This window comes from Scyliorhinus torazame, chromosome 11 (genome assembly GCF_047496885.1).
Source record: "Scyliorhinus torazame isolate Kashiwa2021f chromosome 11, sScyTor2.1, whole genome shotgun sequence".
Classification (NCBI taxonomy): domain Eukaryota; kingdom Metazoa; phylum Chordata; class Chondrichthyes; order Carcharhiniformes; family Scyliorhinidae; genus Scyliorhinus; species Scyliorhinus torazame.
The window spans coordinates 168,907,722-169,029,617 of NC_092717.1; the positions used below are offsets into that span (position 1 = coordinate 168,907,722).

The 121,896-nt window shown below is 46.0% G+C and overlaps 1 protein-coding gene across 2 annotated transcripts; it reads right to left on the reverse strand.

The window, feature by feature from the left end:
• Positions 1 to 46,150: 46,150 nt before the first annotated feature.
• On the reverse strand, positions 46,151 to 115,711 carry tmem64 (transmembrane protein 64). Of its 2 annotated transcripts, none has more exons than XM_072467987.1 (3): positions 114,626 to 115,711; positions 62,540 to 62,695; positions 46,151 to 49,602 (listed from the first exon to the last, which is right to left on the reverse strand). In XM_072467987.1, exons 1-3 carry the CDS (start codon positions 115,313 to 115,315, stop codon positions 49,411 to 49,413), a joined length of 1,038 nt encoding a protein of 345 aa, XP_072324088.1. In that variant the 5' UTR covers positions 115,316 to 115,711; the 3' UTR covers positions 46,151 to 49,410. The 2 variants fall into 2 exon arrangements, with proteins under 2 accessions (XP_072324088.1, XP_072324089.1); XM_072467988.1 differs by lacking the exon at positions 46,151 to 49,602 and adding an exon at positions 50,986 to 51,090.
• Positions 115,712 to 121,896: the final 6,185 nt, after the last annotated feature.

A 121,896-nucleotide genomic window follows, 5' to 3' on the forward strand; every position in this document is an offset into this window, starting at 1 on the left:
GGAATTACCGAGGGTGAGTTTCACTTGTGGTTTTAAAAATTGGAAACAGGCTGCTGAGGGAGAGAGAGGGAGTATGAAAAGTGTACAACATCGCTGTAGTGTTCTGACAGTTGTGCCGCTGGTAGGGGGTCTTCTGCCATGGCCGGGGGAGTAACAGAGGTGGCCAGGAGGTGGGTCGTGGGGTCGAGGTGGATGGGCAGGAAACATAGAATCCATAGAATCGCTACAGTGCAGAAGGAGGCCATTCGGACCATCGAGTTGTGCTCCGGCCCTAGGAAAGAGTACCCTATCTAGGCCCACACCTCCACGCTACACCTGTAACCCAGTAACTCTACCTACCCTTTATGGACACAAAGGGACAATTTAGCATGGCCAATCCACCTAACCTGCACATCTTTGGACTGTAGGAGGAAACTGGAGCAAACGGAGGAAACCCACTCAGATATGGAGAGGAAGTGCAAACTCCACACAGTCACCCAAAGCCGGAATTGAACCTGGGTCCCTGGTGCTGTGAGGCAGCAGTGCTAACCACAGTGCCACTTGCTGCCCTTGGAACACCATTATTTGTGGCCTGCAAGGCAGCCATGTGGCGGCGCGCACCGCTGACTGTGAACTTAGTGCCACGCGTCATATGGGTGTCCCCCTGGCCACCCACCCCTTGGTACCCTCTCACCCTAGCCAACCCATCAATGGGATGGGCGCAACCTTCTCCCAAACAACATTTTAGAGCAACTCATATAGATTCTTAGATAAAAGCAAATTACTGCAGATCCTAGAATCTGAAACAAAACCAGAAAATGCTGGAAAATCTCAGCAGGTCTGGCAACATCTGTGGAGAGAAAGTTTTGAGTCTGGGTGACACTTTGTCAGAGCTCGAGAGACCATGCAAATATGATGATACTTAACTGTTGTGGAGGGGGGTGGGGGGGGGGGGGTGGAGCAGCATGGGCAGGATAGAGAGCCAGCGATAGGTAGAGGCTGGGGAGAGATTGGCAAAGATATTATGGACAAAAAAGACAAAAGAAATGTAAATAGTGCTGATCGTGGCTAAGAAGGTGCTGATAGTGACACATTAAGAAATAGGAATGTGTAAATGGCAGGGCAAAGGTCAGCAGTACATCAAAGGACAACCTGGAGCAGAGAACAGGTGGGGAGAGGGGACAAGGGAAAACCAAGATGGAAAGTGGGGTGAAAAGGGGGGATGGTAAAAAGAATCAAATGGAAGAAATGAAATAAATTGATAGAAATAAAAATGGGGTGAAGATGGAGGAGCCAGTTGACGGTCTGAAGTTGTTGAACTCAGTGGTAGATTGGAAGGCTGTAACGTGTCTAATCGGAAGGTGAGGTGCTGTTCCTCCAGTTTGCATTCGGCCAGCGGGTCAACTCGACCAGGGAAAGATGCTGGGCTGAGAGTGAGGGAGCTTAGCGGCCACGCACGTTCGTAGAGGCTCAAGGCCCAGTTACCCAAGCTTGAGGTAACCTGTGGGGAGAAGCAAGGGCCATGCCAGCGCTGGCACCATGGTTTTCAGGGAGCAGCAGCTAGTGGGGCGACTCGACCAGAGCCAGAAGACAGGGCTGAGAGTGAGAGTGCTGGTTAGCAACTGGACTGGCAAGGGCGAGAGCGTAGGCCAGACCAGATAGTCAACGGCAGCAGCCAGTTTGCCAGGCAGGAGCACATGCAGTCATCGAGGCTCAAGTCCCGACCACCCGAGCGAGAGGTGTGAGCAGTCGGCAGGTGCGAGTGCCAGGTAGATTCTGCCATTGTATTTTTGGGGATCAGCGGGCAGTGTGACCAAAGGTCAGGGCTGGGAGTGAGATGTGACCAGCGATGGTGAAGCTGTAAAGCATTTCTTTTTTTTGACCAGCTACAATCCCGTGCTTCTGAGTGCCTAGAGACATCTGTTTTTTGGAAATCATTGCAAATTTAGATTTGGACTTGAAAATTTTTTGTGGGCAGGTAGAACCGTAGAAATGTTACAGCACACAAGGAGGCCATTCAGCCCATCTTGTCCATGCCAGCCCGAGGAGACCTAGGTGCCCTCTCTAATCCCACTTTCCTGCTCCCGGTCCATAGTCCCGTAGCCTATAGCACTTAAGGTGCAGATCCAAGTACTTTTAAAAAGAGTTTAGGGTCTATGCCTCCAACACCAACTTAGGCAGCGGATTCCAGACACCCACTACTCTCTGCATAAAAACAACCTTCCTCTTGTCCCCTCCACCTGCCACTTATCTTAAATCTATGTTCCCTGGTTCTAGAATTCTCCGCCAAAGAAAACAATTTTATCCTGTCCACTCTATCTTTTCCCCTCATACTTTATTACACCTCAATCAAGTCACCCCCTCAGTTTTCTTCCTTCCAAGGAAAATAACCCTAAATTCCCTAATATCTCCTCATAGCTAGATCTTCGACAATGCTGCAAATATGGTGGGGAAATATTTAGCTCTACAAGCAAGGCTGGATAATGTAAGCCCCTGTGCATTATTCATCCCATGTTCCAGTCACTCCTTGAATTCAATCTGCATCACAGCAGCTGAATCCTGTGAGGCAGCCGTGCATCTTTTTGACTTTATTCAAAACTTGGAAACCGAATGGAATAGGCTACAATCACACTTGGAGCAGGCACACGAAAAACATTTAACAGTCCAAATAATTTGTGACACCAGGTTGGCCGCTCGTGCTGATCCTGTTCTGACTTGGGGACTGAACTTTGATATAAAGGAATGGTTATACGACATAGCCACACCAAAATCAGAGAAACCACAAGAAAAAGTTGAAGCAAAGTCCTGAGCACAGGTGTTTGAAAAGTACGAAATTGCAGTTTTTACTATTTTGTGGAACCATTTACTTCAAATAATTAATGCCATCAGCTAATCGCTGCAAAAGTTTGAAATAACTTCATTGAATGTTCACAATTGTTAGCTTCAGTCAGATGTTTTGTCATGGAATTTCAAAGTGACTATATTTCAGTGGAATCAGAGTCACTAACATTAACAAAGAATACAGGTCCCTCTGATGATGAGAAGCAATGACGCAGGAATCACAGGAAGTTATATTTCTGATGAAACTAGATTCAATGAAATCACATAAAAAGGGAAAGAGAAGATCACCATTGAGGCTGTCAGTGTTATTTGTGACAGAATAATGGTGCAATTTCAAAGCAGAAGTGAATCTCTGAAGAAAACTGTTGAATTATTTTGTGTGTTTTTTGCTAAAACGTGGATGAGAATGCTAAGAGCTGCTGCAGTAAGAGGTTAATTGAATTCTATCAGGAGGACATAGACACAAATGATGAAGTAAAACAGTTCATTCATTTCATCGATAATGATGAGCTCTGTTTGAGAAATCAGACTTGTGCATGATGGGTTGCAGACAATATTTCCCAATGTGGATACCATTCTGAAAATATTTTGAAACAATACCTGTCAGAAATGCTGCTGCTGAACATTCTTTCTGTGTATTGAAAAGAGTGGAAAATTATCTGTCAAGTATGATGAGTCAGGAACATTTGATAAGTTCTGAAGACTGACGATTGATGTGTCCTTATAAGATTTTACCTATGATGATTTGATTGATTATTTTGTGAAGAAAAAGTGCAGGAAACAAGGGGCGGGATTCTCCCCTACCCGGCAGGGCGGGGGGTCCCGGCTGGATGGAGTGGCGTGAACCACTCCGGCGTTGGGCCGCCCCAAAGGTACGGATTTCTCCGCACCTTTAGGGACCAAGCCCTCACCTTTAGGGGCTAGGCCTGCGCCGGAGTGGTTGCCGTCCCGCCGGTTGGCATGGAAGGCCTTTGGCGCCACACAAGCCGGGGCCGAAGGGACTCTGCCGGCCGGCAGACGTCCGCGCATGCGCGGGAGCGTCGGAGGCTGCTGCGTCATCCCCGCACATGCGCGGGGGGGGTCACCTCCGCGTCGTCCATCACGGAGACCTACACGGCCGACGTGTAGTAAAAGAGTGCCCCCACGGCACAGGCCCGCCCGTGGATCGGTGGGCCCCGATCGCGGGCCAGGCCACCGTGGGGACACCCCCCGGGGCCAGATCGCCCCGCGCCCGCCCCCAGGACCCCAGAGTACGCTCGCGCCGCCTGGTCCCACCGGTAAGGGAGGTGGTTTAATTCATGCCGGCGGGACTGGCATTTCAGCAGCGGGACGTCGGCCCATCGCGGGCGGGAGAATCGGCGGGAGGTGCCCGCCGACCGGCGCCGGAGAATTCGGCGGCAGGCGGGGGCAGGATCACAGTTCACAATACTGACCATCTCTACCGTCATGCTCACAACAGGTAGGTTTAGATTTTAATTTATCAGTACCAGGCATGTTCCCATAAGTTAAAGATCACTAAAGCACTTTGGCAATGATTTTGGCTTTTTGTGGCTTGCATTGTGGATTCCAATTCATTAGTCACAGGCTTGTGCGCATATGTTTAAACGCACTAAAGCAGTTAAGCACTGATACACTATCAATTACGACGAGACGAGATTTGAATGTAATCGAGGCTTTATTACACAGAGATGTGTGGCCTCCTCCAGCAGCTTACGAAATGGCTGTTGTTCGGAGAACACACACATTTATACTCCACCTCCTGGGTGGAGCCAGGAGTACAGGGGCCTTACCGTAATACCCATATATACAATATAATACAATACTCACATTCACCCCCTGTTAAAAATGAGACCAGCGGAGCGGAGGGGGGGAACTATATACATACAGATTGGTTTTAAAATTACAGAGAAGGTTACAAATTTAGACGATCGGGCGCCTTGATCTGTCATTGAGCGTTGAGAGCGCCGCAGTGCTGGTGGCAACTCAGGCGGCTTGTCAAAAGTGACTCCGGGAGCGTGTCAAAATCCTCTTCATCCCTGGGAATGAGCAAGGGGAGGACGGATTGTCCTGGAGCGGAGGCTGCGGTGGGGTGCGCCGGGGGAATGGAGGGTGGCGCCGGGGGAGGGGGGGATGTGTGGGGACCCAGCTGGTGCCAGATCCCTGAGGGAGACTGTGTCTTGGCGGCCGTCGGGGTACGCTATGTAGGCGTACTGCGGGTTCGCATGGAGTAGCTGTGGGTAGCCATCGGATGCTTCGGGTGGCTAGCGTGTGCAGTTCCGATGTCGGGATGTCCGGAGACCCTGTGGGGGACAATGCGGCGCCCATTGCGGGGTCGGGACAAGTTGGTGGCGGCCATGGTGCGCACATTGCGGGTTCAGGACAAGATGGGGCGCAGGTGGCCGAAGGGGGACAAGATGGCGGCGCCCATTGGTCGCACATGGACCCGGGAGGAGAATATGGTGGCTCCCATTGTGCGTCTGGCGTGGGGGAGGGGGCGATAGCGGGCGCGATCGCAGCGACTGCGCGGACCTGGCACACAGCCGCGAAGTGGCCCTTTTTACGGCAGGCTTTACAAACTGCAGTGCGGGCCGGGCAGTGTTGGTGGGGGTGCTTCTGCTGACCGCAGAAGTAGCAGCGGGGACCCCCGGGGTGCACGTATAGGCGTGCGGCGCAGGCGCATTGGGAAGGTAGGGCCCCAGCTGAGGAGGTCATCGGCGGGGTCCCGGAGGGGTAGGAAGGAGTAGAAGGGTGGGCAGCGCGGCGGGAGGGGTACGATTGTACGTTACGGGATGCGACCATCATGGAGAGCGCCAAGGTTTTTGTCTCCGCCAGTTCGAGCGTGGCCCCTTCCAGTAATCGTTCTCGGATGCGGTCCGACGTAATCCTCATCACGAAGGCATCGGGCATGAGGAGATTTGCGTGTTCAGCGGCCGTAACGGCCTGACAGTCAGAGTCCCGGACAAGAGGAATTAGGGCCCGCCAGAAGTCTTCGATGGACTCACCAGGTAGTTGCGAGTGCGTGGCAAGTACATGCCTGGTGAAGAGTGTGTTCGCCTTCTACGCATAGTGTTCCTTAAGGAGTTCCATTGCTTTTGTGTCATTCGTGGCATCTTGGATCAATGGGAACACGCTGGAGCTCAGTGTGGAGTACAGGACGTTTAGCTTCTGAGCCTCCTGTGGCTGGGCGTAGTATGAAAAGAACCCCAGGCAGCGTTTCAGGGCTATTGGGCAGTGCGGGAGGGGGAATTCCATGAGGGCGCGCATACGTTCGGGGTCGGGGCCTATTATCCCATTGCGCACTACGTAGCCCAGAATGGCTAGCCGGTTGGTGCTAAAAACGCACTTGTCCTCGTTGTACGTGATGTTCAAGGCTTTGGCGGTCTGGAGGAATTTTTGGAGGTTGGCGTCGTGGTCCTGCTGGTCGTGGCCGCAGATGGTTACATTGTCGAGATACAGGAACGTGGCCCGCAACCCATGTTGATCAACTATTCGGTCCATCTCCCGTTGGAAGACCGAGACCCCGTTTGTGACGCCAAATGGGACCCTTAGGAAATGGTATAATCGCCCGTCTGCCTCGAAGGCTGTGTACTCGCGGTCACTTGGGTGGATGGGGAGCTGATGGTAGGCGGACTTGAGGTCCACGGTGGAGAAGACTTTATATTGGGCAATCCGATTGACCATGTCGGATATGCGGGGGAGAGGGTACGCGTCTAGTTGTGTGTACCTATTGATGGTCTGGCTATAGTCTATGACCATCCTTTGTTTCTCCCCTGTCTTCACTACTACCACCTGCGCTCTCCAGGGACTATTGCTGGCCTGAATTATGCCCTCCTTTAGTAGTCGCTGGACTTCGGACCGAATGAAGGTCCGGGCAATAAATTGATGCACGATCAGTTGCACAAAGACTAAAGTTGGGTACAACTGTGGCTTTATTACAGTCAGATGCATGGCCTCTTGCTGCAGCTGGCGAAATGGCAGGGCACTGGAGGTCATGCATATTTATACAGTTCTCCGTGGGCGGAGCCAGCCGGCAGTAGCTACCGGCGAACCTGTAGTGCAGATCCTACCTTACATCTCCTATTACAATGGTTCATCACACAGAGACTGTGCTCTTAAGCACGTTTGCTGCCACCTCTTGTGCTGCCACCTCCATAAAGACGGGGAACCGATCCTCCTGGGAAGGGGGCGGTCGCGGGGTGCGGCAGTGGCAGGAAGGGGGGGGTTGGGTGAATGGCATCAGGGGGGGGGGTGTGTTGCCGGCGGGCGCCAGATCCCGCAGGGAGACCGTTTCCTGTCGGCCGTCGGGGTACTCCACGTAAGCGTACTGCGGGTTCGCGTGGAGGAGGTGAACCCTTTCGAGCAAGATGGGTCCTGGGGCCGCCAGCCAGGTCGGCAGCGAAGTTCCAGAGGAGGACCTCCTAGGGAAGACAAGGAGACGCTCATGAGGCGTTTGATTAGTGCTCGTACATAATAGCGACCGGATGGAGTGGAGAGCGTCCGGGAGGACCTCCTGCCACCGTGAAACTGGGAGGTCCCTGGACCGTAGGGCCAGTAGGACGGTCTTCCAGACCGTGCCGTTCTCCCTCTCTACTTGCCCGTTCCCCCGGGGGTTGTAGCTGGTCATCCTGCTTGAGACCATTCTACTATCGAGCTGCGGGGGAACAGACACGCTTAATAAAGCCTCATCGACTTCACTCTATTCGTCTCATGGAGTCTTTGTGCGCTACACCTCCGTTGGCTCATGGTCCGCCGCCTTGATGTAGGCCTCAAAACATGCTAGCCAGTGAGTAAAGTCTTTTCTGGCGTCGGGCGAGTGCGGATCCAGCTGCAGGCGATCAGGCTTAATTCGGATATCCATTCTGTGGAAAATCTGACTGCAATAAATTGATGCACGATCAGTTGCACAAAGACTAAAGTTGGGTACAACTGTGGCTTTATTACAGTCAGATGCGTGGCCTCTTGCTGCAGCTGGCGAAATGGCAGGGCACTGGAGGTCATGCATATTTATACAGTTCTCCGTGGGCGGAGCCAGCCGGCAGGAGTACCGGCGAACCTGTAGTGCAGATCCTACCTTACATCTCCTATTACAGTGGTTCATCACACAGAGACTGTGCTCTTAAGCACGTTTGCTGCCACCTCTTGTGCTGCCACCTCCATAAAGACTTCGCAACTCCTGAAATTAGGCTTTGATGTCCTGCACCTCAGAGCCAAGACTATCTGACGGACCACCTTCATCGCTAGCAGCCCCCATCTGTTGGTATGCACCATATAATCAGGATGGGAAACCTCTCAAAGGCAGCTGTGCCACCAAACGCTAGGCCCACACTAACTCCCTCCAGCCCCCTCGAATCAACGAGGAATAAAGCATATTGTCTCAACTCAAAAATGCTGCTACATTGACCAACAAATCTCGGTACATAGTAAAAGCCGTGATAACGAAAAAAGACATAAAAGAAATGTGCACAAAGATAAATACAAAGTTGAAAGATGAGCAGGGCCGGGGCTTGTGAAAACACAGCCACTCAGGGCTCACATCACGTGAATCCCGGTCATAACCTAATTTATTTCTTATACCTTTCAATGGTTGCATCTGGAAAACATCTACCACGAATAAGATGCAGTATTCATTATTTCAATTAAAAATATAATTGCATTAAAAATAATACATTGAGTGCACCAACAAGCTGATTCAAACAATAACAAAATGTGTCTGTAAAATGTGTTTGATCTGGACTAATGCTGAAAGTACACTATTAGATGCAATCTATCAACATCCATCTTATGTTTGGCCATCTATATTTGTCAAAAGTATAATAGTGTTCTTTGAAAACACTGCACTTTCAATTTTATTACTGACCATTTTTTCCTCAATTACTATTAATACCCAGCAAGGTATTGTGTCATTCAAATTGAAGCAATTGTGAGGGACAAACTGGTCAACAGCTGCCCTCTACTGGATGTTTAGTGGAAGTGCTTAGATAGTGTGTATCAAGACTTTTAACAGACCTCCTGAAACTGAATTATGAAATAAATGCAACTTGTTTTTGTAGTTCAGAAGTTTTTTAAAAAGATAAACCGAGGGGCTAGTTTCCTTGATTCATTGCTTGTTACAAAGTTTTAAATGTGAATATTAGGTTAGATTTAATTTTGCAACCTGATTCCAATGTGTATACATTAAATCATGAGCACTTTTATGATTTTTCTTCAAACAGTGAGCAAAGAGACTAACTCTCCTGAGATATAAAGTGTGACGCTATCATCGAAAATTTCCATGGGGTTCCCTAATTGCCTGTCATAACCCTGGAGGAAGAATTTGCTGAAATAAGGCATCACTAACAACTGCTGAGTAGATACTTGATCATGCATACATATATTTTTAATTCCCAAAGAGTTGCTCAAAGAGTGAGCTGAAAATAGTACACAAATTGAAGGCAAAGGGCATCTAAGACCTTGGTGACCTGACACTGATGTAACTATGATTCAATATCACATGATTAAGCAACTGTGATCTCGTAGGAAGCAGAGGTACAACCTCATGTAGAGTACTGAGATGGACATAGAACTGTCAATGAGCAAGAATGGTTTCAATGAATAACATGGCAGCTGTCGAGGTATTCACCCTGGGATAACATGGACTGCAACTGGGTGCAGTTGTACTGTAAAGTAGACACCAAACTTAGATGTTAGTTCAATACGTTTTATTGAACTTCTGGAGCAGTGCACACAGCTTGCTGTGGGTTGACACTCTACTAATCTAAGTGTGCTAACTATAACTAACTAGACCAGACTAGCTCTGAGCCATGTGTATAAGGTGCTAACTGATATATACACCCTGACTGTCACTACAGTTGTCACCAGTGGAAAGAGGCAGAGTGCTGATGCCTCGTGTGTTTTATAGTGGGAACCCCCCCCCCCCCCCCCTCACCCCCCCCCCCCCCCCCCCCTCTAGTGTTCTGCCTGGTGATTGGTTGAGTTTTGTCTTGTGTGTTGATTGGCTGTACTGGGTGTCTGCCACTGCCTGTCTTTATCTCATTATGTGCATGAGTGCATATCATGACAGTAGCTTCTTGGGTAACAGGAAAACCCAAAAGAAACCCCATCTACACCCTGAACCCAAGACAAAACAGTGGTGAATGGGGTAAACAGTATGTCTTCTCAGCCCAAAAACATTAAGCATTGAGAAATGATCTTGGGGGGTGAAATAGAATGGGTAAATTCAATGTCAAATCAGGTACAGAAAGAGAAATAAAGGGAGAGAAATAGAAATTGGATTGAGGGAGAAAGAAAGAGAAAAGAGTTAAAAGGAAAAATAGAGAAAAATGCAAGGTTTAAAATTTGAGCTTTTTATAATGCCCTAAAACAATTCACAATTTGTAGAAATGAGATTCCGTACTCATCTTTATTCATGTTCTGGGCAAGAGTCCAGTCCAATGAGAAAGGAGGAACTGCGAGGCCTGGGTCTTGGGAATGATGTGTTCCAGGTGGATCAAGTGTCAGGAGAAGAATATTTTGGGACGTAATCACTCTACAATAAGGTTTAGATCGACTCTGGCAAAGGACAAAATACAATCCAGAGTAGGAATATTTAACTGGGGGAAAGCCAACTTTAATGGGATCAGAACAGATCTGGATCAGATAGATTGGAATCAAAAAGGTAGGCAGGGACAATGTGTTACCTTTAAAGATGAGCACGCTTGGGCACAGTCAACTATGTTTCCACAAATGGGAAATCTAGCGCAAACAACGCCACGGGTCCCCGGATGATGGAAGAAATAGAGATTAAGATGACAGATGTCAGGTGGATAATGCAACTGAGAACCAGGTTGAATATAGAAGGTTCTGGGGCAATGCAAAAAAGAAAATAAGAGAAGCCGAGAGAGCGGACAAAGAGATTGGCAGCTAACACAAAGAGAATCCCAAAGCCTTCTACAGGCATATAAATAGTAAAAGGGTGGTAAAGGTTGCAGTAGGACTGATTAGGGACCAAAAAGGGCAGTCACACTTGGAGGCAGAGGGTATAGCTGTGGTATTAAGTTAATCATTTGCATCTCTCTTTACCAACTGAGAAGATACTGTTTAGGTCATGGTAAAAGAGGAGGTAGTTCAGACACTCCTGGGTTTTAAAATTGAAAAGGAGGGAATATTGGATAGGCTGCCTGGGCCTAAAGTTGGTAAGGCACCAGGTCCGATGGGATGCATCCAAGGATACTGAGGGAAGTGAAAGTGGAAATTGCGGAGGCACTGGCCATAATTTTCCAATCTTCCATGGACTCAGGAGTGATGCAAGAGGACTGGAGAATTGCAAATGCTACACCCTTGTTCAAAAATCATAGAATCATAGAATTTACAGTGCAGAAGGAGGGCATTCAACGCATCGAGCCTGCACTGGCCCTTGGAAAGAGCACCCTACCTAAGCCCACACCTCCACCCTATGGGAGGAAACCGGAGCACCCGAAGGAAACCTATGCAGACACGGGGAGAATGTGCAGACTCCGCACAGACAGTGACCCAAGCCGGGAATCGAAACTGGGACCCTGGAGCTGTGAAGCAACTGTGCTAACCACTGTTCTACCGTGCCCCCTGAGCGAGAGATACTAAGAGAGAGATACCGAGCGATACAGAGAGATATACAGAGAGTGAGAGATACAGAGAGAGAGAGATACAGAGAGAGAAACTGAAAGATATACAGAGAGATACAGAGAGAATGAGATACAGACAGAGAAAGAGATACAGAATGAGATACAGAGAGAGAGACACTGAGGGAGATACAGAGAGAGTGATACAGAGAGAAAGAGAGAGACAGATGGGGAGAGAGATACAGGGAGAGGGAGAGAGAGAGAGGAGAAGCGAGAGAGAGATACTGACAGAGAGACAGAGCGATACAGAGAGAGGGGTACAGTGAGAGAGAGAGAGAGAGAGATGCAGAGAGAGATGCAGAGAGAGAGATGCAGAGAGAGAGATACAGAGACAGATACAGAGTGAGAGAGAGAGAGAGAGAGTGGTGGAGAGAGAGAGAGATATACAGTGAGAGAGATGCAGAGAGAGAGAGAGAGATATACACAGGCAGTAAAGATAAGCCCAGAAACTTCAGGCCAGTCAATTTAACTTCATTGGTGGAGAAGCTTCTTGAGACAATAATTTTGGACAAAATTATAACTTTCACAATATGAGTTAATTAGGGAAAGACAGCCCCAATTTGTTACGGGAATATTGTGTTTAACTAACTTGGGAGTTTTTTGATGAGGTAACAGAGAGGGTTGAAGAGGGTAATGCTATAGATATGATGTGCATGAACTTCCAAAAGACATTTGATACAGTGTCACATAGCAGACCTGTGAGCAAAGTTATAACTCATGGAATAAAGGTACAGTACCAAGAAGAATACATAATTGGTTGAGTTACAGGAAACCAAGTGTAGTGGTTGCTGTGTGTTTTTCTGACTGGAAGAAGGTTTGTGGTGGAGTTGCCAAAGGGTTGTTGTTTGGACCTTTGGTTTTCCTGATATAGATTAATGACTTAGACCTTGGTGTACAAAGCATAATTTCCAAATTTGTGGATAATACAGAACTTTGCAGCATTGTGAACTGGAATGCGGATAGTGTAGAAATTCAAAAGGACATAGACAGCTGGTAGAATGGGTGAATAGTTGGAAGATGAAATTCAATGCAGAGAAGTTTGGAGTAATTCATTTTGTTAGGTTATGGAGAGACAATATAAAATAAAGGGTACAATTCAAAAGGGGATGCAGGAACAGAGTCATTGAAGGTGACGAGTGGTTGAGAGTATAGTTAATAAAGCATACAGTATTCTAGGCTTTATTGACAGGGGCATAGATTAGAAGAGCAAAGAGGTTATATTAAACTTACAAAAAACACTGGTTCGACGTCAACTGGAGCATATCATCCAGTTCTGGGCACTTTAGGAAAGACTTGAAGGTATTAGAGACAGTGCAGAAAGAAATGAAGAGAATGGAGCCAGGGATGAGGAACTTCAGTTAAAAAGATAGATTGGGGAATCTGGGACTGTTTTCCTTGGAGATGAGAAGGTTGAAAGGAGATTTGATCGATGTGTTCAAAATCAACGAGGGTCTGGACAGAGCATATAGGGAAAAACTGTTCCCACTGGTTGACAGATCGAGAATGAGAGGGCACAGCTTTAAGGTAATTGGCAAAGTATCAATGGAGACACGAGAAGAAACATTTTCATGCGGCAAATGGTTAAGATTGAGATTGGGTTACCTGAGAGTGTGGTGGATGCAGGTTCAATTGAGGTATGAAAGGGAGAATTGAATTATTATCTGAAAATGAAGAATGTTACAGGGAGAAGGTGGAGGAAAGACACCAGGTACATTGCAAAGTTGGAGAGGCTGGCGCAGACACAACAGGGTGAATATGGCCTTCTGTGCTGTAAGAATTCTGTGATTCTGCGAAGAGAGATTAATTGGTAGATTTGAGCTTTTAACAACTCCTAAAACCATTCACAATCTGTAGAATGAGACATTGTTCACTTTCTGGGCAAGTGAGGTTGATTGGTAATCATTAATAATTATCACACTATCAAAAGGGTTAATTACTAGACTTAACTTCCTGTGGTGAATTTATTGAGCAACAATTTCATGAAAGTCGAATAGAGTTTAAGCGATTTCCATAAAGTTAATGGCAGATTAACACAAATCAATCAGCAACTTGTGGGACTTTGCAATTCACCAGGTTCATCAAATTTAGATCCAAAGGTCTCATGGAAAATTCAGGTCTTGCTGATGACAGAAAGAATAACTAGAACACACTGCCATCTGCTGTGGTGTTTGATTTATTCAGCGTCAACCATGGGATTAAGATTAAAATGATTCCAGAACACACATTCGTGAGTATTAATTGCCCACATTATTTTCATTATTCATGCTTTAAGATTCTTTAACCACAATAAGTTCCTTTCTAATAAGGAAAGTTGTGTCATCCATCTGAAGAGGGTCCCACAAACAATTTTCCTGCAATAAATTAATGTAATTATTTCTGGTGTAGCTCGAATGCAGGGGTTCCCAGACTGGGTTCTGTGAAAGCCCAGCATTCTGCAGGGGTTCCGCAGCCATCCGGCCCAGGGAGGGGGAGGGGGAGGGGTGCAGAAGAGCCGAGATCTGGGGAGCCCGAGACGAGCTAGGGCCGCATGGGCCTGAGAGGAGGGTGAGTGGGTGTGGGTGTGGGTGAGGGTGAGAGAGTATGAATGAATGGGCTTTCCAAGGAAAAATTACAAAAATCAGGTAAGACTTGAAAGTATTTGTTGAACAGAACTTTTTTATCACAGTAAACATATACAGATAAAGTCATAGTTTGGGCAGCATATTAGCACAGTGGGTAGCACAGTTGATTCACAGCTCCAGGGTCCCAGGTTCGATTCCCGGCTTGGGTCACTGTCTGCGGGGAGTCTGCATGTTCTGTGTCTGTATGGGTTTCTTTCGGGTGCTCCGGTTTCCACCCACAGTCCAAAGATGTGCGGGGATACTGTCGGCTTGGGTAGGATGCTTTTCTCAAGGGCCGGTGCAGACCCGATGGGCCGAATGGCCTCCTTCTGCACTGTAAATTCTATGATAGTAACATCTTTAAGTGTGCTTTCGCATGTTTGCATCTACTGCACATTATTAATCATTTTTTGTGCATCGCTGGCTGAGCCAAAATTTGCTGCCCATCCCTAATTACCCTTGAACTGAGTGGCTTGTGAGGCCATTTCAGTGGGAGGCAGTTAAGAATCAACTGCATTGCTGTGTGGGTCCGGAGTTACATGTAGGCCAGATTGGGTCAGGGTGGCAGATTTCCTTTTCAGAAGGACATTCATAAACCAATTGGGGTGTTATGACAACCGGCAATGATTTCATGTTCGTCATTAGACTTTTAATTCCAGATTTTTATTGAATTCAAATTTCACTATCTGTCATGGATGGGATTGAATCTGGGACCCCAGAGCATTACCCTGGGTGTCTGGATCACTAGTTCAGTGACAATACAACTATGCCACCGTCTCCCCCTGCTTTGTGACAATGCACCATTAAGCTAAACAGGTCTGTTATGGTGTCATCTGGTAGGGTAGCGAGATGAAGACAAAGCTGAGATGCTGCCATTGAGATCAATAAACAGACTGCCTAGGAAGAGGGATTGAAAAGAGAACATTTTTAATTTTGTGTTGGCTTCTTCACGATTACCTTTGATTTGGGAAACTGATGAACTCAACAGTGTACTAGGGTGACACAGTGGCACAGTGGTTAGCACTACTGTCTCTCAGCACCACGGACCTGGGTTAAATTCCAACCTTGGTTGACTGTGTGGGGTTTGCACATTCTTCCCGTGTCTGCGTAGGTTTCCTCCGGGTGCTCCGGTTTCCTCCCACAGTCCAAAGATGTGCAAATTAGGTGGATTGGCCATGCTAAATTGCCCCTTAGTGTCTAGTAGGGTTACAGAGTTAGGGGGAGGGGAGGGGTAAGGACATGGGCCTAGATAGGGTACTCTTTCAGAGGGTCGGTGCTGACTTGATGGGCTGAATGGCCTCAATTTATCGTAATCTTCGGGGCTATGGCTGACTTCTGCCTCCTTATATGCTTTTTCTTTCAACTTAATACTCTCCTTAACTTCATTGGTTATTCATGTTGGTTTATCCGTCTCTTAGAACATTTCCTCCTTACTGAGATATAATTTTGCTGAGAATTATGAATTACCTTCTTAAATGTCTGCTTATTCTTGTTTGCTGTCTTTCGTGCTAATCTATCCACCCAGTCCACTTTAACTAGCTCTATCTCCATTTCATTGTAATTCCCTTTATTTAAGTTAAACACAGTTCTTACCGACTCAAGTTTCTCACTTTTTCAAACTGAATATTAAATTCTATCATGTTATGTTCACTACTTCCTAGGGGATCTTCTATTCTGTGGTCATTATTTAAATCAGAAAAAAGTCATGCACATGGAAAAAAGCATAAACACAAAAGAATTCACAATACACAACAAACAGATAGATGATTCAAGAATTCAGGAACAAAGCACCTCGACCACAAGGTCCTATCTTTAAGGGAATTCTTATCTCTGGTTTAACCCCTTATTTACATTCATTGACTTCTAATTCTCATCTGAGACCTCCTGGTTTGTTCAAAGTAATGTCTGTTACTTCATTATATGAGAAAATGACTAGGTTCCCACAGTCAAGAACTTTTAATATTTTGCTTCTTAGCAATATGCATTCAACTAGCTCCTATATGAATAAAACTAGACTCTATCATCACCAATTCCCTTTCTGCTTGTGGTCTCTTAACCTGCAGTGTGACCACCTCTCTATGCGTGCTATCTGCGATACTCTCCATCTCGCGGATGCCCCACAGTGTTCCACCACCTGCTCCAACTCTGAAACCCGGGCATCGAAGAGCTGCAGCTGGAGACATATCCTGCACACATGTTGGTCCTGGGCATTGGAAATGTGCCCGGCCTCCCACACAGACCAGGAGGAGCAAACCGTGGTGTTGAACTCTCCTGCCATGATTTATCCCTTTGGCTTAATGCTTTAAATGCTCTTAAAATTAAATAATATCAAATACTTTAGAGCTCTTCTTCCCTTGACCTCATTAATACTGTATACAGCCCTTACAAACTATAAACCACAACATAAAAACTTTATAAACTATAAGGAAATGGCATGTTGGCCTTCATAGCGTGAGGATTTGAGTATAGGGATTCTCCTATACTGCAATTGTATAGGGCATTGGTGAGGCCACACCTGGAGTATTGTGTGCTGTTTTGGTGTCCTTATCTGAGGAAGGAAGTTCTTGTTATGGAGGGAGTGTATTGAATGTTCACCAAGCTGATTCATGGGATTGCGGGACTGTCACATGGAGGAAGGCTAAATTTGTTAGGATTATATTCATTGGAGTTTAGAAAAGTGCAAGGGGATCTCATAGAAATGTATAAAATTCTAATAGGATTAGACAGGATAGATTCAGTTCCCGATGGTGGGCGAGTCCTGAACTAGGGGTCATAGTTTGAGGATAAGGGGTAAACCTTTTAGGACTGAGATGAGGAGAATTTCTTCACACAGAGAATGGTGAATCCATGGAATTCATTTCTCAGAATGTAGTTGAGGCCAAAACGTTGTGATTTCAAGAATGAATTAGATGTAGCTATTGGGGCTCAAGGGACCAAGCGATATGGGGGGAAGGCGGGATCAAGGTATTGAATTTGATGATCAGCCATGATCATCATGAATGGCGGAGCAGGCTTGGAGGGCCGAATGACCCACTCCTTCTATTTTCTATGTATGTATGTATGTTTCTCTATATAAGTGATAATAGCATAAGTACTCACTCTCTGTACTCACCCAATCAACAGCTTCTATTTGCTGCATCACTTTCAAATCCTGACATCACCTCTGGAGCTCTGCCTCTGAATTGAGTGAAGGTATGCTTTGTTGCTCCATTGAAAAATTTCACGGTGCACTGCTCAGCTGCTCCTCACCAGATTTGTTCTCTCTCTCTCTCTGACCCCCCAGTGCTTTGTACTGTAAGGGTTACATACCATCCCTCTTTCTTCTTATGCTCCAAATTCCCTAAGACATTGCTTTTATTTTAAAGAGAAGTATTCACCAATCCTAGTTGCCAATCAGCGAAAAGAAGGAACTGATTACCTCCTCCCTCTTTCACCTAACTCTCTGTTTCACCAAACTCCAGCTGCATTCTGGTGCAACCTGATGCAATCTGATGTTGTGGATTGCCTAACAAGACTGTCTCTTTATGTACACCTCATGCAGCAGAACCTCCAACTGTAGATTTGCCGAAACATTAACTAACTCTCAGTTAGTCAAAATTATCAAAATTTTATGTTGGATTTGCTATGCGTAGATCCCAAAGATCTTCCTCGCATTCCATCTGTGCCTTTTATCTTAATTATGATTATTTTCAAGCACAGCGCAACCCTTCCCAAGGCCATTACTGCAATTTGTCTGGTACAGAAACAAGTGATACAGCTTGCTACCAAAAGCCTGTCTTGACATTTCTTCACACAAAGCTTTATCTAACATTTTGGTTTTCCCATAAAGTTCCAATCCATCTTGAGCCAAACTCTCATTGATCCATCATCAGCCAAACTCTCATTCCCCCCTTTTATCATTTCATGATAACTTCTAATCCATAGTCAATCGTCTCAGTCTTTCCCATTCTATTTGCATTTCTATCATTTCCTCATATTCCTCTGCACTTTCTTTCACATCCATTAACTCTTCAAGGCGCACTTCATGTTGCTGCATTAACTGTTGAGAAATTACTGCTGCACTGACACTTTTACACAAGCATTTCATTAGGAAGCTAAGCATAATTAGTACAAGTATTACAACTACCAGGATTATCAATCCATGCACGAGGTAAGACCCCCATGATCCGGCAAACAACCAATCTAACCACCCATCTCTTGATATTTCATGCAGTTTCTTAACCTCTTTGCGGATATGATCCACGAGGTGGGTGATGTTCTCCGAACTATCGGGGATGTAGGTGCAACATTCCGAACCTATCACGGCACAAGTCCCACCTTTGTTTGCAAGGAGGTAATCGAGGGCCATTCGGTTTTGCAGGGCTACGGTTCTTATTGCCACCATTTCATTATTTATCTCAGTCAATGCTTCAGTAGTGTCGTTTGCTACCTCTTCCAGGATTTTCGCTATCTTCCTTATTTCCTTCATTGCAAGAGCTACCCCGATAGGGGGAAGCAGGATCCCAAAGTATCGTTGCTTTTCAGTTATTGCTCTCTTTTGTCGCTTCATCATTTGGTAATGGTTGCCTAAATTGGCGAGGTGGTGTATGAAGGGGCCTGCATACCCCAGATAACAGGATCCCGTCCAATTCTCTGGCAGCTAGGTATATGCCTTGTGGCCACAAATAAAGTACGTCCCATTGTATGAAGTGAGTTTGTCCACATCAAACCCTTGGGCCATCAGGGAGTACTTGAAGGTACCTGTCCCATTAGCGTATGGGATGTCCAGTGTACACCCATAAAACTGAGGAGACGTATATGCGGGATAGACCTCGGATATGTTGGCCACCACAAATCTGTGCTCGCATTGACTAGCACCTACAAATATCCCTTTAACCTCATTCCTTACCAAACATATTATTCCCAGTGGTCTTCCCATGTTGGTGGTATTAGTGAGGGTAAGAAACGGAGGCTGGTGGGATTTGTTATAACTTGGTTGGTACCACATCTCAAAGGTGTTCATTGGATAGCCCCCCTCTTTCCAAGGTCTTGGGGATATGGGGAGAATCGATAAACTAGAAGCTGCCCCTCCGTCTGGGTGTCTTACCATAGATACAATTCTTATAGTCCTGGGGGATTGACGAGTACCATTCTGGTAAATATACCATTCTACTGTTTCCGACAGGTTAAGCGGAACAGGTCTGAGGGGGATCCCTCCCTTAGCATGGGTCGGGATATGTGTACATACCCAGCAACCAGAAACATTAATGTCCTTTGCGTAGACATATGACATATACAGATACGTGTTTACATGTAATTCCCTTTTTTCCCGCAGCCTTACCCTCCCTTGGTCAACGCATCCTAAGGGTAAAGTCTTTTTTTTTTGTTTCTGCAGCTATAGTCCCAATTACAGTTGACCCGATGACAGGGTAGGTTGCCCTTAGTTACTCCACTGATGAGTATGGTCCGATTGCATCGTTGTACGTAAGCCGAACATCCGTCCGCAGGGGTCGCGTTCCAAGGTCCTTCTCCTGGGTCTTGACTGGTGCATTGTAAGGTGTCTCCTCGACAGAGGTGATGAGTCCGTCTTCCCTTGGGGCCACAGGTTCTTCGCTTGGCCTCTTCTCCCGTATCCAAAAGTCCCAGCAGGGTTACGATAATAAGGCTGTCCTTCATCCCATGAATGATGCTGAAGTGATTACCTAGGGCTCGAAACAGAGGGTTATTCTCGATTGCATTTTCACAACCTTACAATGGTGGATGTGGACCCAGGCATTTCTGCCTTCCACTTTTACAGCAGTGGGAGTAGTGAGTAGGACCTGGTGTGGTCCTTCCCATCGGGGTTCTAATCCTTTCCTAACCCAATTACAAATCAGAACATACTCCCCCGGATTAATAGTGACAGAACTGGACAAGGGAGGTATCTCCTCATAAGCGGCTCGTACCCGTGAATGGAGGCCTTTTAGTACTTTAGTCAAGGCTATCACATAGTTGGGCATTTCAGTGGTCATATGGTGAAACTGTACTTCCTTATGTTTCCCTTGATCCCAAGGAGTACGCAAGGGTCTTCCGTATAAGATTTCGGCGGGACTCAGTCGTGTCTTTCCAGCTGGGGTTGCACGTATTTGGAAGAGGGCAATAGGCAATAATTTGAGCCAAGTGGCTCCAGTCTCTGGCTGTAGTTTTGCCAGTTTTGTTTTTAATGTCTGATTAGCCCTTTCTATCATTCCTGCTGCTTGGGGTCGGTATGCGCAATGTAATTGTTGTTTTATTCCCAGCTGAGTACAACATTTCTCATTGATCTGTCCCACAAAATGAGGTCCATTATCAGAGCTTAATCGATATGGAATCCCAAATCTAGGAACAATTTCTCGCATCAAAACTTTTACTACCGTGGAAGCTTTGTTATCTACAGTGGGGTAAGCTTCTATCCATTTGCTAAATATATCAACAATAACCAATACATGTTTATAACATTGGCATCTTTCCAACTCAATGTAATCCATCTGGAGTGTCTCAAAGGGACCTTCCGGTAATGGGGTTCTTCCCATTTCACAGGGTATTGCTTTACCAGGATTATACTGCTGACATACTAGGCAGTCTCGGATGCCACCAAGTCTTGAGCAATACATCACCCATAGCTCGCGCACCACAATGAGTTGCAAAGTGAACACATTCGGTGACCCAGGCTGCCAATGCATCGGGCATACAAGTTTGCCCTGCCGGGGTGACCCACAATTTATTTACAGGATCATAACAACATCCCAATTCTTCCCACAATCGTATTACACAGCCAGGAGCGTCCTCCTGTAATTGAATGACGTCAGTGATGGTCGGCATTGGCTTTTCAGAGGGAGACTGACCCTTAGAGCTTTTAGTCTGGCTCATCATTTTTGGTACCATCATGTCTTTTAAGCGAGAAGCCTCTTTGGCTTGGTGGTCCGCTTGCCGATTACCCGCGTCCACCAGGGTTTTGCCTGTCGTATGGGTAGAGCACTTTATTACGGCTATTTGTTTAGGGAGCATTAAAGCCTGTAGTAATTGTGTAACTAACTGTTTGTGGGATATCTGAGTGCCTGCAGATGTAAGAAATCCCCTGTTCTTCCATAATTGGCCAAAATCGTGTGTGACCCCAAAGGCATATCGGGAATCAGTGTAGATATTTACAATTTTATCTTTCCCCAATACACAGGCTCGAATAAGTGCAAAAAGTTCAGCCTGTTGGGCGGAAAAGGGAGATTCGAATGCTGCTGCTTCAAGTGTTTCTCCTTGTTGGTTAACAATTGCATACCCTGATAATCTATCCCCCCTTTCACCGATGGATGAACTACCATCGGTGAATAGGTTCAGATCAGCATTTGGTATTGGAGAATCAGTGAGATCATCGCGTAGTGACGCATCGTCTTGTAAGAGAGAAAGACAGTCATGAGTCGGGGACTCAGTGTGGTTAGGCGGGTCGGAAAGGAAACTAGCGGGGTTAATAGTAGTGCAGTGCCGGAACTGAAGTTTCGGGTTATTGAAAAGATAAATCTCATATTTATTTTGACGCGCCATAGTTAGGTGCTGAGTCTGAAGTTGACCGAGCAGGGCCGTGACTGAATGTGAACTATAAATAACAATATCCTGCTGAAGAGTGAGATTAGCCGCTGACTGGAGACCGTTGTAAATAGAGGCTAAAATCTGAGTACATCCAGGATAGCCGAGTGCAACTGGATCAAGTTTAGACGAGTAATAAGCTATAGGACGGAGGCGATCCCCATGTTTCTGGGTAAGTACCGCGGTGGCACAACCGGCTAAAACAGTACAATAAAGTTGGAAAGGTCGATCATAAAGGGGGCGTCCTAGTGCTGGCGCCCTCATTAAGGCATCTTTTAGCCGATGGAAGGCCTCTTGGGCTTCCGTACTTAACTGTAACTCTCCAGCGTTATTGGTGTATGGGGTCAATAGCCGGGTATCTAGGGCGATATTCGGAATCCATTGCCGACAATAATTAACCATTCCGAGCCATTTACGGACATCCTTAGCCGTTGTGGGTGCAGGGTACTGACAAATGGGCTGAACTCAGCTTGGTGATAGCGCCCGTGCATCGGAGGATAAAAGGATACCCAGAAACCGGACTGTTGGTTGGGCTACTACTACTTTGGCGGGTGACACAACGTATCCTAAAATTGAAAGGTAATTTAATAATTGAGCCGTATCTTCTTGACAACTTTGTTCTGACGTGCTTGCGATCAGTAAATCGTCAACATACTGTACGAGGGTGGATCCCCCTTTTAATTCCAGGGGCTGTAATTGTTGTTGGAGACAGCGGGAGAAAAGAGTAGGCGAATGTATAAATCCTTGAGGCAACCTAGTCCATGTGTATTGTTGATTTTGATATGTAAAGGCAAAGAGATACTGTGAATCCGGGTGCAAGGGGAGGGCGACAAAGGCATGCTGGAGATCCACCAGGGAAAATGTTGTAGCGTCCGCTGGGACTTCGGCTAAAATGTGGGCTGGATTTGGGACCAATGCGTGAAGGGGTTGCACAATGGCATTAATTGAGCGCAGATCTTGGACGAGGCGATATTGATCTGGCTTGCCGGGCTTCAGGACTGCTGGTATTGGAGTATTACAAGGAGAGTGACACGGAACCAAAACTTGTTGCCGAATAAGATTCTGTATAAGTGCCTCTAGTGAATTCTACAGGGATAGTCAAGAACTGTCAACTTAAGAGAACTGCCATTATTCTGAATATTGCTTTATTAATTTTAAGAAACCAACATATCTTGCTAGTAGTGCCTTCTTTAATAGAATCAACGAATTCATCTACAGAAAACCTATATGTTTAATAAGTTATTGTGTTTGATATTTTAAAATAAATGTTTAGAATTAGCCTGGAAATTAAAACTTCAAACAACGTGGAAGCTGGTTTTAAAAAACAAAACAACTCTAATTAAAAAGAACAGATTGTTCAAGGACCTTTGATAACGGGAATTTGGCAGCAATCCAACTTTTACTCCCAGTCCATTTGAGTGACAAATATATATATTTTTTAAAGTTTGGAGATGCGAATGGCATCATTCCAAGCTATACGCCTCTTTTTGACTGCAAGAAAATTAACCCTTTCAACAAGCTTTTAGGTATAATCCAGAAGATGTCAAAGTGCAGAATGTTGTACTTTCATTCCCAATAACTCTAAAGAAGTTAAAGAATTGGCATTACATATCCAAAAAGAAATCAAAAAACTTGATCCACCCCAATTTATCTTCCAACTGTACCCCCAATCGATGAATTTGAGCTGAAATACTATTATTGAAATGTTACTGATCAATCAACTGTTTGACTGTATTATATTGTATAATTTATTAATACTGAATCAGTGGTATCAAATTTGATTAATTTATTAATTATAATAACTATTTTGAAATGCCTGGTTGTTAGGCCCCTGTGGTTGGCAGGGTTGTATGCTATATTGGAAAACTTGCCAGACGGGAAACTGACACTGCAGTTGATAATCGTCTGGGTAATCAGGGAAATCCATCTCTCGTGCCCCCTCTTTTCCCGGGACTAACTCTTGATTCATCTGTGGGAATTGATTCGCATGGGTTTTAGAACGAGTGCGAGTCGCCGGACCTCCTTGCGACGGTGGAGGTGGTGATAGTGGCGTTGGAACGGTGCATAAAAGGCTTGAATGTGCACATCTTTAATGTAATTTTTTGTCTGAAACATCATTTGTTTTAGAACAGTTTAAACTACAATCAGAACCCTGGGAATGTAAGGTGGAGGCGGTCGTAGTGGCAGTGTAACGGTCGGTCGTCCCCTATATTGCCAATTTTCAGGGTCATTCTCATCGTCTCCCTCGGTCAAGGCAAGGCCGGCCATTTGACCGTACGGTCCTGATTTAGAAATGGGGGGTTTTACAGACTTAGGCCTTTTTCTATGGTAGGCACATTCCTTTTTTCAAAACCTCTGCAGTCTTAACAATTCCCCTTTCTGTTAATTCAATACCCAATTTTAAAGCGTTAGCCTGCCAATTAGCCAATAAAGATGTATTTTTTAAATTTTTGGCAGTACTCCCGCCATAACTCAATCAATTTCTTAGCCGTGGAGCTACAGTTATGCTGCCAAATAATCTGCTGTGCCTCTATAACCGTAGGCAAATCTTTTGATCCTCCCAGGGGCCATTTCCCCTTTCCCAAATTCTTATGCAATTCTCCCGATAACTGCCGCAGCTGCTGAGAATGTTCCGGATACTGTTCACAAAGAGTTTGAAGCGCGCTTCCACTATCAGAGGTACTATCTAAAGTATTACCCATTGTCTCCTATCCTCGGATGATCCTTGTGGTTTCCTATTTAATTTTGGTAGCGATCCTAAATCGCCTATTCAATCAAGAATTTAAACGGGGTTATCCTGCCCCGTTGCCCAATCAAAAGGCTAAATCAAATTGTTCGAAAGTGACTTTTAGAAGGTCAAAGTCTGGAAATGAAACATGAAAAGAGAGAGAGAGGACTGATTTAAACAGACTGGCAGACTCAGGGAATCAAAGACAGAACTAACAGATTTAAGAAATTGTTCGAGTGTTCCGACAGGGTACGCAACGGTGAAACCCTGTTTATTATGTTTTCCTTTAGGTGTTATCCGCACCACCATTTAAATTTTATAATATATAATTTGGACAGAGTTATCCGTTCTCCGTAATATTCAATCTGATCAACCCGAAGTGTCGAACAAGTCTAGACACCGGTTGATATACTTATTTATCGAAAACCACCTTTTATCGTGAAGGTATTAGGCAACCCTAAGGATCATCGTCATTCATCTACCCAGAGATTTAAGGAGGACTCTAACCTCCCAAGGTTTCCAACCCGGGACTTTAGGAAGGATTTTAACCTCCCAGGGACTCCAACCCGGACTGTTTAGGGAGGACTCTAACCTCCCAAGGTTTCCAACCCGGGACTTTAGGGAGGACTTTAACCTCCCAGGGACTCCAACCCGGGACTTTAGGGAGGATTTTAACCTCCCAGGGACTCCAACCCAGACTGTTTATGGAGCATTCTAACCTCCCAAGGTTTCCAACCCGGGACTTTAGGAAGGACTTTAACCTCCCAGGGACTCCAACCCGGACTGTTTAGGGAGGACTCTAACCTCCCAAGGTTTCCAACCCGGGACTTTAGGGAGGACTTTAACCTCCCAGGGACTCCAACCCGGGACTTTAGGGAGGATTTTAACCTCCCAGGGACTCCAACCGAGACTGTTTATGGAGCATTCTAACCTCCCAAGGTGTCCAACCCGGGACTTTAGGAAGGTCCAACCTTCCTGGGACTCCAACCCTTTCAACCCTTCTTCGTAACGGGTTCGCCGGACTGCTTTGATTTCATCAGAGTCTCCACCGAAACCGATCAGCAGGGCGTGGCCACACTCGGGACAGCAGAGGGGGAAACCAAAGTGGTAACAAGGGTACTCACGTTTGGTGGCCAATTCCCTCCTCAGCGTCCGAATGTGATCAGTCTGTTACACCATCAGGTTCCAGGGAGGCTCCTTGAAATCCCACTTCTGACACCAAATGAGGATTCTTTTGCAGCCAGTCCGGATGAAATGATCAGTCGAACGCCTTGTTACTTTAACATATGTTTATTTCTCGGCCGGGGCTAAGACCACTGTATCTCTTGAGAGTTATAACAGCAAGCCAAAATGAATACATCTAACAGCAGTTCTTATACAGTTTTTGGTTCATTTCTGAGGGCAGCCCCCTCGCATTCCATCTGTGCCTTTTATCTTAATTATGATTATTTTCAATCACAGCGCAACCCTTCCCAAGGCTGTTACTGCAATTTGTCTGGTACAGAAACAAGTGATACAGCTTGCTCCCAAAAGCCTGTCTTGACATTTCTTCACACAAAGCTTTATGTAACATTTTGTTTTTCCCATAAAGTTCCAATCCATCTTGAGCCAAACTCTCATTGATCCATCATCAGCCAAACTCTCACGGGAACACTACTCGATCCCGAAGGGGGAAGAACTGACCCAGTGAGATGGCACACGCCAAATTCTTCACGAAGCTAGATGCATCGCGTGGTTTCTGGCAGATACAACTGGATGAGTCCAGCAGGAAGCTCTGCACGTTCAACACACCATTTGGCAGGTACTGTTATAACCGGATGCCGTTCGGCATTGTCTCAGCCTCTGAAATCGTCCACAGGATCATGGAGCAGATGATGGAGGGCATTGAGGGTGTGCGTGTCTACGTAGATGATGTAATCATATGGTCCACGACCTCCGAGGAACACATATCTCGCCTCAAACAAGTCTTTCGACGTGTCCATGCAAATGGCCTCAAGCTGAACAAGGCCAAGTGCTCCTTTGGCATGTCATCCATCAGGTTCTTGGGCGACCAGATATCCCAGCAGGGTGTGCGACCAGATTTGGACAAAGTCAAGGCCATTAACGCCATGAAGACCCCAGAAGACAAAAAGGTGGTACTACGCTACCTCGGAATGGTGAACTTCTTGGGAAAATTCATTCCCAACATGGCCTCACACACCACAGCTCTCAGGCATCTGGTGAAGAAGTCCACTGCATTCCAGTGGCTACCCACACACCAAGCAGAGTGGCTCAAGTTAAAGGCAAAGCTCACCACAGCTCCAGCACTAACGCTTTTTGACCCGGACAGGGAAACAAAAATCTCCACGGATGCAAGCCAGGACGGCATTGGTGCGGTGCTCCTCCAGAGGGATGACTCCTCATCCTGGGCTCCAGTTGCTTATGCGTCAAGGGCCATGACTCCTACTGAACAGAGGTATGCCCAGATAGAAAAAGGGTGCCTGGGCCTCCTAACCAGCATTGTAAACTTACATAAATACGTCTACGGTCTACCAACCTTCACAGTGGAGACTGGCCACAGACCCTTGGTCCATAATGACATGACGCCCAGGTTTCAGCGCATTCTCCTTCGAGTCCAAAGGTATGATTTTGAGTTAGTATACACACCAGGCAAAGAGCTGATAATTGCGGATGCCCTGTCCTGCTCCATCACCTCGCCCTGTGAACAGGTTGACTTCATCCGCCAGATTGAGGCACAGGTGCAGCTGTGTGCCAGCAACCTCCCGGCCTCAGATGAAAGAGTGATCAGCATTCGTGAAGAGACTGCCAAAGACCCTCTTCTGCAGCGTGTAATGCACCACCTCGCAAATGGCTGGCAAAAAGGGCAATGCCCTCAGTTCTTTAATGGAAAGGACGACCTGACAGTCGTCGAGGGGATCCTCCTCAAGCTAGATCGTATCGTTATTCGTCACAGTCTGCAAAGCTTAGTGCTCAAACAAATCAACGAGGGACACCCTGGTATCGAAAAGTGTAGGTGCAGGGCCTGTCAGGCTGTCTATTGGCCTGGAATCAACCAGGACATATCCAACATGGTCTTCAATTATGCGACCTGCTAGCATTTCCAGCCTGCTCAAACAAAAGAAACACTCCAGCAACACGAGATCGTGACCTCTCCGTGGTCCAAGGTGGGAATCAACCTTTTTCATGCCAATGGGTGTGACTGTGCTCATCATAGATTACTTCTCAAATTACCCGGAGGTTGTGAAGCTGTCAGACCTCACATCAAGGACAGTCATCAAGGCCTGCAAGAAGACATTTGCCAGGCATGGTATTCCACTCACTGTCATGAGTGACATTGGTCCCTGCTTCCACAGCCAAGAGTGGTCCAATTTCGCCAAGTCGGACCAATTCAACCACATTACCTCAAGCCCACACTACCCGCAGTCCAACGGGAAGGTTGAGAAAGGGGTCCATATAGTGTAGCAATTGCTCTGCAAGGCTGCGGGCTCTGCCTCTGACTTCAACCTTGCGCTGTTGGCGTACAGGGCAACCCCTCTGTCCACCGGTATGTCTCCGGCACAACTCCTCATGAATAGAGACCTGCGGACGACTGTTGCGGCCATACACTTACCAGACCTGGATCACCTCCCAGTGCTGCAAAAGGTGCTGCAACTCAGGAACCGGCAAAAGCTGACGTACGATGCTCATGCTACCAATTTGCCTGTGCTATCTCCGGAATATGCTGTTCGGATCAAGCTACCTGATGGCGACTGGTCAGCTCCAGCTGTTGTTGTTCGACTGGCTGCTCCCAGATCGTTTGTAGTTCGTACGGCTGATGGCTCAATTGTCAGGCGCAACAGAAGGGCACTGCACAAAGTTGCCTGCCCACCACCAAATCTTACTTTTCCAGATGTTGTTATGCCTCCTCCGGACACCTCGCGCCACGAGGCCACCAATCTGGCAGCAATCCTGCCTGTCAAGGTGCCGTCGTCTCCACCTCCACCTCTCAGGCGGTCGACAAGAATCCGACGCAAACCCCAAAGATTGGACTTATAGACATTTATCTTCTAAATTGTGTTCTGGATCTGCATGCTAGACACCTCTCATGTACATATTCATCCACTCGCCATTTAATGTAAATAGTAATACATGTAAATACAGTCGCATATGCTCCAAGCAACCAACATTTTTTTTTTAAAGGGGGGATGTCATGATATGCACTCATGCACATAATGAGATACAGACAGGCAGTGACAGACACCCAGTACAGCCAATCGACACACAGGACAGAACACAACCAATCACCAGGCAGAACACTAGAGGGTGGTCTCCCACTAAAAAACACACGAGGTATCAGCACTCTGCCTCTTTCCACTGGTGATAACTGTAGTGACAGTCAGGGTATATATATCAGTTAGCACCTTCTACACGTGGCTCAGAGCTAATCTGGTCTAGTTAGTTATAACAAGCACGCTTAGATTAGTATAGTGTCAAACCCACAGTGAACTGTGTGCACTGCTTAACAAGTTCAATAAAGCGTATTGAACCAACATCACAGCTTGGAGTCTACTTTCAAGTACAACTGCATCCAGTTGCAGTCCGTGTTATCCCAGGGTGAATAACACGACAGGAGAGACAGAAAGTCCAGAAGTTCAATGAGGGAGGGAGAAAGTCTGCGAGCAGCGGTTTGTTATTTTTAAAATCAAGACCCATGAACGGTGCAGAAATGAAAATGGCGGTAGCGCTGCTGATGAACGTACTTAATTTACCAACCATGCTAAAATAAAAAGGCACCGTTAGAACACCCTTTAACCGGAGGAAACATCTGCCCCTCAAATTTAACTATCACACATCAGTATGTGCAGTGTTGATTTGTTGGTATTTTAGGTGGAGGCGGCCCCTCCCCACATTTACCACCATCTGGATCAAGCTACCACTACATTTACATTGACCAGCATAGATCAGGCCTGCAGTTATGGCTTCCGCCCCTCCCGGGCAGGATGTCCGGCCTTCGAGAGCCGCTGACCAGTCGAATTACCACCTGCACCACCGGGAATAGTGGCCACTGCTGTGACAGTCCAGCAATTATAGAGAAGGACTTGAAGGCAGTTAAGTGGTGCTAAGTTATAGGTCAAAGGCTAGGAAGCCTATGGCGAATAACTCAACTCCTGACCACCCAAAGCCTGTCCACCATCTGCAAGGCACAAGTCAGGAGTGTAATGGAATACCCTCCACTTGCCTGGATGAGTGCAGCTCCAACAACATTCAAGAAGCTTGACACCATCCAGGAAAAAGTAGCCCACTTGATTGCTCGTCCTTCCACAAACATTCAAACCCTCCACCACCGACAAACAGTGGAAGCCATGTGTACCATGTACAAGATGCACTGCAGTAACTCACCAAGGTTCCTTAGACAGCACCTTCCAAACCCACGACCACTACCACATAGAAGGACACGAGCAGAAGATACCTGGGAACCCCACCTCCTGGAGATTCGCTCCAAGTCACTCACCACCCTGACTTGGAAATACATCGCCATTCCTTCGCTGTCGCTGGGACAAAATCCTGGAACTCCCTCCCTATAAGCACAGTGAGTGTACCTACGCCTCAAGAACTGCAGCATTTCAAGAAGGCAGCTCACCACCACCCTCTGAAGGGCAACTAGAGATGGGCAATATCCCGTGAATGAATTTTTTAAAAAGTGGGGTGGTGACTTAACAGTGGAGTGGGGTCGGGTCAATAGAAGGGGCCCTTACCCCGGGGAACCCTACATGGGCCATAGGATGTTCAATCAGGAAATATACCCCGAAGCCCAAAGGAAGGTTGTAGCAGCCTCCTCAGGTGGTGAAGTGGTCAGCCACACCTGGTAAAATACCGGCAACAATGGAAAGAGGCCCTCAAGTGACCACCTAAGGGTCTCAAATGACCTAACAGAAGGCCAGTAAAATCCCAGTGGCATTAGGAGGGTGATATTCATGGTATTTCCTACCATGCCCCGGTATAAAATCCCAGCCAACGTTGGTATCTAAATATGTTGAAACTATCTTTCAGTGAGAAATTTCTCCTTTCTCATGCAATGCATCCACACTGATAATTTTACCTTTCTTATCCACAACAATTCAAAATTGTGCACTTTAATTCATATTGCAAACAAAAACTGCCTAGTAGAGTTTGCCAGATTTCCTCTATAAAAGATGCAAAATTGCAGTTTTTTAAGACTGTGGATGAATGTATAACAGAAGAACAGGAGTAGATCACCTGGCTCCTCAAAGGTGCTCCACCAGTGCTGAGGGAACCCCTGAAAAAAATTCTTATTGTGCCCAAGAGTTAAACCGCAAAACATTGATTGTTCTTGTGCAATAGGTTCAAACATACAAAAAATTAATTTATATTCCTTTTGTTTACATTATAATGTTAAAAAGTTATTTTAAAAAGTACTTAAGTCTTATCTGTTCTGATACCCAAGCAAGACAAACACCCATCCGAATGCAGATCCTATAGACCTATTTCGTTGCTCAATGTGGATGCGAAAATACTCGCAAATATCCTGGCTGAGCGACTGGAGAACTGCATATCAGAGGTGATCGCAGAACGCCGATGGGCTTTGCTAAGGGTAGACAGCTAACAGCGAACATCAGGTGACTGCTAAACATGATAATGACACCATCTGGCGAGAGATCACCAGAGGTGATCGTCTCCCTGGTGCAGAGAAGGCTTTTGGCAGTCGAATGGAAGTAACTCATTGAGTTACTAGAACGGTTTGGGTTGGGGACAGGCTTCACCTCATGGGTAAAACTCCTGTACAACGTCCTCAAGGCGAGCGTATGGACCAACACCACCAGCTCTGAATATTTTGAGCTACACAGAGGCACAAGGCAGGGATGCAGTCCGTGCTCTTATTGTCCCTGGCAATTGAGCCACTGGCAACACCCTCAAAACGGCGAGAAGCTGGAAGGGAATCCGAAGAGGAAGCAGAGAGCACAGAGTCTCCCTCTTTGCGGATGACCTGCTCCAATACATCTCGGACCCACAAATGGAAGGGATCATGAAGCTCCTGAGAGTGTTTGGAGCCAAGGATCGCCAAAAAGATCCTACAAAGAAGAAGAAACATGGGGGCCTGGTCCTCCCAAACCTACAGTACTACCACTGGGCAGCCGCAGCGGAAAGAGTGAGAGGGTGGGTGAAAGAACCAGACACGGAATAGATGAGGATGGAGGAGATCTCCTGTACAGTGGCAATCCTCCAGGCCCTCGCCACGGCAACGCTCCCACCCCTGCCAACAAAACACTCAATAAGTCCAGTAGTGGAAGCCACCCTCAAAACCTGGAACCAGATGAGGTAATGCTTCAGCTTGACCGAAATGTCCACCATGCCCCCATCTGCACCAGCCATGCTTCGTGCCACCTTTAAGAGGTGGAGACAGGATGGGGGGACACTGACTATTAGGGACGTTACACAGAAGACAGGCAAACGACCTTAGAGGAACTGATGGAGAGACTGCAGCTATCTAACGGAAATGAACTCCGACACATACAGCTTAAGAACTTAATCCGCTAGGAGACCACAGTATATCCACGGGCCCAGAGACACACAATTCTAGCGGAGCTACTGGACACCAATAAACTGGGGGGGTGGAGTGAAACTGTGGGGACCTGTATGGATGACTATTAAAATGGGCACGCTCCCAGGGCAGCACGGTGGCGCAGTGGTAGCACTGCAGTCTTATGGCGCCGAAGTCCCAGGTTCGATCCAGGCTCTGGGTCACTGTCCATGTGGAGTTTGCACATTCGCCCCGTGTTTGCGTGGTTTTCGCCCCCACAATCCAAAGATGTCCAAGGTAGGTGGATTGAAAATGCTAAATTGCCCCTTAATTGAAAAAATGAATTATGTACTCTAAATTTAAAAACAAACATGGGCGAAACATGGGACGAAGAACTAGGGATGGAAATAGGGTGGGGACTCTGGAGTGAAGCACCGAACGGGACCAACTCCATCTCCTCATGAAAGTGATGCAGTGTAGCCATCTGGGATGGCCACTTCCAGAATACAAAATGGACATTTGCAAAGATTGCAGGGGAAAATGGACAATGTTAAGAAAGCAGGCAGGCACAGAGCCTGTCTGCATATTGGAGCCGTAGCTCCCAGACAAGACTGAAACTGTAGGTCCATTAGCATATGGATGGCCCATCTCTGGGAACAAAGGGAGATACCTAAGTAACCGATCTGGCTCCAGACCTCACAGCGCCAGTTCCCCAAACCGAAAGCAGAAAACAAGGCAAGCCAACAGCCACCTAGGACACGCCCAACCATCAGGGCACCCACCCCTTTATTGGTCAGGATCAATGCGGATGATCAAGATGCGGTACAATTAATTGGGGCCAAGTTCAAGGCCCGCCCAAAAGCGCACAAAGCCCCCTTCAGGTATAAGAAGAAGGCCCCAAGAGAGAATCGCCCTCTTGGACTTGGCTCTCACAGCGGAGAGACCCGTCCACCAGCTGCACCAGAAGCAAGTAAGTCCAAGGTCAACGCTCGCTACCAGACGGACAACCTTAGCTGTTTCCCCTCTACCACTTCGACCCCAGCAGCCTCAGATCCGAACAACGGCCATTGTTCCTCTGACTGAGTGGGCGCCCGAAGCTAAGTATAGGCTTTAGCAATAGTGATAGTTTAGTCTGTAGTATTTCATGCATGAGTAGATATTACTGTGTGTGTAAATAAATAGTATTGACTTTGAACTGACTGGTGTATTGGCTCTTTAATCAGTATTCGGGTTTGAACCTTGTGGCGGTATCGAAAGATACCTGGCGACTCTAGAGCAAACATAATTAGGATTAAGGAAGCCAACCATATTGACCGCCATATTCAGAGCCAACCAAAGAGAGCAACAACAGAGCACACCTGACAAGAAACCTAATATGTAGGTTCTTCCCAGAGGTGGAGGGTGAATGTGAAAGGTGCAAGGAAATTCCAGCCACACACATGTTCTGGGCATGCCCCAGACTTGTCAGGTTTTGGACAGCCTTCAGAGCCGGGATTTTCAAAAAGTCTTACCTCTTTGTCATTTTTAATGAGGGGGTGCTGCTGGAAAGCTGGATTTTCATATCAGACACATATACAGCACTCACACTCACTCTCGCCTCTCGCCTCACTCTCGCTCTCGCCTCGCACACGCTGAAACACTCTCGCCTCTCCCTTTCACTTACACACATACCTCTTTCATACATACCCGCACCTTTCCCACTTCTACTCGATGATGTCGCCTTCCCGTCATTCCACTGTCGGCCTGATCTGGACATTTGGAGTCTTTTTGCCGGGATTTTTCGTTCCTGAGATGAAGTGTGGACACTGGCGCAGAATTCGTGGTGTTCCTCGACAGCAACACTGACGCCACTTCTGGACCAATTCAGCTACTGTTAAGAGGCAAGCACCGGCACCACGTGGAACACAATTGTTTCCAATGAGAAATGGTACGGGATTCACTGGTTTCGCCATTGACACTCAGGAGGCTGACAAGCTGCAGCCACATACACACTATGCATTTCCCACACACACTTATCCCAGCCAACAAGATGGCAGAGAGGAGAGCAGCACCCTGCTTCACGGATGCCTAGCTGGAGACTCTCCTGGATGCGGTGGAGGAGAGGCAGTTGGCCCTGTACCCTGGCCTGGGAAGAAGGCTGACAGTCACCACCGTCCACCGTGCCTGGGCGCAGGTGGCCGAGGCAGTCAATGCCGTGAGCAATACTGCCCGTACAGGCCAGCAGTACCGTAATAAACTGTACAACCTCCTCAGAGCGGCCAGGGCGAGTAGCACTGGCACTGGCACTAACCCGCGACCCACACATCCGTAATCCAACCCCCCCCCGGAGGGTGGCCGAACCCCCAGCCTGCAGCAGATGCCGGCACCCACACTGGCCGCCATTGCCGAGTGCCCTGGCCACTGAGGCCACCAGCTACCCACCCCCTGGGCTGCATGCGTGGGACTGTCCAACACCGTCACTTCTTTCTGTTCCTCCCCCACACCCCCGCCTCCCGCCCCGATGAGGAGAGCAGCTCGGATGGCAGCCCTCGACCCTAGACTCAGGACACCCCGGAGCTCGAGTCCGATGTTGACTCAGATTTCCCATCACAGCTGTCTCCAACATCTTCCACCATCCCAGAGACACTCACCTCGGTTGGGCACTTTAGTGAAGAGGCACCTGGACACTCTGGTGCGCACCACACTGATGCTCCAGTGCATCAGCTGGAGGTAGGAACTCATGAGAGGCGGACGTTCGGAGGGCGGGCCGACCCCAGGGACTAGCTACTGTCTAGATGGGTTTGGGGCTTCTGGAATAGACAGTCCCATCGATCGTGCAGATGCAGGTACAGAGCCAGGGACTACATGAGGAGTTGCCGGCGAGCATCCAGTACCTGCATGTGCCGTTTAAGAAGTTCATCCGTGTGCGGAGCAGGAGGTGGTGCCGACCATGCGTGCCACACAGTCCAACACCGCATGGGTGGCGATCGCATGAAGGCATTGAGGGTGAGAGCTTTGGCTGGGGATCAGCATGTCCAAGGTCTGGGGCAATCTGTGCAAGCACTGGCCAATACCCAGGACAGCGTTGCAGCCTCACAGGCAGCCATCTGCCATGGAAATTGCAGCAGTGCTTCTGAGCATGGACTAGTCACAGCAGATGGAAACGTCAGTGGCATTGGGAGGTAGCCCAGTCCCAGATGGCGCGGTCACTGGCTGATGTGACACAGACCCAGAAGGTGGTGGCACAGGCAATGTGTGAAGGGACGCAGTTCCAGAGGGAGATAGTCCACTCCCTGTGCTCCATGGCCTTGAGCATGGAGACCAGAGCAGGCCTCCAGGACTGGCAGTTCCAGGTGGTGGGAGAGCCTCAGGGGATAGCTCTGCTCGCACCCCCGTCCCATGGAGTAGCCTTGGGACCATCGGGCACTCCGAGAGAGGAGGTGGTGATGGGGCCGATGCCGGTGGCTCGCGCAGGGGAAGTGCTGGAACACCACAGCAACTCGGACCCCCTCCCACCCCCCTAGTGCATCTGGAGGGCTGCGGGCAAAACCAGGTAGCACCACACCCCCGGGACTCTCGACCAGCAGCCGGGCCCATCCAGGCCCGGTCGCTCCAGAAGACACCCGCCAACAGGGATCCAGGCCGCAGGGTGGGAATCACAATGGAAGATACTATCTGGGGATCCACCAAGATGTAGAATTAGGGCCCGTAAGGGCAGAAAGTTAGACACCAGTTAAGTTGGCATAAGTGCCAGTTCAGTTATAAGGGCTAGGGCACAAATCTGTATATATGTTTATCATAGAATTTACAGTGCAGAAGGAGGCCATTCGGCCCATCGAGTCTGCACCGGCTCTTGGAAAGAGCACCCTACCCAAGGTCAACCCCTCCACCCTATCGCCATAACCCAGTAACCCCACCCAACACTAAGGACAATTTTGGACACTAAGGGCAATTTATCATGGCCAATCCACCTAACCTGCACACCTTTGGACTGTGGGAGGAAACCAGAGCACCCGGTGGAAACCCACGCACACACGGGGAGGATGTGCAGACTCCGCACAGACAGTGACCCAAGCCGGAATCGAACCTGGGACCCTGGAGCTGTGAAGCAATTGTGCTATCCACAATGCTACCATGCTGTCACATTAAACCCTGTTCACACTGTTACAACCTGCCTCGTGCTTTGCCAAAGTGTGTGAGGGGTGGGCTGGTCTGGGCTGGCCACAGAGGGGGCGTGGGGTGGGACGGGAAATGGGCGGACGTTGCGGGTGGCCTGGCTCCCCACCCTCTCCCTCCCCGACTGTCTCCATCACCTCAGGGATCCGATGGCACCGTGTGATGGAATGTCCAGCTCGCATACAGGAGTCACCCAGGTGGACGGTGGGAAGTGCTACCGTGGGCAGGAGTCAGACCTTGTCAAATGATGTGGAGCACCAACAGCTCATCGCAGAGCGGGTTGTCATCATGCTCCATCCCACGGACCAGACCCACTGTTACTGCCAACCCAGGGCCCGCAGCCCGTACTACGGCAGGTTATGTGTCAAGGAAGGGGTTGTTGACGGCAGCCTGGTGGTGCAGTAGGTTAGCCCTACAACCTCCTCCTCGCCGAGGTCCCAGGTTCGATCCTGGCTCTGGGTCACTGTCCGTGTGGAGTTTGCACATTCTCCCCGTGTTTGCGTGGGTTTCGCCCCCACAACCCAAAAACGTGCAGGGTAGGTGGATTGGCCACGCCAAATTGCCCCTTAATTGGAAAAAATGAATTGAGCACTCTAAATTTATTTTTTTTAAAGTAAGGGGTTGTTGACAGGGGAGGTTTGCATAGAGCGGCCAGTCATCTGCAGGTGCTGGTAGGGGGATATACATCTCAGTGGTCACCCCCTGTACCCGGGGCATGTCGGCGATGGTGGCGAAACACGCTGCTCGGGCACCCGGAGGGGCTCGGTCCACATTGTAATGGACGTATTGAGCCAACTGGGCATATAGGACCTCCATGATGGGGCTGATGCACCTGTGCACGGAGGTCTATGCGATCCCGGACAGGTCCCCATTCGACGCCTGGAAGGACCCTGTCGCGTAAAGGTTTAGGGCGACCGTCATCTGGCCGGCAACCGGGAGGGGATGTCCTCCCCCATGCACCCACGGTGCCAGATGTGCCATGACCTGGTAGATACGTCACAATCTCTCCCTACTTAGCCGGAGTTTTCAACAGCATTCCCATTCCGGTAGGTTCGCGAATGACAGGCGTTGCCCATACACACGAGGCCTCATGCAGCGCCTCCTCCTCCTCGGCCTGTTGGGCGGCCGGCTCACCATCCTGGGTGGCTGCGTCTGTTCCTCTACGGCACACTCCCCTGCTGCACGCTCCGCTTCTGCAGCTTCCTCTTCCTCGAGCAGCACCAGCTCATACAGCTGCAAAGCATCCCACAGAGCTGTGGTACCTAGGAGGAAGGCCACTATTGCTGGTTGAATTCCAATATCCATTGTTTGCAGGGGGTGAAAGGCCGACATGGTAGCATGGTGCAACCCCTGTGCCCAACCAGGTCCACATGGTGGTCCTGGTTGGCAGCTGCAGGCTCTGCCTCTGCATGTCTCCCCTCCTCCCCCATCTTCACAGCCCTGACCCCATTGTTGCCCGACACTGTGGGGGTCTCTGATCCTGGTGCTTGTCCCTGCTGCCAGAAGTACCATCGGCTGGCACAGCCCTTGCCAGCAATAGACTCCATAGCCCCCACCCGGCACCCTCCTCAATGGCTACAGTTGGCTTTGCCCTTGAGTGGGCTGCGAGATGCCCCACCAGCGGAGGAAGCCAGTTGCAGGGTGGTACGGTGGAGGGTGGGGTGGCCCATACAGCTGGTGTTACTCTGCAGAACCAGGGGCCAAGGCAGGTGGTCAGTGACTGCCTTGCAGACCGCAACAATGGCCCAGTCCCGTGGGGGGTCACCCCAGCCACAAGGCCCATTCCCTGGCAGGGCCCCCCCACCCCAGTAGCCCACGGTCATGCCTCTTTGTGTCCTACCTTCTCTCTCTCCCTCATCAGCCCCGATGGCGGTTTTAAGATTTTTAAAAGTGCAAGTGAATCACGCCATTGGGAACCTGGCCCATCAGATACATATACTGTGTTTATTGTACGCACGGTGCGGACCGCATTGACACCGCAGTCGAGGTGACGGAGAATTGAGATTTATTGTTGTCGCGATTTCAGCGACGGAATTGATTCTCCCCCCAATTGTGTTTTCCGATTATGCGTCAGCAAACCGAGAACCCCGCCCGTTCTTTTTCGTACTGTTTGCAGCTTGTCCAGTCAGAGGCTGGAGAAGTCAACCTCTGATTGGGCAATCAGCTTTGTAACATTTTTCTAATTGGAACCCAATTAGGGAGACCCCGAGTTAGACGATACCTGACTTTTTTCTACACTCAATAAATTAGTGTTGGGCAAGGATATTAATCTCAATCGTGAATTTTTGTTCAGGAAGTGTTCATGTTGGTTACATTTAAATGCACATTTCTTATGATCTTATATGGAAACAACTTTCTTTGCTCCTGGATATTGTGCAAATATTTATTTAACGGTACTTTTTAAAAAAATTGCTTTTGTGTGATGGTTCTTTATATCCTCAGGCCATTTCAATGCCTTTAACATTCAATTCATTAATTTTTGAAGGATAATGTTATGTAGATAATCACAACATACCATTTATGTGCAACCAGTTACCAATCAGAAAATGAGATATCAATTAATCAGCCTCTGGCAATAAATTTTTAAAACTCAGAAGGCTATTCAAATCTCCATTTACTTCTTTCTAAAAGTTATTTAGGGTTTTTGTTTCACCATTGTTTCTGACGGGGTATTCAATGTTCTTGCATCAATTGTATTAAAAAAGAAATCCCTTTCTAGCAGTGATTTTAAATTTATGCAGCTGGTCGTTTGCTCACCAAACAGTGGAAATAGCTTTTTGCAGTTTATCGCATTAAAACCCAAAACCTGATCACCTCCCATGCTACTGAAATCCAGAGAATTATGCACCCATTCTACTCAATCACTTGTTGGAGGGCTGGTTTAGCTCAGTGGGCTAGACAGCTGGTTTGTAAGGCAGAACAAGACCAGCAGAGTGGGTTCAATTCCGTACCAGCTGAGAATTCTGAATTCTCCCTCTGTGTGCCCGAACAGGTTCCGGAATGTGGCGACTAGGAGCTTTTCACAGTAACTTCATTGCAGTGTTAATGGAAGACGACTTGCGACAATAAAGGTTATTTATTTACTACAGGCCCTCTAATCCCAGAATTAAATTGTGATTTTTTTTTGTTACATGCTGTCCACGTAAACTATAGGTTTCTTTAGGTAAGGAAACTAAACTCCCGTCTGCCTAGACTATGTATGTGCGCAGATCCTGGAGTGAGGTCTGAATCCAAAATATTTTTACACAAGGGGCAAGTGATCTGCCAACTAAAACAACGATGTGGAGATGCCGGCGTTGGACTGGGGTGAGCACAGTAAGAAGTCTTACAACACCAGGTTAAAGTCCAACAGGTTTGTTTCGATGTCGCTCCGAAAGCTAGTGACATCGAAACAAACCTGTTGGACTTTAACCTGGTGTTGTAAGACTTCTTACTGAACTAAAACAACCAACACTGATTAAAGAAAGGTGCCCATAAAATTCAAAATAATCTTGTTATTCAATACATGCAACTGGAATTTAGGAAATGGTAATGAAAAATAACAAAGGACCTTGTTACAGCCCTTTTAGATATTTTGAAACTGACGCCGTATTGTCAACAGTGGTGGTTCTTATTTGATGTAAGACTTAATGCATTTGAGCAGCAGTCTACAAGATATTGTTGAGAATTAAGTTATCCTAATGTACTGTAGATAGACGTTATGACACTCCGTCCAACATTCATTCTGCAGTTCGTCCTCATTCCCCCTCCAGGTGTTCAGTGTTGAATCCTCTACACTGGAGATTCCTAGATCCCAGATTCTAACCCACCCCACAATGAAGAATATGCAGATTTTGTGCAGTCATATTTTCTCCTATATTTCCCCCAGCTTACGTAATCGTACTGTTTTGTTCAGGCACAGGCTTTGCTTGGGCCTCATCAATGTTTCGATTCTTAGCACAAGCTTCTACTGTCCCTGGGGTAAAGGTCCATCATGAGACCTTGATCGTAATGAAGTCTCAAAATAATGATGTCGCTGTTGCTTTTAATTAGAGGAATGAATGTGGTCTATCAAAGCAGAGAGATAAATGTAATGGGCCTTGGTAGAATACTATATACAAGAACATAAGAACTAGGAGTAGGCATTTAGCCCCTCGAGCCTGCTTCGACATTCAATACGATCATGGCGTATTGCATCTCTACCATCTCCACGTTCCTGCCTTCTCCCCATTTTAACCCTTCATCTTATTAATTAAAAACCTTCATCCCACTCCTAATTAAAATCCCTTCATCTTACTACTAATTAAAAATTATTCATCCTACTAATTAAAATCCCTTCATCCTACTACTAATTAAAATTTAACATGCAAAAAGCAGAGTCCCCTTGTAGGCGCATATAGTGGGGTGATTCCCGGCACCTACAACACCAAGAACAACCCTGCTATTGAATGGGACTCCCATTTTTAAAAAAAATTTTAAGGTCTCAGTCAGGAATTTCCCACTGGGGCTGCACTCATCTCATTTCCTGCACTGACAAGTCAAGATGACCCGTGGGTAGGAGCAGTAATTGCAGCCTCCAGATCTTCCCCAAATGACTGCTCCCTCATCCCACCATTTAAGGGCAAGATGCCCATGGGCTCAATCCCTGGCATGGGAAACCTGGCACATAGGTACCACCAGTCTGGCAGCATCATGGTTGCAGTCAGGATACCCAGGTGGCAGTGCCAAGGTGCCAGCATGGGTGCAAGGGTACCACCCTGCACAGATCCTGATCACCCAGAAGCCTCCAATGGCCTGGGAGACTGCCCCCTGCCAGGTGCCGTCGCGCCTGGTCCACATTTGTGTGGACCAGTGCTAAATGACGCAAAATCCCTCAAGCAAGGCTGTTAGTTCCCAGGCCTCAGTAGAATCTGGCATCGTCATATTTAGTTGAGTCTAATGGACCACTTAAATATGTTAATCTGGATCTCGCCCAGCAAAGGCAAGATCCAGATTGCAGGGGCGGGGTGTTGAACCAGACGTTTAGTGATGGGAGGGAGGTTGGGCAAGGGTTGGGGTGTTGTCCAGGCCTGAGGGTGGGAGGGGTCCCAATGTTTGTGGGTGGGGGATCTTCATCTCAACTTTGTGATCGAGGCAGCCTTTCAAAAGGGAACCCCATCTCGGAGGAGCCGATCTTACTGCCGTCTTCAGTTCCCCACTCCAGAAAAACATTCCAAGTGTGGGATATTTCAGTGAGTCTCCCAAAGCTCAAAACAAATGACTCAAGTCTGGGTAAATTGCAATCTGGATCGCACCCATACACCCGGCAGAAATCACCTAACTCTCGCTCAAAATGACACTTTTGCGGGGAACCATGCCCTTTCTCCGAAGCAGACATCTGCTCTGCCGAGTTCTTCCAGCAGTTTGTTTAAATTTCAGATTTTCAGCATCTATAGTATTGTCTTCGCATGCGCATTTTGTATTTGTTCTGGGCAAATGATGGCAACCTCATACTGTACTTCACTTTCTTTTACTCTGAGGATGTAAAGAAATATTGTTTAACATTTGACTACATTTTAGCTTTTTTTGAAGGCAATTCCATTTGGAAGAAGCATTGATAAACACGATGCAAAATGCAGAACAGCTTATGAGCATTGATGCAATACTACACTATTATTTACTCTCAGCCAAACTATAATTTCCTTTGATTTTTTAAGTGGCAAGATATTGTTTCGTTGCGACCGATATAAATGAAGGCATTTAAAAAGATGAAAGAATTCTGCTTTGTACAAAATCAAATGAGACAGTTTACAATATAATTAATTATTTAATGTACAGAAAGATCACAACATTTAGATCTTCTAAATAACAGGATATATCCATCAATGTGGCTTACCAAAACAGCCTTGGAGTCAGAGATCATGGCTCAAGTTTCAATCTGGCTGGAGCAGAAACTTTGAGCAGGCATTGCAGGAGGTTTTATATTTCACAAGTTACAACTGAGGCCATGCCTGTCCATTTAGGTTGGCGTAGAAGTTTCTACTGCATTATTCAATGTAAATTCTTGTAGCAACATACCCTAATCATTCTCCCCAAAGAATACAAACTCCCAGCTGGCTTGGGCTCATAATTATCTTGGAAAAAGGCCGGACCAGAGAGGGACCAGCACGTTGGTATTCCCAACTGGGACTGATAGTGTGTGTATTTGCTGCCATAGCGGCAGTTTCCTTTGACTAACTTGACGACTCGGCTTCCTGGGTCTTAATACTGGCGATGAGGTAAAAAAAGGCTGATTCCGGATTCTCCACATCCCAATCGGACTGGGATATTGCTGTACAGCAACGTGTTTGACAGACCTTCGAAAAAATGCTGCTCTTTGGTAAGCTAGAGGCCTTTAATGCAGGCCTGCAAGATTGAGCCCAATACACTGAGCAAATGAGGTACGTTTTCCAGGCCAATAGTTGAGTAAATGAGGTACTTTTTCCAGGTTACCGGCATCACGAAGAGGTCCGAGAGAAGGCAATCGTCCTGACTGCCTGCGGGGCCCCAACCTTCAACATAATTAAAAGCCTCACATAACCAGCCACCCTGGATTCAAAGTCCTTTGATGAATTGGTATCCAACCATTATGACCCAAAACCGTCTGTGATTATGACCCAAAACCGTCTGTGATTATGCAATGGTACCAATTCAATACTGCTGTGTGGACTCCAGGATAATCAGTTACAGTCTTCTAACTCAACTACAAAGGCTGGCTGAGCATAGGTTTATCCCTTTCAGAAATGTTAAGGGCCGTTTGGTGGGATTACTAATATGGCCACTCAAGAGGAAGTTGATGGTGGAACCTACACTGGACTAGAAGAAAGCCATTGAGCTAGCCCTGTCCCACAAGGTTCCGTTGACTACAGCATCCATAGTGTTGGATTGACCCCTGTACAAGAATACAGCACCCTTTCAGGGTAATGCTTGCAAGACCATGGGCAGACGATAAGGTTACCTCAAACTATGGCTTCACATACAGCCCGTCCAGAGGATGTCATCTTGATGCAGCTGAATTGCATCACACCCCCTAAAGTGGCACTGATTCAGATCAAACTTCAGGTAAATGGACATCCCCTTGTAATGAATGATACAGGGGGTGCCGACTTCATTAGTCAGCAGACCATCCACTGGCTTCACACAGGAATCCTGCATGATACCAAGGCCAGATTGGCAATATAAACTGGGGAACCACTGAACATTATTGGAACCACTGTGATCCCATTGACCCATGGGCAGCGAACAGTCAGATTGCCACTAGTGGCGGTACAGGGGCAGCAAACACTTTACTTTGAATGGCGCAGATTTTTTGGATGGCACTGGCAACTTGTACAAGGTCCTCGGGAAGTATCCGGAGGTATTCCAGGAGGATCCAAGTAAAATAAAGGGGGCCTAGGCACAGATTTACATCAACCCTAAGGCCCAGCCCAAATACTTCAGAGCACAACTAATCCCCTACGCCTTGCTCACGAAGGTGGAAACGGAGTTACAGCTCCTGGAGACTTTGGGCATCATATGCCCAGTCCGATTTGCAGAGTGGGCGAACAGGTGGTCTGTGGCGATTATAAAAATGTGTGAACAGGGCCTCCCGCCTGGACCAATATCGCATGTGGAGGATTTGTACACAAAGCTGGCGAGGGGCTACTTGTTCACAAAAGAGCCACACATATTTAATCATAATAATAATAACCACTTATTGTCACAAGTAGGCTTCAATGAAGTTACTGTGAAAAGTCCCTAGTCGCCACATTTCGCCGCCTGTTCGGGGATGCTGTTGGAGCTGGATATCACATCAACAATGTAAGTGACCATAAATACTCAAGGCATATTGGTATTCCTGACTGAAACTGATATGGTGCGTATTTCCCACCGTAGCAGCTGTTTTCCTTTAACTGCGAATAAACTGGCGTTTAACAAAGAAATGTACAGCACAGGAACAGGCCCTTCGGCCCTCCAAGCCCGTGCCGACCATGCTGCCTGACTAAACTACAATCTTCTACACTTCCTGGGTCCGTATCCTTCTATTCCCGTCCTATTCATGTATTTGTCAAGATGCCCCTTAAATGTCACTACCGTCCCTGCTTCCACCACCTCCTCCGGTAGCGAGTTCCAGGCACCCACTACCCTCTGCGTAAAAAACTTGCCTCGTACATCTACTCTAAACCTTGCCCCTCTCACCTTAAACCTATGCCCCCTAGTAATTGACCCCTCTACCCTGGGGAAAAGCCTCTGACTATCCACTCTGTCTATGCCCCTCATAATTTTGTATACCTCTATCAGGTCTCCCCTCAACCTCCTTCGCTCCAGTGAGATCAAACAGAGTTTATTCAACCGCTCCTCATAGCTAATGCCCTCCATACCAGGCAACATTCTGGTAAATCTCTTCTGCACCCTCTCTAACGCCTCCACATCCTTCTGGTAGTGTGGCGACCAGAATTGAACACTATACTCCAAGTGTGGCCTAACTAAGGTTCTATACAGCTGCAACATGACTTGCCAATTCTTATACTCAATGCCCCGGCCAATGAAGGCAAGCATGCCGTATGCCTTCTTGACTACCTTCTCCACCTGTGTTGCCCCCTTTTGTACTAGTCTACCATGAGGGACCTTGTCAAAGGCCTTACTGAAGTCCATATAGACAACATCCGCTGCCCTACCTGCATCAATCATCTTTGTGACCTCCTCGAAAAACTCTATCAAGTTAGTGAGACACAACCTCCCCTTCACAAAACCGTGCTGCCTCTCACTAATACGTCCATTTGCTTCCAAATGGGAGTAGATCCTGTCTCGAAGAATTCTCTCCAGTAATTTCCCTACCACTGAAGTAAGGCTCACCGGCCTGTAGTTCCCGGGATTATCCTTGCTACCCTTCTTAAACAGAGGAACAACATTGGCTATTCTCCAGTCCTCCGGGACATCCCCTGAAGATAGCGAGGATCCAAAGATTTCTGTCAAGGCCCCAGCAATTTCCTCTCCAGCCTCCTTCAGTATTCTGGGGTAGATCCCATCAGGCCCTGGGGACTTATCTACCTTAATATTTTTTAAGACACCCAACACCTCGTCTTTTTGGATCACAATGTGACCCAGGCTATCTACACCCCCTTCTCCAGACTCAACATCTACCAATTCCTTCTCTTTAGTGAATACTGGTGCAAAGTATTCATTTAGTACCTCGCCCATTTCCTCTGGCTCCACACATAGATTCCCTTGCCTATCCTTCAGTGGGCCAACCCTTTCCCTGGCTACCCTCTTGCTTTTTATGTACGTGTAATTTTCCTTAACCCTATTTGCCAATGACGTTTCGTGACCCCTTCTAGCCCTCCTGACTCCTTGCTTAAGTTCCTTCCTACTTTCCTTATATTCCACGCAGGCTTCGTCTGTTCCCAGCCTTTTAGCCCTGACAAATGCCTCCTTTTTCTTTTTGACGAGGCCTACGTTTACCTGACTACTCAGCCTCTGGGTCTTTTGTCAAGCAGCCTCATACAAAGATCAACTGGTCATTTAATCCCATTGGTTACTTGTGAAAGCTGGCTATATGCAACTTGTGTCATGTTTAGCTACAAAACAATTATACTTTTAAATTAATTCATTGGTTATTTGGCACATCTTGAAAACATTCAAATTCTGTCCGATTAGGGATTGTGCCTAGGAATCTGCTATTGGTTATGTTGCTCAAGTTCCTTGCTCTATAGTAAACTAAAAATAAAAGCAACAAGTTCTTGATTTCAATTTGAGACATGAAAAGTATTATTTTTGCACCGACTTTCTCCACTCTCCGAAAAGGCATCGATTCATAATGCACACTTGTTACTCTGCAGCATTTTGCCAATTTTCTATTAATGCCTTAGTCTAAACTGCGAGGTTCAGCAGATGGTGACATGACAAACAAACCTTACCAATTGTTAAAATGTGCACAGTTTGATGCAGATTTCCCCTCTAGATAGGACTCAACAAAATCTGAAATATAAAATTACTGACGATATCCAATATGCTTCAGGTTAATAAATGTAGCTATAATTAACATGTTACATAATTCTTCAATCTGTTTTTTCAAAAATCTAAGGCTGACAAGGCCAATAGCTATGGTGATGAAATGCAGAAGCAGATGAAGAATTGGTAGTTCACTTTAAGAAGTCAATTTATTAAAACAGATTGCACATTGATTAATTCAATCTTCCATCTGACATCAAGACAATTAAGAAATGCACTTTATAATGAACAATGGTGTCAATTGTAACGTGTAATGTGTATAGAAACCATCTAGAAAAATACTAGACACCAGGCATAAGTGATCTAATTCAGCCAGTCAAAATGACAAACCACATCAGTAAAGGTAGTTTCTAATAGTCATCTGACTCCCAAAATTAGATTATAAGCATTGTAATCACTTTGTTAGAATGTATATTAGTTTCAATTTTATTCTGGAGGTTCCATAATGCCAGTGGCTATGAATATGGGCACAGTTCATGTGCATCATAGTCTTGATGCGTGATATTCACGAAGAACATTTAACCACAATATTTCTGCAAATTTATCACAATAGTCTGCAGCTGATTTCTGGAGTCTTCTGCACACTATTATAAGTGTGCCACTGATATACACACATATTATTGCCGAGTACCATTATATGAAAGTATCAATTTACAGACGCTAAACAAAATATTCACTATTTGTGTATTTGCAAACAAAAAGCAGAATAAACACCTTCCACATCACTTTTACTTAGAGAAGGGAGCAAAGTTACAGCTGTAATTCGCTTTTATAATCTATAATAAAAATAGCATCATCAATGTCCAAAGTCCAAGTTAAAGTTGTATCTGTTCCATACCCGTTTTCAGTTTGTAAAGTCAGTTGTATGTTTCCTCACTGATATTCATGGACAAACAGGAAACAAGTCAAAAAGTAAAGTTCTTCACACTGCTTTTTTCAAATTCAAGCAAATCTGATTCTTTAAAGGGATCTTTGCACTGAAATGTGTGATTTCCCCTCAAGACAGTGATTCAATTTAGATGAATGTAATTGAAATTTCAGAAAAATATGTATGGTATATGCCTTGCAAGTTTCCACAATCAGCTACAAGTCTACTGCCACAACATACATAGTTTAAGCATTAACATCTGTGCTTTTATGGTTCTCTCATCGCAACAGTTTTCAAAACTGGATCCCAAGTATTTCCAAATATATTCTTCACTACTCATAACATTGCATTATTATTTCAGCCTTAATAGCACTGTTCAATTTATATGCCTGGTCCTGACAAGATTGGGAATAAGACTGAATGGTACATAGGCCACATAATTAAAATTATGTACACATCAAATAAAAGGAAACAATTCATGTGGATTTGGTATTGGCTAGAAGTGCATGCCTGTAAACTCCCAAGTTATAAAAACTAAAAGGAGTACAAATGCTGTTTGTGTCTTTTAAATGTGTTACATCACATAAAAATTAACCCACGAGAGGTAAAATTGTTTTCGCATTACCGCCAAGACAAAGAGAACTTGACAAATACGAAAATGTCAAAACAGCAGAAAAAAAAATCTATTGAGAATTCAACGGCATGGCTCAGAAAACATGCAACATATCTTTGAGATTTATTGTGCCACAGAGCAGCACTTTCAGTATAAACATGCTGCATTAAAGCCAGTTTTTATGCCATACTGCATTAATTAACTGATGCTCAATATATACAGAACTAAAATATTTTATCATACATATGGGATGTTCAAGCAATATGAATCATTGTACTTGCTGCCTAGGGATTTAAAATGTATTTGGCATGCAACATTTCTAGTATGTGCATCGGTCTAAAAAGAAAATTCTATTTGATCAAAACAAATTGGTCATCCAAATAATAGACAGATTATGTTCTTCCAGCATTTTGTTTATTTCACTGCATTTAATTGCTTAACTGGGTTTTTTAAAAATATGTTATTTAAACAAAGATCTCAAATGCAGGACAAAATAATCTCAATGACTTTGTAGAAATTATTATCCCACAGATTTTTAAGACATTAATACACCAGCATTCTTAACAAAAGGAACAGCTCTGACTGATATAGTCTGGGATTCTCCATTCCGAATTCACCCCGCTATCCGCTACCAGTGAGAACGGAGAATTTGGTGCTCAGCCGAAACTTCATTCACAGCAGCAGGAACGGAGATCCCTGCCAGCGTGAACAGATAGAGATTCCCACCCACAATCTTCACACAGAGCATAGAGATATTGGCATATTTATTTGTTTGATCATTATAGTATTAACCTAGCCCTTGGTGTTTTGAAACCACAGAATGGATATGTTGAGAAAATATATATCACCTTGTGATATTTATATTTTTACTTTCACTTTTTGCAAGAAGCATATTAATGAACATTTTAATATTCCTATGCCACTTGGTTCAAACTGATCACTATTCAGACCATAAAATGTTTTAACTTGCTAATTCTAATGTGCAAAATAATTTATTTCGGAAATGTTCTTTTCAATCCTACATTTTACTCATTTTGATTATAGCAGACAGCTCCAAAAGCTCAATGACAATGAGAATGTATTACATTTGAGATATTCTTATCATCCTTTGTTCTACAAATGGTACCATTGAGATTAAAACCAAGTAACTAAAGTGCATATTACAAGTAGCCACAGTGCCATCTGTGCTACTCCTACTCACTTAATTTGAAGGTTACAATACAAGACAAGAGTATAAATTTAGTACTTGTTTGATTGATCAGAAAACCGTTGTATTATTTAATGCATTGAAGAGGACTTTAACCAGATAAGAGGTACTTTAATTGTTCAGTGATGTGTGAAATTCCATTGTCTAAACAGCGCAGTTTGTCACGCTCCACTTTACTCTCCATAGGTGGGAGGCATTTTGGTTCTTTTCTCTTGCCTGGTCATTTGACATTAGGCTGTTCATTCACACAAATAGAAATGGTCTCAATAGATACACAATATTGCCACATGTACTAGATTTTAAATACACTTGCGAGCAAATATATATCACTCTGCACAATTTTGATTGTAAACCAATTTACAAGGTCAGTGTGAAGGAGATTCAACCTTGCCCTTCCAGTGCAATCTTCCACAACAGAAAGAAAACAGGGTTCAACCACAGCCTGTGGAATTCAGTTATCGATACTTTGCAAATGTTAAGTTGACTTGCATTCTTTTTCACCAACAACTAAATTCCTTCATTTTACGGATTGTGATTAACTTTCTATTTCAGCTACCAGTACCATACCATTTACTTGTTCACTATTAAGGCAGTTGTGCGAAGCCATAACATACTGTCCAATAAGTCATTCGCCTTTAGTGACCTAAAATTAGCACTGGCTGGTGGGTTTACAGTTCCTGGAATCTATGTAATAATTTTGATTCATACAATATTAATTCCACCACTTGTCATTGCTGAAGTCCTTTTATTGCAGAATGTCATGCTGGATCCATTTGGATGATCTTCATTAATAAATGAAGTTTTCAGCTCCATCTGGCAAGCCAAAATGGCAGCATCCAATTCAGTATGAGCTCTATGCACGACATAAAACATCAATCCAACGCTGATACAAATCTGTAACCAAAAGAAAGAAAACAATATAATCTCAACATGACACAAATAATTTAGAGAATACACAAGTTGAATATAGAGATTGAGATTTTAACTTCCCATACAATCAGATTGTCATAAACATATCCAGACAGTATATGACAGAAATTGTGTCACAGACTCAATCCCAACAACCAACAACTTGCATTTACACTTGGTCTTCAATATAGAAAAACATCTCTCGTTACTTTACAAAGAATGGAGAAGGAGTCAAAAATAGATTATCAAAAACTTGGTCAGAGATATTTCAAAGAGAGTCTTGAAGTCAATAAGGGAGATGATTGGTGGAGGATGGAGTTCCAGAGTAGCCAGCCTTAATAACTTCAGGCACAGCCACCAATGGTGATCCAAAACGAGGTAGAAGTTCATTTAAAGACAAACATGAGAAGATCACATTTTTATTGGTGCAGCACAGGGAGAAATGGAATAATCCAATGTAGGTCAGCAAAGGCAGAATGATGGTAAAATGGGACTTCACCTGAACAGAAGAGATGGAGACTGCCTTTGAGAGCATTGGAATAGTTACGCCTGGGAGGTAACAACGTGTAGATGAGGTCAACAACAGATAAACTGAGGTAAGGGTGAAGGTGGATCATTTTAGATGTGAAATCAAGCAGTCTTTATAATGGAGATGATAGGGAATTGGAAGCTCAGCTTGGGGTCAAATAGGATACAGGTAATAAAATTGCAATCAGTCTAGTTTAAAACATAGAACATAGAATATACAGTGCAGAAGGAGGCCATTCGGCCCATCGAGTCTGCACCGACCCACCTAAGCCCTCACTTCCACCCCATCCCCGCAACCCAATAACCACTCCTAACCTTTTTGGCTACTAAGGGCAATTTATCATGGCCAATCCATCTAACCTGCACGTCTTTGGACTGTGGGAGGAAACCAGAGCACCGGAGGAAACCCACACAGACACGGGGAGAATGTGCAGACTCCGCACAGACTGAGCTAGTGGGTGGAAAGGAAGGTGGGCATGAATTAGGGAAGTGGGACATAACAAGAGATTTGCACAGCAACAAGATATTGGAGCTGTGTAGTTCCTCAAAAGTAAAAAGGGCTGAATTCTGTTTGGGGTGGAAGAGCAGAGGGAAAGAGAGGGAGAAGAGAGGTTTTCAGCAGTTTTAGAAGCAATGGAGACAATGACTGAAGAATGAGAATTACTTATGTCAATTAACATGTAAACTAGAAAATAAGATGAGGATTCAACAGTTTAGTGGGAATAGTGTTAATGAGTTAAGAGGTGGGTCTTGTGGATGAGAACATGAGATTACCTGGGAGGAGAGAAACAAGGGCTAAAAATGGAAATTAATATAAAGGTCGGTACATACCAAGAAGCCACCTTTTATACGCATACAGTGTGTATGAGTTTGGCTTTGATCTTTGGGTCCTCACTGTCCACGGGGATAGTGCCAGAGGATTGGAGAGTGGCAAATGTTGTTCCTCTGTTCAAGAAAGGGAATAGGAATGACCCTGGTAATTATAGGCCGGTTAGTCTTACTTCAGTGGTCAGTAAGTTAATGGAAAAGGTCCTGAAGGATAGAATTTATGACCATTTAGAAAGATGCACCTTAATCCGGGATAGTCAGCACAGTGAAGGGTAAGTCTTGCCTCACAAATTTGATTGAATTCTTTGAGGAGGTAACTAAGTGTGTAGATGAAGGTAGAGCAGTTGATGTCGTATACATGGATTTTAGTAAAGCGTTTGATAAGGTTCCCCATGGTCGGCTCATGAAGAAAGTAAGGAGGTGTGGGATAGTGGGAAATTTGGCCAATTGGATAAGTAACTGGCAATCACATAGAAGACAGAGGGTGGTTGTGGATGGAAAATGTTCAGACTGGAGACCAGTTACCAGCGGTGTACCACAGGGATCAGTGCTGGGTCCTCTGCTATTTGTGATTTTTATCAATGACTTGGAGGAGGGGGCTGAAGGGTGGGTCAGTAAATTTGCTGATGACACCGAGATTGGTGGAGTAGTGGATGAGGTGGAGGGCTGTTGTAGGCTGCAAAGAGACATTGATAGGATGCAGAGCTGGGCCGAAAAATGGCAGATGGAGTTTGACACTGATAAGTGCGAGGTGATTCATTTTGGTAGAAAAAATTTGAATGCGGATTACAGGGTCAACGGCAGGGTTCTGAGGAATGTGGAGGAACAGAGAGATCTTGGGGTTCATGTCCACAGATCTCTGAAGGTTGCCACTCAAGTGGATAGAGCCGTGAAGAAGGCCTATAGTGTGTTAGCGTTTATTAACAGGGGGCTGGAGTTTAAGAGTTGCGGGGTTATGCTGCAACTGTACAAGACCCTGGTGAGACCACATTTGGAGTAGTGTGTGCAGTTCTGGTCACCTCACTATAGGAAGCATTGGAAAGGGTGCAAAGGAGATTTACCAGGATGCTGCCTGGTTTGCAGAATAGGTCTTATGAGGAAAGGTTGAGGGAGCTAGGGCTTTTCTCTTTGGAGCGGAGGAGGATGAGAGGCGATTTAATAGAGGCATATAAGATGATGAGGGGGATAGATAGAGTGGACGTTCAGAGACTATTTCCTCGGGTGGATGTAGCTGTTACAAGGGGGCATAACTATAAAGTTCAGGGTGGGAGACACAGGAGGGATGTCCGAGGCAGGTTCTTTACTCAAAGAGTGGTTAGGGTGTGGAATGGACTGCCTGCTGTGATAGTGGAGTCGGACGCTTTAGGAACTTTAAAGCGGTTATTGGATAGGCGCATGGAGCACACCAGAATGACAGGGTGTGAGACAGCTTGATCTTGGTTTGGACAATGCTCGGCACAACATCGAGGGCCGAAGGGCCTGTTCTGTGCTGTACTGTTCTATGTTCTGCGAGTGCGAGAGCGCGAGAGAGAGCACGCGCGCGAGCGGGAGAGAGCGCGTGCGAGTGAGCGCAAGAGAGCGCGTGCGAGCGAGCGCGTGCGTGAGCGGGAGAGAGATAGCGCGTGCGTGAGCGGGAGAGAGAGAGCGCGTGCGCAAGAGAGCGTGCGAGCGAGGGAGAGAGAGCACGCGAGCGAGAGAGAGCGCGTGAGAGGCGCGAGAGAGCGTGCGCAAGCGAGAGAGAGAGCGCACGAGAGAGAGGGCGCGAGCGAGAGAGCGCGAGCGAGAGAGCGCGAGAGAGAGAGCGCGAGAGAGAGAGCGCGAGAGAGAGAGCGCGAGAGAGAGAGCGCGAGAGAGAGAGCGCGAGAGAGAGAGCGCGAGAGAGAGAGCGCGAGAGAGCGCGAGAGCGCGAGAGAGAGAGCGCGAGAGAGCGCGAGAGAGAGAGCGCGAGAGAGAGAGCGCGAGAGAGAGAGCGCGAGCGAGCGAGAGAGAGAGAGAGAGAGCGCGAGCGAGAGAGAGAGAGGCGCGCGAGAGAGCACACGCGAGAGAGAGAGCGCACGCGAGAGAGAGAGAGAGCGCACGCGAGAGAGAGAGAGAGAGCGCGTGCGCGAGCGAGAGAGCGCGCGAGCGCGAGAGAGGCGCGCAAGAGAGAGCATGCGAGAGAGAGAGAGCGCGCACGCGAGAAGGCGTGCGCGAGAGAGCGTGCGCGAGACACTAATTGTGCAGAAGGTATGTTGGAGCTTTTAAGTATTTTGCATCAGTTTTTAATGCTATAAGTGTGCTGGAGGAGGATATGAAATAATATTTAGAGCTGCATGCATACAATTTAAAAGGAACTTTCAAAGTTAGCAGAAGAATTCGCTACAATTTTCAAACCATTTACATATAGAAAATATGCCAGGGAGCAGTGCTAAAGTAAAAACTTGTCCTTTCCTTCCTTCTTGAATAAACAAGGAAAGCATAAACCAATCAATCAGTCTTATAAGAGTTCAAAGCAAACTCTTGGAATTCACAAGCAATGACATATTTCAGGAGCTAGAATCAGAAAAACAATACAAATTAAAACGTAGTACCTCAAAAGTAATCATCCTTGCATTGTTATTTGAGCCAAGGACCAATGGGCATAGGGTAAAGCAGGCTCAAGATGGCTCAAAGTGTGATGTGGGAAGAGGAGGTTTTGATTCCACACCATTACTCAAGAAAGAGGGAGCTTTTCCATTGGGATGGGCTCCACTTAAATGTGGCTGTGATCAGTGTTCTGCCGAATCGTATAACCATGACTGTGGGTAGGTATTATTATTATTATTATTTTTTTTTTTAAATCAAAGAGGCTGGAAGGGTTCAGATAAATGAAAATTCAGAAGCCAAAAGAAGAAAGTGGAGGTAACAGATCTGTGTAGCAGTTTGGGTAAAGACAATCAGGGAGGACAGTAAGGGAAAGCGTATTAGTGGTAATGGTACCCAATAGTACATCAGCAAATAGTAGTAAAGATTAAAGGCTCTTTATTGGAACGTGTGATGCGTTCGCAATAGGCTGGGTGAACAAGTGGTACCAGAGGTAGATGGCCTCCATCGAACGACTATTAACAAGGTTGAGATATAAATAATCCAGGATACATCACATTTCGAAGAGATAGAATGGAAAAAAAAATAAAGAGGAGCACCGATAGGAAGGAAGTTGACAATAATAAGAAAGGCTCAAAAGATCAAGTAGAATCGGTGGGTAGATATTAGAAATAACAAGGTCAGAAAATACTGGTGGGAAGCTCAAAAAAAAAAAACAATGAGATCATTGAAAAATTGCTGAAGGAGAAACATTGCCTCTACAGGGTTTACCTCAATGTCAAGTCATCACTCTCCAAGCACAATGTCTCCCAAAGCACTGAAGGACTGTCCATGCACATTCAGAGACATGCAAGTCTCAGTTGGATCAGAAAACAATGAACGTCAACCATATGGAGACCCAAGACTGGAAGAGAGTCTATGATGCTCTGAAATCTGTCTACGGGCTCCAGTCTGCTGGTTCATCAGCAATCCTCAATACCAACGGTTCAATACTACTAGCAGAAAAAGCCCGAATGATAAAAAGATGGGTAACGAACTTTAACCAACCCTCAATTGGCCTTCATCTGTCGATGAAGCAATAAACAGGCTGCCGCACATTGCCATCAACTGCTCTCTTGATGACCCTCCCAAGTGGTTAGAAATGGAATGCAGTTAAACTCCTGTCTAGCAGCAAAGCTCTAGGTGCTCATGCTATCTCAGCTGAGGTCTACAAAGCTGATGGGTCAATGCCTGGTCAAGAAGCTCACTGAAGTCTTTGGTTTAGGTGGGAGCAAGAACATCTCACATGCCTCAATCACCCACATACACAAGCAGGAACTCACCAACCTGCCACAATTAGAGGAATTTTACTCCTCTCCAACACTTGGCTAGAATCCTTCTGAAACAGTTAAGTGCTAGTACAAAATCTCGACCATGATCTGCTGCTGGAGAGTTGGTGCAACATCCCGACCAGGATCTGCTGCTAGAGAGTCAGTGCAGTTTCAGAAGATGCTTGAGGAACCACTGATGTGGTGGTCTCTCTGCAGGAGAAATGCCAAGAAAACAAAACCCTTTGTTCACTTGACCAAGATGTTTGACATAGTCCTCCAGTGATGATTGCCTTTGAAGGTAGAGAAATTTCACTACCCAGTAACATTTGTTATAATGGTTCAATAGGTCCCCAATTACCCTCGAGAAGCTAGTGGTGAGCAGCCTTCTTGAACCGCTGCAGTTCCAGAGGGGTAGGTATACCCATAGTGCTGTTAGAGAGGAAGTTCCAGGATTTTGACCCAACAACAATGAAGGAATGACGATAGAGTTCCAAGTCAGGGTTGTGTGTAGCTTGGGACAGGAACTTCATAGTGTTCCCATGTATCTGCTGTCATTGTCCTTCTAGACGGAAGCGTTCGTGGGTTTGGAAGGTTCTGCCAAAGGAGCCTTGGTGAGCTCCTGTGGTGCATCTTGTGAATGGTACACACTGCTACCACTGTCTGTCGTCTGTGGTGAAGGGAGTGAATGTTTGTGGAAAGGGTGCCAATCAAGTGGGCTGCTTGGTCTTGGATAGTGTCAAGCTGGATTGGACTTGTTTATTGTCACGTGTACAGAGGTACAGGAAAAGTATTGTTCTGAATACAGTTCAGACAGATCATTCCATACATGAAAATAAAATACATAGGGCAAACATAAAATACACTATGTAGATACATAGACAGGCATCGGGTGAAGCTACAGGAGCATCGTACTACTTAGTAGAGAAGGTGTGTGAAGATATCAGATCAGTCCATAAGAGGGTCATTTAGGAGTCTGGCAGCGGGGAAGAAACTGTTGTTAAATCTGTTAGTGCGTGCTCTCAGACTTTTGTATTTCCTGCCCGATGGAAGAAGTTAGTAGAGTGAAAAAGCCAGGTGAGAGGGGTCTTTGATTATGCGGTCTGCTTTCCCAAGGCAGCGGGAGGTGTAGAAAGTCATTGGATGGGAGGGAGGTTCGTGCAATGGACTGGGCGGCGTTCACGACTCTGTGGTTTCTTGCGGTCTAGGGCCAAGCAGTTGCCATACCAGGCTGCGATGCAGCCAGATAGGATGCTTTCTATAGTGCATCATTGGTAAGAGTCAATGTGGACATGCCGGATTTCCTTAGTTTCTTGAGAAAGTATAGGCGCTGTTGCGCATTCTTGGTTGTTGCGTCGACGTGGGTGGACAAGGTCAGATGGCTGGTGATGTGCACACCTAGGAATTTGAAGCTGTCAATATCGTGCACCTCGGCCCCATTGAGGCAGACAGGGGTGTGTACGATACTTTGCTTCCTGAATTTAATGACCATCTCTTTAGTTTTGCTGACTTTGAGGGAGAGTTTGTCGTTGTTAGTTCTCTTCCTCCTGTATTCAGAGTCATCGTTGTTCGAGATCCGACCCACTACGATTGTGTTGTCAGCAAACTTGTAAATGGAGTTGGAGCAAAATTTTGCCATGCAGTCGTGTGTGTATAGGGAGTATAGTAGGGGGCTAAGTACGCAGCCTTGCGGTGCCCCAGTGTTGAGGACAATTGGGGAGGAGGTGTTGTTGTTTATTCTTATTGATTGTGGTATATGGGTCAGAAAGTCGAGGATCCAGTTGCAGAATGAGGAGTCAAGTCCTAGGTTTTGCAATTTGATACGAGCTTGGCTGGGATTATGGTGTTGAAGGCGGAGCTGTAGTCAATGAATAGGAGTCCGATGTAGGGGTCCTTGTTGTCGAGATGCTCCAGGGATGAATGTAGGGCCAGGGAGATGTATCTGCTGTGAACCGGTTGCAGTGGATCTAGGCATTCTGGGAGTATGGAGTTGATGTGCCTCATGACCAACCTCTCAAAGCACTTCATTACGATCGATATGAAGGCCACCAGATGATAGTCGTTGAGGCACGTTGCCTGGTTCTTCTTTTGCACCGGTATGATGGTTGAGTGTTGTTGGAGCTGCACTCATCCAGGCACGTGGAGTGTATTCCAACGCACTCATGACTTGTGCCATGATTGTGGACAGGCTTTGCAGAGTCAGGTGGCGATTAACTCGTTGCAGGATTCCTCATCTCATGTTGTAGTAACAGTAGTTATATGCCCAGTCCAGTTGAGCTTCTGGTCAATGGTAACCCCAAGGATGTTGATGGTGGGGGGGGATTCAGTGACAATATTGACACTGAATGCCAAGGGGCAATGGTTACATTCGCTCTTGCTGGAGATGGTCATCGTCTGGCACTTGTGCAGTGCAAATGTTACTTGCAACTTGTCAACCCAAGCCTGGATATTATCCAGCTCTTGCTGCATTTTTACATGGACTGCTTCAGTATTTGGGGAGAAGTGAATACCAATGAACATTATGTAATCATCAGTGAACATCCCCGCTTCTGACTACATTGACAAGATATCAGTAAGAATTACCAAAGCAAGTGGGCTTTGTCATGTCATACTGAGATGGCCACAACTGAGTTGGGCTGATCATGTAGTCATGTCTGACACTTGCTTACCAAAGCAAACCTTTTATGGAAAGCTAAAGTTTTGGGTGTGCTCTCATGATGCTTGAAGAACATGCTACAAAGACTAACAGGGATGTCTCGGACCGAGTCTACAGGATTCTTAAGGGGGAGGGGGAGCAACCAGAAGTCATGGTGCACATAGGCACCAACGTCATAGCTAAGAAAAGGGATGAGGATCTAAAAAGTGATTTTAGGGAGTTAGGTTGGAAGCTAAAGAGCAGGACAAGCAGAGTAGTGATCTCAGAATTGCTATCGGTACCATGTGCAAGTGAGGCAACGAACAGAGAGCGAGTGCAGCTGAACACGTGGCTACAGGCCTGGTGCAGGAGGGAAGGCTCCAGATATGTGGATCATTGGGATATCTTCTGGGGAAGGTGGGACCTGTACATGAAGGACGGATTGCACCTAAACTGGAGGGGCACCAATATCCAGGGTGAGAGGTTTGCTAGAGCTCTTCGGGAGGGTTTAAACTAGTTTGGCAGAGGGATGGGAACCAGAGCTATGGATCAGAGGATAGGGTAGCTGTTGAACAGGCAGAAATAGTAGGCAGTGGGCCTGTGAGGAAGGATAAACAGTGGATAGGGCAAAGTTGCACTCAGTGAAATGGGTTAAAGTGCATCTGTTTCAATGCAAGGAGTGTCAGGAATAAGGGAGATGAACTTAGAGCATGGATCAGTACTTGGAACTACGATATTGTGGCCATTAGAGAGACATGGATTTCACAGGGGCAGGAATGGTTGTTAGATGTTTCGGGATGTTAGATGTTCGCAGAAGAATAGGGAGGGCGGTAAAAGGGGAGGGAGGTAAGAGGGGGCGTGGCACTGTTAATTAGGGAGTGCATCATAGTGCATACCTGTATGATCCACAGCAAATATCTGCAACTCAAGAAACTTCATCTCAGAATTGATTAGCTGGAGGCTAAGCTTTGAACACTGCAATTTTTTTTAAAAAATCATTAACGGGATATGGGTGTCGCTGGTTAGGCCAGCATTTATTCTCCATCCCTACTTCCCCTTCAGAAGGTGGTGAGGAACTACATTCTTGATCCGCTGCAGTCCTCGAGGTGTAGGTACACCCACTTGCTATTAGGGAGGGAGTTCCAGGATGTTGCCCCAGCGACAGCGAAGGAACAGCGATATATTACCAAGTCAGGGTGGTGAGTGAGTTGGAGGGGAACCTCCAGCTGTTGGGGTTCCCAGGTGTCTGCTACTCTTGTCCTTTTGGATGGTAATGGTATTGGGTTTGGAAGATGTTCTCCAAGGAACCTTGGCGAGTTACTGCGGTGCATCTTGTAGATGGTACACATGGTTGCCAGTTTGTCGGTGGTGGAGGGTTTGAATGTTTGTGGAAGGGGGAGCAATCAAGCGGGCTGCTTTGTCCTGGATGGTGTCAAGCTTCTGGAGTGTTTTTGGAGCTGCACTCATCCAGGCAAGTGGAGAATATCCCATTACACACCTGATTTGAGTCTTGTAGATGATGGATAGGCATTGGGGGGGGTAGGGGGGTAAATTAGTCACTGCAGAATTCCTGGCCTTTGACATGCCCTGGTAGCCACAGTATTAATGTGACTTGTCCAGTTCAGTTTCTGCTTGATGGCAACCCCCATGATGTTGATTGTGGGGCGACTCAGCAATATTTTTAGCAGATTTGGCAGACATCAGGATTGGAATAGCAATAACAGACAAATGCCAGGAATGTCCAAGGAACTGTTAACAGATGTTACTCAAAATATTATGCAATGAAACTGCCCAAAGCGGAACAGCAGAATTTTCACGACGCATGGTACAGAAAATTTGAAGCTGAAGATGATGATCAGGTTCAATTTGAGGGAACTATACTTGTGAGAAGCTTTAATCTAGCAATGAGTATTAGTCATAGATCATTTAACAGCACTGGGTTAAATAGTGGTTGCACCTCAACAGAGTCCAGATCAGACTGGTTAAAATGTTATTTAGATTTACTCAAGTGGTAAGGATCAAAGTAAGGTCAAGGAGTTCTATTGAAAGCTCTACTCGTCTCAGGTTTAGGAATGATAGCACAGAGGTCACTGAATAGAGTGGTGGTTCCAAACAAAACAGCTGAATAAGCCAATTCATTAGTACTGATGTAGTCACTGATGAGACACAGACTGCTTGCTGGGCGAGCTTTTAAGAAAAAGGCACAAATGAAATTGGGCATAGAACATGATAACTTTTGGAAAGTCAGCGAATCTATAGTTTACACAATCAGTGCATTAAGGATATGATATTTCTTGGTTGGAAACGTCTTGTTGAACTGTACTCAAATGAACGCAGATCTATCAATGTTATCCTGGCACCACAAAAGGAAATTCTAAGGCATCTTTATGATGCATATTGATGATTTTCTACGGGGTGGTTATGTGGAATTTGAGCAATTTATTTCATATGATTAAAATGGAATTCAAGACTGGAAGTCAGGCTTTGGAAGTCTTTAAATATACAGGCTTAGACATTAAGCAAAATAGGTCAGCACAGCAGGCTTGAAGGGCCGAATGGCCTACCCTTGGAGTGCAGCTAAGAACTTTGATTGGATTGCTGAATTAGCTGTGCACTCAGACAGCAGGGCATGCAAGGAGCTGCTAATATTTCTTGAGTTTTTTTATTTAGCAATATTTAGAATGCAGAGGATTAATCAAAAGGCAGCCAAATTGAATGATAAAAACCAAGTCACGGATTTGATAAATTTAAAACAACTTTTTTTTAACTTTGAAGCAACTAATAATAAAAAAAATTAAATCATTTAAGCAGATGTGGTGCTTTTGGATTTGTGTTTCTCCTAAGAGAGTTGTTTAAGAGGAAAGAAGTCAGGCATATGGTAGAACATACCTTCCCATAGAAAATCATCAACATGCATCACAAGATGCCTGAGAGTTGCCTTTTGTCGTACCAGGAATAGCATTGCTGAATCCGCATTCAGTTCAGTATAGTTTACTTTCAGCAAGATATTTCCAACCGAGAAATATCATACCCTTGGTACATCATTCAATGCACAAATACATTTAATTTCCGCAATTTCCTTTCCACTTTTATTCACAGTATAGATAATTCCACGCACTACTGCAACCTCTCTAGTCTGGAATGCCTAGGACAAAAGCCACACATTTAGCAACAAGTGCTGATCTGTGCACATGCACGTGTGTATGATGGAAGGGGACATTACTGTGTATGAAACATATCTGTCTCATCCTCAAAAACATTCTTGAAACTTACCTTATTGACTGCATCCTCTTCTATCTCCACTCATCCTTGGATATGTTAGGGGCACCTATCCTTGACAAAGGCCATTAAACTAGTGCCTGGCAAGGCTCTGGGGATTTACTGTTCCAATAATTTTGGCCATAATATTAACTCTATTGCAGTGCCACATGTGGTCAGTCCTGGACTTGTATGCACTCCAGACAACTAATGTTTCTAGATTTGAAAGGTCAGAGTATCTCAATTTGCAGACAATATCAAATTAGAAAGTCTGGGAAATAGCTAGTCGGACCATCACCTTTCAAAGAAAATTCATATTTAGCAGAAAGAATAAGCAGGAGACAGATGCAAACACTGAACAATTAATGTTTTCAGTAGAAAGATACATAAGGCGACTGTGCCTTTAGCTATCTCCGTCTTTAGATTTGAAATTCTTTCCCCAAAATCTCAGTCTCTCAATCTCACTCTACTCCATTGCGATGTTCCTTAAAACCTAACTTTATGATGAAGATTTGGTCCATTTATCCTAGTATCTCCTTACCTGGTACGGTGTTAAACTCTATCCAGTATCACTCCTCAGAAGTGCCTTGCAGGACGTGAGTAATGAGTTACATAAATGCAAGTTGTTAAATGGGATCAACAGAAAAATCCAGGATTTAAATTAATTTCCTGATACTGCAAGCCAATGACACATTGCATTTTATAAATAGGTAAGTAGATTAAAAGACCAAAAAAATCCAATGATAAATTTTCACCAGGAATCTTTAGAACAGGGTTGTGTACAGTGTTAGGTGTCCCATTGTAAACAAATCATTAAAGCCAAATAGAGCAAAAAGTATAATACACCAAAATTAAACCACAGATAGGAATGCAAAAGGCAAGATAGAGGGACTGGAGCAGATTTGAAAAAATTAATGCTGGATTTTTTAAAAATGCAAAAAGAGTTTTGATAGGGTAAACAGGGATGTTGGTTAGGAGTCAATGACAGAGTAATCAAATTAAAATGATCAACCAAAAAAGCTTGATCCTCATCTGGATGGGTTTTGGACAATAGAATGCTTTGCCACCAGGAGCAGGCAACGTAGAAACCATCGCATCATTTAAAAGAAAGAAAAAGAATTGAAGCAGAGGAAGATGGGTTTTTAGAAGTAGCAGAGGCAATAGACAAAATGGACTGGTTCTGTGCTCACCCTCTTATGCTTCTATACAAAATTATTTACTGATCAATACATTTATAGACTAAAATACCACAAGTATTTGTGAAACTGAATTTCCATTCAAAAGGTAGAAGACCCACAAAATGGACAGAGCCCACAGCTGGAGTAACATCTTGTATTTATATAGCACTTCTAATGTAACCATTAACTGTAGAAAAAGTAACCATTAACTTTTTATTTTTAAGATGCTTCGATCATCCTGGGTGTGTTATAATGTTTTGCCAAAATGTGATTGAAGGTGAAAATGATCTTCAGGACAAGAAAAGCCAGGGCTCTTCTGGTAATCTGAAAGGCAGAAGACAAAAGTATCTAAAAAATGAAAAGGCAAGAATAGAAAAAAAGTTCAAATCCGGCCAACAATATTGAACAATCAGATCAGTGATTAAGCTCCTTACTTAGATAGGAGTTCTTTAATTAGTGCGCCACAAACTGTTCCAGACTGATGTGTATTTAATATGGACTACATACATGACATTTATGCAAGGCAACGATTATTTTTCACTCACCTCCTGTCATCATATTACATTATGCCAAATGAATTTTCACTGCTCATGAAGACAAAACTTGACACAAGCAATTCACATTACCTGCAGACTGAATATTAAATATCCACTGACACTCTGTTCAGCAATAACATCTTCCATTGTGCGCAGTGTTGTTCCCAGGTAAGAATTCAAAAGCTGAGTGGGAAGCAGTCCAACTGAAGATGCAACAAGGTAGTTTGGCAGAGATACATCTGTAATCTGCAGGACAACAAAAGCAAATGTTAGTTCAGGAAGCAATCAAGTTTTGCATCAAATTGAGGATCAATTTGTCAGTTATGTGGATAAGTCAAGAGAATCTAGGGTTGTTTTCTTTAGAGAAGGCAAGCATGAGGGGAGATTGATAGAGGTGTTCCAAATCATGAGGGTCGATGAGTGTATTAATCATGGACAGTCGAGGACGGCACGGTGGCACAATGGCTAGCACTGTTGCCTCACAACACAAGGGACCCAGGTTCAATTCTGGCCTTGGGTGCCTGTGTGGAGTTTGCATGTTTGCCTCGTGTCTGCGTGGATTTCCTACGGGTACACCAGTTTCCTCTCTGTTCAAAATGTGCATGTTAGGTGGAATGGCCTTGCAAAAATTGCCCCTTGGGTGTTCAAAGATGCACAGGTTAGGTGGGATTGGGGGGATGGGGCACTCTTTCAGAGGGTCGATGCAGATTTGTTGGACACAATTCCCTTCCTGCCAGATTACAAAAGCAGTGAGGTCATGTTGGAATTTGATAGAACTTTGGTGAGGGCACAGCTGGATGACTGTGTGCAATCCTGTTGCCATATTAGATGAAGGATGTGATTGCACTTGATGGGGTGCAGAGGCGATTCGCCAGAATGTTGCCTGGGATGGAACATGTAAGTTATGATGAGAGGTTGGATAGACTTGGGTTAAAGTGCTGCACGGTAGCGCAGTGGTTAGCGCTGCTGCCTCATGGCACTGAGGTCCTGGGTTCGATTCCCACAACCCAAAGATGTGCAGGATAGGTGAATTGGCCATGCCAAATTGCCCCTTAATTGGAAAATAAGAATTGGGTACTCTAAATTTCTTTTTAAAAAATGGACAGGCTTTGGTTGTTTTTGCTGGAGCAGAGGCGACTGGGGGATGACATGTTTGAGGTGTACAAGATAATGAGGGGCATGACAGGGTGGATAGGGAGCAGCCATTCCGCTTCTGTGAAGGGTCAGTCAAGAAGGGACACAAGTTCAAGGTGAGGGCAGGAAGTTTGGTGGTGGGGAAGGGGGGGGGGGGGGGGGGGGGGGTGGAGACGCAAGGAAAACATTTTTTACCTAGAGGGTGGTGATGGTCTGGAATGCACTGCCTGAGAGGGTGGTAAGGCCGGGTTGCCTCATATCCTTTAACAAGTGCCTGGATGAGCTCTTGGCACGTGATCACATTCTAGGCTATGGGCCAAGTGCTGGCAAATGGGATTAGCTAGGCTAGGAGTCTTTCATGAGTCGATGCAGATTCAATAGGTCAAAGGGCCTTTCTGTGATTATATGATAGAGAGAAACGGTTGACATCCATAGACGGGTTAAGAATCAGAATCAGAACTTGGATGAGCACCTAGAAAGAAAACATTTGCATGGCTATGGGGAAATGGAGTGGTTCTGGATGAGCTACTTTTTCAGCGAGTTGGCTGGACCTGGCAGCAATGCTCGTATCCCATAAACCAATAAGAAAACAAACCAGGTGTTTGTGTTGCTGCCCCTACACCCAATCATGGTCTGTGGATATCCACTCCCTAAATTCCGATGGTTAATAGCTTCTACAAATAAAAAGCTTGTAACTTTTGTCAATATAACAACAAATTCTGAATCATTCCATTATTGCAGCTGGATCATAGAACATTACAGCGCAGTACAGGCCCTTCGGCCCTCAATGTTGCGCCGACCTGTGAAACCACTCTAAAGCCCATCTACACTATTCCCTTAATAGAACATAGATCTGATCAGAGCAACTTTTTAAGCTTCAATTTCATCCATGCTTGGTCTGATTATTAAACTGCAAGAACTACAAACTTGTTGATTGTTTGTGCCTATGGATTATAGAATATTCCACTGCCACAGCTGTTCTCTCTTTCTCAGTTAGCTCCAACGATACTCTTAATTTATACTTGGTGCATCTCCATCATACGCTCAAATTAGGCAGGCGTTATTTTTTCCACAACATCACTTTGGGTTCTAATTTGCACCCATGTTTAGTGAAGTACACTGGAAACTTAACTCATAGAAGGGAACAATGATCTGAAATCTAATGTGTGAATGTCTAGGGGCATGATGTAGTTGTCAGCTGGATATATCCCTGGAGGTTGCATCACATGATCCCTAGCCTGCAACGGCCTCACCCAGTCAACAGTCTTCCCCATTACCAATCATGGCCAATACGTACACTGTTCAAAGGAAAAAACTCCATACAATATTTTTCCTGGCTTGATTAATCTTTGCTTCAAAGTCTCACATAATTCATCAAAGGTTGAAAATCTAGCATGATATCAAATACAAACCACTGCTTCTTTAATTAAAAACAGAAAGTAGGCAATTTTGTCTATTTCTTCAATGCACTGATTAATTTTACTCTGGTAAGGAGGCATGAGGCACAGTAGTTAGCACTGGGACTGCAGCACCGAGGACCCCGGTTCGAATCCCGGCCTGGGTCACTGTCCGTGTGGAGTTTGCACATTCTCCCCATGTCTGCGTGGGTTTCACCCCCACAAGCCAAAGATGTGTCGTTTAGGTGGATTGGCCATGCTAAATTGCCCCTTAATTGGAAAAAAAATAATAATTGGGTACTCTAAATTTTGAAAAAAATTAACAATAACTATTACTCTGGTAACTATAGATTTGGAGTTATGCATTGAAAATTGAATTCTGCCCTGTGCGAAATGTAATGTGGGTTACAAAGAGGACTGTTCTTGCACAACACAAAATTACCCAAAGGAATTATATCCTTTGTACACGACTCAACTCACTCAGAACTGTTGCTAATGAGGTGCAAATCTGCATTAGTTGATATTAGCAAAAAACAAAGAACTGTTAATTGCAAGTTTTTAATGCTGCATTCAATTATTTTACCCTGCACTAGGCTGAAAAGCTCATGGGCTGTTCATCTGTAGGTCCAACCAAAATGCTTGCCTTTTTTAAAATTACTTTATCAGAGTTACAAAGGGAAGAACCAGGGGCAAACCCCTAATCCAGCTCTTTGCCTGCTCCAAAAAACAATTCAAATTGAATCCAATTCATGGTCCTCACAAGAGACAAATACCAGATCCAGACATTACACCCGACCTCACGCTCATCTTAGCCAAAAGGCCAAGTTGCCATTGCTAAATTCAGTTGTCAATTGGATATAAATGGTGCAAGAAGCCCCTTTGGAATTGGACCGTCTCTGTTTGGAAGCTTTCTGTGTTGAAGCAAGCATAATTTCAAGGATATATAATGTCAGCCTGTCTGAATAAATTTGAACAAATTTAAATTAAAAAGCATGGGTTTCTTTCAAGTATCTTGGGCGAAATTCTCCGGTATCGGCGCGATGTCCGCCGACTGGCGCCCAAAACGGCGCAAATCAGTTGGGCATCGCGCCGCCCCAAAGGTGCGGAATGCTCCGCATCTTTGGGGGCCGAACCCCAACCTTAAGGGGCTAGGCCGGCGCCGGACGAATTTCCGCCCCGCCAGCTGGCGGAAAATGCCTTTGGTGCCCCGCCAGCTGGCGCGGAAATGACATCTCCGGGAGCGTTAGCGGCCGCTGACGGCATTCCCGTGCATGCGCAGTGGAGGGAGTCTCTTCCGCCTCCGACATGGTGGAGACCGTGGCGAAGGCGGAAGGGAAAGAGTGCCCCCACGGCACAGGCCCACCTGCGGATCGGTGGGCCCCCATCGCAGGCCAGGCCACTGTGGGGGCACCCCCGGGGCCAGATCGCCCCGCCCCCCCCACCCCCCCCAGGACCACGGAGCCCGCCCGCGCCACCTTGTCCCGCCGGTCAGGTAGGTGATTTAATCTACGCCGGCGGGACAGGCATTTTAGCGGCGGGACTTCGGCCCATCCGGGCCGGAGAATCGCGGGGGGGGCGGCGCCAACCGGTGTGGCGCGATTCCCGCCCCCGCCGAATATCTGGTGCCGGAGAATTCGGCAACCGGCGGGGGCGGGATTCACGCCAGCCCCCGGCGATTCTCCGACCCGGCGGGGGGTCGGAGAATCTCGCCCCTTGTCTCTGCAATATAAGGTTTAGAAACTGTGATTTTAAGAGTTCATTAGGTATTTAGCATTTGAATGAAAACCATCATCTCTTTGCTCCAATGACGAGGTTGGCTATCCACAAGCAACTTTACATTTGTTTTTGCAATTTTCATATTTTCCCCATTATCAGGCCTTCTTGCTGAACTCCTTGATACTGTTTCAATCGTTGGATTTCATCTTGCGCAGGTCGTTCCTGGTTACTAATGGGCTTGTTAGGCAAAATTCAACCACAGATGAGGATAGGGCTTAAAAGAATGGTAGAGAAATCAATCCATGATGCATCATGATATTCACATCATGAGCTCCACCTAACTCATGTGCAGTCCGACTTGAACATCTGTGCCAATACAGGTAGTTACTGCCAAATTAGTTTTTAATACCGCTACCAGCATCAGCCTCTGATCTACACCACTCCCGGCTTCACGGACCGCTTTTGCCTGTGGGAAACTAGATGATCACCTTTTAAAATACTCACAACAGATCTGATAAAGTAACACTCCTTTACACAAGTCTTGGTATTTGAACTGGATTGTTTCAGTGAAGTGGGTGGGATGGTGTGAGAGAAAAACGGGCAAGGGCCAGAGATGGAAAGTTCAGCATCAGTTGCGGCATGACCGTCAGCTTTGACTACATGCTTAGCTTCAGGGAAGAAATCAAAACCCACGACCTTCAAGACAAGAGGACGGCAGTTAGAACCAGAAATGCACACAGGGATCTCCTTGGCTGCTGTTCCGCAAAGTGGTCACCCAATCTTCTTTGGACAATGCAGTGTTGTGAGCAGCAAATTCTGAATAATTTGAAAGGTAACACAAATCAATACTTTACCTGGTAGGAGTGCTCGGGACTTTGGACAGTGAGGATACAAAGAGTAAAAGGGCAGGTGCTACATCATCTGCACTTGCATTGAAAAAATGCCATGGGAAGTGCAGCAAGTAATGTGGGGGGCAAGGGGGGGGGGGGGGGGGGAGAATAGAGAGCCTCGGAAAGAACAATCCATTTGAGATATTGAAAAGGTGTGAATGTGCGGTGATATCACGACGGAAGTGGTAAAGTAGGAATTGTTGAAATCAGAGGCTGGTGGGCAGGAAGGACTTGGTCTGAAGGACACGGGCAGCACTTTGAGACACTCAAGTTTACAACATATAGAGAGACCAGCAAGAGTGTGTTAGAATAGCTAAGTCTTAAGGTAGCAAAGGCATGAATGTGCCACTCACCGGCATATAGAGCCTTTTTTAACCTTTGTAAATCATTTTCATAAAAGCAAAATGGCAATGCTCAATTAGACAAAGAGAACAAATTATTTTGTACCTTATTTTAGTGCATAGTTGCATTTTGCACGAAAATATTACAATACATTTGTTTATTTAACAGAAATTCTTGTGGACAGGAAACAAAAAATTTTAAACTTTCATCTTAGAATGAAGTTGGTTATCCCCCAAATTACAGTCCCTCCGAACGTATGGGAAGTACTTTTCTGGGGGGCTTGACAAGGTGGATGTGCAAATGATTAGGGATAGTCAGCATGGCTTTGTGAAGGGTAGGTCATGCCTCACAAACCTTATCGAGTTCTTTGAGAAGGTGACTGAACAGGTAGACGAGGGTAGAGCAGTTGATGTGGTGTATATGGATTTCAGTAAAGCGTTTGATAAGGTTCCCCACGGTAGGCTATTGCAGAAAATACAGAGGCTGGGGATGGAGGGTGATTTAGAGATGTGGATCAGAAATTGGCTAGCTGAAAGAAGACAGAGGGTGGTGGTTGATGGGAAATGTTCAGAATGGAGTTCAGTTACAAGTGGCGTACCACAAGGATCTGTCCTGGGGCCGTTGCTGTTTGTCATTTTTATCAATGACCTAGAGGAGGGCGCAGAAGGGTGGGTGAGTAAATATGCAGACGACACTAAAGTCGGCGTTGTTGTCAACAGTGTGGAAGGATGTAGCAGGTTACAGAGGGACATAGATAAGCTGCAGAGCTGGGCTGAGAGGTGGCAAATGGAGTTTAATGTAGAGAAGTGTGAGGTGATTCACTTTGGAAGGAATAACAGGAATGCAGAATATTTGGCTAATGGTAAAGTTCTTGGAAGTGTGGATGAGCAGAGGGATCTAGGTGTCCATGTACATAGATCCCTGAAAGTTGCCACCCAGGTTGATAGGGTTGTGAAGAAGGCCTATGGAGTGTTGGCCTTTATTGGTAGAGGGATTGAGTTCCGGAGTCATGAGGTCATGTTGCAGCTGTACAAAACTCTGGTACGGCCGCATTTGGAGTATTGCGTACAGTTCTGGTCACCGCATTATAGGAAGGATGTGGAAGCTTTGGAGCGGGTGCAGAGGAGATTTACCAGGATGTTGCCTGGTACGGAGGGAAAATCTTATGAGGAAAGGCTGATGGACTTGAGGTTGTTTTCGTTAGAGAGAAGAAGGTTAAGAGGAGACTTAATAGAGGCATACAAAATGATCAGGGGGTTAGATAGGGTGGACAGTGAGAGCCTTCTCCCGCGGATGGAAATGGCTAGCACGAGGGGACATAGCCTTAAACTGAGGGGTAATAGATATAGGACAGAGGTCAGAGGTAGGTTCTTTACGCAAAGAGTGGTGAGGCCGTGGAATGCCCTACCTGCAACAGTCGTGAACTCGCCAACATTGAGGGCATTTAAAAGTTTATTGGATAAGCATATGGATGATAATGGCATAGTGTAGGTTAGATGGCTTTTGTTTTTTGACTTCCCATGTCGGTGCAACATTGTGGGCCGAAGGGCCTGTACTGCGCTGTATCGTTCTATGTTCTACTCCATACCCACCCACTCCTGGCACATTTATCCACCTGCTTTACACCCCCCCCCAAACAGTTGCAGCCCAGTGGCAATATTGCAGGTTTGGGAGTGCTAGTCCCCCTTTGGCTCTCGCTCTCAGCAGATCTTTTCTGGGTTCTTCACTCACACCCCACCCACCCACAAAGGCCATGATCAGTTTTTCTTATGAGTTGAAGAAGGCCTTGGGGATGTAGATCGGTATGGATCTGAATAGGAAGAGGAACCTGGACAGTACGTTCATCTTGATCGTCTGCACTCTCCCCGCCAGCGAGAGTGGGCGTGTCCCATCTATGCAGGTCCTTTTTTACTTCCTCCAATAGACCGATCAGATTCCATTTGTGGATCCCTGTGCAGTCATGAGCGATTTGGATCCACAGGTAGTGGAATTTGTGCCAGGCCTGCTTAAATGGCAGTCCTCCAGCTTTGTCCCTCGCCCTTGTGGGTTCACCGGGAAGACCTCGCTTTTTCCCCGGTTGAGTTTATAGCCCGAGAAGGCTCCACTCTTTCAAGAGTGCCATAATTCCTTCCATGCTGCTTTGTGGGTCCGAGATGTAGAGGAGCAGGTCAAAGTCCATTTGTAGTTTTTTCCACTCCGCCAGGAGCTCTACGGTCGGGGCTGTCGAGTATCGCCGGTCTATTTCCAGTATGGAGTCGACTAGTTTTTGTCTAGCCCCCCTATCTCTTTGTGCTTTGCAACGAATGATTTTACCCCCGATCACGGCCTTCAGCACCTCCCAGAATCTGGAGGGTGAAACCTCCCCATTTTGGTTATTAGTATCCCCCAGTGATAAGTCGGTATGTGTCAGGGATTTCCAGTATGGTCTTCTTTATAAACTGTGCCGTCCCAGTTGGGTGCGTCCAAGTTTATTAGGACTACTGGTGCTGTCTAGGACACTGCTGACCATGATGTACCGTCTGTAACCATCCTCGTCGCCGTAAACATAGTCCTCTTATTTAGTAGTATGGCTACCCTCCTAGCCCTCGCCCTGTAGCAGGAGTGGTAAGTATGTCCCACCCAGCCCTCCCTTACCCGCAGTCGGTCCTTCTCCCTCAGGTGCGTCTCTTGGAGAAAGACTATGTTGGCTTTCATATTTTTCAGGTGAGAAAAGACTCGGGATCTTTTCACTGGGCTGTTCAGACCTCGACGTTCCAGGTGACTATCCTGATGGGTTTTTGTTCCCCCCCCCCACACACACATTTACCTGGTGGACGCGCCCCTGCATTCAGAGTTTCCCTTTTGGGGACCACACAACATAGCCGCCAACTGTGTGTACGCCATGTGGGTGAGCCCCTGCACTCCGGGGTTTCCTTTGTTGAGGGACCATCCAAAGTGATTGCTTGTGGTGCCTTTGTGTTCTGAGGCGGCGCGGCATCCTCCTTGCGGGAGATGCGCTGCGGTCTCTCCCTTCTTCATGCTTCCCAATGCTAGCTTCCCCACTAGTGTGGTGGCTCCCCCAACCCCGGGGTTGATTTGGGTCCTCGCGTCGTCTGTTCTGTGCTTCCTACCAGCTGCTCACCTCACCCTTTCCTGCCTCTGCAGAGCTCGCTCTTTTCTTTCCTCTATTTCCCCTCTCATACGCAGACAGAGGCAGTGCAGTCCCACACAGTGCTCATCGAGTTGGTTAATATTTAGTAAATAAGTAAATAAAGTCTCTTCAGATGATCTTCTCATCGCTGCCCTGCTGCCGTTTCTCCAGCCTGTTCTCCAGGACAAAGTTTGTCCAGGTCTGCAGGGCCATGAACTTCTGCCTGCCTTGGAATGTGACACAGAATTTGGCTGGGTACAGACCATAAGACATAGGAGCGGAAGTAAGGCCATTCGGCCCATCGAGTCCACTCCACCATTCAATCATGGCTGATTTCAACTCCATTTACCCACTCTCTCTCCATAGCCCTTAATTCCTCGAGAAATCAAGAATTTATCAACTTCTGTCTTAAAGACACTCAACGTCCCGGCCTCCACCGCCCTCTGTGGCAATGAATTCCACAGACCCACCACTCTCTGGCTGAAGAAATTTCTCCTCATCTCTGTTCTAAAGTGACTCCCTTTTATTCTAAGGCTGTGCCCCCGGGTCCTAGTCTCCCCTGCTAATGGAAACAACTTCCCTACATCCACCCTATCTAAGCCATTCATTATCTTGTAAGTTTCTATTAGATCTCCCCTCAACCTCCTAAACTCCAATGAATATAATCCCAGGATCCTCAGACGTTCATCGTATGTTAGGCCTACCATTCCTGGGATCATCCGTGTGAATCTCCGCTGGACCCGCTCCAGTGCCAGTATGTCCTTCCTGAGGTGTGGGGCCCAAAATTGCTCACAGTATTCTAAATGGGGCCTAACTAATGCTTTATAAAGCTTCAGAAGTACATCCCTGCTTTTATATTCCAAGCCTCTTGAGATGAATGACAACATTGCATTTGCTTTCTTAATTACGGACTCAACCTGCAAGTTTACCTTTAGAGAATCCTGGACTAGGACTCCCAAGTCCCTCTGCACTTCAGCATTATGAATTTTGTCACCGATTAGAAAATAGTCCATGCCTCTTATTCTTTTTTCCAAAGTGCATGACCTCGCACTTGCCCACGTTGAATTTCATCAGCCATTTCTTGGACCACTCTCCTAAACTGTCTAAATCTTTCTACAGCCTCCCCACCTCCTCCATACTACCTGCCCTTCCACCTATGTTTGTATAATCGGCAAACTTAGCCAGAATGTCCCCAGTCCCGTCATCTAGATCGTTAATATATAAAGAGAACAGCTGTGGCCCCAACACTGAACCCTGCGGGACACCACTCGTCACCGGTTGCCATTCCGAAAAAGAACAGCATCCCAAATTTTATGCCACTCTTGTCCAGGGCTGCTTTCACCCTTTTCAATTCTGCCCAGCGCTTGGCCAGCTCACCGCCAATGTTGTGGTAGATCCTGATCCGGTGACATTCCTAGTTACAGTTCTTTGTTTGCCTTGCCCAGCGCAGCATTCTTTCCTGATCTTGGCACCAGTGCATTTTAACGAAAATCATCCCCAGATGTTTCCCGGCTTTGGATAAAGCGACCGGTGAGCTCCATTTCTGGTGGGTTGGGGAAGCTATCCCTTCCCACCAGATTACCCAGCATAGTCTGTGGGGTTGCTACTTTTTGGCACCTTGATCTGTTTTTTGGTCCTCAATCTTTCCTTTCAGACTCTCCTGCGTCACGACCAACCTTGATATTTCTTTTCCAGGGCAGCGATCTGATCGCACTGGTCTGTTGATGCCTTGCTCCTTTCTTGGACTTCCAGTCGCCTCTCTTACTTGACTAGAGCCACATGCATGGTCGCCAGAGCTTCCGCGACTGCCACCCTGACCACAGCCTGGATGGCAGCTTTCATCTCCTCCCTGTGTTCTTTCAGCTCCCTTGAGAGAAACATCCTCTAATCATCGCCTGGTGAGGGGGGCTCCTCATGTGCCGGGTCAGTCCTTCTCGCTCTGGCGAGGCCAGAGCTTTGACACCTCGTGCGTCTGCCGGTTTAGCCATTTGCTTCTCCTGCCTTTTTCCACTTCTCGTTTCTACACAGGCCTCTGGAGGGGCTGTGTTTGGTATCTCCTTAGCGGTAATGTTGGTTGAAGTGCGGGATATTTTTTTCCTTCGCATTATCGGGCTATTTCAGAAGAAAGAGTCTATTTTCGGGTTCGTAGGAGGAGAGCCACCTGATGTGCGATTTCTCAGCACCAATCCCCATCCCCGCAAATCACCGATTATGGCCCGAAGATTAGTTTTTGGTGAAGATGAAAATGAAAGAATCTTTTTTTAAAGGATCCATTAGCATTGGGAGATAGGGCAAATTACATTTTTATTGTAGGATTTTTACAAAATTTGAAATGTTTTAGAATGCTGTGGATTTTCTCAGCTGCTGGGTGGAATTTGTCACAGAGCAGTTTTCAGAGCAGGCTGTTGGGTGTGGATTGGCATGAAGCTCCTTCGGCAAGATGGAAGTTCTGAAGATTTTTTTTTCTTTTTGCAGCTATCGTTACAGAGCACCAACCAGGCAGGAAAAACCTCACGGAAGAGCTGCCATGTAATAACATTGAGTTAACACAGCGATCCCCATAGATTGACAGATCAGGAACATATTACTTGAAAATTGTCAACTGCAGATCCTATATTAAGTTCACGGAAGCAGCCAAGTTAAATCTGATATTTAACTTGAGCTCAACTGAACGCGTGCTACATGGTCTTCGTGCAACCTTTTGGATACAACAAATCAAAGTCACACCTTCCTGTTCAGGTTGGTGTTGAAGATCTTTTCAAAAAGAAAAAAGTACGCCAGGATTCCTTGCTGCACCATCACCAAATCAATATCACAATTTCCACAATTGTTAAATAACAATTGACAGAGAAAAAGAAAATGGGACATTAGCAACACACAAAAGTCAGACACCCCAATCCAGCTAACTCTGTAAAGTCAGACACCCCAATCCAGCTAACTCTGTAAAGTCAGCACACCCTGTGGTAGTATGCATTAGGGGTCATGTGGGACTGTGAAGCCGTGATGCTATTGGCTGACAGATCCCGGGTCCTGGTTGGCTGTTGATCTCTAGCTCCGCCCTGAAGGCGGAGTATAAGAACCAGGAGTTCTCCCCGCAGCTCCAGTCTGTTGCTGAACTGCGGGGAACAAGTCACGCTTAATAAAGCCTCATCGACTTCATCTCTAGTCGTCTCTCTCGTAAGTCATTGTGCGCTACAATTTATTAAGCGTGCTTAAAGGACTATGGAGCTCAGGATCGCCCCGGAATGCCTGCGGATCAGCCCCCACGCAGTGAACTCAGCAGCAGTTTTTAAACACTGGCAGACCTGTTTCGAAGGCTACCTCCGAACGGCCCCCGGCCGGATCACAGAAGACCAGAAACTGCAGGTCCTGCATTCGAGGGTAAGCCCGGAAATTTACCCTCTCATAGAAGACGCAGAGGATTTCCAGACGGCGTTCGCAGCACTAAAGAGCGTCTACGTTCGCCCAGTGAACCAGGTCTACGCACGCTACCAACTCGCAACGAGACGGCAAAGTCCCGGAGAATCGCTAGACGAATTCTACGCCGCGCTGCTAATTTTGGGACGGGCCTGCAGCTGCCCGCCGGTAAAAACGGCTGAACACACGGACATGTTAATTCGCGATGCGTTTGTGGCAGGTATGAACTCTCCCCAAATCCGCCAAAGACGGTTAGAAAAAGAGTCGCTAGGACTCAGAGGCACGGGCCCTTGCAGCTTCCCTAGATATGGCCGCGCAAAACGCCCGCGCGTACGGCCCCGACCGCGCGGCAACCCCTTGGGCTCCGTGGACCCCCGTCGCGACAAACCCCCCCCCCCCCCCTCACAGGCTTGCGCGGTTCAGACGCCAGGTCATCCCGGGGGGGCCCGCTGCTATTTCTGCGGGCAGGCGAAACACCCCCGGCAGCGCTGCCCGGCCCGCGCAGCGATTTGCAAGAGCTGCGGCAAAAAGGGCCATTTCGCGGCTGTGTGCCGGTCCCGGGGGGGTCGCTGCTGTCCCCGGAGAAGAAAGAGTCCAGCGCATCCCAAACGCTCCCCAACCCCCCCCCCCCCCCCAGCGCCCCATGTGCGACCCGCAGGCGCCGCCATTTTGGGTCCTGGCCACCACGAGGGGAGGATGGGCGCCGCCATCTTGTGACCCCCCAGCCATGTGCGATGCATGGGGGTGGCCATTTTGTCCACCCCCGCTGCCATCTAGGACGGACCCCAGCATCGACGGCTCCACGGGGTTCGAAGAAGACGCTGAGACACTGCGACCACATCTGGCCTCGGTGACGCTGGACCAAGCACGGCCCCGGACGCTCCAGACGACGACAACAACGGTGCTGATCAACGGACACGAGACACCATGCCTAATCTACTCCGGGAGCACCGAAAGTTTCATCCACCCCGACACGGTAAGACGCTGCTTCTTGACCATCCGCCCAAGTATGCAAAAGATTTCCCTAGCTGCAGGATCCCACTCCGTACAGATCAAAGGGTTCTGCATAGTGACCCTAACGGTGCAAAGGAGGGAGTTTAAAAACTACAGGCTCTACGTCCTTCCCCAACTCTGCGCGCCCACATTACTGGGATTAGACTTCCAGTGCAACCTGCAGAGCCTAACATTCCAATTCAGCGGCCCAATACCCCCACTCACTATCTGCGGCCTCGCAACCCTCAAAGTTGAACCCCCATCCTGGTTTCCAAACCTCACCCCGGATTGCAAACCCGTCGCCACTAGGAGCAGACGGTACAGCGCCCAGGACCGGATATTAATTCGGTCTGAAGTCCAGCAGTTGCTGAAGGAAGGCATAATCCAGGCCAGCAATAGTCCCTGGAGAGCACAGGTGGTAGTAGTAAAGACAGGGGAGAAACAAAGGATGGTCATTGACTATAGCCAGACCATCAACAGGTGCACACAGCTAGATGCGTACCCTCTCCCCCGCATATCCGACATGGTCAATCGGATTGCCCAATATAAGGTCTTCTCCACCGTGGACCTCAAGTCCGCCTGCCACCAGCTCCCCATCCGCCCAAGTGACAGCAAGTACACAGCCTTCGAGGCAGACGGGCGACTATACCACTTCCTAAGGGTCCCATTTGGCGTCACAAACGGGGTCTCGGTCTTCCAACGGGAGATGGACCGAATGGTTGATCAACACGGGTTGCAGGCCACGTTCCCGTATCTCGACAACGTAACCATCTGCGGCCACGATCAGCAGGACCACGACGATCACCTCCAAAAATTCCTCCAGACCGCTAAAGCCTTGAACCTCACATACAACGAGGACAAATGCGTGTTTAGCACAAACCGGCTAGCCATCTTGGGATATGTAGTGCGCAATGGGATAATAGGCCCCGACCCCGAACGCATGCGCCCACTCATGGAATTTCCCCTCCCCCACTGCTCCAAAGCCCTGAAACGCTGCCTGGGGTTCTTTTCATATTACGCCCAGTGGGTCCCCCAGTACGCAGACAAGGCCCGCCCCCTAATACAGACCACTACCATCCCCCTGTCGACAGAGGCTCGCCAGGCCTTCAGCCGCATCAAAGCGGATATCGCAAAGGCCACGATGCGCGCCATCGACGAGTCCCTCCCCTTCCAAGTCGAGAGCGACGCCTCCGACGTAGCTCTGGCGGCCACCCTTAACCAAGCGGGCAGACCCGTGGCCTTTTTCTCCCGAACCCTCCACGCCTCAGAAATCCGCCACTCCTCAGTGGAAAAGGAAGCCCAAGCCATAGTGGAAGCTGTGCGACATTGGAGGCATTACCTGGCCGGCAGGAGATTCACTTTCCTCACTGACCAACGGTCAGTAGCTTTCATGTTCGATAATGCACAGCGGGGCAAAATTAAAAATGACAAGATCTTAAGGTGGAGGATCGAGCTCTCCACCTTCAACTACGAGATCTTGTACCGTCCCGGAAAGCTGAACGAGCCGTCCAATGCCCTGTCCCGCGGCACATGTGCCAACGCACAAATAGACCGTCTCCAAACCCTCCACGAGGACCTCTGCCACCCGGGGGTCACTCGGTTCTACCATTTTATAAAGTCCCGCAACCTCCCCTACTCCGTGGAGGAGGTCCGTACTGTCACCAGGAACTGCCACATCTGCGCTGAGTGCAAACCGCATTTTTTCAGGCCAGATAGAGCGCACCTGATCAAGGCTTCCCGCCCCTTTGAACGCCTCAGTCTGGATTTCAAAGGGCCCCTCCCCTCCACCGACCGAAACACATACTTCCTGAACGTGGTGGACGAGTACTCCCGTTTCCCTTTCGCCATCCCCTGCCCCGACATGACAGCGGCCACAGTTATTAAAGCCCTGAGCACTATCTTCACACTGTTCGGTTGCCCCGCATATATCCATAGCGACAGGGGGTCCACATTCATGAGTGACGAGCTGCGCCAGTTCCTGCTCAGCAAGGGCATAGCCTCGAGAAGGACGACCAGCTACAACCCCCGGGGCAACGGGCAAGTAGAGAGGGAGAACGACATGGTCTGGAAGACCGTCCTACTGGCCCTATGGTCCAGAGATCTCCCAGTTTCACGGTGGCAGGAGGTCCTCCCGGACGCTCTCCACTCCATCCGGTCGCTGCTGTGTACCACCACTAACCAAACGCCTCATGAGCGCCTCCTTGTCTTCCCCAGGAAGTCCTCCTCCGGAACGTCGCTGCCGACCTGGCTGGCGGCCCCAGGACCCATCTTGCTCCGGAAACACGTGCGGGCACACAAGTCGGACCCGTTGGTCGAGAGGGTCCATCTCCTCCACGCGAACCCACAGTACGCCTATGTGGCGTACCCTGACGGCCGACAGGACACGGTCTCCCTGCGAGACCTGGCGCCCGCTGGCAACACGCACACCCCCCCCGACACCGATCACCCCCTCCCTGCCACCGGCGCACCCCGCGACCGCCCCCTTCCCGGGAGGATCGGTCCTCCTCCCATGTCCGACCAGGAGTGAAACTGAAGCAGACACCGAAAAGCTCCCGGAGACGACAACGCGGGAACAAGCACCTGCACCACCACCGGGGCTGAGGCGATCAACAAGGAAGACCAGACCGCCCGCTCGTCTCGTGGCATCGGTGTAACACAAGAATGTTGTGGACTTTAACGAGAATGTTCTTTTTTTTTTTCCTCTTACGAATTTTGTAAATAGTTCACAAACCATGTACATAGCCCAATGTAGGGCAAAGTGTAGAGCATTGAAAAGACATGCCAAAAATTTTCTCCTCCCAGGACCAGCCTTGTAAACCCCTACCACCATGCGAAGCACCACCCCGCCGGGTTCATTTTTAACAAGGGGTGAATGTGGTAGTATGCATTAGGGGTCATGTGGGACTGTGAAGCCGTGATGCTATTGGCTGACAGATCCCGGGTCCTGGTTGGCTGTTGATCTCTAGCTCCGCCCTGAAGGCGGAGTATAAGAACCAGGAGTTCTCCCCGCAGCTCCAGTCTGTTGCTGAACTGCGGGGAACAAGTCACGCTTAATAAAGCCTCATCGACTTCATCTCTATTCGTCTCTCGTAAGTCATGGTGCGCTACACACCCCAATCCAGCTAACTCTATAAAGTCAGCACAGCCCAATCCAGCTAATTCTGTAAAGTCAGCACAGCCCAATCCAGCTAATTCTGTAAAGTCCCCTTCGGTAACATTGAGGTTCAAGTTTGGGGAACTGTTCAAACGAGCCAAACAATAGTTTAACTTGGTTAAGTTAACAGATTATATGTATAAACTGACATCCCAATTTCCTCAAACATTTCCGCTGAGAATTCGTTATTTCACGAGCAGCATAGGTCCATCAGAGGTGATCATCCTCAATCCGGATTCGCCTTAGAGTTCCTCAATACGGACGTTGGATTTGTTTGGGTCAAAAAACATGACGGAAACTCTAAATACGCTGTTGATTTCTTTAACTGTCAAGTCAGTACTCAACCAGGATGACTGCCATTTGGGATTAAGTCAGGGCACACATACTTTGGAGGGAGAATTCAATGGTCAAGAGAGACTCAATATCACCACTGGCAGCCTTGAAGGACATAAAAATGTAGGTCAGGTGGGGATGGGAACATAAAGGAGCAACTTACTTCACTTCATTTCCTTTCATCCAATTCTCTCCTTACTAGGCTCCCATCTCCAATGCTCTTATGGTCACCCTACCCCTCCATTAAATATTCTTGAAGGATTCCAGAAGTATCAATGTGAAAATGTGAAGAGATGGCAAAATATCCATTGCTTTGGCTACAGGTACTGACAGAATTACTTGCTTCAAAACCTCATTGTAGCCCTGATCGCAACATGAGCAAAAGAGTGGCATGTCAAAAGAGGAGGAGTGAAACCAACTGCAAAGCATCACTTGACATTGGCACCAAGAAGCCTTAGCAAAGTCAGGACTGGTGGGTGACGGGAGGTCAAAGGAAAAACTTTCAATGGCAGTAATCTTTCCGACAAAAATGGATGGTCTTAGTTGGAGACCAATCGCTATTCCAAGATATCACCCTTTTCTTTTATTTCTCCCACACCAAGAAAGAGGACTTCAATCAAGCTCATAGCAAAAGTTCATAAGATATAGGAGCAGAATTAGGCCATTCGGGCCAACGAGTCTGCTCCGCTATTCTATCATGGTTGATATGTTCCCCATCTGTTACCTACAATGCTACAGACCAAGAGCTGGATTGCAAAATCAACGAGAGTATCTCCTCCCTAGAATACATGACCTAGGAGCAGGAGTCGGCAATTTAGCCTCCCGAGCCTAAACACCTTCAATGTGATCATGGCTGATACCAGCCTGGCCTCCACTCCACTGGCCTGCCCGTTCTCCATAACCCTTCAACCCATTACCAATTAAAAATCTGTCTAACTCCTCCTTAAATTTACTCACTGTCCCTGCATCCACTGCACAGAGGGCTAGCAAATTTCAGAGATTCACAACCCTTTGGGAGAAGCAGTTTCTCCTCAAATCGGGTTTAAATTTGCTACCTCTTATTCTAAGATTATGACCTCTCGTTTTAGAATGCCCCACAAGAGGAAGCATCTGCTCCATGTCTACTTTATCCATACCTTTTAGCACCTTGTATACCTCGATTTGATCTCTCCTCATTCTTCTCCTCATACGACAAACCCCTCATCTCTGGAATCAATCTAGTAAACCTCCTCTAAACTGCATCCAATGCCACTACATTGTTGCTTAAATAAGGGGGTCAAAACTGTGCACAATACTCCAGGTGCAGTCTTACCAATGCCATGTATAATTGCAATAATACTTCCCTTCCTTTATACTCAATTCCTTTTTGCTATAAATGCCAACATTCCATTTGCTTTCCTTATTATCTGCTGCACCTACATGCTCATTTTCTGTGACTCATGCACAAGGACACCCAGATCCCTCTGCATCGGAGCACCACAAAGTCTCTCCCCATTTAGATAATAAGTTGCCTTTCCATTTTTTCTACCAAAATGTATGACCTCACATTTATCCACGTTAAACTCCATCTGCCACATTTTGACCCACTCTCCTAGTCTATTTATATCCATTTGTAAGGTTCTTATTTCCTCATTGCAACTTACTGTCCCACCTATTTTTCTGTCATCTGCAAATTCGGCTATAGAACCTTCTATCCCTGTACCCAAGTTGTTAATATGGATTGTAAATAGCTGGGGCCCAAGACCAAACGTCCCCACTAGTTACATCTTGCCATCCAGAAAAAGACCCATTTATCTTTCCTATCTGTCAGCCATGATAATAAATTATCCCTAATCCCATGTAATCTCACCTTGTGAATCAACCTTCTGTGCGGCAATTTATCAAATGCCTTCCGGAAGTCCAGATATACTACATCTACAGCATCCCCATTATCCACTTTGCTTATTACATCTTCAAAGAACTCAAGCAAACACGATTTGCCCTTCATAAAACCATGCTGACTCTGACAGATAGCACTTTGGCTTACCAAATGTCTTGATATTACATCTTTGATAATTAATTCTAACAATTTTCCAACAACAGATGTTAAACTAACTGGTCTGTAATTTCCCACATTCTGCCTCCCTCCCCAATTGAATAAGGGTGTTACGTTAGCATTTTTCCAATCCATTGGAACCCTTCTAGTGTCCATGGAATTTTGGAATAAGGGAGAAAAATGCCCCTTAGAATACAACGGAGCACACACAGCTAGGACTCTGAGAATCAATTTAAGTCAGTGGTAGAAGTGATATCTGATTGCAAAATAGCACAGATAAACATCACAACTCAAATATTCCTAATAAACTCTAGTCTAATACAAAGTATCTTCCATTGTAAACATAATGCCATTAGTACTTCACTTATATCAACTGAGTTACAGGAAAAGTACACTCATCTCAAACAGAATATGCATATTGTACTATCTGATATACAGTAATTCATTAATGGGTTTTCCCTTCTAGCATATTATGCCCATCACATTTTCCAAAGATACAAATGAAATCCAATTTTACAGTTACCTTAACAACATGTCCTTCAAGTTTATTCACAATTTCTCTCAATCATGGAAATAACCAGGGCAATAAAAAAATGTAGTTTTGCCAAAAAGCTGAATAATTAAAGAATGACAACCGAAAACAAAATAAATTGTGAATGTTCAAACCTTTGCACCAAATCAAGAAAAAAAATAAAAATCAGATAATTGATTTCCAGACGTTTTTCTTATATTAATAAAGATAAGCAGGAGAGGCTCAAGGCCGGCAAGAACTTGCAAGTGAATAGAAATTTGTGAGAAATGTAGGGAACACCTGTGATTTTTCCCCAGACTTCAAGGGAGCAGCAGTGCATTGCGTCATTGAGAGTAGATGGTGTTTGGTGAAATTCATCCCCACTTAGTGGATACAGCAGTAAAACAAAGCAAACTCAAAGCTCGTTCTATGAGTAAGCAGAAAATAGAAAAGTTGAAAGAATGTAAATGGGTTATTTTGGAGAGGGCACCAATAAATAAAGAAAGTCAGGGATTTGAGGAGGGTTCACTAAGAAATGGGGGAGGGTACAAGAAAATGGTTGTAATTGGAAAGGGCATTTATAATTGGAAAGCAGACTAGTAAATTGAAGCTATTGTAAGAATGCTCAGTGGCATTGAGTAAAGCAAAACAGACGCTGGGAAGTCCGCTCTTTTGCCCAGGTTGGGGCCAAGACTGCAATGCAGTCTGGAGTGGTGTGGTCTTGGTTGAGCCAAAACAGAGCAGCAGTGTCTGAATACTAATGAGAAATACAGTTTAATAACAGTGCGGTCAACATAGTCCATCACTTTGCTGATGATGGAGTAGGCCAAGAGGATGAATTCAATTTGATTATCATCACCACCCTGTTTTTGTGGCCAGGGTGTTTTCACATCGTCAGATAGATGCCAGTGTTACTGCTGTACTGGTACAGCTTGGTCAAAGACGCAGCTAGTTCTCTAGTTCTAGATCACAAATCTTCAGCATTAGAGCTGAATATTGGCAGAGCCGACCACCTTTGTAGAGAGAGTAAACTGAGCCATTACTGGATACTACGTGCAGCAAATCAAATTTGTTGAAGATTGGCATCTATAATAGTAAGGACCTTGGTATAAGGCATTGATCCTTCTCATAGCATTCAGCCTAATCATTTGCATTTATGATAGCCAGCACGGAGGATGTTAATGAGATCACCTCTTTCCATAAGTTGTTTAATTGATCACCACCATTATGAATGAATAGTGAAAGATTGCAGAGTTTTGATCAGACCTGATCACTTAGTTCTGGTTAGTGGCTTCCACTGCTCGGCATGCGTGTGTATAGCCGTGCTGTGGCTTCAACGAGATGACAATTCTTGCCCGATGTTGCTTCTGACATGTTCTTCTACACTTCTCACTGAACCAGGGTTTCCCACCCAAGCTTAATGGCAATGGTAAAGGATAAATTGGGCATTTTTTCCTTTTTTAAATTTCACGGGATGTGGGTATCACCGGTAAAGCCAGCATTTATTGCCATCCCTATGTCCTTGAACTGAACATTTCAGAGAGTGGGTAAGAGTCAACCTCATTACTATGGGTCTGGAGTCATCTGTAGGCCAGACCAGGTAAGGACAGCGTATTTCCTTCCCTAAAGGGCACTAGTGAATCAGATGGGTCTTTACAACAGTCAATGATGGTTTAATGGTCACAATTACTGCGACTATCTTTATATTCCATGTTGATTAACGGACTTTAAATTCCATCAGCTATCATGGTAGGATTTGAATCCATGTCCACAAGGGCATTTGCCTAGGCCTCTGAATTACTAGTTCATACATTACCACTCTCCCCCAAAGGTTAAAGATGATGGTGGAATAGAAATATATTGCTGCAGATGACCCAAACACCTCATGGACTGCCAGTTTTGAGCTGTTAAATCTGTTCCCATTTAGCAAAGACAGTGGCAAATAAAAACAATGGCAGGTGCTCTCAGTGTGAAGATGTGACCTTGTCTCAAGGATTGTTATGGTCACTCTTACCGATCAACATGGACAGACACAAATCTAACAGATAGATTTATGAAGACGAAGTCAAGTAGATCTTTCCTCACATGTTGGTCCCCTTTCCACCTCCTCCACTAGCCTAGTTTGACAGCTATGTTTTACAAGACTCACATTTCTTCCAGGACTCAAAATGTCATGCGCTTAAAGTATTGTGTCTGCTCAAAAACAACTTTTAAAGTTCAATTTCAATTTATATTCTCTGGTGTACTCCAAGAATTTCATGAGGTTGGTATTGCTACAGTCAATTTACTATGAACAAGTGGTTCATATTGTTACTGTTTAGCACTACTGAATGAAGAGGACATAAAAACAGGTGTGATTAAGGTAAACAAAAGCAAATGAAGAAAAATATTCAAATCCTTTAGCATTAGAACTTCTGCTCAGATCGTCACTGGATTCAAAATGTCTAACACTAGATTTTTTTAAAAATCAATTCATGGGAATTGAATAGAAGGACAAGGAACCTCCATAAGAGGGCAAGTTATAAAAAAAAGTCGTAGCAAGAAGGTTACGGTGGGAAGGGCATGTATGTTGCATTGCTGAAGACTTGCACATTCAAAAAGGTGCCAAAGGATAAGGGTCTGAAAAACATCAAGCAGAAAAACAACAATGGCGGATGCATATGTAGGGAGAGGAATGTGACAGCGAAAAGGCAGCTGATGGAGCTGCCAGAATAACGAGATCCATGACATTTATGACCAGGTTGATAACAAGCAGCACGGTAGCACAGCAGTTAGCACTGTGGCTTCACAGCTCCAGGGTCCCAGGTTCGATTCACAGCTTGGGTCACTGTCTGTGCGGAGTCTGCATGTTCTCCCTATGTATGCGTGGGTTTCCTCCGGGTGCTCAGCTTTCCTCCCACAAGTCCCGAAAGACGTGCTGTTAGGGAATTTGGACATTCTGAATTCTCCCTCCGTGTACCCGAACAGGCGCAGGAGTGTGGCGACTAGGGGATTTTCACAGTAACTTCATTGCGTTGTTAATGTAAGCCTACTTGTGACAATAAAGATCATAAGCTATTTACAATTCATTAGTCAAATAATTACGAGAATCATCATGGTTTATCAGTAGCAAGTGAATTAGATGGTCTGCAAATATTTTTTTAAAACTAATACGGTGAAATTTGTTCCCATTCGACTTGGAGTAAGTGGTCACAAATTTGGTGGCTCCCGCTTGAGGTGGATTTTTTCTGTCCTTCCCGAGCCAAATTATGTGGTGTTGGATGGCAGAAAGTCCATGAGCACTCCTCTGGTGAGACTGGTTTATGGCTCATTGGACAATAAAATACAACGGGAACTTGAATAAGAAAGTTTTGGTGTGGCACACAGGTGAAGATGGCGCAGGGCAGGTGGGGGGGGGGGGGGGGGGGCAGAGCTGCCCGACTAGCTCCGGTCTGCGGAACATCTGCTGGAATTCCTCAATGGTAAATTCCAGCAGCAAAGGAAGGAAGCGTTAGAGGAGCAAGCGAAGGTGGTGGTGGATCCAATCAGGGCAGTGATCAAGTAGGTGGAGCAGTGGCAGAAGACACAGGATTTTGCCGATCCAAAAGGTGGAGGAGTCGGTGGGGTAGAATGAGGATTTGTTGACCTTTCTGGAAGCAGAGATGGGAATGAGCAGCCAGAAAAGGCTAAGGGAGAAGCTGCATCTTGAGAACCGAACCAAGAGGCAAAACGGATCACGGCGATGTGTAAAGGCATTGAAGGTGCGGAGGCCGCTAAGTATGTGGCGAGCATGCTGGAGAAGCTGATGGAGGAGGGGGCCTTTGACCGTCCTCTTGAGATGGACTGAGTGCACAGGGCGCTGAGGAGGCGGCTGCAGGTGGGGAGCCGCCGAGGGCCATGGTGGTGAGGCTGGATTATTTAGTTCAGGCTGCATCATTTCCTTGACAAAGAGAAGATCTTGAGGTGGGCGAGGCAGACCAAGAAGTGCATCTGAGAGGAGTGAGAGCTGCGGATACATCAGGACCTGGGAGCAGAGTAGGCCAAGCGAAGGGCCGCATATAACCGGATCAAGGCTGCCCTCCACAAGAATGGCGTGTAGTATGGGGTTCTGTCCCACTTACTTATGGGTTACGCACCAGAAGCAATTATTTTGACTCGCCAGAGGATTGAAAGGACTTTATGAGAGACCATGGGATAGGTGGGGCAGATGCTCCTTTCGGGTTTGGGCAACAAGAAAGTGGCCTTCGAACTGGGTAGTACTGTAGCCGGCCCTGGGGAGTAGGACATGATGGTCAATGGGAAGTTGGTGGACCTGTTGCCAAATTCGGACAACGTAGATTTTATGAGGCGGGTATATCCTGGATCTGGACATGCACTGGCTGATAATGGGGGCGATTTTAACTGTTTTTATCCGAGGTTTGAACGGTCATGTTCCAGGTTGTTGAAGAGGTCGACGGAGGGGAGGGAGTTGAGGGGTTTCATGGACCGTATTGGGGAAAGGGGCAGTCTAGTGCAAGTTTGGGAGGCCGAGGGTGAAGGAGTTCTCATACTTCTCACATGTGCACCAGGTGTACCCCCAGATCAACTTTTCATGATGAATATGGCGCTGTTGGCAGGGGTAGCCGACTCAGTATTCGGTAATTGTTGGCCTTGACCACGCACTGCAAGGATTTGCGGGTGGTTCGGGGGGAGGCCCAGCGGCCTTAGTCGAGGTTGGATTTGGGTTTGTTGGCAGGTGAGGAGGCATGTGGGAGGGCGAGGGCCTCCATCCGAGGGTAGGTAGAGTGGAATGACACGGGGGACGTCTCGGCCTCCATGTTGTGGGGGGCACTTAAGGCGGTAGTCAGGAACAAATTTATCTCTATCCGAGCGCATAGGGAGGGGTGGAGCGAGAGGAGAGCAAGGCTAGTGGATGAGATTCTGAGGGTGGATCACAGGTACTTGGTTGCGCCACAGGAGTGGCTACTGAAGGAGAGGCAGAGGCTCCAGGTGGAGTTTGGTTTTGTGTCCACAGGGCAAGGGCAAAGAGTATGAGTATGGGGGAAAAGGCGAGTAGGATGTTGGCACATCAACGGAGGAAGCAGGCAGCGTCGGAGGAGTTTGGTAGGGTGAGGGATGAGAGGGGCAAGGTAGTGTCGGACCCAGAAGGGCCGAATGGGGATTTAAGGCCTTCAACAGTAGGTTGTATAATTCAGAGCGTCTGCCTGCGAGGAGGACGAGGCGGTTCTTGGATAGGTAGGAGTTGCCTAGGGTAGAGGAGGAAGGGGTGCAGAGGTTGGGGGCCCCCGGCTGAAGGAGGTGATGGACAGCATCGGATCAATGCAGGCAGGGAAGGCCCCGGGGCTGGATGGGTTCCCAGCAGAGATTTACAATTTTGATGCAGAGCTAGGGCCTCTGCTACTGGGGATGTACAACGAGGCAAGTGGGGGGGGGGGCTCCACGTTGTCGCAGGCATCCATTTTGCTGATTTTGAAGATAGATAAGAACCCGGAGAAGTGTGCCCGATTTTGCTGTTAAATGTGAATATGTTAGCATCATGGATAGGGGTGTGCGCGCGCTGGCGGTGATTGGGGGGGGGGGGGGAAGACGGATCAGACAGGGTTTGAGAAGGGGCGGCAGCTGTCAGCAAATGTGTGCAGGCTGCGCATTGTCGTTATGATGCCCTCGGAGGGGCAGGATGTAGAAGTAGTGGTGATAGTGATTGTGGAGAAGGCATATCTGTTAGAGGTGCTGGGTCGGTTCGGGTTTGGCCAGGGGTTCGTGGATTGGGTTTGGTTGCTGTACAGGTCACCGATGGCTAGCGTCCAGATGATAAGACGAGCTCGGGGTACTTTGGGCTTTATCGGGAGATGAGGCTTGGGTGCCCGCTCTCCCCATTGCTTTGGCGATAGAGCTGTTGGCAATGGCACTATCAAAATCCATCTGGTTTAAATTTTGTAATTAAGGGGCGTCGAGGGGTTGGAGAGGGATTGAGCAGGGTGGGACCAAGCACAGGGTCTCATTGTATGCAGATGATCTTTTATTATACATTTCTGATCCGGTGGGCAGCTTCGAAAGGATCATGGAGATCCTGAGGGAATTTGACCGGTTCTCGGTGTATAAATTGAACATGGGGAAAAGCGAGGTATTCGCAATTAACGCTAGAGGGCAGGAGAGGAGGCTAGGGGTGTTACCATTCCGGGTGGTGCGGGTGTATTTTCCCTACATAGGAATTCAGGTGGCGCAGAGCTGGGCACAGCTACATAAATTGAATTTGGTACAATTGGTGGAGGGAATGAAGATGGACTTTAAGAGGTAGGATGTGTTGCCGAGTCACTGGCTGGGCACTGCCACTGGCATGTTCCTGTTAGTGTTCCAGAACATCCATATCCTGTTCCCAAGTCTTTTTTCAGAAAGGTGAACAGGATAATTTTGGAGTTTGTTTGGGCGGGAAAGACTTGGAGGCAAGGGGAGACTTGGAAGCATGCGGCGTTGGCATGTTTGATGAACTACTGTTGGGTGGCGATTATTGCAATGGTAAGGAAATGGGCAGGGAAGGAGGGATCGGTGTAGGGCGGATGGAGGCAGCATCATGTAAGGAGACAAGTTTGAGGGCACGGTTGTCGGCGTCCCTTCCGTTTTCGACGGTCTGGTACTCAGGGAGCCCGGTGGTGGTTTTAGCATTGCGAGCTTGAAACCAGTGCAGGAAACACTTCGGGTTGGAGGGCACGTCACTGTGGGCGCTGATTTGTGACAATCATAGGGGTGGCGGCAGGTGAGGGTAGAGCGCTTTAGGGACTTGTTTATAGGAGACAGGTTTGCAGGCTTGGAAGAGTTGGAGGAAATGTATGAGTTGCCTAAGGGTTACCTGCAGGTGAGGGACTTTGTGAGCAGAGAGGTCCTTCACTGGGCTGCCGCCTCCGATGTTGCAAGACAAGCTGTTGTCGGATGATGATATTGGGGAGGGGAAGAGTGTCAGACATTTATGGAGAGTTGATGGAGAGAGAGGGCACGGGTGGAGGAGATCAAGTGCAAATGGGAGGAGGGGTTGGGTGGGTGAGAGTCGGGACGTGCAAGGGAGCCCTGTAGATGGTGAATGTGTCCTCATCATGTGCAAGGTTAAGCCTCATCCAATTTAAGGTGGTGAACAGGGCCCACATGATGGTTGCGAGGAGGAGCCCGTTCTTTGCAGAGGTGGAGGATATGTGTGGTCGTTGAGCATGGAGACCCGTGAATCATGATCTGGGTGTGTCCAAAGTTGAGGGGGTTCTGGCAGGGGTTCTCTGATGTCATGTCCAAAATTCTGGGGGTAGGGATGGCCCCCGTGTCCAGAGGTGGCGATATTCGCTATGTTGAAGATCTGGGAATCCAGGTGGGGAGAGAGGTCGATGTATTGTCATTTGCCTCCCCAATAGCCCGAAAACCGATCTTGTTGGGCTGGCGGGGGTGTGGTTGAGTGACCTAGCAGAATTCCTGCATTTGGAGAAGGTAAAGTTTTCCTTCCAGGTGGATACACATGGGTAATATCAAGTTATATTGTACTGCTGTAAGAGGTGATTGATAGGCACTGACTGCAACAGAGGAGTAGCGATTTCTATAGATAGCTTGTCACTTTCAGTTTTACTTAGATATGCTGACAGAAGAATTGTACCAATTACCACTCAACATAAAGACTGCTCTGCTGAAAGCATTTTGCAATTATACCTGCAGTCAAAAAACATAAGGCACAGTTACCAAGGGCAGAGTGATTAAGCTAGGGTATCCTCAAGATGCCAGAATTGGAGGAGTGTTGTATGAGGAGTTGTATTGTAGGGCTGAAGGAGGGGAGAGCCCACGGAGGAATTTGAAAACAAGGATGTTAATCGAGGAGTTATTTAACCAGGAGTCAAAGAAGTTATTGGGATGATGAGTGAACGGGCACAGTGCAAATGCAAAAATAGGCGGTAGATTTCTGGATAACTTCTAATTTATGGAGAAAAAGTAGAACACCAGGTGCTGGTTATAAATCTTTGTAATGGTCAAATCTTAGAGGCATGGATAAGGGTTTCAGCAGCAGATGAGCCAAGATAGCAACAGAGATTGCTAACATTACAGAGGAATAAGCTCTTAGCAATGGTGCAAATGTGTGGTCAGAAGCTAAGTGTCTGGTTCAGCCTTAAGTCAGGGAGAAGGATGGAGTCCATAGTTTGCAAATGGAGGTTGCACTGGGCACTGGAAACAATTAAGCCTTCCCAATATTTAGATTGGATGTTGGACAAGCAGTCAATTCAGAGATCATGCTGGGTGGCGCTATCAGCAAATTTACTCTCTTAAGCGGACAGCACCATTCACATTTTTCCAGTCTGAGAAATACATTTTTTTTGCCACTCTTTCTTCCAATTCTCTCTACCAAAAAGCTTAATCCCATACATGATAATTGCAATTAGTCTACAATCTCACATTAAATCCGACTTAATTATTGGCCTAAATGTAGAGTCCTTCAACATAATTCTACTATGAATCCCAGATGGAATAATTGGTTCAGGGTTTTAATTTATTTGCATATTTTTGACTTGGGTGTTGACAGAGTTGCATACGGTGAGTTATCAAAGTTGATTGTGAAGTAAAGCAAGAGGTAGCAAATACCAACTGCCCAGAATATTCAAGTTTCAAGTCCAGTAAATTAAGCAGAGTTGAAAAGATCAATGTACCTCATCTCATGCTGCATGGTAGACTGAAAGTAATAGTTATACATTATGTCAAACCTTTGCACAAGTTCAGTTTATTACAGTAATATGTCAATTGTTCTTTAATAAAACTGTGTCTAGAACCAGAGGGATTTTAATACCAGTAGGTACTAAGTCATTCACCAACCCACTATACTTCAGCAATTCAAAAGGGTGTTTCTCAAAGATAATCATTCAGAGTTTAAAAACAAAAAAAAAAACTATGGAGGATACAGCCTTTAAAAAAAAATTTTTTAATATATTTTTAAAACCCTTTTTTATATTATAGATAATTTCCACAATATGAAGATGATGCATTGCTATGGAATGTGCTCTGCTTAAATGATAGTCATTCAAGCAACATTTGAAATGTAAGAATAGTAACTGCTCATTACTACATGAACTTTTCCAGACATTTGGAATGTCCCTGCAGGTCTAAATGACACCAATGAGAGCAACACTATATAATTTAAAAGCAAGTTTTCAGAATTACTCGGGCTAAAAAGCTTCAAAAGGGACCTAGTGTATGTACAAGCATTATAGTAGAACACTTACACGCTTGTTCATGGAGACAGCATTGAGTGGTCAAGTGAAGCAAATCAGAAATGAGCTATTAGATGCCAACAAATAGCCTTTTCAAACAAGATCATAATAGGCAGCTTGTGCATTATGGGCAGAAACTCATGATTATTGTTCAAAGCATACCAATATTAGACTTAATGAAAACTTAGAAATGCAGGTGCATTTTGTTTCACCGTATCGCACAAGTTAATTGAAATAACCTTGTCCAAATAGCTTCATTTTCAACTGGCAGATCGATAAGGTAAGAATCCAACTAAGGCAAGAATCCAACTGAAAAAAAGTTATAGATTGACAATAAAAGTTCAATACTGCTGATTTTGTAGTTCTTACCACCAGACACGGATACCACTGAAAACATTGGATCTCAACAGAGTCCTCTTCAAACAAAATTACATATATACCACCTCAATAACAATTAACAATCTTCATTTTTCAGTGATGATATTCACACTCAGTTCAACATATCACAGCTAACTGCAACAGAGCTAAATTCAGCATTGCCAACATTATTAATTTCCTATGAGTAAAAACATTTTTTTTTAAATCATATAACCAGAGTTGCCCTGAGAAGGAGTTAGCACCAGGGTAAATTCTATGCTTTTGCTTCCTCTAATTGAAGTTTAACATACAGTACTGATTCATTAGTTGGGGGAAAAGGGGTCAAGTACTAACAACAGAAAGTCATCAACTGTTATGAACTCTCAAGGCCTGAGCAACAAACTGTTTAAAACTGCGTCATTAAATGAGTCATTGCTATGAGGTTTGTCCAATATTTCTCTGGTCAGTTTATTCTATTGCGATTGCTTCCAGCTAATGACTGGCTCATTCACTCCATATGGCATTACCAAGCCAATAATAATGTGGACCTGGAGTTACATGCAGGCTAGATCATGTGAAGTTGGGGGAGGGAGGAGACACTGGGCCTGGATTTTCGACTGTTAAGTCGGATACGCAGAGTCCAGAGAATTCACAGCTCTATGAGCCCAATTTTAAAACGTGGTTGTCGGAAGTCAGATTTTCAGTCTGGGAAATGGAGGGGTGGTGGTGAGCTATATTAGAAGTTGAGGTAAGGGAACCCAGAAGTAGTGAAGATGATGTCAGGCCTGCCGAGGGAATCTGGCATGTGTCTAAAAATTTAGAGAAGGAAAACATCCCACCAGCCCACACACTACTGATGCCCATCTATGCTGTGCACAACCCATAACTCCTCATACCTGTGATGTCAACCTATGCTCCTGTACCCACCCGCATATTCCTTTATAGCTCCTATGCCAACTCATTCCCCTCGCCCACCACGAGCAGAGCCCATGATCCATGCAGAGGAAATAGAACCATAGAATTCCTACACTGCAGGAGGCCAGTCAGCCCATCAAGTCTGCACCAACCCTCTGAAAGAGCATCCCACCCTGGCCCACACCGCTGCCCCATCCCCATAACTCACCTAACCTGCACATCTTTGGACACTAAGGGGAAATTTAGCATGGCCAATCCACCTAGTGTAGCCACCTAAAATGGCTGATTCCCTATTAATTTGGCCAAAACCCGATTTAAAATGGTTAACCGAAAAGGCTGATGGGAAAAGCAGCCAACGGGACACAAACGGACAGCTGCAGACAGAATAGCGTATTCGGATCTGGGGAAGTCGGCCCAGATCGATACCTAAGACTATTAGCAGCACATCAACACAGACATCTGCAGTTTAATCGGCTATTCCCGGGAACAATTGCAACATATTAGCAATTGAATGCCGGGCCAGACCTGTCGGCGCCTGCAGTGGCCGAAACAAAGACAGGTGAACGACCACCCCCCGATCGAGGAATCGGCCCATTATTGGAGCATATCGAACCCAGTGATTGGGAACAAGTCCAATCACTTGGGACTCAGGGTCAAGGGCCGCCCCGAGAGGCGGGAAGCCCCTGGGCCCTATAAAGTGAGGGGCCAAGTTCCGATCTCTCGCTCTCTCCCTTCTTCACCTGCTCGCAACCTTCGCAAGAACCTTCGACAAAGAACCGTAAGTCTGACTCCAGCGATCGCTACCCGATAGAGATTCCTAGCCACCGACCCGTATCAGCCTTTTGAATCCCGCGGGCCAGATCCGATTCGATAAGCCATTCGTTTCCCTGACCTGGTGGGCCCTTCCTAAAGTTAAGTATTGGCCTGTTAGTTATAGGTATTAGTCTAGAAGTAGCATTATTGTATAAGTATTAATTGCTGTATATAATAAATGACCGTTGATTTCAATCTTACTAAGCAGTGTGCTGACTTATTAATCATAACTCGAGCTTGAACCACGTGGCGGTATCAGAAAGATACCTGGCGACTCGTGAGCAAAGGTGACATAATCAGAGGTAATAAACTAAGGCTAAAAAGAGCAACACTAGTCTGCACATCTTTGGACTATCAGAGGAAACCCACGCGACATGGGGAGGTACAAACTCCACACAGAAGTCACCCAAGACCGGAATTAAACTCTGGTCCTTGGCCTTGTGAAGCAGCACTGTCCCACCGTGATAAAGTTCTACAAAATAATAGTTTTATGGGCAAATGCAGATTAATTAAGGAAAGCCAACATGGATTCTTTAAGGGAAAGTCATGTTTAACTCACTGGTGCTTTAGACAGGATAACAAAAAGTGTTGATGAGGGCACAGCTGTTGATGTGGTCTCACTTGATACAGTGCTGCACATAGACTTGTGAGCAAAACCCATGGGAATTAAAGAGACAATAGCTACATGGATACAAAATTGGCGGAGTGACAGGAAACAATTGTAGGTAATGGACGTTTTTAGGCTCGAGGAAGGTTTGTAGTGGAGTTCCCCGGGGATCAGTGTTGGGATCCTTGCTTTTACTGATATATGATAATGACCTTGATCCGAGTGTACAGGACAAAATTTCAAAATTGTGAACTGTGAAGCCAAAAGTTTAGAATTTCAAAAAGGACATAAGGCATGTTGGTGGAATAGGCAGACAGATGGAAGATTAAAGTTAATGCAGAGAAATATTAAGTGATACAACCGAAAGGGGGTGCAGGAGGAAAATGTCCTGGGCGTGCATGGGCATTAAGCTGGCAGGACAGGTTGAGGAGGGGTTAACAAAGCATAAAGTATCTTCAGCTTTATTAATAGGGACAAGAGTAAAGAGATTATGTTGAACGTGTGTAGGTCACTAGTTCAGCCTCAGATCGAGTATTGCGCCCAGTTCGGAATGCTGCACTTTTTAAGGAAGGTTGCAAAAAATGCAGAAAATATTCACGAGAACTGCTCCAGGAATGAGGAACTTCAGTATGAAGATAGACTGGAGAAGCTAGGACTTTCTTTTGAGAAAAGGCTGGGAGGAGATTTAATAAAGGTTTTCAAAATCATAAGGGTATGGATAGGGAGAATTCACTATTGATTAAAAAACACATTCATTCTAAACTCATTTCATGACATACAAGACTTGTATTCCTTCAACTGCATAAAGTCTTATAACAACAAACATGTCATTCAAGTGCACAATCTATAAACATTTGTAACTGTCAATCAAACCGGGAAATGGCAGGCACTCTATGATAATGGGTGGGTTGTGAAAACCATGATGCAGTAATCCAGTAATGGAAGCCCTCATGAATGTCAAATAATCAACAATTAACATTCCAGATATTTTTCCCCCAAAGTTTAAAAGGACAAAACTTGTAAGTCCCTCAACAATTAGACACATCGGACAGTGGATATTTTACAGTTCCACTGAGCTTGACAGAATGGGTTTATGCATTTTTAAAAAATGCAGATTCATGCCTACTTTAAACAATTTCAAAGGGCACTTACTTCACCCAAAGGGCACCAACTTTCCTAAAAGATGTCTCAGGATCCAAAGTGTACCTTGCCTCTCCAAAAGAATACCCTAGCTATCCAAAGAAATGCACACAGTTCAGACTGGATCTGCACACTTCAGGTTTCACACTGCCGGTTACCAAAACACGTGTGGAGGCAGCTGCCTCAGTGAACTGCACATGTGCAAAACATTCCCATTCCCACCCTTTGTGAAAATGGGAATTGCCATTTTCAGGGTAGGACTTGCAATTTGAGCGCATCTGCCATTTTTTTCCAGGATGAAGAGGCTCGTCGTCATGGAAATAATTTCAGGCCTTTGTCTCCTAATAAGAATATTGTAAATGGGGGGCAGGAGTTGGCTATTCAACCATGTTGGCCTGTTCCGCCTCCGCCATTCAAACAGATCATGGTTGATGAACTACCTCTTACAACATTTTTTAACCACTATCCCTATATCCCATGATGTAATTAGTACCCAGAAATCTATCGATTTTTGTCTTGCACGTGCGCAATGATTAAGTTTTCATAGTCCTCTTGGGTAGATAATTCCAAAGATCCACTATCCTAATTGAAGAAATTCCTCATCATCTTAATCTTAAGTGGCTTGTCCCTTATTCGGAGACTGTGCCCTCTGGTTCCCAGTCAGGGAAAATATTCTATTCACATTGATCCTTCACACTAAATTTTGTAGGTTTCAATCAGATCACCTCTTATTCATCAAAACTCTGGAGAATGGTTCACTCGGGAAGGTAATCTGCCATCCCTTCCTGGGTCAGCATAAAATGTGACTCCAGATCCATTGCAATGTGGTTGACTCTTAAATGTCCTCCAAAATAGCCGAGCAAGCCAGTCAGTTGCATCAAAACAGCTCTAAAGTCAATAAAAAAAGATAAGAAAGCTGCAGACGACCTGGCACGGCCTAGGCACTGGAAACGACAACAGCAAACCCAACCATGTAAAGCCCTCCTTCCTAACATCTGGGGACTTGTGTCAAAATTGAGAGAGCTGTGCATAGACTAGTCAAGCAACAGTCCGACAGTCATACTCACTCAATCATAACGTCTCAGACAATATAATCGCCATCCCTGGGAATGTGCGGGACAGACCCAGCAGATGTGGCGGCACTGGTTGGAGTCATGCCTAACACAAAGAAAGATGGTTGTGGTTGTTGGAGGTCCTGGGACATCACTGCAGGAGTTCCTCAGGGTCATGTCCCAAGCACAACCATCTTCAGTTGCTTCATCGATAACCTTCCTGCCAACGCAAGGTCAGATATGGGATGTTCGCCGTTGATTGCACAATGTTCAGTACCAATCACGACCCCAGGCACTGAAACAATATCCAGCCTTGGGTTAATGGGTTAACAAGTGGCAAGTAACATTCACGCCACACAAGTGGCAGGTAATGACCATCCCCAATTTAAAAAAAAGAATTGAACCATCGCTGCTTGATATTCAATGGCATTACCGTCGTCTAATCCCCCACCATCACCATCCTGGGGGTTACCATTGACCAGTAATAGAACTGGATAGCCATATAAATACTGCGGCCTAAAGAGCACGTCAGTGGATAGGAATCCTGTGGTGATTAACCCACCTACTGACTTCCTAAAACTTGCCCATCACTGACAAGGCACAAGTCAGGAGTGTGATGATATACTCCCCACTTGCCTGGATGAGGGCAGCTCCAACAATACTCAAGATGCTCGACACCCTCCAGGACAAAGCAAACAGCTTGATTGGCACCCCTCCCACAAACATTCACTCCCTCCACCACCAACATACAGTAGCGGTAGTGTATACAATCCAAAAGATGCACTTCAGGAACTCACCAATGCTCCTTAGGCAGCACCTTCTGAACCCACGACCATTACCATCTATAAGGACAAGGGCAGCTGACACAAAGAACACCACCATTCTGAATTTGAAATATAATATCGTTCCCTCACTGTCGCTGGGTCAAAACCCTGGAACTCCCTCCCTAATAGCACAGTTGGTGTACCGACACCACATGGACTGGAGCAGTTCAAGAAGGCAGCCCACCACCACCTTCTCAAGTGAAATTGGAGTGGGCAACAAATGTTGGGCTAGCCAGCAAAACCCACACCTGGTAAAAAATGATTTTTTTTTTTTAAAGTGCAGGTCCAGTTTCCTCATCTCTCCTCAGAAAATAGTTCTGTCATCTCAGGGGTTAGTCTGGTAAACTACTGTTGCACTCCCTCTATGGTAGTTACATCTCAGATAAGACTACCAATACGGTACACAATAATCTGGATGCGGTCTCACCCAGGCTCCTTTCACTTTCAGAATCCCTTTGTAATGCAGGCCTTACATGCCTGCCATTTGTCTCCCAATTACTTGCTGCACCTGCATGACTGTTTTTAGTGACTTATGTCCCTTTGGCCATCAACACTTCCCAACCTTTCACCGTTTAAGAAATACTCTTGCCTTTGTTTTTTGATACCAAAGTGGATGACTTCACACTTATTCACATTATGTTCTATCCCATTCACTTAGCCTGTCAAGTCCTCTTGAATCTTCCTTGCATCCTCCTCATGATTCACATTCCCATTGGGTCATCAGCAAAATTGGAAACATAGGCAGTCCTCAACTTCACATCATTCAAGTTACGACGAATGCATTTACAACATTTGTAAATTAACACCCACTTTCCCACGTCGGTTTTGACCTCCCAACACCACGTTATTGGCGTCTATACTGTACTTGTTCATCTATGTTCAGTTGCTGTTCGATGCACTTTTGCAGTCAGTAATATGGAAATCCAATTGTAAGGTGTGGGTAAATAGGAACATATTTAAAGATTAATTTTGGTCAAAATGATTGTTAGTAGTGTCAGAGATCATTGCGCAGAAATAATCTTGCATTCAAATCAACGTTAGTTCTCAACAATGCTCCTGATAACCCAATCACCCTTAACGACATGCATCTGACAAAGTAGTCTTTAAGCCCCTCAACACCACCTGTTGAAATTGCTTCCTTTAAAAGCCAATCTTTAGGGGCTGGTTTAGCACACTGGCTAAATCACTGGCTTTTAAAGCAGACCAAGGCAGGCCAGCAGCACGGTTCAATTCCCGTACCAGCCTCCCCGAACAGGCGCCGGAATGTGGCGACTAGGGGCTTTTCACAGTAAATTCATTTGAAGCCTACTTGTGACAATAAGCGATTTTCATTTTCATTTCTTTTCTGCACATTTTCTTAGACCATCAGGACATCTGAGAAAGAAGGTGGATCAACTCGCAAGGAATTCTTGAAGGGCTTCAACATTTACCACACAGTTAAGAACATTGGTGAAACATGGAAGTTTGTCACACATCAAATTTTCAGAGTGTGTCCTGAGTTTGTGCATTGCTTCCAAGGCTTTATGGGCACTGTTGAAGAGGTAACCAGAAATATTGAAGCGGGTGAAGAACTCCACTCAAGCCATTGCACCACAGAAAGTTGATGAGTTGCTGGCATCACATTCTGAAGAATTAACTAATGAGGACCTAATTGAATTGGAACAGCAAGAAGTGGCAGAGGAAAAAGTTGCAATTCCTCCTTGCAAAGTTTTAACAGCATACGTGTTTGCTGATGCACTTCAACATTTGGAAGCTGTCATATCCTTGCTTGAGCAACATGACCCCAATCCCGAAAGCTGGACATGAGTGAATAGAGGCATACGCAACATGTACAGCTGCAACAGAGAAATTTACAGGGAGACGAGGAGAACCAAAGTTGCTGCAAAGTGTAAACAACTGGCAGCTGAAATTCAATGCAGAAGTGTAAAATTATTCATTTTTGGAGGAAGATCATAGGGAGATATATTTTAAAAAAGGAAACTATTCGAAGGAGATACAGGAGCAGAGGGACCTGGGGATATAAGTATACAAGTCACTGAAGGTGGCAGGGCGGTTGAAAGAGTGCTTAAGCATCTGGTATCCTAAATTGTCTGAATTAAGACAAAGGGAACAAAATCAAGGTGGTCATGTTAAACTTGCATAAGACACTGGTTCGGCCTCAACTGGAGTACTGCACCCTGTTCTGGTGTTACTTGAAGACATTTGAAAGAGTGCAGAAAAAGTTCACAAGAATGGTTTCAGGGATGAGGAGCTGGAGTGATGTCGACAGATTGGAGGGGTTGGGTTTGCTTTACTTGGTAAAAGAAAGTAGAGGGGAGATTTGATAGAGGTCTACAAAATTATGAGGGGTCTGGACAGAGTAGATAGAGAAAAACTGTTCCCGCTGGGGAAAGATCAAGAACAAGAGGGCACAAACAAAGGCAATTTCCTCAAGAAGCAATGGAAACACGAGGACAAACTTTTTCATGTAGGGAGTGGTTAAGATCTGGAACGTACTGCCCAAGTGTTGTTTCAGATTCTAGCTTTCAGAGGAACTAGATTATCTGAAAAGATAGAATGTGCAGTGTTGCATATAGAAGGCAGGGCAACAGCACTACGTAAATTGCTCATCAGGAGAGCCAGTGCAGACAAGATGGGCAAAATGGCCTCATTCTGTGCTGTCACAATGTGATTCAAAGTTAGGTCATCCATTGACTGATTGGATTTATTGTCACATGTACCGAGGTCCAGTGAAAACTATTGTTCTGTGTACAGTCCAGGCAGATCGTACTATACATGAAACAACATAGGCCATCCATAAAAACACAATGTAAATACATCGACACAGGCATCAGGTGAGCATATGAAGTGTAGTACTACTACTCAGTTGAGAAGGTGTGAAAAGATCAGTTTGATCCGTAAGGGAAGGGTCATTCAAGAGACTGGTAACAGTGGGGGAAAAGCTGTTTTTGAATCTGTTCGTGCAGGTCAGACTGCATCTCCTGCCCGAAGGATGAAGCTGGAAGAGAGAATAACACAGGTGGGAGGGGTTTTGAATTTGCTGCCCGTTTTCCCAAGGCAGTGGGAGGGGAGGGGGTGAGTTTGCGTGATGGACTGGGCTGTGTTCACGACTCTGTAATTTCTTACGGTCTTGGGTCGAGCAGTTGCCATACCAAGCTGTGATGCCGCCAGATAGGATGCTTTTGTAGAATCCCGACAGTGCAGAAGGAGGCCAGTCAGCCCATCGAGTCTGCACCGACCCTCTGAAAAAGCACCCTACCTAGGCCCAATCCCCCACCCTATCCCCGGGACCCCATCTAAATTTAGCATGGCAAATCTAACCTGCACATCTTTGCACTGTGGGAGGAAACCGGAGCGCCCGGAGAAAACCCACGCAGACACGGGATGAATCCAGAGGTCGTAATTGAACTCGAGTCCTTGGCATTGAGGCAGCAATGTTAACCACTGTGCCGCTTTCGATGGTGCATCTGTAAAAATTGGTAAGCGTCAACGTCGACATACCGAATGTCCTTGATTTCCTGACTAAGTATAGGCACTGTTGTGCTTTCTTGGTCGTAGCATCGATGTGGGTGGACCAAGACAGATTGCTGGTGATGTGTACACCTAGGAATTTGAAGCTGTCAACCATCTCCATTGATGCAGACAGGGGTATGTCGGAAGTCAATAACTAGCTCTTTAATTTTGCTGACATTGAGGGGGATTGTTGTTGTTACACCATGCCACTAGATTCTCTATCTCCCTCCTGTACTCTGACTCATCGTTGTTCGAGATCCGACCCACTACGATCATGTCATCAGCAATCTTGCAGAAGGGAGTTGGAGACAAATTGTCAGTCGTGTGCATGTAGGGAGTATAATAGGGGGCCAAGTACGCAGCCTTGCAGGGCTCCTGTATGGAGGACTATCGTGGAGGAGTGTTATTGTTTATCCTTACTGATTGCCGTCTATGGATCAAAGTCGAGGATCCAAGTCCTAGGTTTTGGAGTTTTGATTATGGTGTTGAAGGCAGGGATTATGGTGTTGAAGGTAGAGCTGTAGTCAATGAATAGGAGTCCTTGTTGTCGAGATGTTCCAGGGATGAGTGAAGGGCCAGGGAGATGGCGCCTGCTGTGGACCAGTTGTGGCAGTATGCGAATTGCAGTGTATCAAGGCATTTGGAAGCATGGAGGCACCGATATGACGGTGGTCTACTTGAAGCAGATGGGAACCTCGGAACGGAGTAGGGAGAGATCGAAGATGTCCGCAAACACACCCATCAGTTGGTGCATGCAGGATCTGAGTGCACGACCAAGGGCTCGATCAGGACCTGCTGCTTCCAGAGGGTTCACTTTCAAGATGGCCGATCTGACTTTGGAAGCTGTGACGGTAGGTATGGATATGTCCAAGGCTGCTGGGGTAGTTGATACCGGTTTGATGGTTTCCTGCTCGAACACAGCATTAGAATGCATGGAGGTCATCGGGGAGGGTTGCACTGCTGCTAGAGATTCTACTCAGCTTTGCTTTGTAGCCCGTTATGTTGTTTAAGCCTTGCCACAACTGACGGCAGTCCGTGTCTTTAGTCTGGTATTGTCGAGGAAAACAGAATTATGCAAATTCACCTATGTTTTTTTTCCACCATTTTCTTAACCAAGGTGAAAAGAGAAACAGTTATCATTTCAGATCAGTGACCGTTTCATCATTCCTATTAGTTAGTAAAAGTGATGATAGGTTAACCTTCTCATTGAACAGATGCTGCATGATAGCAGTATTTTGTTTCTGCATCAAAATATTACAATCATTACAGTGCAGGGGGCCATTCGGCCCATCGAGACTGCACCAACCCTCCGAAAGAGCATCCTACCTAGGCCCACGTCCCCAACTCTATCCCCGTAACCCCACCTAACCTTTTGGACACTAAGCGGCAATTTAGCATGGTCAATTCACATAACCTGCACATCTTTGGTCTGTGGGAGGAAACCTAGAGACACATGGGGAGAATGTAATATTGTTTTATATTGAAACCTACAGAATATTTTATAACTAAAACCTCCAATAGATTGCTTTCTTAAAAGATGCACAATGCCAATCAATGTTTTTTTATGTAGCCAGTGAGATTAGTAAATTTCCAAAATATGCATACATCAGGATCATTCAACTCTACATAATTTTTAACATAAACACATAATATTGAGATTCAAGTTTATCTAATCCAACAAAGAGGGATGCTGGCAACCCAGATTTCCATCTTAAGAACATACCTCATCAGCTCAATTTCGCCAACATTTAGGTTACATTAGTCCCCAGGTACTTTACACCTGCTCTCATCAAGCTGTTTTGTAAATCATTGCTCCCTTGACGATTATTTTGTGTTTTCCTGAAAGATATTCACCGTTTGCAAACTTCCCAGTTTCAGGACCTGACTGAAAATACAGTTCACTTTAATGCAGCAGCACATCGCAGAGCAGCATATTCGAGATGTCCACTGAGTAAATTAGACGGTATGCCGACAAGTTGTTTTTTGAAAAAAGGAACATATGTTTCAGGCACTGCTGGTATCCTTTTTTGTAGCAATGACGGTTTCAAATTTGACCGATTGACAACATTTTACTCTTTACAACTCCGACCAAACTTTTGTTGTAGGAGAGCTGTGATGTTGCATCACTATTGCTCAGATGAAGACCATGTGACGTTGCAACTACATCAGACAATGAAGCATTAAATAAACGCTTAACCTCTCTCATCTTTAAAAATGAAAACAAATCCTCTGCTCGTCACCTCTCTCTGCTGAACCTCAACGAATGTTCAGGAGAGGGACCGCAAGAGGGACGGAAGTGGCAAGAAGAAGGGTCAGAGAGCAGGCTATAAGACGACAAGTGATAATTAAAAGTGTCTTGACTGTGGGAACCCAGTCATTTTCTCATATAACGAATTAACCACTGTATTCAGAATGGAGAATGGATTGTTCTCGGTCTAATCAACTAATTGATTTTAGCTAGGTCTTTGCCAAGCTATGATAGCCATAGAATGTGTCAGCACAGGTGGAAATAGTGGTAAAGAAAGCATATGGCATACTTGCCTTCATTGGAAATGACAATTACAAGGGGGCACAAGTTCAAGGTGAGGGGGGGATAGGTTCAGTGGAGATGTGCGCGGGACGGTTTTTTAAAAAAAATTATATACACAGGGGGTGGTGGTGGCCTGGAATGCACTGCCAAGTGAGGTGGTTGAGGCTGATACGTTAGCGACCTTTGAGACTTATCTGGATCGGGACATGATTGATGTGGTATAGAAGGATACACACATGATTGGTGCAGGCATGGAGGGCCGAAGGGCCTGTTCCTGTGCTGCATTGTTCGTTCTTCTGTGCAACATGGCAGGTGCGAGAAAAGATATCCAGTACTTTTCCCAAGTCTGCGCCACAGACGCTAAGCTAGTTTTGAAAGGCACCAGTCAATCTTAAGTAACGTCTAATATTTAATTAACAAGTTATCCTCTAAGTAACAGACATTCATTTGAACAAACCAGGAGGTCTCAGCTGAGAATTAGAAGCCAATGAACGTAAATGAGGAGTTAAGCCAGAGATAGGAATTCCCTTAAAAATAGAACCTCGTGGTCGAAGTTCTTGGTTCCTAAATTCTTGAATCATCTATCTTTTTGTTTGTGTTTAAAGTGATTTTTTTTGTGCTTAAATGCTTTTGCCATGTGCTTGACTTTTTTTATGTATTGTTTGATATTTTGTTTCTATGTGTTTATTTAGTTCTTATTCAAGTGTATGCCAGTGAGTAACTAACAAAGTCGTATTTTTGACACCTCCCATCAACCACACTATTCTTATTAGAAGGTAAAATAAGAGTACCAACAACAGTACAGTCAAAAATGTCCATCAAGCCATCAAGTACCCCAAGACCAAAACAGCACAAGAACAGGTCCTTCGACCCTCCAGGCCTGCGCTGATCATGGTCCCTGCCCAAACTAAAACCGTATGCAGTTGCGGAGTCATTATCCTTCCATTTCCACCCTATTCATATATTTGTCTAGATGCCCCTTAAATGCCGCTTCGTACCTGCTCCTACCACCTCCCCAGGCAACCCTCTGTGTAAAAGACTTACCTCGCACATCTGTTCTAAACTTTTCCCACGCACTTTAAACCAATGTCCCCTAGCACTTGACTCTCCGACCCTAGGAAAGAGCATCTGACTATCCACTCTGTCCATAATAGGAAAAAGCAAATTACTGTGGATGCTGGAATCTGAAACAAAAACAGAACATGCTGGACAATCTCAGCAGGTCTGGCAGCATCTGTGGAGAGAACAAAGCTAACATTGAGACTTGTAAGGTTGCTCCATTCTCTCCCATATTAGGATATTCAGCACTTGGGAGCGTGGTCCACCGTTAGCTGACCTGTCACTCAACTCTATTTAGGGACCATTACTCCCTTGATCTTGTCTAACAAAAAAAAAACTTCAGCACCTGGCCTTTTGCAAGAAAGAGATTTAGATTTCCGTGATCCCGTGTATGAAAAGCTCTAAATTTAACGAATATCACCTCCACACACTGGATTCTCCAACCAGATACAACTATTTCACGGTTGGATCACGATCATTCTAAACAACTTGATTAGTTCACTCTTCAAACTGCTCATCCCAAAGTACCGCAAATGAAGTTTCTGCAAAACATTGTTAGGCGTTAATCCATTAAAACTTGGATTATTTATAATGACTTTGCAAAGTACCCCCTTCCAAGGACATTATACCTTTAAGGTCTAATACCTAAACTGAACTCAGTACTCCAGATAAGGTTTAGCCAAGGGCAGCATAGTGGTCAGCCTGCCTCACAGCACCAGGGACCCAGACCATAAGGCCATAAGACATAGGAGCGGAAGTAAGGCCATTCGGCCCATCGAGTCCACTCCGCCATTCAATCATGGCTGATTTCAACTCCATTTACCTGCTCTCTCTCCATAACCCTTAATTCCTCGAGAAATCAAGAATTTATCAACTTCTGTCTTAAAGACACTCAACGTCCCGGCCTCCACCGCCCTCTGTGGCAATGAATTCCACAGACCCACCACTCTCTGGCTGAAGAAATTTCTCCTCATCTCTGTTCTAAAGTGACTCCCTTTTATTCTAAGTGCCCCCGGGTCCTAGTCTCCCCTGCTAATGGAAACAACTTCCCTACATCCACCCTATCTAAGCCATTCATTATCTTGTAAGTTTCTATTAGATCTCCCCTCAACCTCCTAAACTCCAATGAATATAATCCCAGGATCCTCAGACGTTCATCGTATGTTAGGCCTACCATTCCTGGGATCATCCGTGTGAATCTCCGCTGGACCCGCTCCAGTGCCAGTATGTCCTTCCTGAGGTGTGGGGCCCAAAATTGCTCACAGTATTCTAAATGGGGCCTAACTAATGCTTTATAAAGCTTCAGAAGTACATCCCTGCTTTTATATTCCAAGCCTCTTGAGATGAATGACAACATTGCATTTGCTTTCTTAATTACGGACTCAACCTGCAAGTTTACCTTTAGAGAATCCTGGACTAGGACTCCCAAGTCCCTTTGCACTTCAGCATTATGAATTTTGTCACCGTTTAGAAAATAGTCCATGCCTCTATTCTTTTTTCCAAAGTGCAAGACCTCGCACTTGCCCACGTTGAATTTCATCAGCCATTTCTTGGACCACTCTCCTAAACTGTCTAAATCTTTCTGCAGCCTCCCCACCTCCTCCATACTTCCTGCCCCTCCACCTATCTTGGTATCATCGGCAAACTTAGCCAGAATGCCCCCAGTCCCGTCATCTAGATCGTTAATATATAAAGAGAACAGCTGTGGCCCCAACACTGAACCCTGCGGGACACCACTCGTCACCGGTTGCCATTCCGAAAAATAACCTTTTATCCCAACTCTCTGCCTTCTGCCTGACAGCCAATCGTCAATCCATGTTAGTACCTTGCCTCGAATACCATGGGCCCTTATTTTACTCAGCAGTCTCCCGTGAGGCACCTTATCAAAGGCCTTTTGGAAGTCAAGATAGATAACATCCATTGGCTCTCCTTGGTCTAACCTATTTGTTATCTCTTCAAAGAACTCTAACAGGTTTGTCAGGCACGACCTCCCCTTACTAAATCCATGCTGACTTGTCCTAATCTGACCCTGCACTTCCAAGAATTTAGAAATCTCATCCTTAACAATGGATTCTAGAATCTTGCCAACAACCGAGGTTAGGCTAATTGGCCTATAATTTTCCATCTTTTTCCTTGTTCCCTTCTTGAACAGGGGGGTTACAACAGCGATTTTCCAATCCTCTGGGACTTTCCCGGACTCAAGTGACTTTTGAAAGATCATAACTAACGCCTCCACTATTTCTTCAGCTATCTCCTTTAGAACTCTAGGATGTAGCCCATCTGGGCCCGGAGATTTATCATTTTTTAGACCTCTTAGTTTCTCTAGCACTTTCTCCTTTGTGATGGCTACCATATTCAACTCTGCCCCGACTCTCCGGAATTGGTGGGATATTACTCATGTCTTCTACTGTGAAGACTGACGCAAAGTACTTATTTAGTTCCTCAGCTATTTCCTTGTCTCCCATCACAAAATTACCAGCGTCATTTTGGAGCGGCCCAATGTCAACTTTTGCCTCCCGTTTGTTTTTAATGTATTTAAAGAAACTTTTACTATCATTCCTAATGTTACTGGCTAGCCTACCTTCATATTTGATCCTCTCTTTCCTTATTTCTCTCTTTGTTATCCTCTGTTTGTTTTTGTAGCCTTCCCAATCTTCTGACTTCCCACTACTCTTTGCCACATTATAGGCTTTCTCTTTTGCTTTGATGCATTCCCTAACTTCCTTTGTCAGCCATGGCTGCCTAATCCCCCCTCTGATAATCTTTCTTTTCTTTGGGATGAACCTCTGCACTGTGTCCTCAATTACTCCCAGAAACTCCTGCCATTGCTGTTCTACTGTCTTTCCCACTAGGCTCTGCTCCAGTCGATTTTCGTCAGTTCCTCCCTCATGCCCCTGTAGTTACCTTTATTTAACTGTAACACCTTTACATCTGATTCTACCTTCTTTCTTTCAAATTGGAGATTGAATTCTACCATATTATGATCACTGCCTCCTAAGTGCTCCCTTACTTTAAGATCTTTAATCAAGTCTGGCTCATTACATAACACTAAGTCCAGAATGGCCTGTTCCCTCGTGGGCTCCATCACAAGCTGTTCCAAAAAGCCCTCCTGTAAACATTCAATGAATTCCCTTTCCTTGGGTCCACTGGCAGCATTATTTACCCAGTCCACCTGCATATTGAAGTCCCCCATGATCACTGTGACCTTGCCTTTCTGACATGCACTTTCTATTTCGTGGTGCATTTTGTGCCCCCGGTCCTGACCACTGTTAGGAGGCCTGTACATATCTCCCATTACGGTTTTTTTGCCTTTGTGGTTCCTCAACTCTACCCACACAGACTCCACATCATCTGACCCTATGTCATTTAGTGCTATTGATTTAATTTCATTCCTAATTAACAAGGCAACCCCGCCCCCTCTTCCCACCTCCCTGTCTTTTCGATAGGTTGTGAAACCCTGGATGTTCAAGGTTCAAGGATGACCCAGGTTCAATTCCAGCCTTGGGTGGCTGTGTGTGGAGTTTGCACGTTCTTGCTGTGTGTGCATGATTTTCCTCCGGGTGCTCCAGTTGACAGCAGCACGGTAGCACAGTTGCTTCACAGCTCCAGGGTCCCAGGTTCGATTCCCGGCTGTGCCACTGTCTGTGCGGGGTCTGCCCGTTCTCCCAATGTCTGCGTGGGTTTCCTCCGGGTGCTCCGGTTTCCTCCCACAGTCCAAAGATGTGCAGGTTAGGTGGATTGGCCATGCTAAATTGTCCTTAAGTGTCCAAAAAAGGTTAGCTGGGGTTACTGGGTTATCGGGATAGGGTGGAGGTGTCGGCTTAAGTAGGGTGCTCTTTCCAAGAGCCGGTGCAGACTCGATGGGCTGAATGACCTCCTTCTGCACTGCAAATTCTGTTGTTCTAATCTATTCTATGACTCGCACAGTCCAAAGATATGCAGATTAGGTGGGCTAACAGGAATAGGGCGGGGATTGGACCCAAGTAGGACCCGTTTTCAGGGTGGTGCAGACTTGATGGGCCGAATGGCCTCCGACTGCACCACAAGAATTCGATGATTCTAAGTCTACGTACAATTGAAGCAATTTCCTAATTTTTGTATGCCAACAGCAAAGCCCCCTGCCCCAGAGATTGAAGCAAAAATTCCATGAGCCTTTTGAGTATCTTTTTAAAAACTCTCCAGGTCTTTTATCTCGTCGAGGCTAAAACAATTAATTAAACACAAATTTAATCTCAAACTGGGTGGCACAGTGGCTCAGTGGTTAGAACTACTGCCTCATGGCATTGATCTCCCAGTGTCTGCATGGGTCTCACCCCCACAACCCAAAACGATGTGCAGGGTAGGTGGATTGGCCACGCTAAATTGTCCCTTAATTTAAAAAAAAAAATTGGGGCATCTAAATTTTTTTTAAAAATTAAATTAAATTAAATTAATAAATAAACTCCATCTGAAAGACATGCTGCCTTCCTCTTAGCCCACATGTATCTGCTTTGGTTGCTTACATCTACTCCTACAGGAGATTTGCTGTCATGGTTTCTCCCGTCATGCTCATCTGTATTGAGCCAGCCTTACACATCCACTGTAGCTCGCGTGTAACCACTCTTTCTGCTGTCCTTCACTTTGCCCTCGAAAAGAGAGCACTGTAGCTTTTCAGCTCTGATCAAATGACAAAAGTACTGACATTTTCCTTTTGAGGTCACATTTCACAATTCTTTTTGTCCTTGTTATTTTAAGTACCACTTCACTGGTCTTATGATCTACATATGGAATTTTTAGCATAAATCTTCACTTCCATATTTCAAAGGCCTTTTCTCTTCCACAGATCCAGGTTTCTGAGATATACAGGAAAGTTGATAGAACGTAGCAGCTTGAGATTTTTTTTCCTTGTTACACACACTGGAATTCTTTTGCTAATATTTCTCCAGGTATTTTATTAATCTCCTTCAAAATGCCAAAGGTTTTTAACTACTCCAGACAGGATCAGTGTGGTCCATCGCCTGCAGAGTTCGCAATATACTCCCTTTACTTTATAAATTGAGATAATCCTTTATCAACCTGCAAAAGCTATTCAAATTCTAATTTCTAAAGCATCCAGACTAATCTCATTATCAGGTCCCTTAAGTACCTGTGTGCAGTAAATTTAAAAATCAGGCAGTTTATTTTTAATTCTCTTAGTCTGCCCATTGCATCCTTTATCTCTAACTCCGAACTAATTTTCTAATTTCCTTGAAATTCCATTTCGGTTTTAGGAAAGTAGCCTCTTTTCTTTTGTGCACAAGAACAGAGACAGACAATATTCCCTTCATTTTCCCATCAGTTCCAATGTGAGCCTACCCGGTGCTCGGGTTCAGGATATCTCATCTGCAGAGGAACTTGGGAAGGGTAAAGATCTAATTGCCGTGGTCCATGTAGGTACCAACAACACAGGTAGAACAAGAATAGAGGCTCTGTTGATGAAATACGAGAAGCTAGGGGCTAAATTAAAAAGCAGAACCAAAAAGATAAAAATCTATGTCTTATTACCTGAGCCACAAGCTAATTGGAAGAGGTTCAATAAGATTAAAGCAGTAAATGTGTTGATTAAAAAGGTTGCTGTGGGAGAAATGGGGTTGAATTCATGGGGCATTGGCACCAGTACTGGGGAAGAAGGGAGCTGTTTCACTGGGATAATATTCATCTAAAAAAAAGGTGGGACCAGAGTCCTGGAGAACCACATATCTAGGGCTTTAAACACATAACAAAACAGTGTATAGAAAGCGGCAGCAATCAAACTTTAGGCACAGCAAAAAAAGGGGTAACTCTGAAAAGGGGGATGGTCAACGCAGAACTGAGTGTGTTGTACCTAAATGCGTGCAGTATCCAAAACAAGGTAAATGAGCTTGTTGCGCACATCGAAATTGGCGGGTACATTGTTGTGGGCATCACAGAGACGTGGCTGCAAGGGGATCAGGGCTGGGATTCAAATATCCAGGGATACGTGTCCTATTGAAAGGACAGGCAGATGGGCAGAGGGGGTGGGGCTGCATTGCTAGTAAGAAAGAAATGAACTTTAGCAAGAAGTGATATAGGTTTGAAAGGCATAGAATTTGTGTGGGTAGAGTTGAGGAATTGTAAAGGAAAAGAGACCTTGATGGGAATTATGTACAGGCCCCCTAGCAGTAGTCAGGATGTGGGGCAGAAAATAAATAAGATAGAAAAGGCATACAAGAAAGGCAAAATTACAATAATCACAGGGGACTTCAATATGCAGATGGACTGGGAAAATCAGGTTGGTAGCGGATCCCAAGAAAAGGATTTCTGGGTGTCTACGGGATGGTTTTTTTTTTTTTTTACAGCTGCTTGTGGTAGAGCCCTCGAGGGAACAAGCAATTCTGGATTTGGTGATGTGTTGTGAGGCAAACTTTGGGAACTTAAGGTGAAGGAACCCTCAAGGCACAATGACCACATTATGATTGAATTCACCACTGCAGTTAGAGAGGGAGAAGCTGAAATCAGATGTAACGATTTTACAATTCAATAAAGGCAACAACAAACGTATGAGGAAGGAGCTGGCCAGAGTTGATTGGAAAGGGAAGCCAAGCAGGGAAGACAGTAACAGCAATGGCAGGAGTTTTGGGGGGTTATTTTATACAGGAGGCACAACAGAAATTCATCCCGAGGAGGAGGAACATGTTCAAGGGAGGACAAGGCAACCATGGCTGACAAGGGACTTCTAGGACAACATTAAGGGAATTCTAGCAAAGGAAAAAGCATACAAAGTGGCGAGGATTAGTAAGAAGCCAGAGGATTGGGAAGCCTTTAAAAGCAAGCAGAGGACAACTGAAAAAGCAATAAGGGCGGAGAAGATGAAATATGAGTACAAGCTAGGTAGTAATATAAAAGAAGATTGCAAGAGTTTTTTCAATATATAAAAGGTAAGACAGGGCCAAGAATAAACATTAGACCACTGGAGAAGTAGAAATAGGGAACAAAGAAATGGCAGAGAAACTGAATAGGTACTTTGCATCAGTCTTCACAGTGGAAGTCACTTGTGGTATACCATGGGAGTCGGGGGCAGAGGTGAGTGTAGCAGCCATCACTAAGGAGAAAGTGCTTGGGAAGCTGGAGGGTCTGAAGGTGGATAAATCACCCGGACCGGATGGACTACACCCCAGAGTTCTTTAGCTGAGGAGATTGTGGCGGCATTGGTGATGATCTTTCAGGAATCACTGGAGGCAGGGAGGGTCCCAGAGGATTGGAAAAAGGCTAATGCAACACTCCTGTTTAAGGAGGGAAGGAGGCAGAAGACAGGAAATTATAGGCCTGTTAGCCTGACTTCAGTTGTTGCTATGATTTGAGAATCGATAAAGGGTGAGATTGCAGAGTACTTAGAAGTGAATAGTGAAATAAACTGATTCAGTACGGATTCGTCAAGGGGAGGTTGTGCCTGACAAATCTGTTAGAATTCCTTGAGGAGTAACGAGGAAGTTAGACAAAGGAGAACCAGTAGACATGACCAATTTGGATTACCAGAAGGCCTTTGACAAGGGTACAGGAGGCTGCTAAATAAGATAAGAGCACATGGTGTTTGGGGCAAGGTACTGGTATAGATAGAAGATTGGCTGGCTGGCAGAAGGCAGAGAGTGGGGACAAAGGGGTATTTTTCAGGATGGCAGCCGGTGACTAGTGGTGTTCCGCAGGGGTCAGTGTTGAGACCACAACTATTCACGATATACATTAATGATCTGGAAGAAGAAACTTAGGACATGGTTGCCAAGTTTGCAGATGATACAAAGATATGTAGAGAGACAGGTTATGTTGAGGAAGTAGGGAGGCTGCAAATGGACCTGGACAGGCTAGGAGAAAGGGCAAAGAAGTGGCAGATGAAATATAATGTGGAAAGGTGTGAGGTTATGCACTTTGGTAGGAAGAATAGAGACATAGACTATTTTCTAAATGGAGAAAGGCTTCAGGAATCAAAAGCACAATCGGACTTTGGAGTCCTAGCTCAGGATTCTCTTAAGGTTAACATAATAATAACCTTTATTGTCTCAAGTAGGCTTACATTAGCACTGCAATGAAGTCACGATGAAACGCCCCGAGTCGTCACATTCCGGCGCCTGTTGGGGTACAGAGAGGGAGAATTCAGGATGGCCAATTCGCCTGACAGCACGTCTTTCGGGATTTGTGGGAGGAAACCGGAGCACCTGGAGGAAACCCACGCAGACACAGGGAGAACGTGCAGACTCCGCACAGACAGTGACACAAGGGGGAATCGAATCTGGGACCCTGGGCTGTGAAGCAACAATGCTATCCACTGTGCTATCGTGTTGCCGATGCAGGTGAAGTTGGCATTAGGAAGGCAAATGCACTGTTAGCGGTCATGCTGAGAGGGCTAGAATAGAAGAACAGGGATGTACTGTTAAAGGCTCTGGTCAGACCCCATTTGGAATATTGTGAGCAGTTTTGTGCCCCGTATCCATGGATGTGCTCGCCTTGGAAAGGATCCAGAGGAGCTTCACAAGAATGATCCCCGGAATGAAGGACTTGTCATTTGAGAATCAGTTTTGGGTTCTGGGTCTGGACTCGTAGATTTAGAAGGATGAGGGGGGTGGGATCTCATTGAAACTTACAAACACAGAGGCTGCGATAGAGTGAATGAGGAGAGGTTGTTTCCACTAGTAGGAGAAACAGGACACAGCCTCAGACTGAAGGGGCGATCCTTTAAACAGAGATCAGGATGAATTTCTTCAGCCAGAGGGTAGTGAACCTGTGGAATTCTAATGCAGAAGGCTGAGAGGCCAAGTCACTTGGTGAGTGTTGTTAAGACAGAGATAGATAGGTTCTTGATTAATAAGGGGATCAGGGGTTATGGGGAGAAGGTATGAGAATGGGGATGAGAAAAATATCAGCCATGATTGAATGGCGGAGCAGGCTCGATGGGCCAAATGGCTTAATTCTGCTTCTATGTCTTACCGAGCACAAGATAGGCCAAACAGGGATTGATGTCCACATTCCGTACTGACCGGCAACCCACGAGGTGCTCAATTTAGGATTACAGGTGTGGAATTTTTAATTTTCTCTTGGAAAGTGTGACCACGGAGTACCATACACGTCATTAGCATTACATTCAGGATCGGCTTTCAGAAGATACCTATGTGGACAGATCCAAATTATATTGCCAACCACCTCATCAGTTGCTACCCAGACGGCTACACAAATAGAAAGTTCTCACCAATATCAGAATTATTAGTTAAATTTTCACATTAATGGACTCTTTCCTAACATTAAAAATGAAGGTGAAAATTTTGCAATGGTTAGAACCCTGTTAAATGTGACTTTGCACAGACTACCTTGCACAAATGTACTGCAAAAGCTGGAAATCAGAAATATAAAGAACTTGTAAACATTCTGACAGCATCTGTGGAGAGAGACAGAGTTAACCTCACAGTTCAATGACATAATGACGAAAGATCAAACTGAAAATGTTACTCACTCTCTCCATGGATGCTGCCTGCCCTGGAGTATTTCCAGCATTTTATGCATTTATTACAATTAATGCACTGGGAGCAGAACACAAAGAATGGAAATATAACATAAGAGTGTAAGACTGCCTCTTGGAAGTCATCCCAGAGTTTAGCACTGAGCTGATATTTGACAAACCATGTGCGTTATTTATTTGTGATGTTTTACCAGGCAGGTCATAGAGTTATGACAATACAAGAGGAGGCCATTCAGCCCGACTCCAGGCCAGATCTCTGTCCACCGCTCTATTCCCAAAACCTGCAGACATGTTTTCTTTAACAAATGCCAATCCAATTTCCTTTTGAAATCATTTTTTTTTTTTTAAATAAAAAATTTAGAGTACCCAATTCATTTTTTCCAATTAAGGGGCAATTTAGTTTGACCAATCCACCTACCCTGCACATCTTTGGGTTGTGGGGGCAAAACCCACGCAAACACGGGGAGAATGTGCAAATTCCACATGGACAGTGTCCCAGAGTCGGAATCGAACCTGGGACCTCGGCGCAGTGAGGCAGCAATGCTAACCACTGTGCCACTGTGATGCCCTCCTTTTGAAATCATTGATCATCCTCACTTCCACCATAGCATAATTCCAGGTCACTATCAAACTGTGAAAAAAGTCTCCCTTGTATGCATCTCTTGCCCAAAACTGTAAATCAGCAACCTCTAGTACTTGCACCATCAGCAAATGGGGATAGTTCATCTTTGCTTACCTTACCTAAACCTGTCAGAATCTTGTCCACCTCCAACAGAGCTCCCCTCAATCTCCCTCGCTCCAATGAGAACAGTCCCAGCTTCTCCAACCTAACCCTAAAGCTAAATTCCCTCATCCAAGGAACCAGTTCAGTAAATCTTCTCTCCACCCTCTCAACAACCTTCAAATCCTCCTAGAGCTGGATGCAATCCTCAGGTTGTTGTCCAACCAAAGGACAGTAACATTTACAAGCTACACTAAACAAACAGGACAAATGAGAAAGTGTCCAAAATGAATACAAGTCTTTCCCTTCTAAAAGTATTTTATCATTGTACTAAGAGGTGAAAAATAATTAATTCCCAAGAGAAAAGGAAGGACCATGGGCTAATGAAAACTAGTGTCTGAACTATTGGTGTTGCAGAACTCTTAATTGAACTTCCATTTTGAGCTGCATCATGATAAACATACTGCTACACCCATTCCCCAAGCAATAGCAATGATTCCGAGACTAGAGGAACCAGCAATAAATCCCCATGGGAATTAAACATAAATACCCCCATGCCACCCAGTTGTTTCCTTGGAAAGCAAAGAATTTTAGAAAACAACAGGAATTATTTGGGAAGCACTATAATCAACTGTCAAAACGGAACTTGGAATACTCTAATTCATTGCAAATTTTACAAAATTGTCACAAGATTAAAATCCCAAATTAGACGGCGAGTCATGTTGTCGGTGTTGTCTGAGAGGGTAAATGTTTAGTGTGCCAGGTTTTGAGTAGGTTACCTCTGAGCGACAAGTGGTTAAAGAGTAAACTTGGCGCAGTTTCTTCACTGTTTAGTTATAATAGGGATGTTGCAGGTCAAATAAATATGCCATTGTGACTCTTATCAGTTTTAACACTGATACTCACCGAAAACACCGCATTCTGCAGCCCGAAAGGAATGGGGGTGAGTCTGGCCAAGGCCACCACCTTCAGTCCGCTGCCTCCTTCCACCACTCTGACCACGGCGCTGAGCTGCTCGTTGCCCCGGACCTTGGCGATGACCCACGCCGCCAGAAGCCTCCTGCAGAGCAGGTGAGCGATGAAGGTCCCGATCAGCACCCCGACTACCACCAGCCCCAAGCCCAGCACGAAGCCGTACAGGTAGCCGGCGGCCACGTTCAGCACGATGTAACCCCAGCTGCAGGGGAAAGAGACGGCGATGAAACCCACGACGAAGAGCAGTGCCCCGACCAGGCTGTCCAGGCTCTCCACCCACAGCAGCAGCTCCTTCAGGTACCGCCTCACCAGCGCCAGCGAGGAGAAGCAGAGCAGGGTTAGCAAGCACACCAGCAGGAAGCTCTTGAAGCAGCAGCCGTTCAGGCAGTAGGTCGCCTTGGGGTCCCCCAGGATGGGCAGCTGGCTCTCCATCCCCGGCTCCTGCAGGTTCAGCTCGGGCTTCACCTGGACCCGCTCCACATCCACCGCGCCGCCCTGGGTCAGCAGCAGCGAGTCGGGGCAGGGTCGCTGCAAGCCCCGGCTCAGCGCCAAGTGACCTTTGCCCAACTTCTTTAACACTTTGCTCAGTATCTGCAGAGAGCCGAAGCCAGAGTTCCACATGTTCGGTCTGGAGGAGAAATCCAGCCTCTCAGGACCTGGCAAACCAATCGGTGCGGTGTATATTTTAAGAAAGTGGAAATAATGTATGATTCCTTCAAGAATTTGTGGAGGGGGAATGAACAATAAAATCCGACTTTTCCCCCCGATGAATAGGTCCGCTCACTTTTTAGTCGAAACTCTGCATCAGTTTGGGCGGAGTGAGGGTTAAAATGTTAGTCAAGAAGTGCGGCTATTACAGCAAGCTCCACACGAAGGGGAGGAGAGAAGGGAAGGGGGCGCGGCTGGGATGTTCCCGCAGGTCGAGTGGTTGCAAACACAAAAAAAAATGATGTTTCTTTCTCTCCTTCCCACTCTCTCCTCCTCCGCAGATGATCCCGGTGTCTGCGACAGTGCAGCGGAAGCAGCAGCCGGCGAGCAGGAGGAGAAGGATGAGGATTCCCGCTGCCACGTCCTGTCTCATCTTTCCTAGGGGATGTGGAAGGGAGCGAAACGAGCACACACCCTGCCTGCCTCCCGCCCAGCAGCTGTCAGTCAGCCTCTCCTCCCCGGCCGCGGCCTAACAAGAGCCCCGGGAGGACACGCGCCCGCTCCCCCGGGCTGCTGCACAGAGCGCGAGCCGCAGCGAGTCGGCCTCGCGCTGCCCGCCGCCTCCTCCATCCGCTTCCCCCTGCAGCCAGCTCCAGCCCCCGGGGCCTCGCTCACCCACAATGCTGCTAAACTGCTGCACGTCACCGAGCGGCGCACAGTTTGAAAAGGCAGAGTGTCGTGGTCTGCAGCCACTCCAAGTAACCAAGCTCTTCCCTGGGACAAACAAACAAACCTTCCTCATTACCACACGCTCGTTATTGTTTACACGGCGTTTTGCATTGCAACTGCCAAATCATTGCCCCCACCCCCAAAAGGGACATCGAAGTTTAGAATTTTTTACACTGCCCCAAGTCATCCAGTTTGTTTGGAATTGTCATGCGCCTAAAAATAATAAAATGACGCATTGGGAGCACAGCGACTCGGGATATTTTTTAAACTCCTGCTCTCGGGGCCTGCAAGGGCTACAGAGCCAATTAACCAATGATGCCAAAAATAAATGATGTGGAGTAAGAACAGAAAATGCTGGAAATACTCAGCGGATCTGGCAGAAGCAGAGTTAACCTTTCAGGTTATTGACCTTTCAGGAGGGTCTCATGCAAGGTCAATGACCTGAAACCTTAACTCACCAAAGGTGCTGCCAGACCTGCTAAATATCTTTAACATGTTCTGTTTTTATTTCAGATTTCCAACATTCACTGTTTTTTTGCTGTTATAAATGGTTCCATTTGAAATTTTGGATCATTCATAGCAGCATCAAATTGATTACTGGTTTAACTGGGATTTAAAAATACAATCTGCAAATGCAAATCAAAAATGTATGTAGGAGTGTCACCAGCAAGCAGCAGAGCAGCCAACATGCCAGGTGTTCCAACGCCAGTTTCCTCAGGAATTGTTGACTCAGTTTGGAAGCGGTGGGGGGTAGGATTGATCACTGCACTTTGCTATTACATAGTTTGTCCTTCTGTAGTTGTATCCTCTCTTTACCCTGTTAAAATATGGCATTGTGGAGCCATGATGAGCAACTCCTGCAGAAAAAACCCCTGTAAAACTTGGGAAATGACTGGTACTGGTCGATATTAGGCTATTGAGTTGGATGATCAGCCATGATCATAAGAAATTGCGGAACAGCCTTGAAGGGCCAAATGTTCCTATTTACTATTTATTGGTCCTGTATAGCTGAAAATGGAACTCCAGTTAGGACCAGCACCAGTAATTTCCCAAGTTTTATCTGCTTTTTTTCCTACACGCTGACAAAGGTAGACTGGATTGGATACTGGGCAATTTCTCGAGTGTCCCAGTAAATAGAAATGATTCCTGTTTATCGCAGGAAGTTTGCTCTCTGATTCCCCCCACCACTCTTTCCCAAGGAATTGGTCTGACTGATCCAGCCTACCCCCAACCAGAAGAATTACTCTCACTGATGTCCCATCACCCTGAACATTACTCACTCAGATTCACCCTCTGAATCCCACCCCCAAATAATTACTGTCCCTGATTCCCCACCACCCTGAGAATTACTCTCTGATCCCCCATCACCCTCAGAATCACTCTCTGATCCGTCACAACACTGCAAATTACTTTGGTACCCTAATATCTTCAAGAATTTCTCCCTCTCTGATCATTCATCATCTTTTTGAATTTCTATTTTGTTCGAATCTCTCTAATTATTCATAGAGCAATAGGTGTATCCCTGGAGGTGGTATGGTGGCACAGTGGTTAGCAATGCTGCCTCACAGCGCCAGGGACCTGGGTTTGATTCCAGCCTTAGGTGACTGAGGAATGTCGAGTTTGTACTTTGTCTCTGTGTCTGCGTGGGTTTCCTCCGGGTGTTCTGATTTCCTCCCACAGTCCAAATATGTGCAAATTAATTGGATTGGCTATGCTAAATTGTTTCTTTCTTAGTGCCCAAAGGTTGGTGGGGTTATGGGCATGAGGCAGAGGAGTGGGCCTAGGTAACGTGCTCTTTCAGAGGGTCGGTGCAGACTCGATGGGCCTAATGGCCTCCTGCTGCATTGTGGAGACTCTATAGATTATTAGATATTAGATTTCAGGGTGTGGGAAGGAACTTTGGATTATAAATCATTTTGTGGGACTCACCTTTCTGTGTTCCGAAACTTGTTCTTGGCTGCAACAGCTGTTAGACTTAATGACCCACTCCTTCAAGGGCTTGAAGTCCCAAATGGAGGCTACCTCACCTCAGCGAGCGATGCATAAAATCTAGTGTGTTCTGTAGGATAGAACTGAGATTAAGCTAATTACACTCACTGTGCCAATTAACAAGCCCCAGAAGGAGATCTGGTCAATGGGTTATCCCAATGAGGCACCTTTCTAGCTTGGGTGCATGTGTCATACGAAGGAAAGAACTAGTATGCAGCAACAACAATTTATATAGCACCTTTAATGTAATGAAACATCTCAAAGATTCTTACAGGAGCATTATAAAACAAAGTATGAAATCCAACCATATAACAAGATATTGGGTCAGAGGACCAAAAGCTTGGCCTGAGAGATAGGTTTAGGAAGTGAAATTAAAAGGAGAAAAGTGAGGTAGAAAGCCAGAGAATTATAGGGAGGGAATTCCAGAACTTGAGACTTATGTAACTGATGGTATGGCCAGCAAACATAAAAGATTAAAGTAGAAGGATTTGGTACCTAAATGGTGCCATAGGTACCACCCACATTGTGATGCAAGAAGGCATATGGTCTTGATTTGTATATTCTGTTGTCACTATGCTGGAAGGATACTACTTAGACACCATGAAGAAGTTTTGTATAAGTTACAAGTGTTGCTAACTTTCTCCTTGGTTCAATTGCTCTGTGTTATTAACTTTGCTCTCGAGTTGCCAGGTATCTTTGTGATACCGCCACGAGGTTCAAGTCCGAGTAATGATCAATAACCCAATACACCAATTAGTAAGATTCAAATCAAAACACATTTATTATACACAGTAATCGCTACTCATGCACAAATTCTACGCCTAAGCTACTTCTACAACTAACAGGCCTATACTTAACTTCGGACTGGCCCACCAGGTCAGGGGAACAAATGGCCTTTCGTTCAGGTTCTGAGTCTGCGGGATTCGAAGTTGGTACGGATTGGTAGCTAGGAGCGCCTATCTCGTAGCGAGTGTTGAATTATGACTTACTTCGTTCGGTGGTCACTGCACCGGTCACAGTCAATGTTGGTTCGTGTTGCTGGGTGACCCGGGCAGGACGAAGAGGTGAAGAGAGCGATTTGAACTTGGGGCTTAACTCTTATAGTCCCAGGTGCTTCCCGCCTTTCGGGGTAGACCCTGTACCTGGTCCCAAGTGATTGGACTTTGTCCCAATCGCTTGGTTCAATTTTCTCCAATGCTGGAGCGGTACCCTGATCGATGGGCGGTCTTGAGGTGCTCGTTCACCTCCTTTGTGTTGGCTCCTGCTGGCGCCGAGGAGTCTGGCTTTGCTTTGTGTGTCCAAAATGTTACTTATTGTTCCCGGGGATTGCTCATCAGTATGCAGATGGCTGCTGCATTGTTATGCTGATGGTCACTGGTATCGATGTTGTCTGGCCTTTGCAGAGATAAATACACAGCAAACCTGCAGCTACTGGTTTCTGTCTATGTTGGCTGACTTTCCTATCAGCCTTTGCCATTCGCCATTTTAAATCGGGAGCTGGCCAATTTAGGTGGCTACACACCCTCCTTGTGATCCTAACGCGAAGCGTGAAGGATCACATAACTACACTGTTTTCCATTCCCTGACCTGGTGAGCACTTCTTTCATGGCCTCTACACTGACCATAACTATGCAAAAGATTTTTAACTGACAATTCTAAGGGGCGCTATGTCAAACAGGGACATGCATTATAAAGCAAGAAAATGGGAACCTCTAACTATTCTTAATACACTATACTCACTTAAACATTTCATCACTCTAATTTCCTCAACCATACAAACAAAATCAGTTTATACACATGTTTCCTGGCTTGGCAGTCAAGCTCAGGATCGTACAATTGCTCATGAACATACTGAACATTTCTTTATTTACAACAAAAAACGCAAATGAATGCTCTTTATTATAGATCGCGGGGGTCGGGTTCTGGTCGTATCCGAAAATAGGGGATCTGATCCTATATACCGGAGTTCAAGAGCGGTAGGCTCTCCTTCTCCATTTTCTTAGAAGCATAGTCTGCACGATGCAGCAGAGTATCGCCAATACCAATAAGGATTCTATTAAGTAGGACAGGGAATACCAGGTTATAAACCTGTCACACCAAGATGGTGTGGTGTCGCTGGTGACTGGGCTCTAGGTACTGTGGGGAAGTGAATCATTAACGGCTGGGGGGCTTGAGGTCATGGGTTTCGCGTTCACGCGCAACCAAATGTCCATTATCACGATGCACAACCCGTCACAACATGTCTTCTTTCACGTCTCTTCTCTTCTCTTCCCTGGTCCTGGAGCTTCTGGAGTTCTGTGGAATCAAGCATAGTGTCTGTAACTATCTTGGTGTAACATCTCGTATGATAGCCTGTTTGTCCTTTAGTGCCAATTACTCCCTTTATAATTGGTCACTATGTGTGACTCCCTCATTTTTTTTTCAAAAACCGAATTTTAGGACAAGACAGACTGTGCGATTTACCATCCAAATGTTTCAGGATGTAAATAGCATGTGGTTGGCAACCTATGGGTTACCTGAAACAAAACAAAACTTTTTGAACTAAAATTTCCAAATTGAGGTGCGTATGGGCCGCGACGGGTAAGAGTTGAATGGAGTCCCCGGGTAGGACGGCTACCAATGCCATGTCTCTCCCCTACCCGAGCGTAGCTGACCAGAGGGGGGTTCCCAGGCAGGGCGGGTCCCAAGCTGTTTCTCCACTGCTTGAGCAACCGACAAGAACAGGCAAAAAAGTGTAGTCATCGTGGGGGGGGGGGGGGCGGGGGGGCTGCCGTAGTGGTTCTTCCCTCGAACCAGAAGGGCAGTTATGAACGGGCGTGTGGTATCTGTCGACAGACGAGTTCCGCTGAACTGGCGTCTGGGATCTTTACAAGTCTCTGTGGGCAAGTCCTCAGAGGTTTCTGCTGAAAAGGCGTGGGGCCGTGGTAAAAAAATTTCCTGTCTGACATACAACATTTAACAAAACACTACAAACAACATAAAACATGCTGCAGGTTCCATCAGAAAGGATACCGTTTTCTCCCAAGCGGTTCCTTTTAAAACATCATCTGGACACCTCAGTTATCGGTTGCGAACAGGGTCGCAAAGGGAGTCAGACTCAAGGTCGTCATCTTCTCCCGGATGCCAAACTCTTGAATGTATTAAGGTTGATAGGGCTGCATGGTGTGATTTGGGGTCGCTCTCGTCGTTTCGGATGAGTCTGTATGAGTTGTTGCTGTGCCAATAGTTGGTGTCGACTTGTGTCGGGACGGAATCGGGGTCGTCATTGTGGGTCGGTGGTCGGTGGTGGGGTTTGTTTCGGAAAGTGATCATGAAGGGATCACTCGAATCGTGGTCAGATTCGCTGGGTGTGGGTCCTGTTGCATGGGGATAGTAGGGCGGCGTGCTGTGGCTATCGTCCGAGTCACCGTCCCTGTCTCTGCTGCTGCAGTCTGTGGGCGTTCCGGGGCGGTGTGTATATTTAGGGCGTGGAGTCAAGGTTGAGTCTGTGGCTGGGCTGGACGTGTTGGGGGATGGTAGGGTTACGTTGGCTGTGGGCGGGGTGTGGTGTGCTGCGTCGAGCATGACGTGGTGTGAGTGATTAGACTGTGTTCCATATGCCTTCAGCTGGTTGATATGGAACCACGCAGTCTTTCCGTTGGGATACTTTATCTTGTATATGGAAGGGCTTACTTTGTCCGCAATGGGGTATGGACCCGAGTACTTTGGTGACAGGAATGTGCTGGGGTTGTATACGGAGAGCAGGACTTGCTGTCCTACACTGTACTCAGTCGCATGCACTGTCTTGTTGAAACAAGCCTTGCTCTGTTTCTTCCTTGTGCCCAATTTCGCTGCGG

Excerpts from the sequence above, each read along its gene's own strand:
- tmem64 (XM_072467987.1), bottom strand. The coding sequence starts at position 115,315 with ATGTGGAACTCTGGCTTCGGCTCTCTGCAGATACTGAGCAAAGTGTTA. Across the intron at positions 62,696-114,625 it reads TGCAGAATGCGGTGTTTTCG|ATTACAGATGTATCTCTGCC; the intron begins GTGAGTATCAGT and ends GTTGTCCTGCAG. Across the intron at positions 49,603-62,539 it reads ATTTAATATTCAGTCTGCAG|ATTTGTATCAGCGTTGGATT; the intron begins GTAATGTGAATT and ends TTTTGGTTACAG.